The following is a 130,767-nucleotide window of genomic DNA, read 5'->3' as shown; positions in this document are numbered from 1 at the left end:
CCAGTTTTGGGGTTCCTGGTCCAGCATGGGCCAGGGCCCCCAGGGCCTTTCCTTCTCTGGCACTGCTCTGCTCTGCTGCTTTTTTGCTTTCAATCCAAAAAAAAAAAAAAAAAAAATAATTTTAAATTAAATAAAAAAGATTGAAAATAGCGGGCAGCAGCTCTGAAGCGCTGAAGCATTGAAGGGCCAGAAAGGACATTCCAAAATTGTTCAAATTGTTTTAAATTGTTTTAAATTGTTTTAAATTGTGTTATGCTGATTTCAGGACAAAAAGGACTCTCAGATGTCCAAAAGAAACAACTTCAGCTGATGGACTGTTCCTGAAACTCAGCTGCATGGACACAAATTCTCTTTACATTGTATTTTGCATTTTTCTTATATTGTAGGATTGTTTTAGTGATTTGTGAGTATTCTATATTTTATAGGTGAAGGAATTTCCTGTTCATTCCACATCAGCATTTTTCTTTTATTTTTATACAATTTAGAAAGGTGAGATGTCGCAGACATTTCTCCACAGAAATCCTTTCTTTCGGATTTCTGTGTCTTCGGGAGGCCAGAGGCCTCCGAAGACAAGGTAAACAATTATTATCAGCTGCTGGGGAATGCAACAGGGGCACCTATTTTGATTGGTGATTGGTTCATGTTTTATGTTTATAATTAAGGGCCAATCACCAGTGCAAGCCAGGGGACTGAGTCCTTGGCCACAGCTTTGTTGTGGATTCTTTTCTATATCTTCCTAGCTAGCCTAGCTGCTCTGCAAAACCTCTCTCCTTATTCTTTCTAGTATAACTATAATGTATAATATCTTATATTAATAAATTCAGCCTTCTGATTCAAGAAACAAGATTCACCGTCTCTCTCTCACCAGCCAGCGCCCACTCAGGCACGGCAATAAAATCTTACCTTTACTATTTCCCACATTTCTCTCTCTCGGTACAACTACAAAGTAACTTTCTTCACTTTCCAGTTTATTAACTATCTTGCATTACATAGCTCTATTATAATACGTATTTCTTTTTGCTTGTTTGAGGCATTTCTCTTGCTTGTTTTAAGCGTTGCTATTTTACACTACAGCAATTTTTATTCTGTAAAAAATCTGGTCTGTTCAAAGAATAGAAGTCATGTTACAGGGCTTGCAAGGGTTTTTCAGGGTGAAGAGAGAGGCGAGAATGTTGACCTTATGTTCAGAAGGCTTGATTTATTATTTTATGATATATATTACATTATTACTATAGTAAAAAGAAATAGAAAGTTCTCAGAATGCTAGCTACACTAAGAATAGAAAAGGAATGAATAACAAAGTTCTGTGTCCAGGCAGAAAGCAAGAACAGCTCTGCCGTGAGTGGTCAGTAAATCCAAACATTCACCCAAGACCAATCACGGACGCACCTGTTGCATTCCACAGCAGCAGATAACCATTGTTTACATTTTGTTGCTAAGGCCACAGCTTCTCAGAAAGGGAAAAAATCCTAAAGAAAGGATTTTTATGAAAAGATGTTTGTGACATGTCAGCTTTTTAGTTTAGTTTAATTAAAAAGAAAAGTGTTTGTAATTTTCTCTGCTGGGCACATGCAGAGGAAAGGACAAACACTTGACAGGTTATCTCTTGCCAATCAAAACCTCACTCAAGTGCTGGTGTGGAATGAACAGGGAATTTCTTCACCTGTAGAACATACCATTTTATCAAATCGCTAAAACAATCTTACAATCTAAGACAATGCAAAAAACAATGCAAAGAAAATTCAAGTCCAAACAGCTGAGTTTCAGGAAAAAGGTCCATGGACTTAAGATGTTCCTCTTGGACATATCTGAAAGTCCTTTTTGGTGCTGAAACAGGCTTGCTGCAGAAAAGTCCATCAATAGTTCAATAGTTATCCAAAGCCATTGACAGTCATCAAACAATTTCGAACAATTGCTGGAATGTCCTTTTCTGGCCCTTCAGTGCTTCAGAGCTGCTGCCATCTATTTCAATTATTTTTTTTTTGTTGTTTTTTTGGGTTTTTTTTTGGGGTTTTTTTTGTGATCGAAAACAGCAGAACCAGAGAAAAGGCCCTGGGGGGCCCTGGCCCATGGACGGACCAGGAACACCAGATCTGGCCCACAAAAGGCGGGCCAGGACCGGTAGGGGAAAGCAAAACCCCCCAAATCCATCAGGAGGCTGGGAGGTGGCCCCGGCCCAGGAACCTGAGCCCAACAGCCCAGGCCAAACCCACGAGGCAGGCTCTGCATTCCCACAGGCCTGCACTCTGCTGCCAGTACAATGGCAGCATGGTTGGTGAGACGCTTCCTTTCCCCACAGTCACTGAAGCATGCCAGCAGCAGGGGAATAGAAGTAGCCCCAAAAATCCTCATCTCGGGTCTAGGAATATTTGTTCCCCACAGCAAACAAGCCATGATCTCTTCCCGCTGTGCCTTCTGCCTCTGCAATGCAAATGCATCGGGTGTGTCTCCCATCTGCCTCACGGCACCACCCCCTCTGGGCTGGGGACCAAAGGCAGAACTTTCGGCAGAACCCACCTGCCCCTCGTCGCCAGCGCGCAAGAGACGCGGCAGAGATGGCAACCTCCAAGGGGCAGCAACTGACCAAACACCCCCCAACCCGCCGAGAATGCTGATTTTGAACGCAGGCAGATGGGCTGCACCCATAGCCAGCTGGCGAGCAATCCCTCCTCCATGGAAAGGGAGGGTGGCCGCTGCGGCCGCTGCTGCAAAGGCAACTGGCGCGGGACGGTCTGAGCTCGAACCTGCCGCCGATTCCAGGGCAGCCTCTTGATGCAGACATGAAGGACAAAGTCCCCGACGGCGGCAGAACTGCTGGGGCGGCCGGTGGAGGTGGCGGGGGGGCTGAGGGGGCTGGTGGAGGGGCCGAGGCCGGAGAGAATGCCTCCCCCGCTGAGCCGGATCCAGCAGCCGCGTCCTCGTTGCCTAGCAACAGTGGCTCAGCTAAGGAAAACGGCGAGAGAGAGGCAAGAATGTTAACCTCATGTTCAGAAGGCTTGATTTATTATTTTATGATATATATTACATTATTACTATAGTAAAAAGAAATAGAGAGAAAGTTCTCAGAATGCTAGCTACATTAAGAATAGAAAAGGAATGAGTAACAAAGTTCTGTGTCCAGGCAGAAAGCAAGAACAGCTCTGCCCTGAGTGGCCAGTAAATCCAAACGGACGCACCTGTTGCATTCTACAGCAGCAGATAACCATTGTTTACATTTTGTTGCTGAGGCCACAGCTTCTCAGAAAGGGGAAAAATCCTAAAGAAAGGATTTTTATGAAAAGATGTCTGTGACAAAGTCAAATCTGGTAGTAATTACTATTTATTATTCTAATAAGTCTCGTTTGTTCTTAATTTATAGCCTTTATTAATGTCTATACTTGTATCTACTATCTCTGTAAGATCTCGAGAACTTTCTGTGATTCTATGTCATATATCTTTCTCTTGTACGATAAAAACTTCTTTGATAGTTTTCTCTATCATTTGTTGCACATACTGAAGTATATAAGGTACTATTACTAGTATTGCCACTAAAACTAATAACACATATAAATCTATTTTACAAAGTTTCTTTAACTAAGGTGTAAAGCTCTATCTTATGAACAAATTTTCTATGATCTACCGTCTTTTTTGATTTGAGCTGTTAGATCTTTCAGCTTTTGTATGCTTTTGTGAATGGATTCAAAATGGTCAGACAGATTCATATAACACAATCCTTCAAATTCCTCACAACCATGTCTGTGTCAGTAAAAGAAAATTGCTGCTCTATTTTGAAGGGTAGTATGTCTAACACCGCTGACATCTATTAGCATATTGCTAATTGCAAAAGTGGCATTGATTTGTTTACTCAGCCAACATCTAACTCGATCTGTTTCACTGCCATGGCAGAAGTAAGTTGGGATAGAAGCAAACCTGCTGAAACTCTTTTCACAGCTTTCTAGGGCCTAAAATCACTGTTTCAATTTTCTTCATATTGATGGGTGAATGTTTTTCCTCTATGTTTTTTCTTAATGACTGTTTTAGTACTAGGTGGTAGCACAGTAAGTTGTCTAATACTGCATGGACTACATTCAAGGCATGATATAATGCTTTGCTAAGCCCTATCTCCACAAATGAACTAATATCCGTTTGGTAATTGTCTTGGATATTGTTCAACCCCAGAAATTCCACCCCAGCTATCTGAGTAATTACACCAAAAGCTCAAGTTTCTGTAAGCAGGGTAATTGTGAGTGACATTGTATTTTGGAGGATCATTGTCTCTCCAATTGCTATCTAAAAATGTAAGACAGAAACCCATTGTTAAGGAACTAAGAATCTTCAATTCTTGGTGTTCAGAAGGTGCTTTAGGAAGTTCTTTAGTCTAAATGTCCCAATTAACTACAGAATTGCTGCCATTGGCAACTTCACCTGGCTTACTATTGTTTTTTGGTCAAGAGATCATATATTATGATCCCTCTCTGATGGGTATCGGCTAATCTTTCACTGGCACACTGACTAGACAGGTTGAAAAAGGCTTTTCTGTGTTTGAGTTGGACAGGCATATGGTGTCTGAGCCTGCTGCCTTGGCTAAGGTCACCCAGAAGTCACTTGTTTTTGGTTGTTCTACAGGCAAATCTGCACTGCAAGAAGCAATTAAAGCTAGCCAGCACCAGTGTAATACTTGATTTTGCTCTATACCTTTCATAAGCTATTTTTTGGCAAAACATTTTCCCATATATTTCAACTCACAAATTCTGCTTTTGTTCCTTCCTAAAGTTGCCTGAAGACTAAACAACTGTGTTAAAAAAGTGGTTTTTTGTATGTTCTTTCTGTTTGTAAGGCCTGCTTTTACAGCTTTCTAGAAATCTTCTTACCTTTCTATTTCCCACACCTTCATCCTTTTCATAATCTTTCTGGTGTCAGAAGCTCTATTACAGAGGATTTTAGCCTATGAACTGTGTAAGCCTAATGAGGTATGTAAAACTACTGGCTGTAAGCCAAGTTTCCTTTTTCTGTTCTTGGAAAAGTTGAAAATCATCATCTAGCTGAGATAATGGCTTTTTTACAGATACTTTTTTTTTTTTTTTGCAGACATTATTTTTTACTTGATTGTCTCAATTTCTTTGAGTAGCCTTCTCAAGCCTTTCAGAATAGGACAGGGGATGCAGATTTAGCAGAAAGGTTGTTTCTAGTTCCTTCTATTTCTGGACTTGTGGAAAAGTTGTCTCAATGCCATCTCTGTGCCACAGGGTGTGAGATGGCCTATACATGATCTTTGTCATGTTTTTGCTCTGAAGCTGTGAAGCGGCTTAAAGTAAGATTGTAAAGATATGAGATGCTGTTTGCTGTGTGGGACAAGCACAAGCTTGCTATTTGAGGCAAGCCAGGAAATCCATTAAGAAATTCACTCTCTTTGGTGTCAGAAGAAGGTGAATAAACAGGGCTGATCTCAAAAGTCCACTTTGTTCAATCTGTGCTTTAGTTTAATTGGACTGTTTGGCTCACTTTCTACACTTGCACTGATAGCAGGTTGTACTGGGAAACATGTCTAGGTACTGTTGTGAGCTGGTGAAAATGATTCAGAATTAAATATGGGACTGTTTCTTAGCTTCTGTATCATGTTGTGGTTGTAAGGGACTCTGGGATGGTGTCATGGTTTGACACTGCCCCAATGCCAGGCACCCATGAGAGTCACTTGCTCACCCTCCCCTGCCACAATGAGCAGAGGAGAAGGAAAAAATGTTGATGAAGGCTTCAGAAGTTTAGATAAGGAGCAGGAAAAAGCACTTCAAGGGCAAAAGAGGCTCAACTTAAGGTTGCAAAGTGAAATTTAATCGTAACAGAATTTGAGGAAGACAATGAGAAGTAAAATAAGCCCTTAAAACACTGTTTCCCCCCAGCCCCTCCCTCCTTCCCACCAACAGCGCAGCGAGACAGGGCATGGAGATTTTGGTCAGTTCATAACCGAGATTTTCTCCTGCTGCTCTGGGAGAGGAGTCCTTCCCCTGTGAGAATGTGGGTCCCTCCAATGGGAGACAGTTCTCCATGAACTTCTCTGGTGTGGGTCCACTCTCACGAGCAGCTGCCTTCTGCACCTGCTGCAATGTGAGTCCCTCCAATGAGCACAGTCCTTCCAAAACTGCTGTGACATGGGTCTCTCTTTCCATGGGGTGCAGTCCTCCAAGGACAGGCTGCTCCAGCCTGGAAGCAGGGACCCTCTCTTTCCACTGGGTCCTCCACTGAATCGCAGCCTCCTCTAGGCATCCACATGCCTGGAGGACAGGCACGCGCGCTGACGTGGACACCTCCCCCATGGGCTGTGGGTGGATCTCTACATCCCCCATGAACTGCAGGGGGACAACCTGCTTCACCATGGTCTCCACAGCCTGCAGAGGAATCTTGGCTCCAGTGCCTGGAGCACATCCTCCCCCTCCTTCTCCATTGACCTTGGTGTTGCTCTGTTGTTTTCCTTCTCATGTTCTCACTTCCTCCTCTTCTCTGACTAGGAGCAAAACCTGTGACTTTTCCAGCAGCTTCCCACAGGAGCCATCTTTGTGGCTCCCCTGCTACCAACTACCAGGCTGTGCAAAACCAATACAGATGGTTTTGTCTGAGGACTTAATTTTTGAGAAAGTTGGCATCACAAGCTCTGTGATGAGTCCAGTACTAGGTGCAGGAGCCAATGATGGTGAAAGAAGGAATACAGAGTGTGTCAAAGCAGAGAGTTGTATGGCTTGAGTTTTTTCTGGAAAAGGGCAATGACACAGTACCTTGGATGCAATGAATCTGCTTATTAATTCAAATCTGTGACTGGAGAGAAGGTGGTTGTTTGTTGAGAAGCTATTGCCTGTACTTGCTTACTTCATACAAATGCAGGTAAATTTGACCAAATGTTTCCTTGCACTTGCTTACGAACTTCTATGTGGTATTATTTGGAATATCAAAATTGCTTAAAACTGAATAAATACGTGAATGGAAGATGTTTACTTCATTGAAAACTGTTTCTTATATGACTGGTTATACTGTCAGATGTACAGGTTATGGCAGCATTGCCAGGCATTCCCAGGGAAGCAGGGGAACAAGAATCATGGGGAGAAATTAACGGAACAATAATCTCAGGGTGGTCTGTCCTACTCACAACATATCAAGCACTAGTTTCACCAAATCTATTGTAGTTGCAACTCTGAAATTTTAGCCAGGTGTGATTAAAACACTCCATATGGAACCACTGTTTTTCATTACCCTGCATCATCTCTACTGCTGTTAGTTGTCAGGAAATGAAAATCATACCTAGTTTTGTGAGATATTCTGTGTAATTGTCCATTCTGGGATATGCCAGATGGCATTTGCTATCTTCGAAGGTTAGTCAAATTTTTTGCCATTATCCCTCCAGTGTATAGCAAGCAGAAAACAGTGTTTATTTGTTTTCACTTGGATGGAGATGATTTGACTTTAAGGATGGTCTGCCCTATGCTGCTGAATCCTGTTTGGGGAAACTTGTATTCTGATGGTTTAGTGACACAGCATGCATACAGTAAATATATATCTCACTAATGGTTTTTTTTGCTAGTGGTTTGCATTATGTTATTGTTCATATGCTTATACACTGAATGCTACTAGGATTTATTCTAGTTTATCTGGCACAACAGTGTGAAATAGAGAATGATTTTATCACTAACTTTCTTACCAGAGGAAGCTGTTTTAAGTGTCTGATTATTCAGGATACATGACAGTTTAGTCATCAAATTTTTAGTAAATTGAAGAAGTACTTCTAAGCAATGGATACATTTGTTGTCAACAGAAACCAAGGAAGTCCTGCTTCTAATTCCTTTCTATTTACAAAACCAAAACAAAATACACCAAAAGCTATGTCTTGAATTTCAGTTATAGTTATTTACTTGTTTTTGCACCCATGGTATATTATCTAAAGCCTTTAAAATTCTAAGAAGGGATTGGGTAAAAAAGAGGCTGAAAATACCATGAAGTTTCCTCCTCTTCTGTTGTCTACGTAAAGACAGAAACTAGTGAAACTGGGACCAAACACTTACATGAGGTGCACCTCATGCCATGAGTTGTGCTTTAAAATTTGCAAGAACAGTTGACTTTGAGAAATTCTGAAAGAAAATGTGTCACTTTCATGCTTATATGTGTCTTAGCTATTCCCAGATTTTGATACACAGCATCATTTTATGGAAAGTTCTAAGACATCTTCCATTCAAACACAGTTTATTTGGTTTGGGAATACTTGTGTATAGCCAAAATTGATAGAGTTTATCAGTTTTTGAGCCCTAACTCTTGATAAATAAGCTTTTATGTGCATGTGTCTGTATATTAAGCATGAATTCAGGGCAGGGGGTACTCTTTCTGTTATTGATTTACTGATACGTGATACTAAATTGAACTTTTGTTTTTCTGTATCAAAATATATCTGTATCTAAGTGCTAAATTAAAAAATATACAAAACACATGAATTAAAAATACATAAGATAAAATATACACAAGCTAAAAAAGTATATATAGAAATGGCTAAATGTAAATTGAATAATATTATTTATTTTTATTTAATGTTTGTATATCAGTAGCGGTCTTTTTGGAGAGTTTTTTTCTTTTTAAACCTGTCCTAGAAAGAAGAAATACTGCCCCTTCCAGATGTCTCTTTCTCTCTGTTACATACAGAGCTTGGATGACATAACGCTGGAGCTTAAATCTAAGACCACTACAATTAGGTGAGACAAATTCTATTACTATGGTTCATGTGGGAGTATATTTTTACACTTTTTCATTCCTACTATTACTGAAAAAATGGAACTACAAAAGTAAACTACTACACATTCTCAGGAATAAATTCTCAGGAGTCTGATACATAAGTATATATTTCAATATTGTCATAAGAAAATCAGTGGAGAGGAACTTCTTTTGCAGGTTTATACAAACATTCAATTTGCATTTTCTCAAAGCCCACTATGTTTTCTCTAATCTTAATGCCAAGAAGAGCACCAAAAATGTCACAAAAGACTTTTCTGGCAGTGGTGAGATGGAAGAAGTAATAGAAAGTCAGACAAAATTTGGGCATAACCACAGTGTTTGCATTCAAAACATAGGGCAATGATCCTCTTGTATCCTCTTGTTGTTACAGTCTTTCAAATCATAAATGAGGAAAAAAGGTAGAAACATTGACATCAGTGACAGCAAGTTAAGGTTCTGGATTGATTTTTCTGCTTTCTTTGTTCCAGAATTCCAGCAGTGTTTTGAAGAACTCATCTTTCAGTTGTGACAAAGTATCACGGCAAGTATTTCTTTCAAATTTATGTAGCAGCGTTATGTGGTGTGGTGATTGGCTTAGGCTTTGTTATTTGTGGTTGTGATTTCTGTGAGTTCAGTCTTCTGCAAGATATGATCTGGTATGCAAGTTCCATTTTTACAATGCCTTCGTGAGAAAACAACTAGACATATTTACTGAGCTGATCTTCTGATATTTTATTAAGAAGGACAGAGTTGTGTTAAAGTTCCATCACCTGGAAAAGAAAGAGAAGTATTTGTAGACTAACCAGTGAAATTATTTTAATCACATTCATGTCTGTTGTATTTTGGGGACTAGTTTTAGATTCACTTCAGTTTTACTCAGAGCAGCCTTCAAGATCTGCAGTGTCTTACAGATTGCTGGTCAAACTTCCAATTTGTAAAGCATTTGCAGAATTCTACAGAGAGATGTGTACAGACAGAAGTACCTATACATTTCTATTTAACTAACAAATTTGTTGTGCTAGTATTTGTCAAATTGATTGTATTAATTTTCCACATTATTGGTTGCAGAGAGTTTTTCACTACAGTTTTGATGTGAAGAATTCTGGTGAAGAACTCCATTTGTGTTCTGAACTGAATACTTTGAGCTCTGTAGGCATTTAGTGAGTTGTAATTGTAAAGAAATTATTGGAAACATCTGATGCTTGGCTGTGGGAGTCTAAGTTGCAATTTCCTCTCATTAATATGCCATGTTTCTTCTTGGCTACAGTGCTCTAAACTGCCACATCTAATTTCTTCCAGAAGTGCCGACTTTGATCACATTATGGAGGAAGGCTCTGAACTTGACCTCACTTACATCACAGAGCGGATTATTGCTGTATCGTTCCCTATGGGCTGTTCTGAGGAAACTTACCTCCACAATCTACAAGAAGTAACACAAATGCTCAAATCCAAACATGGTGATAATTACTTGGTATGTGAAAGATCAGCCATTTGTGACACATCTTTGTCATGCAGGAAGACTACTTTATGTCCACATAAACATTTATAAACTAAAACTCACTCTTTGGGCCATCTTTACAGCCTTGTAAGCCAAGTTCAAGATTTTCAGTAGTGTTTTAAGCGGCTAGATATTGAAAACACTTTTTTTGCTGGAGCATTGCAGTCTCTGTGTTGGTGTGGTGATAACACGTAGTCAAATGCTGAAGAATAATTTCACTGACTGTTTTCATTGTCCAAAGCATGCTCTAAAAAGATACCCTGCAATGAGGAGTGTGTTCTTTGTTTGTAGCAGTGAGCTACATCTGGGTTCTCAAGTGGGTATGGATAGTCTGTCACTGTCATGTCTTCACTTGTGAAGGCAACATTTAAAAGTAGGGTTGCTGTTGCTGTATTCTGTCCAGCTCTTCCTCATTAATTTGTTTAGGTGCATTTTTCATGCCATTTAATTTTCTATAGGAAATCTAACAAATATATAGTGAGCTTTCTCTGCAGATTTTTTTTTTTAATGTTGACAAAAAGCTCTTAATCTCCTGTGCTGTTTACTGGCTACTGCCATGGCATGTATTGTCTCAGCTTGTTCTATGAGGGTGAATTTGAAACATGGCCAATATTTTATTTACTTTTTTTTTTTTTCTTGTACTGTCTTTTTAATTGTTAGAATCAAATCCATGACTTCAGGAACATGAACTCCATTCACAGTAGAAATTTGTTGCTGGAGAGATTGTACTCATGATTTAAACACATTATCTTCTTCTCACAAACTGAGATGCTATAGGTGCATTATAAACCAGATTGAGCTTGTGATGTGGACTGAAGTCCTCAGCATGCTGCCTTGCTGCCCTTGGCTTCCCTTCCATCAGGCACTGGTAGCTTATAAGGCACATGATAGTAATAGTGTGAAGGTGACCAGTGTGTAAAGCTTTATAGGTTCAAATTCACCTGTTCTCTGGCCATTTCCATGCAATAACAGTGTAAGCTTGTAGTCTCTCCACTACTCTTAATCTCACTTAATGCTTGACTGTATTACAAAAATCTGATATATGGTAAGTCTGATTTAGTGTCTCAGAAGGATTGTAGTCTCTGCCTCTGAAAGGGATTGTAGTCAGTTTCTTCTGCAAAGTTGGGATTTTTTTAGTTTTTGTTTTAGTTCTGTTCTATTTATTAATTTATTTTCTAATGGGTACTTTGGAAATCAGCTGTCTTGATAAAAAGAAGGCTTTATGCCATCTACTCCAAATGTGTTTCTACAAATTTGTAAAATAACCTGACAAAGCACAGCCAGGTTGTAGATTCAGAGAGCTTGTTTTTAAACTACCTTTTGTTTCTCATGTTTTGAACACCTCTTCAGCCTGCTCAAGAGGCACATGTGAATCAGCAAAGAAAAAACCCCAAAACCTCCATGAAATCAGCAATCCTGCTGAAGTTGATAGGAACAATTCTACTCTTCTGTTGGGTCAGGGTCTCAGATAACAGAACATATACTACAGCATTTGTCATTTTTTTCTAGTTGTTTTCCTTTCACTACAGTGAAGGGAGTGAACACATTGTTTCCTGCTTGATTCCTGTTCAGTATGAAGAATATGAAAAAAAACCCCTAAGTATCTAATTTTCTTTAACAGTAGAGGATTATACTTTGACAGTCTGAAACCAGAGATTAAAGTCTGTTGATAGCTTACCGTGAATTTTTCTCTGCTTTGATGTCCTAAAAAACCATATTCCCTGTAGGCTTTGGTTCCCAGAAGAAACATGACTTTTCCAACAGATGAAAATTAGAAACTGAAGTTAATGCTCCTCTTTCTTGTACCAAAATATAAGTAAGTAGACCTAGGATATGCAAAGAGGGACCAAAAGGGATGCAGTTAATCTTCCACTGTGTTATGGTTTAATCCCAACCAGTAATTTAGCCCCACACAGCTGCTCCCTTGCTTTCTCACCAGTGGAATGGGGGAGAGAATCAGTAGAGTAAAAGTGAGAAAATACATAGGATGAGTTTAACAGGTTAAATAAAAGCTTTACACACGAGCAAAGCAAGACAAGGAATTATTAATTGCTTTCTATGGGCAGGCAGATGTTCAACCATTCTCAGGACAGCCAAGCTTCATAAGCCAAAATGATGACTTGGGAAGCCAAACACCACCACTCTGAATGTCACTGCTCCCTCCTTCCTTTGGCTTACATGCTGAGCATGTTATATGGTATAGAAAATCCCTTTGGTCTGTTGAGATCACTTGTCTTGGCTCTGTCCTTTCCCAGCTTCTTATGCATCCCCAGCCCACTCACTGGTGGGGTGGTATGAAGGCTCTTGGAAAGAAAAAAATTTCTTGAAAAAAAAAAAAGCTCTAGACACTGTGTAAGCACTGCTCAACAATAATGAAAACATCCCTGTTTTATCAACACCATTTTCAATAAAAATCCAAAACACAGTCCCATATGGGGTACTGTGAAGAAAATTAACTCTACCCCAGCCAAAAACAACACACAATGGCATCTATTTATACCATATATTTCTCTTCAAAGGCTTCTATGATGTCCTGCTTTGTTGTATGCGAAATGTTGGTTCCTGCACCTTCTTGTTTCTGTTCTGTGCTGTTAGAATTCCTGGAGTATCTTGATGTGATCACTGTAGCTTGATGGGGACTTGGGTACAACAGCGTCTTTGAGTTTGGTGTCTGACCCAGCGGTTACAATACCCATCATGAGCACGACTGTATCCTGACACAGGAATTCTTAATTGTTCTTAAATATAAATACAATAAGAAAGATGAATAAAAAAGTTTTTGTCAAATACCCCTTCTTTTTCTGTGGAACATTTTAGGTAATTGATTTCTTAATATAGCGTTAGCACTTATTTTAAGAATTCAGTATTGAGAACTACACCTCTCTGTTACTTTGTTTTCCAACTAGGAAAGCTAATAGAAAATTACAAAAAAATTTGTGTCATTTATAGAAGACAATGTTCATTTAATTCCTGTTTTACTATTGGCATTTCAGGAAGGATAAGTATAGTGATTTAGTTGCTTTAACCTGTTCAGTTTTTGGCTTCTTTGCTTAGACAGCTGATGAGAGTGCTGGTTAATGCAAAAGGGTAATACTTTCGAAGAGTGTTGCACTTTAGAAAAGGGTTCTTAAATTGTCCTTGGGTAGTACTAAACTATATAAGGGTCTTGCTTCATATTTACTCTTTCTCATGTTTATGACCTATTTATTCCTTTCTCTCAGTGTAATTAATGAGACTTTTTCAATGATTATGCAATCTGTACATAACTTGGCATGTAAAATAGCCATGCTGTGAAGGACAATCTGCCTCATTAGCATTGTTTCAGTTCTTGAGTAATGGTATTTCAACTTTTTGTTATTGATTGATACTAATTTAAGGCACTTTCTAATGAAAGAGTCAGTTATTCTTGTATACACTGCTTTCTTTTGTTCATTTTGCAGTCTGTCTTTTCATTTACTCCTTATTAAACAGTAAGTAGAGGGTAACTTGCTATTTAGTGGGTTAACAGAAGAGTTGGAATACCTCACAGTCTAAGTTATAATTAAATAGGTATGTCATATCTTCCCTGCAAAGTTTTGACAGACCAATACTTGTCAGGAATGCAAATTCAAATATTTAACAGTGTACCACCCTCTCAGCCTTCTTATTGTTAATTCTTATGGTCATCATTATATTTCATGGTAGCCAAGTCTCTTAGTATACCTCTGACTCAAAGCCATGTGAAATAAATAAGATGTAGTAGAATTTTAATTGTCCTTTTTCAAAATGTGCATTTAAGTTTAGCTTTAGTTACATTGTAAAATAACTGAATATCTAAAATACATTAGTGCTACCTAATGTCAAATGTTAAGCCATATCATTGTAGTTTCTGGTAATTTTTATGTTTCAAATACATCTATTTACCACTTAAATTATATACTCTTGATGGTTAATATTTTTTTCTTTCTTTCTGAACAGGTATTAAACCTCTCTGAAAAGAGGTATGACCTTGGCAAGCTTAACCCAAAGGTAATGACTGTCTTCAGTAACATAGCTTTCTAGTGTTAAATACAACTTAAACGGCCTGATAAACCCTGAAGCTATGCAAGTGTTGATATACAGAGTAAGAGTAGCTGTTTTGAAAGATACTAAAACATCCCACATGCATCCCTTTTTATTTTTTCTCAAGTTCTGTTTTGTGTCTGTTAGTTCTGTGTTTTACACAGCTATTCTTGTTATTTTCTTAGGACCATAAGCCTGTTGTGACTTCTGAAAAACTTCTATTGGGTGATACAAATTTTACTTCAAGTATACTTTTTTTGTGCAGTCACAGAATACTGGAGTTGTATACTGTAACGTAGAGTCAGCTGAAGCTAGTGAACTTGATTCAGATAAGGACTTCCCTTTTGTACTATCTTTGAGTAGTTGCTTCTCTGCACAATAGAGTAATAAAGAATTTCATAATGATTGACATCTGACTCTTGTTCCTTCTCACTAATTGATGTGTTTGTTTGTTGTAAGAAATGGTGTGCAGGTACACTTCAGCATCTGTTATAAGGCCAGATAGAGCGGCCCAGATGTGTATTTACAGCAGTAGATTTACAGAGATAAGCTACCTGAGGAAAGTACCTCTCTCAAATTTAACTTTTTGCATGCTTTATTGATCACGAAGGATGAATTTTTCAATATTAGGCATATGTTGAATGCATAATATGTATGTATTGCATATGTTTTGTTACTAACTATGCATATAATAAAAATAGACTTAGTAAACTGTATTATATAGTGAATAGAAAATCTGAACAAAATTTTTTCATGTTTAATCATGTTGCACATGAAGGAAATAAATTGAAAATAAAATTAAAGCCATCAAAAATCATTATTTGCTCTAATTCTGTTTGAATTTACTGGTATAAAATACTAGAAATTTTAAATGAAAAATAATGTAAAAAATCAAGACCTTCAGAAATGTTGTCACTTCTAAATGGTTGATGAGATTGGGATGGGGCGAGGAGGGGGAGGAGGAAGTTTTTTGTTTATTTGTTTTTATGAAAGTACTGGTATCTTAAAAAAACACGAATTCCCTCTTCCCCTTTAGAGACCTGTAAGCATCAAGACAATTGAATTGCATGATTATCTGTGATGGCAAAAGTTGTGAAGACTTTCAACCATGACATTTATTTGAATCCAGATTTTAGTATGTGATACTGGAGTCAAGGTGTCTCTCGTAAATGTTACTTGTTTAATTGCAGATTATGGATGTGGGGTGGCCTGATTTCCATGCTCCACTTCTTGATAAGCTGTGCACCATCTGTAAGGCTATGGAGTCCTGGCTGGACAATGATCCTCAACACGTGGTGGTGATCCATTGCAGAGTAAGTGCTGTGGATGACTTTCTATTCATTTTCAAAAAAATTGTCCTTTACTCTTCTTGTGTAAAAAAATAAAAAGTTAATCTGTTTTCAGTGTTGACAACAGTGTGCCAGATGTCCTGTTGATGTAAATAAGCTTAAATCCATTGATCTTCCATTCTTGTTAAAGATTTCTTTTTTATGACTTATGTCCTAGCCCTTGCTGCAGGTATAGCATGAACCAATGTTACTTCACCCTTCAAAGATCACTGTTACTTCTGTAAATGTATTTAGAAGCTTGAGGTTTTTCCTGCTTGATGGAAAACTCTCCATGTTCTGTGACACTCATGAATTTTGTTGCTGGGAAAAGATAGGTACTGTATCACACATCATCTCTTTAGACTGTATGTGGTTGTAGGAAATGAGGTCATTAAGGACCTTCTGGATATTTTTGAAAGGTTTTAATTGACAGCATCATTGCAGTGCCTTAGAGTAAAGCTACCAGCGTGCTGTGTTGTTTCCTCCTGCTTGCTCGCAATAAACAAAAATAAAGAAAAACCTTAGCTAAATTTGGATAAAATTAATTCAGAACTGGATTGATAGCTGCGTTCATGACACTTGATGCAAACCTATCTCTGTTTCACTGGCAGATGTTATTCTAAACAAAATGATGGTGATAATGGGATAGAAATTTCAAATCTGGTTTGTGTAGTCTCCAGTCCCAAATTCTTCCAGGCAGAATGTTATTGTATGAAGCACTTGAAATCTTACTAGTTGCAGGAATGCAGCCAGGAAAATGCCCATACTTGGCACAAAAGGGAGCAAAGTATTTCTAGGTATACACAGTCATATACAAATTGATAATGCATGTTTTTGATTATTGCCTTTTCCTAATATAGGTTTCCAGCCATAGAGATAGTTACAGCCACCTACTATCAGCTGAGAGACTGAAAATATTTTGAAATCTGTGAGAATTACTTCATGTTAGATTTTACTGTGTTTGTCATGTAAATTATTTAGAAATACTTTAGAACATTTTTGAAATTATCCAAAGAAAATCAGTTACTATAAATCTCAGGTGTTGAGGAGGTAAAAATGTGAAAACATGCCAGAAAGGTCTATTCTTTCTAAAGTAGGTATTTTATTGCATTTCATCCTGGGAATTGCAGCATTGTCTAGACTTGTTGTGAATGATCACTAAAAAAAAATACAAAATTAGAGTAGTTCATACTATTTTTTTTCTTTTTTCCCAGTTGATTCCTCTTAATTGGTAAGATTTGACAGGCATGCACATAGAAATCCTACTTAGTGTTTTTTATGTCATTTGTCAGCCAGCTTACATTGACAGATAAACTGCTACCCATTATTTCCACCTTTCCATCAACCCAGGGTACATGAGAAAGGACTCTGAATCTCTTGCCTTGAAATTGTATTTAGTATGGGTCTTAAATATAATAATGCCAAATATTGTAATACATAAGTTATGATTCCCTTTTTCCTAATACAGGGAGGAAAAGGAAGGATAGGTGTAGTCATATCATCATATATGCACTTTACCAATGTTTCTGCAAGGTAAGTATGAATAATGCATGTTGTGTGGTTTTTTTTCCAATAAACATTGGGAAAAATGCCTTTTAGTTGATTACTGTCTGTCAGCTTAATGTTTTGTCAGGTTTTCTTCTCAAAGAGTTTTGAAGCATGTCTTTCTTAACAGAGTGTTTTCATGATAGTTTTCATGTAATCCTGCTTCCAGTAGGAGACTGGATTAGGTGACAGCCTAAGATCCCTTTGAAACTGAGATTTTATTGGTTTTCAGAAAACTTTTCTGAAGGATGTTTTCAGATGAATGATAGACTGTGCAAGAAACCATTTTTATGTCATGGTACTATCTTTATTCTGTTAAACCTCTCTGTTTGCCACATCCATCAAGTAGCCTCTTGAATTGGTGAGAAATTATTCCTTAAGTACATGAGAAAAATTGTTATTAAAATCTGGAAAGAGTGTTTGAATAGGGAGCTCCTAGACATTGATCCGAGTGCAGAATGAAGTGTAAGGAATAATCTAGACTTGAGTTTGCAGTCATTTCAAACAGTAGGTGTCTGATTACTTAGTTTTAATTGTTTCTTTTGGAGTACTCAAATTATGAAATGACAATTGACAATTTTTATTAAAAAAATACACAGTTCAATAAATGGTCTCAAAAAGGATGAAATGCATTTTGGATATTTTTGTTGGGATTCTAATCACATTGTTTTCCTTTGGGGTTTTTTAAATGTATACACATACATAAATGTACGTATATACATTTTATATACATACATAAATATATTAAAATAAGAATACATTCTAAATGTCATGGTTAAATCAAAGTTGGTCCTGAATTCACACCAGCATGTCAGTAATAGATCTGATCCGCTACTGTAGTTGACAGAGTCTTAAATCACTGGAGGTTAATGGCAAATTACTCATGGATGTCAGGCAAACTAGAATCCTGGAAAATAATTTGTGTTCATTGGGGTAAACCAAATTTATAAGTAGTTATGGACTAAGCAACTAAGTGCATTGTGTACGCCAATATGTGCTTAAAAAACCATTTGCTTCAGTGATTGTCACAATTTCATATTTTGTTGAGAAGTATTGTGAATGGCAAAAACTTTCAAGTGAAGGTAGTACAGTTGTTATGGTATGATTTCAGTGTTGCAGTATTATGTCATCCTTAAAGGTGGTACCTGGCTATAAATATACCACTACAGTCACATTCAGGTGGTGTTTTGTTAAACCCAGCAATAAAAGGTATGACCTTTTACCCCAAACAAATTCAGGACTCCTCCAGTGAAGTTGCAGGAGAGGAGTGAGCTTGGAAGCCCTCTTTAACTTCCTGGATATCTGGCACCCGCTATGCAAAGCTTAACTTTTCTGTGTAAGGATGAGATTGGGGGTTTCCCTGCTAGGATTTGTATATCCCTAGCATTATCAAGACTCTTGAAAATGGTACACAGCAACCTTGCAGAAGCAGAAATTACTGCAGATGCTGCTGTTAAGGGTACCATCTACTGTGTCTGAAATGTTACTTGGAAGACCTTGAGGATGTTTGCCTTAAAGAAAGTTCATATTTGTCAGCATGCATAGGTGTCCTGGTTCTGGCCAGGACAGGGTTATTTTTTTCAGTATGCTTGAGGGAGCATGGCCAGTACCCAGAGGTTATTCTAGACCACCTCATGTCATTGGCAGGCATGAGGGGAAGGGGATCCTTCAAGGGAGAAGGGGTCCCTTTGGGTTGAGAAAGTGTGGCAGACAGAGCCATCCAGCATTGTCTATTGTTGGGAGTTTCCACAGTGAGAAATACTGTTTCCTTTCTTCTACCCTCTGCCATTAGTATTGTTGTTACTATTCATTTTCTTATCTCATTCCTGTGTCCAGTGAATTGTTCTTATTCATAGACCAAAACCTGTGATCTTTGCCATTGTGCCTCCAATTCTCCTCTCCATCTCACTGCAGGGAAGGGGAAAGGAGGGAGGGAACAAGCAGCAGTGTGGTTTGGAGAGCATCAGTAGGAGCACTTAATTAGGGAATTCCTTTCCTGAAGCACAACAACATGCCAAAGAAATCTAGGCTTAATGAAATTCTGTGAATTTATGCTTAGCACCTTTGCTGTAAAGACACACTAAGAATTAAGGTTGGAGTTGTTCAGTCTGAAAGAACAGTAGGCTCTAAGGAGACTCTCTGGTCGTCCTCCAGTACCTGAAGGAGGCCTGCAAGATGGGTGGAGTGGGACTTTTTCAAAGTAAGGCAGTGATAGGACAAGTGAGGGATGGCTATAGACTGAAGGAGAGTAGATTTAGAATAGATATTAAATTAAATTCTCTAATGTTAGCATGGTGAGACACTGGAACAGGCTGTCCAGAGAAGTTGTGGATGCCACATTTCTGGAAGTGCTCAAGGCCGGGTTGGATGGGGTTTTGAGTAACCTAGTCTGGTGAAAGGTGTTCTGCCCATGGCAAGAGAGTTGGAACAAGATGATCTTTAAGGTTGTTTCCAAGCTAAACCATTGTATGATTCTATGAAAAATCTTTATTGATGCAACCTCCCTTTAGGTATATGTTTTAATATCAAATTTTCTCATTTAGGAAGGAATAATGTGTAATCACATTTAATGAGGTCAAAGAGAGCTCTTTGTAATTTTTGGCAAATTCTATTTTAACAAGCAAAGTGCTAGCAGTTTTTGGCCACTTAGGAAGAGGCTGCCTAAATTCTGGATGGTAGTGTAGGTGAAGATGAATGAAGATATATGATGGATTGGGTGAGAAAGAGGATTTGGGTCACGAATATTGTAAGTACACACTATGTAATTTTTAGCACCCATGAAGAAAAGGCTTGACTTCGTAGCCTGACCCAGCATCCAGTCAAGACAATTGGCATCTTCTGATTAAATTTTGGAAAAGGCATAAATTTCATTTTTATCCTGATATGCGTATGTGTACTTTGCAGGGCTTTTTTCCTCTGAACTCATTTAGGTTGAACTAGTTGTGGAATTTAAAAGTTGAGATACTGGTGTTGTCTTGGTTTAGGGCAGATTTGAGAGAGAACCTCCAAAAGGGAGCTCCCTGCAAAAGCAAACCTACATGACCCTTCCTCCCAACCAGTTTGGGAAGAATTTTCTTGGTGAGAAGTAGAAAAAAACCTGTTTCTTTAACAGGCAAAACACTCCCCAGCACAAAAAAATGAACAATACCAGATGACAAAACTCATTCACTACTCTGAAGAGACAACAAATTCAGAAAGTCTCTCCTGTGGGTGCCCGCTCTGTTATCAATCCCTCCGGCACTGGGAAAGGCTGCTGCCCAGAGCAGGCCCCCATAGACCACAAAGCGCAAGCTGTCAATGCTCCCCAGGTCCCAGTTGGGAGCAGGTTGGAACAGTTCCAATAAAAGGGAAAGAAAACCAGTCCAGGGCAGACTCTGCCTCAGCTAGCTAAACCAACTAAAAAGCAAAGGAGTGTTCTGTTCTGCTCTGTCAGTGCACAGAGAACACAATGGAGAAGTAAGTGCAGGCTGATAACAAAACTCTGTGCTTCTTCTTCTCCCTGCCTTTGCTCTCAGAGCTAGTCTTGAAGGCACAGAATATAACATCCAGCATAAACAGAACACCTAACTGGGGATACAAGCATCATAACGTCACCCTAGGATATGTGCATTCTTATATTTTGGAACTTCCAAATCTTTTATATTCTGATGCAAATTAAAACTGTGAACTATATCTGTTATGAGACACATTGTTTTTATCTGGAATAGATATAAAAGAATCACTATAGCATGTTACTTGGCATATGTGATGAACAACATTCTTACTGATTTTTGGCACTTCTTTTTCTTTTTTTCTGTAACCTCTTGCCTTCCTTCACCCAAAAAAGACCCACATAAGAGCCATTCTGGATAAAGAATAGAAGAAAATGTATTTTTTGGAATATGTTGTTCCTTGATTGTGTGTTTGAAGAGTTTATGGTTTCTGATGTAAAATAGTTCTTTTTCAAAGACAGTCTCTTCTTGATGGCTCATGGTACAGGAAACAAAGGCTAAATGAATTACTGACTGCTTAAATTAACCTCTATCCTGGTACTACAGTTCTTTCTGAAAAAGAAAATGAATTTGTATTTTATAGAGAGAACTCCCAGTGGCACATTAAAAAAATTATGGCAAGTATCCTTCTTTGGGAGCCTGAGCTGTTTGGTTCTGCCAAAATTTTTTGCATTCTAATTTCAATGTATTCTTGTTGGAAGCATGCAATTCAGTTTATTGAATAAGCATGTAGATGCTTTGCTGAGGAAGGAAACTATCTTAAGGCGTTGAATGAGAAGGTGTCAATGGAATAAACACAATTGTCCACAATATCCAAATTATTAGAGTTGCTAGTTAGGTGCTTGTTTTTTTAATTTTTCTTAACTTCCCTCCTTTTTTTCTTCCAAATATTTTTGCATATTTCAAGCAGTAGCCTGCTGAATTTTTGAGATGACACTGAAGCAGAATAACATGTGTCTCTTTCTTGACAGTGCTGATCAGGCTCTAGACAGATTTGCTATGAAGAAATTCTTTGATGATAAAGTTTCAGCTTTAATGCAGCCGTCCCAAAGAAGGTATTAAATTTGTTTCTAATTTATATCAATAGGAAATGTCATAATTATCTTCTGCATCCATCCCTTAGTCCCTTTCCAGCTATGTGGAGGCTATTTCCACAAGATCTTTCAGTGCTTCCTGAATTTGCAGCACTTTATCTTGTATTAATATTCCTTGATTGATGAGATCTCTCCTTCAGTTCCTGCACATGGTCCCAGACAGACGAGACCTTTTGTACCAGACTGTTATCTAAATGGGTTCTCACTGCATTGTTTATTAACAAAGAGGTGTCACAATCTTGATTTTTCCAAGATAATAATAAACTAATTTTTCTGTGATACAATAATGAGTATGTGAAATATGCTGATTAGTGTGCAATTAAGATATTTTTACTACTTGTTTAGAGGATCTGCAGATTATGCACTTGCCCCATGTCCATGCTAGTAAATGTTTGTCAAAGCATGAGATATTCATTATGGCAAGTTCATGTATCTGGATGTGTTATCTTTTCAGTCTGTCTGTATGACAAAGGTTGAATTAAGATTCAAAGTATTTCACTTTGGAAAGTGAATAGTTCTGGGGTTCACTATCTACTATGACAGGTAATTGAAGAATTCAGTACCAAAAGAGACTGATACCCATCAGACAAATAATTGTGATATAGGTGAATCTCTTTTAGAAATATAAAATATCATCTGGGTTTGATTTGGTAATTACTGGTTTGGTTTTTTTTTTTTGTCTTGATCCATGTGCATGCAGTAGGTAGTTTAGAAGTTGTTTATAGTATAAGAATTTGCTAGTAATTAAAACAGAAAAACCAGTAGTAATAACTAATGTAAGGTGTTTGGTTCTGTTAATCTCTAAATAAAAACATACCAGTTACTTTTTTAACCCATTAGGTGACATGCACAGCTCCTTTTAACTTGAAAAATAGCAACACAACATTCCATTAGACTTGAAATAAACTTTTCATTAGTAGAAGTTCACTGGTCTTTTTTTTGTTTCCATTTTGTGCTTGTATATATGTGTATATGTGTATTGCATTTCAATAATAAGGATTTGAGAATGCTGCCTACCAGACAGAGAAGTGTGAACCATAGCAGCAAAAGGAAAGAGATGTTGTTAATCTTCCGATTTAGAAGCCCTAGACAGCAGGCATATTTCAGTGAGAGCTAGGAACCTCCACAACAGCCTCTGCATTGTGCATCAAGGTAGTTTTCCAACCATATTGATGGGAAGTTTCAGTAGCTACTAACTTAAGTGAACTGTAGGTGAGCCCTAAAGCTAGACATTAGGTATAAATGATTGCATCTGTCTTTCCTACATCCCCTTTAAGGACACTTACTTAATTCTTCTGGGGGTAACTGCCGGTGGGAGGGCCTCAGAGATACTCGGTTTCCTTCTTGACTGAAGGAGTTAACATCTTTCCTCACCAGTACTGAACTTGAGCTGCCCTTGCCATCTTCCATACATATACACATTACCACTTAAGAGGGTAATTTCTAATGAGAACAGAGGTAGTTTTCCAAACTTTATGTCAGAACTGTTATCCCAAATCTCATCTTTCCTACCTTTGCCTGGCCTGGCAGTGGCCACTAATCTTGTTGTAGAGAAAGGAAAACCAACTCTCTTAATATTTGTGGATAACTTTATACTCCTTTGTCCCCATTCTGATCAGTCAGTGGCCTTTTAATACGCTTTTTCTCTGAAACCATTGCTGGGTAATTAATTAGTGATATCCTTGTTAAAACCCAGTTGATGTATAAATGGGTATAATTTAAGTGGATCTCAAAATTGTAAAATATGAAAATGCACCAATTTTTCACATTTTGAAACCTTTTCTCTACCAAATCTTGTCTAGATAAAAATAAATTGTCGCAACTAAGTCACTTAGCTTTTTCCTACTACTAGTTGGGTACTGTAACAATGACAAGAAGAGTAGCTGTAGACCAGACCTATTTTGAATCCATTCTCAGATAAGCAGTTGAAGATTTCTCTGAATGAGAAATGCAGATAGAGACCCTTCATATGAAAAAAATTTCTCACAAACCTTCAGGATAAATGTTTGAATGCTCTTCTCAAAAATAAGCTGACTGTCTCTAGGCCCCTTAAGTGCACTACCTTGAGAAAGGTTTTCAAAAATTTCAGTCTAATTTTTGTAATAATTGAAAGCTGGTAAAGAGAAAATGGTCACATTGGTAATAGTAAATAATTTATTAAAGTCGTGAGAGGTCACTGACAAAACATTTTAACACAATATTTTTTGTCACGTTAGGTGTGTCAATTTGTAAAATTTGTGCTTTTGATGTACCAAATCCTTTCAGAAAGACTGAAGGAGAAAACAACAACAAAAAAAGCCTTTTCTTAACATTTAAAATAGAGCTTTGCAAGCTCTCTGTAAAATTAAATCTATTTTAAATTACCCACAACCCCTATTCTGGGATAGTAAAGCTGTTGTTACTCAGCAGGATATCCTTAGTTGTGGTTTTGCCAGGAGTTCAGCTAATGAGATCTGTGCATAAAGGTGAAAAAAAGGTGATTTTTCTCTATACATTCCTGAGAATAAAGTTAAATGAAGATTGTCTCATAGGCATGGAAAAAAAAGGGACTCAAAGCTGGTGGAAAAATTAAAGACACAGCAGTGATGTTTACTTGCATGTATTTGCTCAATAGCTTGTGACCATACCACATATTAAATCACAGAAATAGAATAATTTTCACAGTGCTGTGGAAGTTTTCCTCTAGTTTGGTGCTGAATGAGATCACTTCTCAATATGAAGATGTTATTTGACTGCATTGCTCTTGAGATTTCTGATGAGGGCACTTCTTGCTCTTGTTTTAATGAAGATGACTTCACTGTAAATTGGATGGGAACCATATCATGCTGCTGTGAAAATTTAAGACTACAGTTGTAATTAGGAATGTGTACCAAAACAATTGACTTTACTGTCTCTTCTACTTAATTTCTTACTTAGAGTAGTAATGTAAACAACTAAAATAAAGATATCAACAATAGCAATGTAACAGCCATGGATTTAATACAGTGGTAAATTAAAGTGTCTTTTCTGTTTTGTGAAGATTATTATTTTGGATTTATGTGTATTGTCACAATACTATTGATTACCCATAATCTGGAAATACCATTGTGTAAGTAATGTATTTCCCTAGTATTAGTGGTTTTATATAATTCAGATAAACTTTTTGTTTTCAGATACGTGCAGTTCTTAAGTGGCCTTCTATCTGGATCCGTGAAAATGAATGCAACCCCTCTTTTCCTGCACTATGTTATCCTTCATGGCATCCCCAACTTAGATGCTGGGGGAGGTAAATTACCTAATTTTTTGTTTTCAGGTGTAGGATCAAAGTCTTGTTTCATTTTGGAACTTTCTAGAAAGGCTGCATGAATCTCAGATTAGAATTAATATCTTTTTGATATCCATCAAAATATTCCCAATAAAGTAGCCAGAAGAGAAGCATTCTAAGAGTAAAAATTGGAGCAGGTGAAATCAATTTCTTGTTCTTTGTTAAATGAATAGTTGATGCTATTCGTCTCTGCCTATCTCTGAACAGTTGTGGTCTCTTACTGTAAAGGATCTGGGAACCTGGTCACGTTTCATAATTATTTCCTCTTTGTTTTGGGAAATGATTATAAATATAATCTCTTTTCTGTTTTGAGAATGGATTTCATGTTGATAAGCTGTTCGGATAGGGTGTACTTACAGAATCATTTCATTTGGAAAAGGACCTCCAAGATCATAGAGTCCAACCTTTGACCCATCATCACTGTCAGCGAGACCATGGCATTAAGTGCCATGTCCAGTTGTTTCTTGAACACCTGCAGGGATGGTGATTCCACCACCTCCCTGGGCATTCTGTTACAAAGTTTAACAACCCTTTCAGTGAGAAAATTCTTCCTGCTGTCCAAAAGGAGCTTTCTCTGTGCAGTTTGAGGCTCTGTCCTCTTATTGTATCATTCGTTGCCCAGGAGAAAAGTCTGACTCCCACCTTGCTACAATCTCCCTTCAGGCAGGAGATTGGAGTGATAAGGAGTTATATGGAGTGATAAGGTCCCCCTGAGCCTCCTTTTCTCCAGGTTAAATAACCCAGGTCCCTGAGCCACTCCTCATATGTGTGGACATGTGTGGAGACTCTTCACCAGCTCTCTTGACTTTTTCTGGATACACTACTGCATTTCAGTGTCTTTCTTGAAGTGAGTGGCCCAGAACTCAACACAATAGTTGAAGTGTGGCCTCACCACTGCTGCTAACGTGGCTTGCTATCCTAAGTGGATTTAAAATTAAAATGATAGAATGAGATAATGTGCTAGAGCGCAGTGAAGGAATAAACTTTAGTGGTTGCACTTGATGAACTTAGAGGTCTTAAAGATTTATGATTTGTTTCTGCATTTTTATTATCCGAAGGTAAAATAGCACTGGTCTTTTGTAATATAATCAGCATGAATTTGATATTAATATATTTTCATTGTTGTTTAATCTTTTTTTATTTCTAAAATAACTGCTTTAATAAAGTCAGGGTATTGTTTGTTCTAGTTAGAAATTTAAGGGCCTTATTAATTCTGAAAAAAATCTGAAGATCAAATAATCTGTTTATTTGGAAAATGTTTTTATTTTATATTGGGGGTTTGCTTTCTTTTGGCCATTATCATTCTTCCTTTATTAATTTAATTTTCTTGAAGCATTTATTTCCTTCCTTACTAGAATCCTTTAAAGTCCCTCCCTATTGAATTCAGAACCACTCTAAAATAAAATAAAATAAAATACCTTTTAGCCAATTTTGCTTTGAAGGGTATTTTGACAGTCCAGCATTACCACTTATGTGCCATTTTGCTCAGTCTGGTTGTGCATGAAACTTCCTAGTTGTAATGGTTTTTCTATATCTGAATGTTACAAAACACTCTTTTTTGTTGGATTCTTTTCAGCTTGTTGGCCTTTTCTGAAGTTATACCAGGCTATGCAGCCAGTTTATACATCTGGAATATAGTAAGTTGTAAGCATTTTCCACTATGATTTGGTTTAGGTTTTAATTTCCATGATTGCAGAATTACATAGCCTTTTTTAGTTTTGTTTGTGGGTTTCTTCTTTGTTTTATGGTTTTGTGTCTTTAAACCATGTATTTTTTTTCTTCTGTCAAGTAGCATACAGTCAGAAAATCAAAGTCAAATCTGCATTGCTATAGACCCTGCCCAGCTTTTGAAAGGAGATATTATGGTGAGTTAATTGTATGGAATGAAAATCTATTGACATGACATTTAGTTTACAGTTTCTGACCTGTTTTGTGCTATAAAAAAAATTATTTAATGAAATGCCTGGAAATACTACAGAATAATTTAGATTAATTTAGTCATCATTTTTGGCTTTCATGGGAATAAAAAATCTTGTAAAACTCAAACAAAAAGGTTTATAGGAGCAAATTGTTTTCAAAACAATTGCTCTCAGCATTCTCCTTTTATAGCATCACCAAGTTCAGTAAGACCTGTATTGCTCTTTTCTTTATAAAAATAACTGTGGGGAGTATTTGTAATTTGGCATTAAAATATCTTGCCCTCTAATTTGGCAGGCAGTGTGCACAACTGTAAAACTATCTGCTATAAAGAAAATGCCTAAGTAATTCTAAATTGTTCTGCACTCAAAAAAGTGGTATACCAAATAAGGGATAGGTAATGTCCGAGGTCTGGCCAGCATAAGGTTAAATTTTGCAGTAGCCAGACAGGCATGGTTTGGACCCAAAGGTTATTTTGTATGACCTCATGTTATTTTTCAGGGACAGGGGGAGGGCTTCCTTCCTCGTCAGGTAGCGTGATGGAGGGAGTGCTCAGGTTTTGCTGAGGTTTCTGGGAGGTAGGGGGAGGAAGAATGGGAGAGGTCTGTGAGCAATTGTGTGTGAATTGTCTAGGTTTTGTTTACTTGTACTCTCTGTCATTTGTATTGTTGCTGTTACTGTTTGTGCATCCAATTCTCCAGCCTGCTGCGGGGGAGAGGGGGAGGGGTAGTGCTTGAGCAGTGTGTGTGGTTTGGAGTGTTTCAGTGAGAATACTAATTGGACAACACCATTTCTGAACCATGATAGTCTTATTTGGCACCCAATGTGAGGCACAAAGGGTTAGGATAGCAACAGGTCTGCTCAGAGTGGGTTTGAAACAAATTTCATCTAAGCATTTTGTTGCATTAGGTCCAGAGCCACTGGTCACAATGTTGCTTAATTTGTCCATGTAGTGTGGTACCTAATTTTATGTATTTCCATACCTCATGATATTTTTCAGATCAGGGAGAGGGGTCAGGATTGTTTTGTTGGTGTACTATGTGATACAAGCTTATGATGTGGTAACATCAAGGACAGTGAGGGCCATTTGGATGTGTATTGAGTACTGCTCTCCTGCCCTTACCTCCAGCATTACCTTTGGGAGTCCATTAATAATCATATCCAGTTTGTGGGGGGCACAGGGGAGAATGATTTTCCCAAGCTTTTCATCTCCTTTTTCTCTTTCAGACCTCTTACAACAGTTTTTGAAAATTTTGAATTCCCCTTGGATATTAAGGAAAGCTTGTTCTTGTGGCTAGGTCTGCCAGCTCTCCTCAGTCTGGTCCACACCATGTTAGTTACAGGAGATATTTTTTGGAGGGTCTTTCAGAGATCTGCCCTGAGGGTGGGTCATTATGAGTGGCATGGAAGGCAGGAGAAAATGGGCCAGCTTCTGAAGGACTATTCTGCTCCAATGGTTTGTAAGTTCACCCCTGAAGAACTACAAGACTCTGTTGAAGTGATAAAATATGCAAAAGAAGAAATGCTGTGGCAGTTCCAGAAAGGAATGAAGTTATGCAATGTGCGGGGCTCTGGCATCTGTTTATTGGACATTTCTCATTACCAAACAGCACCATCAGTGGGAAGGGAGGAAAGCATATCAACAGGCACTGTGGCCACTCAAACTGCAGCTGAACCAGGGGAACAATATGTGCTGGTAGCAGTTGCTCCTATACAGAAGAAGAAATCCAAGACTGAATCAACTGGCATAAGGGATGAAGAGGCAGTAGGGCACTCGACAAGAGGAAGAAACAGAGCAATCACCTGACATCTGTTTCTGGGTGAGCTATGAGGTATGAGTAAAGATTTCAGCCACCAGCTGAGTAGCCCCTGATGATGTGGCTGGTCTAATACTGGGATATTGTGGCCCACGATATGAAACCAAATGGTAGTGAAGCCAAGCAACTGGGATTTGTGTCTTGGAATGCGTGCATTGGGATTGAGAAGAGGACAGTGTCTCAGCCTCAGGAGGTAACTACTGTCAAGTATAGGGAGTGTCTTGTATCTTAACAAGAGTGATCTATTAGTGCAGTGAGACAAGTGGAACACCATGGAGAAAAGTACTTGAGAGAAATAGCTGTGATGGAGGTACTTTGTAAGGATTCAAATAATGAGCAATTCCCTATAAATCCAGATGAAGTCTGGTGTACACAAACACCGCATGTGGTGGAAGTTCCTAGGAAGTGCACCATTGCTGTATATGAACTCATTGACAGTGACATCATGGAAAGAAAGTGAACAAAGACCTTGCTCCCTATGGGCCTTCATCTTGTCCATAGAAAGACTGCCCCAGGACCTCCTGGAATTTCAGACAGGACTATCAGCAATTTAAAGAAATCTCCCATGCCCTACCAGTACAGACCAGTCTCTGCTATTAACAACAAGTGTTGTCCTGCTCAAGAGAACGGGTACACCATACAAAGCAACCTGTGGTTTTACGTGCATAACCATGGAGAGGATATATGGAGGTGGGATGGAAAACCCAGCTCTGTCCTAGCAGCACTGCTGTGTGAATTGAGAGGAAGCACAACTACTGCAGGAAATTCTTCAAGGATAAATCCTGCTCCAATTTCCAGTGAGTAAGACATCAGAGAGAATAGGAGGGCTGATGCTACTTCCAATGCTCTTGAAGGGATCTCTATGCTTACAAGAAATAAGTAACAAGTACTGTTACAGGAGGGGCCGTACCTTCAGCCAGGTGTGGGAAAGGGACAGTCTGATTTATTTGACTTCATGGATCCCACGGCCTGGAACATCAGACCCACATGAGTGTGAGGTTTTAGTTGACACCAGCATACAATGTACCCTGATGTTGTTGAGATATGTAGGAGCAGAATCTTTTGCTGTTTCTGTGGTGACAGGTGGCTGTAATGGAAGCTGTAGTGAGCCTGACTGGGAATGAATGGAAAAACACCCAGCTGTGACTGGTCCAGAAACCCTGTGCATCATTGGCATAGATTACCTTAGGAGAGGGTATTTTGAGGACCCAAAAGGGCATCATTGGGCTTTTGGTGTTTCCACAGCTGCTGTGGAGACAGAGGAAATTGTACAGCTGAATACCTTCCCTGATCTCTCAGAGGACCCTTCTGCTAACAGTCACTGCCATGACAATATAGCCTTGACAGTAGCGCAACAAACAGTGACACCATGTTTTGTCATAGCATGATGGCCCTGGTTGGGTAATAATTAACATTGACTCCATGATTCCAGAAGGCTGATCAATTGCTTTATTAGACTATACTTATTAAGAAAAACATCCCTTACAGACAATCAGATACAAGTGGACCCTATTGGTCCTTGAATCCAAATGCCATCACCATTGGCCAATTAAGAAGTTACCCTTTGGTAAACAAATCTCCATAACACATTCCACATGTTCACAAAAACAGGTGCAGCAAGTGAAGATAAGAATTGTTTATCATTCTTTTCTCTGATCTTCTCACAGCCTTCCCCAGGAAAATGCCTGGGAAACTTGTGCCTGTCGCTCTCTGTGACCAGAGAGTGGCTGCCGCAGTGATTCCTCATGAATGAAGTGATTCATCCTCCAGAAAGCCAAGGAGTGGTCAGCGAGACTCGCTCATCCTTTATTAGTACTCTGTGGCCAGTGCATAAGTCCACTGGAGAGTGGACACCACTTCTGAGTGCTGCTGTGCTGGGCATGCTGGAACTTCACTATGAACTGGAGCCCAAAGCAGCAAAATGGTGTCTCTTCACATTGCTAATGCACTTTTCTCCATTCCTTTAGCAGAAAAGTGCAGGCAACAGTGTGATGTTAACTGGAGGGATGTCTAGTACACCTGAAATGGACTGCTCCGGGATTTGAAATAGCCCCACTATTTGCCATGTACTGATCCAGACTGAACTGAAAAAGGGCAAAGCTCCAGAATACTTGCAACACATTAATGACATCATTCTGTGGGGTTACACAGCAGAGGAAGTTTTAGAGAAAGGCAAGAAGACAATCCAGGTCCTCCTGAAGGCTGGCTGTGCCATAGAGCAGAGTAGGGTCAATGGACCTGCCCAGGATATTCAGATTTTAGGAGTAAAATGGCAAGATAAGTGTTGTCAGGTTCCAATGGATGTAGGCAAAAAAAAAAAAAATAGCAGATATGTCCCCGTCAACCAGCAAGAAGAAAACACAGTCTTTCCTAACTGATAGAAGTTTTTGGAGGATGTATTTTTCAGATTTTAGTTAGATTGTAAGACCTCTCTATCAAGTGAAGAAGAATGATTTTAAGAAGAATGATTTTAAGTGTGGTCCTGAACAACAACAAGCTTTTGAACAAATCAAACAAAAGACTGCTCATGAAGTAGCCCTTGGGCCAATCAAGACAGGATAAGATGTGAAAAGTGTGCCCTATATCGCAGCTGGGGGGAAAATGGTCTTTCCTGAAGTGTCTGGCAAAAGATATCCAGGGAGACCTGACGACAAGCCCTAGGGTTCCAGAGTCAGGAATCCAAGGGCTGCTACACCCCTACTGAAAAAGATATCCTGGCAGCTTATGAAGGGGTTTGAGCTGCTTCAGAATGATTGACATCAAAGCACAGCTCCTCCTGGAGCCTCAACTGCCAGTGCTGGGTTGGATGTTCAAAGGATATTTCACACATGCCACTGATGCTTCATGGAGTGAGTCATGCTGATCACATGGCTAGCTTGAATAGGAAACCCCAATTGCCCAGGGATCTTGGAAGTCATCACAAACTGGTCTGTAGGCAAAAATTTTGTACTAACATCAGAGAAGCAGGAGAAGAAGGTGACATGCTGAGGAGGTCTCACTATATAATCAGCCCCAGAAAATGAAAGCAATATGCTCTCTTTACCAACAGTTGTGCTGTATTGTAGAGATACATTGAAAACAGAAAGCTCCTGCATGGAGTCCTATGTGACAAGTTGCAGAAGCTATTGAGGGACAAGGTGGATCAAGTCAGGTCACAGAACTGAAGGGCATCCAGTTGCCTTTAGATATTACTGAATGAGAGAAATGGCCAGCACTCTACCATGGATGGTGTACACTGACTCATGGATGGTGGCAAGTGTTCTGTGGGGGTATCTGTATTGGTGGAAAAAGATTAATTGGTAGCACAGAAGTAAACCTATCTGGGCGATTGAATGGCATCTAGACATTGCTGCCTGGATAGAGAAGTTGGCTGCAAAAGTACCTCATGGAGATGCACACATACTGAAGAGTTAGGCTACTGAAGAACGTTGCAACAACAGGTGGCTCAAGCTGCCAAGATTAAAGTGTCTCAGGTGGATCTGGACTGGGAACATAAGGGTGAATTATTTCTGGCTGGGTGGGCCTGTGATACCTCAGATTATGAGGGAAGAGATGCAACATACAGATGGGCTTGTGATTGAGGGGTGGATTTAACCATGGGCTCTATCTCTCAGGTTATCCATAAGAGTGAAATGTGCTGCAATCAAGCAGGACAAGCAGGTAAAGCCCCTGTGGTATGGGGGACAATGGTCATAATATAAATATGAGGAGGTCTGGCAGATTGATTGCATCACACTCAGGCAAACTCACCAAGGCAAGCATTACCTTCTTACAATGCTGGAAGCAACCACTGGACATGTACCTTGTACCTCAAACCAGTGCCAGCAGCACCATCTTGGGCTTTGAAAAGCAAGTCCTGTGGAGACATGCCACCCCAGAAAGAAGTGAGTTGGACAACTGATTGGACAACTGATTTCAAAAATTGCGTCATAGACACTTGGACCAGACAGCATGGTATGGAGTGGGTGTTTCATACTCTTTAACATGCACCAGCCTCTGGGAAAACTGAACATTACAATGGACTGTTAAAACCATATTGAAAACAATGGATGGTGGGACCTTCAAACATTGGGATGTAGCAGAGGCCACCTGCTAAGTTAACACAAGAACTCTACCAATTGAGCTAGCCCTGCCCAATCGAAAACTCCACATACTGCAGAAGGGAATAAAGACCCTGTGGTGCATGAGGAATATGTTAGGCAAGACAGTTTGAGTAAGTTCTGCTTCAAGCAAAGGCAAACCCATCCATGGGATTGTTTTTACTCAGGGACCTGGATGCACTTGATGTGTAATGGAGAGGTACAGGAGAAATATGGTGTGTACTTCAAGGGGACTTGATTTTTGGGTGAAAACAGTAATATTAAATTGTATAATGTTGGTTGCTGAATGACACTGCCAGTGTAAACAGTGAGAACAAACAGTGAGAATGGACCACTCCAGATACACCAGTCATGAGCTCCTGTTGCAGCTTGCAACCACCCAACAGCACACCAGCCCTTCTACCTTAGAAGACACCTAGGACAATGGAAATGATAGTCATGAACTGAATGAATGCAGCAGACAACTTGAAAGGATTAGGCCAGTGACTATGGAAATGATACCTGTGCTTGTGTGTGTGTGTATGTACATATATATATGTGTGTGTGTGTGTGTGTGTGTGTGTGTGTGTGTGTAGATGGAAGGTGTGGGTTTTGGGCATGATGTAGATGGCATAGAATAAGGCATGGATAATGTCCTGGTCCTGTTCAGGACAGTTTTAATTTTTGCAATAGCCAGAACGGGCATGGCTAGGACACAGAGGTTATTCTATACCACCTTGTTTCATTTTTTTGGGATGGGGCTTCCTTCTGGTTTGGATTGCATGGTGGAAGGAGCAGTTGGGCACTGTTGGGGATTCTGTGGGGGGAAGGTTTGAGTAATTGTATATGACTCATTCATTTGTTGTGGTTGTGGTTTTTATTTTCTTGTACACTCTGTTATTAGTATTGTTGCTGTTACTTTTCATTGTCTTATTTCACTGCTGTTTTCAATAAATTGTTTTTATCTCAGTCTGTCATCTTATCTTTTGTGCCTCCAATTCTCTTCAGCTTGCTGCTGGGAAAAGGGGAGAGGGTGTGGTTGAGTGGTGTGTGGTTTGAAATGTTTCAGTGGGAACACTGAATTGGGGAATACCATTCCTAAACCACAAGTGTCCAGATTTGGTATCAGATTATTTTTTTCCCTCTCCCTATTCAGTTCTGTATATTGTTCTTTTGTTCTTTCACTGAAAAAGGGACAAACGATTTTTAAATATACTATTATAAATTGGCATACTTTGAAAGTTTGAGACAGTTTCAAATTAAGGACATTTTGTTAGTTTTTGAAGGACTGTTGGTGCCTAAGGAAATGGAATAGATCACAATAGAAATCAGTCTGAGATAAACTCAGTATCTCTCAAATGAGATTTTAGAATAGAAAAAGAGCATGTAGCTTTTAAATAATGCATCTTTTAAAAGAGATAATCTTCCATAATCTCATGCTATTATCTGAGATAATTATGAGCAAACTAGTGTCTTTTTAAACATTTCAGTGTTTTCTAAACAAAAACTTTAGTTTTGAATATTTTTTATTCTGTCTAAGCAAAATCTTCAGTGGTATCAGACAAAAATAATGATCTGTAAGATGCTCCACCTCCAATTCATAAAAGGTTTAACTGTTTGAAATGCATGTTCGTTTGTTTGTTTTAAAAAGGTAAATATCCTTTCTTGCCTTAGATTTAAGGAATTTTTTAACATCATGTGAATAGCATGTGGTGATACAGAACAGATGCAGCTGTTGAGAAGCTGCACTGACATCTGCAAATGCATATAGGAATTTTTCAGCACATTACAGTGGCTTGCTGTCCTGGTTTAGGGCAAATTTGGTGGAGAATCTGCAAAGGAGGGCCCCTCCAGAAAGCAAACCCACACGGCCCCTCCCCCCAACCGGTTCGGAAAGAATTCCTCAGAGAGAAGTGGAAAGAACCTGTTTATTTAACAGGCACAGCCCCCCCCAGCACACAAAATGAACAATACCGGATGACACCGCTCTGAGAAAGATGACAAAATCAGAAAGTCTCTTTCGGGGGTGGTTGCTCTGTTCTCAGTCCCTCCGGTGCTGGGGCAGCTGCTGCAGCCAAACGGTGCAAACCTTCGGTGTTCCCAGTCCCAGTCCGGAGCAGGTTCGAGATGGTCGAAGAAACAGGAGAGGAGAAACAGTCCAGGAAGGAATTTGGACTGTTTAGCTAAACTAGCTAATAAGCAGAAGCAAAAGCAAGCAAAGTGAGAGCAGAGAGAGAGAGAGAGAGAGAGCGCAAAGCAGAAAGCCACAAGCAAACGAAAGCAGTCCTATATACTGCCCGTCTCTGTGTCCCTGCTAAGAGAACCCCAAACAAAACTTTCACTCTTCAAAGCCAGTCTTAAAGGCACAGAACATATGAATGGGGATACAAGCATCATAACGTCACCCCAGGACACTTGAGTTAATTATTGATTATGGCATCAAAAGGTAGTGAAGTCAGAATTCAAAGTTATGCTTAGGCTTCATTGAAAGTTTATTATGCATACTGAGCACTAAAAGATGGTTTTAGTCTATGGATATAGAGGTAAAATATTACTGATTGTAAGAGAGAACAAATTTTCATTAAAAATTACAATTCTCTGTAGCTAAGTTTGTTAGGATAAAAATTAAGTTAATTTTAACTTAAATTAATTAAAACTTTAAATTATTTAATTTTAAACTAGTCTGGGTTAAATCCAAGGCTGGTACTTTGGATTAGCAAGTAGAAAGAAGGAGGAACTCCCTCTGTCATTCAGTATTTTTATAAATGAGATTATGTAAAAGGCAGTACATTTTGAATAAATCCAACAACTGTTCAAAGGCAAAATTTAAATTATGTATGAATGTATGTAAACTTAAAGATGCTCTTTTCAAGTATTTTTGCTCACATAATACAATTACATGGAGTTATCACAGTTACTTTCATATAATTTTACATTTTGGAGCAGGTTAATGTGGAAAATACATTTGTAAAGACCCTCGAGGGGTAGTTTTAGATAATTAGCTTTAAAGCATCTACATCATAGTGTGGCAAAAAGCTGGCAAAAAGCTGATAGGCCAAGAAACACTTACAGTGTATTGTAATTAAGAAATAGTAGGCTTCTGATTGTGATGGCATGAATTATAACATCTGTATTGTCTCAACCTTCTCAGCAGACTGAAAATAAAATGAAGTTTTTAAAATGCCTCTCAGTTGCCTCATCTCTAGATGATTAAAAAAAAAACAACCCAACAGGTTAGTTCTAATATCTCTCATCAGGGCTCTCTTAATTCTGTTTCTGTCCATTTTTCACTTCTAGGCAAACTTGCCTTTTTCATCCTTTATGATGGTGTTTTGTCCTTACAGAGCTGCTTGGCATGCTGGAGATTGAGCACTTGTTTATTGACTCAAGCAGTCAAACTTTATTCATACCTTACCTTTTGGTAATTAAAGTAGTCCAGTCATGCTGGTAGTTGTGTTGGACTAAAAGGAAGTAGATCCCTTTAACAGGGGTATGTACACAATTAGTGCATGTAGAGCACTGTCTAAAGAAAGAAGCAAATATTATTTTACCTGGTATTGCCAATATACTGTAGGGGATTCTCTTAAAACAAACAACCAACCTCCTTGCTTTCCGATTAAATAGAGACTACATGCACAGAGAATCACCCAGCCCTTGTAATGGTTTAGGAATATGTGATTTGCATACAGAATACTTGACAGAAAACATTTCTGGTATATGGGCTGAACTATTTCAGTAGTTGTCCTGTGTGCCAGGTATATGGTGAGTGCTGATTAACTTCTGGAATTTAGGATATCATGAGGTTACTATAATGAAGACTAGATAGTAACATCTTGTTAGATTTTTCATTCTGTAGTGAGAAGAATTTCAGCACTATATTTTAACCCCAACTTTCAGAAGCATCCTTTGTAAACTCTTACATTTTTCTTGCATTATTTAATTTGAGTAACTCTATTCTCTTCAGTTGTTTGGCATTTTCTATCTAGGATGCTTTTCTTATTCTGACTTTAATAAAAGTGATTTTTTTTTTCTTTTCAATGCATTTCAGTAATATCTGCTTTATCATAAAATCCTGATATAATCAGGATAGTATTACAAAATTTTCAGTCCTGTGACTAAGGTTGCCAAAATTTTTACATATTCCTGTAAGAATGCTGAGTGCCTTTGTATGACAGTAGAGTCAGAGAATTAGTAGGTAAAATATCCATAGGTTTTGTCTAAGGGAAGCTGGTGTTAGACAATGGGTGTGGTGTTCACTTTTAGCTACTGAAATTCATACTAGATGTTTTTCTAGAGTTCTTGTTCTAGCCAAGGTGTGAATACTGCTATCAACTTCCTGCAGTAACTTAAAATAAGATCCTAACATTAGAGCAGGTTTTTTTACAAGTCCTAAAATGGATATAATCAGCTTGCAGGCTTGCTTTGAAAAAGTCCTCATATTCTTGAGTTCTTTTGAAAACAGTGTGCTGAAATTCATTAATTTGGTAGGGAAGAGGTTTGTATACTAGTCAGCATTTCAATATTGTACACATATTGTGTACGGTATCACAGATATTGTGATTCTGGCTCATAACCTACTGACGGGGGACTGATAACGATGAAAATAGTGATTATTATTTTTTACATATCTAGAAGTATCCTGCCTTGGACCTGTGTAATCTTAAAGGATTTAAAAACACATACCCTGCTTGTTTCAATATCAGAGGTGTCTACAATAAATTGTGTTGTGGCTGCCTTAATTAGCAACTAATATATACACATTTGTTCAGAATTGTAAGAAAATACTATCTGAGATAAAATGTTGCTCTGTTTTTCTAGATAAAGTGTTATCACAAAAAATACAAGTCAGCTACTCGTGATGTGATTTTTAGCCTTCAGTTTCACACTGGAGCTATTCAAGGACATGGCTTGGTGTTTGGCAAAGAAGATTTGGATAATGCCAACAAAGGTACTTGTCTTCTGTGGTTGGTTGGATGTGTATATATGCGGGTGTGCAAGCATATGCATGTGATGATCTTCTTCAGCACCCATTCTCAAAAGGATTCTTTTTTTTCCCCCCTTACTTATTTTTGGGGAAAGGGAGACTGCTTTGAGTTAGTTAAATTATAATGTGTAATACCAGTAAAACTCTAATGACAGGAAAAGCTCTTCAAGCAAGTTAATTGTCAGAATAATTCAGATACTCCTACACAGTCCTTATCACCTTCTCCCTCATTTAAATGGTGACTCTCTTTGTCACCATTGAAGGAAATAAGATGAGCTAAATTATTCTCTTTTCTTGCTAGTGAAAACTGTCATAAAGTCTGATAATGTGTTTGTGACATAGTCTGAGTCTTTTAATATGCTTCAGAATATCAAAGAATGGACACAGTTTTCAGACACACTTGAAAATGTGTCACACTAGTCCTCATATTTTCCAAATCATGCTGTCAGTTTTATTGTGTTCATATGCAGGATCAGAACTTCTTAAGCCTATGTTACTAGCAAACTAAAATCAATCATATTTTCCTGCAGCATGCACCCTAAGGATACCAAAACTTTTGTAGTCAAGTATTGTGGTTTAGGCAATATGGGGAGCAATTTTAATTTTCCTAGGTGTGTTTTCTTTATAAGTCACGTCGGTCTACTGTCTAGAGAGAGGATTAGGATGTACATCTCTTCTGCTTTTGACTGTTTTAGAAAGCAAGCAAAACTCCAGCTGGGATTTATGTGGTCTTTTCTGGAGAATGTGTGGCACAAAAAATATGGCTTTTAAAACCAGATCACTAAGCTGCAAGTGGGAAGGGAAGAGTGATGAGGGTACATGAGAAAGCTGTAGAGAATCCTGATTTCTGAGTGCACTGAAACTGCTCTCCTGGGAAACATCTTGCTGAATTCCTGTCCTTTGTTCTCAGATGACCGTTTCCCTGACTACAGCAAGGTGGAATTAGTGTTTTCAGGAACTCCAGAGAAAATTCGAGGTGAGCATAGAGAACCAAAAATATGCTTAATTTGAAAATAAATCATATTGAAATACACATTTTTTAAAAAAAGTATTTTTTCCTCTTTTCTTCCATTTCTCTTGTAAAATATCTGAAATTTTACACTTTCATTAAAATATATTAGTTATTGGTTTAAATTTGGAAAAGTTAATAAAGACTCTGCATTTATATCAGCATAGAAGTCACCAGATTTCGTTTTAAAGCTATACCAGAACACTTTCTACAACTAGTAGAAAACTTTAATGTATCTGTGTAAAACATAGATAGTAGGTGGTTTGGCTCAACATAAGTGACAGCAGTGTCCCATAATCTCTTTTGGATGTTGTCATAATTGATTATGTTTGCAGTATTGAAGTTTGGACTGTCTTCAGTTTAGTATAAAGAGATACAGGTGTAGTTTTCTTGGAAATGTTTCTGCTTTGATGTTGGCTTGTATGATGTTCTGCATGCTTCCAAAATTCTATTTTAATATGTTTAAGATTATGTGATAATTCTTACTTGCAGTAAGAATTTAAGATTATGTAGATCATTGCAGCTTAATTCTGTTAATGAATGTGTTCTTAATAATTTTATGGTGTCCCAAAAAGAATGGATTCTGCTTAAGACTGATTGAAAACCAAATACTCTTAACTGTCTCTCTTACACATATTCCCATTCAGTATCCTCACTGTCCTGTGAATTGTGTATTTTCCTCCTTTTTTTTCCACATGAGTTTGATAATCTAGAAAATTATGGCCATAGCCACTAAGAATTTGAATTTCGTCCAACTGAGCACAAAAATCTCACTTAACCTGTTTGAAAGCCATAAAAGAAAACCAGTTTTATAAATGAATTTGTCTAGCTTGTTCTAAATGTTTCTGGATAGTAAATGTTTGAAGATAGGCCAGTTAACATGACTAAAAAAGGACCAAAATTTTTTTCAAGTTTGCCTTCCTTAGATGACAAATGAGAGGTGTGGATTTTTTAGTAGGCTTCAAGCTGTTGAAAAGTAAGGTTGTAAGTAATTGGATATTTGTATTCAGTTGCTGTCTGAGGCATTAACTAGGTAGGAAGAGCAGCTCACCTTTGTTACTCAACAAGTTATATTTTTTTAAGAAGAAGTCTATGCAGCAGTCTGGGAAGACGTTGAAAAATTCTTTAACTGTAGCACCATAGTATATGATCCCTATATAATGGTTAATGCTTAGTTTTGCACCATACAGTGCTTAATACAAATACCAGAGATAAATGTGACCTTGTGTTAATTCTCTACATCTGTGCCAGCTTGTGCCAGCTAATGCTTCCTTATTTACTTGTATTAGTGATTAATATGTACTAGTAGAAATCTTAGTTTTGAGAACAAGGATCATCTATCTCAGAACAAAGAATGATAAGAGAAGGACATTATGACATCACCACATTTGAAATATTCTCAAAGAGAAGAGATTAATCAGAAAATCTGGAACCATATCCAAATAAGTCCACAGAAATAATTAGCATAAATGCATGTATTCAGGAAATGTGATGAGTATATATTTGTTTCAGGAATATAAGGTGGTCTGTTAGGTTACTGGGAGTACCTGCTTTGAGGAGAAATCCCCAAGCAGCCAACACTGCTAGTTATGTTGGCTTTCTAACCTATGAATTGGTTGGAGAGTTTATTTCCTGGTTTTTGGTGACATCTTGAAATACTTACTTACAATTTCTGCAAAATGGGTTTTCCACATCTGAAAATATTATAGAATCATAGAAAAACTACAGGGTATCTCTGGTTCATCCTCCTGCTGAAGTAAGGCTCATTTGTAAGATCAGACCAGTTTCCCTAGAGCTTTGTCCAGTCAAATAATGAAAAACTTCAAGGACTGAGACATCACAGCCTCAGTGGGTGGGCTTTTTAAATGTCTGACTGTCCTCACAGTGGAATTATTTTTTCTCATGTTGACTCTAAATTTATCTAGATTCAAATTATTCAAATTATTTTCAAATATTTCAAATATTTTCCTTCTGCCTTGCTCCAAACTGGCTGTTTCCTCTACAGCCTTCAGGAGGCTGCTGTCAGCTCTTTGTCAAGACCATCTCATCTCCAGACTGAAGAAGCCCTGACCCCTCAGCTTTTCCTCACAGGGAGAGTCATCCAGTCCTGATCACCCTTGTCATGCTCCCCTGAACTTGGTCAATTTGTTAATATAATTTTTGTATTCTGTAGCTTTAAGCTGGACACAGTGTTCTAGAACATAACTGACTGTGTTATTTTTAAGAAACAATGCAGTTGCCAAGAATATAATATCCTTGAATATTTAATAATAGAGTTTATAAATCTGCCTTGTTACAAATGTCATCACAGAAACACTCTATATATGGCTTTTTCCAGGCTGCATATAAAGGTACAGGACCATAGCATTCTAGTCTTATTTGTAACTATTTTTGTTTTAAATGTCACAGTATATGCATAATACTGTTGCTTTAGAAAAATTTACAGTAGGACTTGCTTTGTAGACACAACCAAAGGTTTCAAAACTGAGAATTTCTTTGTTCCCTAATCTAGACAGAAAAGACAATCTGTGATTTGTATCAGTATCAAAACCACGTTCACAGTAATGAATTCTTGATGCCTGTGCTTTGCTTTTGAATCACTGCATTATGCCTAAATTCCTCACTGTATCCATTTAAAACCTGAACATTATTTAATGCCTTGTTAAGGGCACAAAAACATGGGTTACTGCTGAAAATTCCAAGTCTTTTCAGCAGAGCATACTTAAATGCAGCAAAAGACATTGAAAGCCAGCTGTCTAGTCTCAGATTCTGCAGAGCTGCCACCTTGGAGGAACTGGAAGGGACATGAAGTCACAGTTTTCAGCTCTTCCTGTTTATCCTTAGTGATAAATTGCTCTGGTATTAGAATGATAATCTATATGAATCAGAATGAAATCTGTAACAAAGTCTAATTTTGTCATTCCTTTAAAACTATCTCCTTATAGATACTCATAGTTTCATTCTCAGAAGCTCTTTATCATGTCTGACCCTCTAGGGCTGGGTGGATCATCTTTGTTACTTGTGTTTAGGGACTGATCCAAGTTATCAGCCTACATCATAATCAAAAAGCTCAAGATAAAATTATCTGAATGATAAATGATAAATTAAGCTTTTCTTCTTCTTTTTAAACTGTTTTGTTTAACCTTTCTTCCCCTTTTGCTGCTTCTTACATTTCAGAATAGGTAGTTGCCATTCAGGGACCAAAGGTCTGTCAGAAGGCTACAGACATACGTACATATGTGTGTGTATATAATTACATATGTGACTGATAATTTTTGGTTTCAAACACGTCTCATTTTAGGATGTGAACACCTTCAGAATGATCATGGAGTAATAGTTGATTACAATACATCAGACCCACTGATACGCTGGGATTCGTATGAAAATATGAGCCCTGATGGGGAAGGTGAGTAATTTTGTCACATTAGACCAGGGCAAAACATTTTGCAACAGTTCCAGGGTGTTCGAAAGAAGAAAGGAGACCTCATTTGCTTGAAGGTAAGGCCACTTTACTGATATGTGAAGTAGCTTTCTACCCTTCCCTATTTGGCATTAGTGGTTCTAATTTAGGAAAGAAAGCTGTAGTAGTTGAGATTCCTGTCAATACACAGAATGAACTGAGACACAACTGATTGATAGAAGTTACTTGTAAATTTGCCTAGAGACTTCTCTTTGTTCAAAAACTTCTATTTGGAATTCTAATACAGAATTTTAAGAACAACAAAATTATATGGTGAGTTTTTAGCTGTTGGTTACTATGTTATCTGGAGTATTTCAGAACATGCACCAGGCTGTTAATAAACAAACACTAAAGGGTGTGCCTATTTTAATATCTTCCTTTGTAAATGTACTTCTTTACAGATTTTTTAGATTTTTTTTCTGTAATCAGATGGCAAAAGATGAGAACCTTCAGTACTGCCTTCAGCTTCTGACTCCAGTGTGAATGTTCTCCTGATGTTTTGCTTGAGTGAATGCTGTGCTTTTAATGGATGTAGTTTTCATGTAAGGACTCAGAATGTTACACCTGTGGCTGCACACGTCAGTGCACATGCGTGCCTGACATCTTACAAGTAAAAACATTAGATAAGGTATTGAATAGATGCCAAAGTTCTTGTTTTTACAACTTGCTTGTTATCAAATGAGAGACACATGAAGCTAGGATACTTAGGTAGCTGCTCTCTAGGTTCGGTTTCAATTGATTTTTATAGTCTGGATTTGGCAATGACCACATCAGTGAAGGCAGAATCTTACTGGGAGCTTGACCTTCTACCACTGCCTCACTGTTGTAATAAGAGTATTTCCTAACGCACAGGAGACTCCAACCTGCAGAAAACTGGAGGAATAGAGAGGGTGGAAAGAGAACAATCATTTTATGCAGCAGGTAGACCACTCCATAGGGAGTCATCAGAGTTGATTGAGACTGTGCAGTGTATTTTAGGAGTAACATCAGAGAGACTGAATCTTGACTGGAAGTGATATCTTTATTCCTACCCATGATGTTTCAATTTAATTTATGATTCCTTTCCCTTCCTTCCTCTGCCATCCTTTCCCCCTTCCTTTGCATATACCTAGCCCTCAACAAGCAATGCATTGATGTCAAATATTTTTTAATTGCTGAGATTGATTGGCTAGATGGGTTTGTCCTTCCCATCCTCATGCACTGCATTGTAGGTAACTACAACAATGCAGGAAGTTGAAAGCAGAGATAAACATGCAGGCAGCACTCTGTTGGAAGATACAGAACTGTATGCTGTTCATGTCTTTGATAAGAGTTAGTCAGGGCTCATTTTCAAGTACAGATAGCTTGTTTGCCTGCTGTTCAGAAGTCATATGTGCTACTGAATAGATTTTTATATCTAATTTGTGTGGAGTACTTTTTAAATTACCTGAGATAGACCAGAAATATGATATGATAGCATAGATATTAAGAATTTCATTGTACATCTGCAAAAAAACCCACTTGATTTTAAGCTAGAAAATATACCACAAGATTAGATGTATATAGTTATTCTTTTCTCAAGTAAATATTTATGAGGCAGACTGTTGCCTTATGATATTCAATAACAGAATTGTAGGCAGAGCAATGTCTCTGCATAGGTTGGGCAAAAGATCACGAGGAGCACATACACAGGCAACAGATATATTTTTCTCTTAAGGATGGGGTCTTTACTTAACACAAGTTTGAGCTTACTCTGCTGCTTAGGGTAAATATACTGCAGTTAGGTAATCTTCTGTGTAAGATTTATAAACACCGGGACAAGCTTCTCTTTAGGGTTTGTGCAGATGTTTAGTATCATGCTTGTGTGTTAAAAATGTGTATTGCATCCTAGTTTTCACTAAGGTGAGGGACCACTACGAGGAGATGATGATTTCACATCCAGAATGTGATCAAAGTCAAAAACCTTAGAATATGAGGCCTCTAGCTGTAATCCTGAAGTCTGAGAGAGAATCTCTTCTGTACTTTAGAAAATGTAAAGGTGCAATACATGGCACATTGAAAGTGCATAACAGTGGTGATATATTTAAGGTGCAGGGAAGTGTCATATAGAGCACCTTTTTCAGTTCTACTTTACATTAAGTTAAACCCATAGACTTATGTAGGATCTAGTCTTTATGGTTTTACTTGTACCTGTTTTCCCACAGGAATTTCAGTGGTAACAGTATGAGATGTTAGTGTGACAGATGATTCTTGTATTACAGTTATACACCTTTTTGTTAATTTCAAAAAAACGTGAGCCCATGAAATTCCTTACCAAGGTGGTCAGGAAGGCTACAGCAGAGCCTTTGTGAACCTGAATTGTTTTGTAGGTATATGTGCATGGAATGTGTATTTCCAAGTTGCTATGTTAAAATAGAAATTAGAAGTGAATAAGAGAATAGTATCTATTTTGAAATGGTACAACTATTTGGCTTTATTACCAAAAGAACAAAAGATGGGAAGACATGATAAAAGAAAAATATTCCCAAAGGCTTTTGATTTACTGGCATGATACAGTATTATGGACATAAGCAACTGCCTTTTAAAAGATCTTGAATCCTTTGCTAATAAGATTGTGTACATGGGTGTTGAATGTAGCCAGGCTGTATTCAGTTTGTTATCTGAATTTAGTTCTTTATCCTTCATTCTTAATACTCTTACAGAATTTTGACAATTGGAAAGCAATAAATTATTTGCATTTCTTCTTATAAATACTGTTTCTTTTCCAATCCCTTGGGAAGAGGTCCTCCATAATAGATAAAAAGTTTTATGAAGTTCTTAATTTTCAATTTATGTCAGATTTCCTCCTCCTTGAGCAAGACATTAGCACAGAGACTTCTGTTACACTGATGTAAAAGTATGCATTTAAGTGTAGTATTTGGAACCAGAAGAATTGGATCTTCCCACTGCCGTGTAGAAGTTTTGCTTTTCCTATGTTTTTGAAGTCAGGAAAGACTTTTGTGATAGAAAAGAACAGAAATTACTTTTGATCTTTCTGAGCTCTCTTATTTTTTTCTTTAAAGTGTCACTTACCATACAATAAATGTGTATGGATTTACGAAAGGTTGTTCTTTTGCTGCAAAATACCAAGATACCTGTGGCCGCACAGGTATCCAAAATCTCTCTCAAATATGAAATGACAAATAATATTGAAAAAAGCTCCCCAAACCAGAGGAATTGAGGTAAATGGTAAAGGTTTGATTTGTCTTTTGTTGAGGAATTTTTCTTTTTAGTTCTCAGTGATAATTTCCAGGATTTTTACTTGGCATAGTGCATAAGAGATACTGTTCTTAAACACTTCCCTCCTGCTGAAAATGCAAGTCTTTTTTGAATAGGAACCATTAGTTTATATGAAACCTGCCAGTGGATCCTGGTAAAAACCTGGGCTCTCAAGTGTTCTGAAAATGAAATCAGATTTCAAAAAGATATTGAAATAAAAAGATACTAAAATAATATATATTGCTAAAGAACATAAACTTATTTAAATAGAAAAGGTGAATTATTGGAAGAAGAGATGAATGCTACTCTTCCTTTTGCACTGTCTGACTGCTTTTTCTTAAGTCTATTCTAAGTATCCTGATAGACCATTACAATTATTCTAGAGAGAAAATGCCATTTGTGTATGTGGCATTCAGTTGCTTGAGATACAGGATTTTCATTTTTTTTTAATAAAGAAAGCTGGTAAACCCAAAGTTCATTGTTGGCCAAAATAGTATTTGTTTTGGTTCAACTGAATTAAGTGGATTGGCAACAGAAATGCACACGGTTCTTGTTCAGTGTTCCATTTTAAGACATCTCACTTCATTTAACAACTGCTAAAACCCCCTGCACTCTTTTGTCTTCCAACTCTACAGTCTGTGGAAAGAGAAGCACATGTGCATGTTAAAATTGCTTAAAATGACAGATGAAGGACTTTGATTTAGTCTTAACAAAGCAGACACTTAAATTTCCTTCTCAACAAAGCCTTGCTGTTTGTTTCCCAGCAAACTACCTTTGCTTGCTCAGTGGTGCTTGACAATTAGAACAGAAACAGTTCTGGCATAAAAATGAGGGTTTTAATCCAAACAGGGTAGGGCTGAGCGAATCCAAATTCCTATGTCTCAGGAGCGTTGCTTTCCAAATTTTCTAGTCTTTTGTAACTGAAATCAACAACAGTCAGTCAAAATTTGCCAAATATTTACAAACTGGTTTGCTTCTGCTTTTTTCTTCTCATAAAGGAAAGTATCTGAGAAGTGTCTCCATGGACGCAATAAATGTTTCCATGGAGGCAATAAATAACCAACATTCTGGTATGCACCAGAATGTCATGTCATGAGACAGGATGTTTGACTTTTACTGAGATTTTTTTGTCCTCTTCAACCCAAAGTAAATAGCTATTCAGTAGGGAGGTGCCCTCTTATGTTGTTAAACACTTGCAAAGGCCCCTTCAATAATGTAAAACTCAAAAGTTGAGGCAAAACTGCTCGGTTTTGTCACTTTACAGGAATGCAGATGACTACCAAAGAAAATGGCAGCTTTGATGCCATTTCTGATGAGTGATGCTGAAGAACAAATTCCTAGTGAATAAATGTTAATTTCAGTTTTTAGTCACTAGTTGGATGCACTATCTTTTGAGACTAAGAGAAATTTGGTTGAATGTAGGGATAAAAATGTGTCCTCTAACAATTCCCCTCTATTTGACAGTAAAAATAGGGAAGCCTATAGCAGATAGACAAATTTACACTATAAAATGCTGCCGGCTTAAAACAGTATCTGAAACATTGTGGAGTGTCTGTTTTTAATTGATTTTTCTTTGAGAAAACTTAATTCTTCTATTTCTTGCAGTTTTGTATGTTCTTTTCTTGAACAGATATAATTTAAATTAGTTTAGCTACTTAATAATGAAGCTGACAAGGAGAGAAAAATTAATATAAGATGGTTTCTTTAGTATGTTAGAAACATTGAATAGAAACACAGGATTACAAGGTTTCATTTTGAAATGTGCAGCAATAGGCAATTCTCTTTTGCCTTCCTCATTAATACAGCATTAATTTTAACAGTACTGTGGCTTAAATTTTTTGTTACCTCAATATGTTAGGGAGTAAATTTAATTTCACACAGATGTTTTCAAATTTGTGCTTGATAACTAAGATTGGTCTGGAATGTATTTTCTCTGGGCTTATGCTTTGGAGATTTGGGATTTTTGGTTGTGTTTGATTTTGTTGGGGTTTTTTTGGTTACCAAAAATAAAATTATTATAGTATTTTGCATAGGTCAGATAGGAGCCAACAGTTAAGTGCAGCCAGGGGCCAGACTTTCAAAGGATTTGCTCATTCAAAGTTACTTTCTTGTCTCTTTTAGGACTATATAATAAGATATACTGAACACTTCATTGAAAGCCTAGAGGGTTTACTTAAGTTCTGAGCTGAACTCCAGAACTTCACCTGTCCAGTTCTGTTGAAAAATAGTTTTTTCCTTTTACCCAAACATATAACTATGTTGATAAGACAATGTCTGAAGTGAGAAATTATGTGTATTTTACTTAGTGCCCCGAGACAGTGATTTTCTTAGGTACCATTTACCAGTTCTGCTTAGTTTATACTTAGCTCAGATAAAAGGAGAATCTCCCCCAAAATGCAAAGGGCCAAAGAGGAATAGTTCTACCTTACCTAAACATTGAAAATCTTATGTTTGAAGACAAGAGAGATGAGAACCAGGGTTCCCTGGGCCCGTGAATTTTTTCTGTGAGCCTCCTGCGTCTCACTATCTATATTTCCATTTCTGGGAACACTTGCTTCCACACCCCTTGGCATCAATGTTTTTAACAGTGCACAAGTTTATGTGAAGCACAGGTTGCACTTGTCTAATACTTCCAAGCTACTGCAGAACCAATTTTTTGCTTTCAAAAGAAAAAAATGCATTTTAATGTCCTCCAATTTATTTTTGTCTTGTCTCAGTAATAGGCAGTGTTGTTATCCCAAGGATTTATTCACTAGCGCTTTGTCAAAAGCTTTCATTATGCTTCTAAACTCAAAGACCATAAGGTGAAATTTGAGTGGTTTAATAGATGTTAATGTAGTTTATGCGACATTTAAATGTTCTCTGCAGTTCTACTTTTGTAAGACTGTGCAAAAGACCTCTCTCTTCAGCACAGCAGATTCAGATAGTATAAACTAGGAGGAAGGTAACACATGTGACTGTGACTATGTGGTGGTTTGGATTCAAAAACTGGGCAGAAACAACAGTTAGGTGTAGTGGTTTTGGTCTGCCAATCTGAGTTTCCCAGCCAATGCACCAATTAATGTAGAGGGTCTAGTGCTGGCCAAATCACCAGTGCACTCACTAGAATTATTTACTCATCTTCTGCTGTGAGATAAGGATTAGGAGGAGGGCAAAACAGGCTCAAAACTTTATTAAAAGACTTTATTAACAGAAGTAAAAGAAAAAAAATCATAAGAAATAAGAATAGTAAGAAAAAAAAATAATAAGAAAATCAGAATAAACCTTCTGTTCAGAACACTTCTCTTCCTCCCACACCTTCTTTTCTTTCTTTTACATTTACTGACAATGTAAAGAGATAAAACCTGAGACTTGCAGTCAGTTTACCACCTCTAAAACAGTCTTTTTTCAGTTCTCTTCAGAAGAGGAGTCTGTCTTACCATGCTATGGAGACTTCTCCACATGAAACAGTTCTCTTGTGGCATTAAAGTCACAGCAAATCAGCAGGCGCCCAGAATTCTGCAATCGTGAAGTCCGTCCCACATTTTGGAAGTTTTATCTCATAACTACCACTATGGGTCATTTCAGCTTATTGGGGTACTATTTTAAGGATGAGCTGTTTTAGTATGGAAACACAAGTTCTCTTCCTTTATATCTGGGAACAGAGGTTTTCTTCTTTCATCCCTGGGGCAAAGTTTCTGATCTCTCTCATCTCTCTCTGTTCAAGCTTCTCTTTGGATTACAGCTATTGCAACATCTGCTTATTTCAACACTGGTGCTTCTGCTCACGGCTGTAGTTGGAACGCTACAACCCCCCAATGCATTCTGTGAATTACAGGATAAAAATAAAGTCTGATATATAAATTATATATTCACCATAGCCTTTCCAGAGAATTTCAGTCCAAGACAAGGCATTTCCTCAGTCTCCTCCCAGCTAGAATTTGACTCCGTCTTCACTGAACTCAGTGTCCCATGTTGTTTCCTTTTCCTGATTTGGGAGAAAAATGGTATTTGTAGGTTTGTTTGTTCTCAAGCTTTATAAATTGAAACAGTTTATAGAGTTCTGCAGTGTTGAAAGGTTAATCTTGTCCCGGCTCCGCAATCAAGGAAGCGCGTGTCTCTCGCTGCTGATCACATGGTCCCTGCCGGCACTACGCAAGCCATGCTGGCTGATGGTGCCACCTTGTGACTTTCCTTCAAGTGGGGCATTGGAAAAAGAAAAACTGCTGCCACTGCTTTTGTCCTTCTGTCCACACCATAGCTAGGCTAAAAGCAGCTAAGCAAACAAAGTTAATTGCGAGCCATGTTGAGACAGCTGCAGCCTCATGACATTGCCCCAGTCGTGCCGATTTCAGTCGTGCAGTCCCAGCCACATGGCCGCTCCTGGCTTCGAGGCCGCCCCCTGCGCCGGCCACAGGGCCACTCCGAGTGCTGATCCCAGCTATCTGGTTGCTCGTGGTGTTGGGATGGCCCCTGGTGCCACGGACTGACGGCTCTGATGGGAAGGGGCGTGGTCCTGCTGGGAAGAGGCCCCAGCCACCCCCCAGGATGGGGCCTGGCAGACTGTCCAGGGAGGGGCCAGCCTGGACAGTTACCTGTTCAAAGGCTGGAAGCAAGAGAGCTTTTCCCAGGCTTTGTTTGTTTCTGAATGTGTTTTTCCACAGAGGAGTGTTCAGCTATTTTAAGTGGTTTAACCAGCTATTTTAAGTTGTTTAACCACCTGCCTTCAAAACTAGCCTGCTGATTGATTCCGCCTGGTCCCCACAGAGAACCAACCCTGCAGCCCGTGGACTCCCACCCCAACTAAAAACCAAACAATGTGTTAAACCACAACAGACTAGCATTAACTAGCTTTAGGGGCCATGTAACACTGCTTTTTCAACCAAGTCTGTATTTGCGTATATGGGTTTTTTAGTAGGTTTGTCTTTATCTTTTAGCATGTGCCTTTTTCTTAGTCATGTCAGCTTCAATCTATGGTTGTTATTGTTGTTAATTTAAACACTAGTGTCCAAATCAATATCTCTTCTCATGTACAGATATGACAGGAAAAGCCTCTTCACCCAATCTTACAACCTGTTTAATGGACCAGGTTGAATAAAAAGTTGCAAGATGTAATGCCTTAAGATTTTAGCCTTCTTATTTTTCAAATCCTGTACTGCATTAGTGCATAACTCTAAACTCCATATAAAGTGTTAGCTACTGTCTACACATTTTGGTCAGACAAAACAATTCCTCTAGGCCTGAAACTCAAGGACACCCTACAGCCTCAGGCCTCGAAAAGTATAAAGAAAAGTGAATTGGGGGGGGAGCAAACTGGGGGAATATGACTTCATTGCCTGAAGCTTGGAAGATTAACCTCTGATATGTAAATAGACCAAACTTATAGGTGTCTGAAAAACTCATGACCATAGTTCATTTTGGGTGTAGCCCTTTGGGAAGGCTTCATCTGCCCTTAATGTACCTGAAGGCTCTTCATTAAATATTATAAGTTTATTCTTTGAACTTTGTCTGGCCTCTGTTCCTAGGTAAGCTCAAAAAAGGCATCAGAGGCAAGCCTCATCCACAGGTGTTTTCCTTCCCTGCAACTGCTTCCTGAACAACTCTTCCTCCTTCTTCTGAAGGCAATAAGGCATCCAACCTCTTTAGCTTCATTAGACAAGGAAAAATAACCTTCTTGACATTATAACTATTGGATTTATTTTAACACTGTACTTGATTGAGAGTAAAATTAGCATGGTAGCATCAGAGATTAAAAGTGTAAGGAAGAAACAATCCAAAATGCCTTAGTACAAATCAGGATTTCATTCTTTCCTAAGACCAGGAGGAGCAATTAAATCCCCACTCTGTGTCCTCACTAAACTATGCATATACTCAACTACCTTATGCGTCATATATATGTGAGTGTTTCCTCTAGTAAACAAAGGAAATGTGAATAGATGGCATTATCAGTCATGATACCATTTGTACATGATGTAAGAAGTTATAGAACCATTGCATGTTCATGAATGAACTTGAATTAAGATGCCAAATTAATAATTAATAACCAAGTTATGAATGTCAAATGACAAATCTCTGGGAAGACTTACAGAACAAGAGACAGGTTTTTTTAGGCCACCACGAAGCAATAGCAATCCTTTTTCTGGTGAATCCTGAAGTAATCATATTGTTCTGATTGAGAGAAATTTCTGCCCTTTTGCTGGTCTTTTAACATTATGTACCTTTCCTTTTTTGGCTAGACTTCTTTCCAGTGACTCTCTTGGTCCTGCTTGGTGGTTTCAGCTGGCCACTGCAACGCTTCTTTTACAGGATAATGATTTTGTGATGTTCACACTTTTCTCCCCATTGGCAAGCATGTTCTGTTGATAATAAAGCTTGTTCAAAATGTGTTCTTTTGTTATGAAGGTGATTTGGTCAGGGAGGCTTGATTCTATGACAGGTGTTTTTTTTTTAAGGAAGGCACTTTCAGCAAATTTATCGTGCTGAGATTTATTTGGACTATACTGTAACTGTCTGTGACAGTGTCTGGGACGCTGGTTAATTAAACAATATGTGTAAAGTTTCCACCATTGAATACTTACAGAAGAACTGAGGACTTTTCCTGGAAAGGTTTCTGCAGGAAACCATCTTCTACAAATAGTGATATGTAGAAAAGTTTTTTATTTCCTTGCATGTGTTTCCAAGATGGTGTTAGTACATGAACAACCGCCTCAAATATGTGCTGGTGGATTTCTTCCTTGACTTTGGAAAAGACCATGATAAAAGACTCACCCTCCTGAGTCCCATAGTTTTAGATTTTAATGTCTGGATTTTGAAGAGGTGCCTGTTATATTCAATAGTCTGTACAGAATAAAGCTTAATACTCTGTAAGTGTTTTCTTAGCACTATAGACCACAGATACTTCTGATAGTAAATTGTGGTTAAATAAATTCCTCCAAACCAGGAGATTATATTTTTTTAAGTGACAGAAGAATTTAAGCTGTACACATAATATTAATAGCCTTTAGTGTAGTTTGCTCTAGTGCTTTGCTTGTTTTTTAATAGTAAGGGAAGCATTACTAGAGATAGTACAATTTGTTATCATGTATTGATCCCAGAAAGTGATCAGATGTTATCCAAATTGATCCCTGGACACCTCTATCCCTGTTCCAGCAGTTTCACTTAAGTGTTAAATATTTTTCTGTGATTCCTTTTGTTTAAGGCTTAAGTTCTTTTCAAAGATTTTCCTGGACATCAGAAAGCTTTGGATCAGACTGCTAAGCAAGAGGAAAGTGAGAGATGGGGTAGACTGCAGGTCTACCTTCATATTTATCATACCTACTCTAGATTCTGCATTCAAACATGTGCAGAATCCAAATGCTGAAGAAGAGCACTAGTTTAAACTCCTTCCAGACTGAATAGATGGAGGTAACTTTTAGTAATCAGAGGAAAATTTTTTTGTCAGAACCCAATCCTATTTCTTACTGTTGACATGCTCTCTCCAACGGTGGAAGTAAAAGTTGCATTACTACATCTCTTTTTCATTGTTTATGTTTTCTGTGTTCTTGGAGTTCCAAGTAGAAGGGTCTGTACAGCTTCTGAGATGGCCCAGAGCAGTGAACTCTCTCTCAAGTGGTATGGCTAGATACTGTTTTTCGCTATCTTATTTAAACCTTGAAGCATGTTGCCTAAACTGTTATCCTTTTAAGGAACTTGCTAAACTTCTAAAGTTCATCTAAAGTTTTCTGTGTCAGGATATTCCCTGTGCTCCTTTCAGTAAATACACATAAACTATTTTTTGTATGAAGAACTTTTGTTCTTAAATCATTTATGTACAGTATAAGTTTTCCACCAAATATATAATTAGTTATGTTAGTATATGCTTATGTTGAATGTGTGTAGACCATCTTCAGATTTTTTTATAAGAAATAAATACTATAGTTATTATCATATAATGTCACTGTTGAGTCAGAGATGACACGTAATCGGATCAGAAGGCAAAAAAGCTTCATTTATTTCATCCTCTCTTCTTTTATAGCTTAGTTTGCTACAGATGGACCTGATTGGTCATTTAATCAATACATTTCACATGATTGTCTAATTAACAAGCCACGCATTTGTAAACAATCTTATAAGAAAAACAGCAAAACAGATTATTAGAAAAACACCCTCTGCAGGTTGTTTTTAATATTTGGCAGTCATTGTTTATCACCAGCTCCTTAAAGCTTCCCAGGCCGATTCTGGGAAAACTTATCTAGCTTTCTCTCTCTGACCAGGCTGTCAGATCCACAATATAAGGTTACCCCATATTGCTTGTACTTTTGCTCTAATCCTTGAAAATAAATGACAAGTCCCAGTGCAAAATCCTTTAAGTTCAATTAGTGAGTTAGAAAATTAAAGAGCTCTGCTAAACATATGTGTACCTGAACTTCCTTTTTTGATATATGTACTTGTTTAGAAACACCTGAAGATTAATTTATTGTGCCATGGAGTGGTGGAGCAATTTTATTACAAATGGAAATACTGTGGAACTACATGTTCCATACATAAAGAAAGGAATAAATCCATAAAGTTGACCTTTTGGACAGCCACTTTAAGCCTTTCAGTGTGGTTCTGTACAGTTTTCTGCAACCATGTAGAGCCATCAGTGTTTTTCTGCTCCTTTATATTTGATGACCATAACTAATTTTTGCTGAAAGCCTAGTAGTAAGAAAAATGCCATGACTCATGGTGTGTGTGCTGTTTCAGCTGTTTGAAAGAAAAAGGATGGATTCTGAACATCAGCATTTGGAGTATGCACTTGCAAATTATTGAAGTGTTCCTGAAGATGGGCTTTGTTTTTGATAGGAACAAAGGGAGATAGTTTCATGTAGTTTAGTGACTTTGAAATAACCTTAAACTTTACTTACTGTTTTGTTCTTGTGACAGCGTTTCTGTACTGTGATGTTACATTGTTCTATCTAAGCACAAGGTACTTCAAGTTGAGTCTTTGCTTAAAATAGCTGAAAAAATTTTGCAGAAGTAGAATGAAAATGACACAATAGCTTCTGTATATTGGGTGACAGTTGTAAATATATCAGTCTATTCTTTGTACTTTGGATCGTGGAACAAGTATTATTTTCTGTTGATCCCTGGTGGGCAAAAGTGGGATGATAAATTACAGTAGTATTCTAAGGATGAGCCTGTGCTGGCTGACTCTGCCCATGTTCCATACTGGCTGAACAGCAGCTAGCTTCTGGTCTAGAAACTTGTACTTCGTGAAGCAGTTTTTTCTTGCTTCAGTGTAATTGTAAAAACATTAAAGTACAAATGTGATACTTTTGACTGGCAAAATTCATCTTAACCTTTGCACAGATAAATATTCTGTTGGGTCTTGGATGTCCTCTTTTCTGCTTCTCAAAAGATTCAAGGTTTAAGGACTTCATGTGATCTTGTGTGTTCTGTTTGTTAGCATTTTGCTAATAACAATCCCATCAGTTGTTTTATTTTCAGTGTTTGTTCACATTTTGGTTTTGTGATAACAAAACAGCCTCCTTTATTTTTCTATTATACTCAGGGACTTGAGAAACTTAGCAAACCAAATAATTTCCTGATGACCTAAGTACTGCTCTTTCATGATGAAATTTTGGGTCTCTACTGGGCGTTTGCTTAATTACCCAAATCATCACAGGCGATTGCTATGAGGGTTAGGAGGAGGATGACTCCAATGTTTCAGGTTTCTTTGTTTAGATATGAGCTGTAGTAAAGTCCTTGGCCCATGTGTAGGTAGATGCAGATGAAGAAGAAAGAATCTCCATTTGCATGGAGGTTACAGATGAGTCAGCTGAATTGTACATCTTGGCATATGTGAGCGACAGAGGAGAAGGCCAGATTGGTGTCTGCTGTGTAGTGCATAGCTAGCAGGAGGCCTGTGATGATTTGGGTAATTAAGCAGAGCAGAGCTGGGTAATTAAGCCCAGCAGAGACCCGAAGTTTCATCATGAGAAAGAAGTTGGAAAACTTCTTTTATTTAAAATGAGTTGGAAAACTCATTTTATTTAAAATGAAATGCATGTATGAATATCAGATTTGCTTGGGTTAGGTTAAGGAAAAAAGTGACAGATGACTTCATACCTTCTTCCTTCCTGTCTAGTTAAATTCTGTTATCATCAAATAATACTTTTCTAAAAGCTCTTTAAAAACATAATAAAGGATTGCCAGATTAATGTTTATGAATCAGAAATTGATCTTGCAGTCTTGAACCAATTTATGTAATCAGGACCTATTTACCTACTTTTTATGTCACAGTTTGAGAGTTGCAGTAAATGCAATTCTGGGTCTCCAAATTGCAGAAAGCACTACAACTGGACAATGCCAGGTTCTAAGATGACACGGATTCACAATCCATATATTTTTCCCCAAATTTTTTATCAGTTCATTGTGATTGGTTCATTTGCATGACCCTTCTGTGCCACTCTGCACCAGTCCAGGTATCATCTATACTTGCAACAGTTCGCATAAAAATTTTGAAGAGGTGTATCTTGTAGCCCTGCTTACAAAACTTAAATCTATATCTGAAGTGGATCAGACTGGTGAACCCAGTAATCCAGTTGACCTCAGATGTGGGAATGTCCACACAGCCAGAAATACCTATTACTGCAAAAGGTGATGCATCCCAGGAGGCCTGGTACTGATAACAGAGGAAAAAAAATCGGTTAGAGAACATCTTTCTAAACACATCCGTGGATAGGTTTAAGTAGTGGTTGTACCAAAGTATGCTTGTGATGGAGCAGCAGCAGGAGCAGCAGCAAGAGCACCATATTGTTCTATATCTTGAACAATAAAATTTGAGCAGCATGGTGACCTGTCTGAATAAATCTGTTTCAGATAAACTTATCCATAGAGTAAGTTAATTTATAGAGTGATGCTATTATGTTGTCTGTGTTTATTCTGGTAATCTAGCTAGGTGCAGGTGTCAGTGTTGAGCCTCAGCCTGCATTCAAGCATGCTTAGTGTTAATGGTCCAAAATCACTGGCATGTACATGCAGTTCAGGCTTATGAAGGAACAAAAATATTGTAGCAGCGAGCCCCTGAACGGGGAATAATTAGCATTGACTCCATCATTGCAGAAGGCTGACCAATTGTGTTATTAAACCATACCATACCATACCATTCCACCCATTGCCCTTGCAGACAGTCTGATACAGACAGATCCAATTGGTCAGTCAATCCAAACACCATGACCAGTGTCCAATTAAGAAAGCACCCTTTGGTAAACAAATCTCTGTAACACATTCACATGTGCACAACAACAGGTGCAGTGAGTGAAGATAAGAATTGTTTCTCATTCTTTTCTCTGAGCTTTCTTACAGCTTCTCAGGAAAATCTCTTCTTCAGAGTAGAAGCTGTACAATTTACACCTGGAAGACCCCCAAATATTTGGGGTTGCCTAGCATTCCTAGCAAGATGCAGAATAAACTTGATAATTTTGTACTAGTGGGAGAAGTACTGGACAGGTTTATCTCTGAATCTTACAGAGTGCACTTGTGCAAGACTCTTGGGTCAATAGTCCGCTGTCAGTGTCTTTGTCTTTTTGTCTGTACTTCTGCCACTGTGCTTGTATGGTAATGTATGATGGTACTGGAAAGGCTAAGAGAGGGAGATACACAAAAGTTTTCCGTTGCTTCCATGACTGCACTTGAGAATTTGACAGTTTTTTTGTACTTACCATTTCTGCAAGGAGAACCAAATCTGCATGCTGGAATGTTTGATCTTGTGTGAGGTATTGTATTTGGTCTGGCTGAGCTGGAGTTAACTGTCCTCTCGAAGCCCTCACAGAGGGCTTTGCATTGGTAGCTGGAAAACTGTTGATAATATACCAGTGTTTTGTCTGCTGCTGAACAGCACTGGCACACCATCTCTTTAACAATTCTCTCATACCATCCTCCCATCAAGTGGGCTGGGAGTGGGCAATACCCTGGAAGGGGACCCAACTAGGTAAAAACAGCTGATCCAAGTTAACCAAAGGGAAATTCCATTACCATATGATGTCAGCTCAGATATAAAAGCTATGGCAAGGAAGAGGAATGGGGGTATTTGTTATTTTACAATGTCTGCCTTTTGGAGCAACCGCTCTGTGTGGAAGTCCTACTTTCTGGGAAGTGGCTGAACATTACTTTCTGCTGGAAGGTAGAGATCACTTTTCCCCCCTTTGCTTATGCACGCAAACTTTTGGTTTTTTCTTGCTTTAATAAACTGCCTTATCTCAACGTTTTCCACCTTATTTTTCTTTTTGGTTGCCTTGGAAGTTGATAAAGTGGCTTGGTGGGCACCTGGCATGAGAGCCAAGGTCAACCCACTACAGCATTTAGTCTGACTAGCATTTTTAAGGCATAGAGCCTAGTTTTGAATAACAGAACAGTCAGACAAGAAGACTTTATAATTTGAACTATTACATTACTATGTACTGGTTCTGTATTTACTTCACTGCATTCCAGTTCAGACCTGTTTTCAAGTCTGTGTTTTGTCAGGATATACAACTATTCCAAACAAAGCAGGGTTTTTTATTGTTTTCTAGTTTTTTAATTTAAAACCAAGCATACAGTAAAAAAACCCCACCAAATAGTTACTCCTAGTTCTGTTTCTGTTTGTTTGTTTGTTTGTTTGTTTTTAATTCTGCAATTTATTGTGGTAACTGTATCAAAATACTTCACATGAAACACCAAGTGTGCTTCATAGTTTTAGAAGGTTGTGGAAGCTTATGAGAAATCACAGCATGAAAAAGCCTGAGCAACTGTCCGTTGGCTGTATTTTTGATACATCTTTCAAAAATACTGGTTTTAAGTATTGTATACAGACATTCAACCTCATGCATAGCAGCCCTTTTCAACAAGGAATTTACACATCAAACTTGATCCACAGATAAATTTTACAGCAAGGGGAGTTGTTTTCCTTTTTGCTCAGTTTGATAACTTTTTCTGAAAAGGAGTATTTTGGTGTTTTGCATGTGCTGTTTTTAAGATCAGCATCAGACAAATAATAGTTCCTAGTCCCTCGAAAGTAAAAGATTGTCCTTTACTTTAGCTGAAATCTATTAAAACTATTGTATAACCTTTAGTATGTAAGTATTTTAACTGATGGAACCTTGTCAGTGGTTTGTCCCCAAAACTTTTTCCAACCAGACCACTTTTCTTGTCATTATAAATTCAAATGAATTAATTATCATTGTGAGTACAATTTCTGCATAATGCTTTTTCTAAATGGGTATTGCCTAGAAAAGTTTCCTAGTTTGGCAGTTCATGATCATGATGCCATTTTACACATACTTTGAAAATGTATGGTAGAGTTGATGTTGTAATGCATTGGACTCTCCATGGGGCTTTTGATTCTGGAACTACAGCAGATGTAGTTGAGGTAACCTTTGAGAAAAGTCTGCCTGTTCCTAAATTGTAATGGTTAATTTTCTTAATCTCAAACCATTCTCAGACTATGAGTACGAAAAGTTTTTCAGAAATATCTACTTAATATAAATATTCTAGTAAATGAATGTTAAGTAATTTTTAAGTGGAACTACTCACTTTACTTTCTCGGCTTTGCAGACATTAGACATATTTATTTCTAAAACTTTCCTTGAGAAATAGAACTGTACTTGTTTTCACTACTGGATAAAAATTCAGTAGCCATATTTTAATGTCATGTTGGTCTAACCTGTATGATGTGTTAAGTGCGATGAGTAAGATGGGAGTAAGGCAAATATAGTTACTTCTGTGGAGGCTGCCACTTAAGTTCATTAGTCCTTCTTTGAAACAAAAACATGACATGCGTACCAGATCCTCCATATATGTAGAAATGTCAAACTTTTTAACATTTACTTGTGCCTTCTTTTGTGAAGAGGCTTTATGTATATTCCAAGGACTGCAGCTCTGATTAAAAGCTTGTGTTTTCCTTGCATCACCAAGAAAATGAGAAAATTATTCTTTGTAGTATAGTCAGACCATCAAGTAAAAATGGACTAAGTAATAATTAAATTTTATATATATATATATATGTATATATTAAAAGCAAGTATTGCTGGTAGGTTTCTACCATTCTTGCTCTGAATGGAATGCATAGTAGATACTCTCAAATTTCTAGTACTGTAACTGGGGATTCTTTAAATTAGTATGAAGAGTTTGTGGTGCCATAAACATGCACTCAAAACAGAATAAAAAGAGAGGATTTTATTTGATCTTGAGCTACAAATGCCATATTGTATTTCCATCAAGAAAAGTCTTATGAAGTTAAAGAAGATAATGTCATTGGTCATTCGTATTTGCTGTAGTTACAGAGTTGATTTAGTTTTGCAGAAACAATACCGTTAGTGTTAACAATACTTGTGGCATGACACTAGTCAAAGCCCTTGTATGATGCCTTGTCCTTATCTCTCCTTTTCCTTTTTACTTGTACTTCCACAGTATTGCATACCCAAGGACCCATTGATGGCAGTCTGTATGCAAAAGTGAGAAAGAAGAGCTCTTCAGATGGCAACATCCCTGGTGTTGCTCAGGGTGTTCATGTTACAGGCAGTCCTGATCACAGTGATCATACCCTGTCTGTCAGTAGTGATTCTGGACGCTCCACAGCTTCCATCAGAACAGACAAGACTGAGGAACGCCTTGTCCCAGGAGTTAAATGGGGTTTGAGCCCACAAGAGAAGGCAGAACTGGACCTGCTACTTAGTGGTTTTGGTCTAGAGGATTCTGTCAGCACTGCCAAGGATATGACTGATGCTCAAAACAAGTACAGTGCTACTCACCACATAGTGCCAGCTCACATTCACATGAATGAAGTCACCAAAATGAAGGACAGGGAGACTGATATTCTGGATGATGAAATGCCTAATCATGACCTTCACAGTGTGGACAGCATTGGGACGTTGTCTTCCTCAGAAGGGCAGCATTCTACCCACCCAGGGAACTTCAGTTGCCACAAGAGCAGTCAAAACTCACTTTTTTCAGATGGCTTTGGAAGTAATGCTGGGGAAGAGCATCGCAATTTTGCTGCAGACCTGGGCATTGGTGTGGATTCTGTCTTTGAGAGGTCATTTGGAAGCACTGACCCAAAGTCAACTGAGCAATTGCAACAGAATCCTTCTATCTCACCCCATCCACAAGCCTATCACCCAAGTAACTACTCTACTCAGACCTGGGTACGCCAGCAGCAGATGGTCACTGCTCACCAATATGGTTTTGCCCCAGAGAATGAAATTAGGGTTGGCATTCATAACACTGTGGAGAAGTTGGGCAGTGTCCAGAGCCAGTCCCAAGTCCCAGATGCTCCAACACGTAGCTCTAGCAGCAGAGATGCTGTGCAGAGTGCTGCAGAAGCTGAAGAACATGAAAGTGCTGACAATTTTAAGTCAAGGTCAGTGCCTCAGAGGAACACAAATGGCCTGGATGTAGGACAAAATGCTGGGGACTTGCCAGCTTCTCCAACTTTGGATATTGATCAGTCCATTGAACAATTGAACAGGCTGATCTTGGAGTTAGACCCTACATTTGAACCTATCCCAACCCACATTGACTCTCTCATCAGTGACAGAAATCAAGTAAATGACTTCAGCAGCCTTGATGCACACATGGAAGAGGTTAACAGTAGTTCTGGCTTCCATGACAAATTTGAGGTCAGAAGCAGGAATGCCTCCGGATATGGTAAGCTGTAATACTTTCTGAAAATCATTCTTTTTCTAGCACCTGTGTGTTCATTAGATGGTACAGCGGGACCCTCAGGTCATTGCTTACAACTTTGATGATGATTATCAAGGGATTATTTCTGATGTCCTCTTTACATAATCATCCAAGATATGGAATCAAATGATTCCATATGAGTTTTGCAGCTACTTGTCTTTTTGCTTGATAAAGGTACTGTTCAGCAAGTTCTTACCTGTTATAGATAATCTCTTGGGATTATTTTGCTGTTGTGAATTTAAGCTAAAAGGGAGCAGAATTTGTACATTGAGCCATTTGTAGAAGACATTTGTGGTGTAGGTTTTTCATTATTACAATTTCCATTTAAGTTAGGAGAAAAAGTTCCCACCACTTTATCTTCAAATACAATGTAATGATGCTGGCATTAAATTCCTTTGCAATGTTTTCACAAATAATATAATATTTGCCAGTAAAGTATTTTAAGACATGCTCTTTTGGAAAGTTTTCTCTTTAAAAATGTAAAAGTCACAGTACTTGTTTGTTATCTCTGACTCTGAAATTATTACAGCTTGTGGAATCAAATACACAACACTTGCTGACTGTGTTGTCTAAGTAATGCTACTAGAACTAGCAGCTTGTAAGTTTTCTGTGCTGTCTAGGTGGCCTGGAAAGGCCCAGGGATGGCCTTGAAGAGCCCGGCGCTTCAAAGGACGAGGAGAGACTTCTGATCTTGTCTCGGTCTCGGTGTTTATTAATTGTTTATCTAAAAGATTTTCTTTCAGCCCGACAGAGGTCTGCACAGCAAGCCAGCCATGGGCACACTGCGAGCCCCCGGGGCGGTCACTTATCTTTATACTCGAAGTTACGTGTACAATATTTATAATTTTTCCCCAATACCTTCTACCCTTATTAACCGGTGCACTTTTAGTAACAATCAATCCCAAAGTGCCATCATCACCACAGAAGATGGAGGCCAAGAAGAAGAAGAAGAAGGACAGGACACGCCCCAATTCCTCCATCTTACTTCTTTAGACCCCCCTGTACCGAAATCCTAAACCCTGTGTTTTACACTTTAACTAACTTATCCCTTCACAATTCACCCAGTGAAACCTTCCCAGTCCTCATACAGGTGTCGTCTCCTGTGTCGGATCAAAGTCCAGCCACCAGACACTTCTGGCAACATTCCAGGACTCCCGAGCCCCCCAAGGGTGTTCTCGGCCACACTGCACCTCCATCCTGAGGTGCTGAGATCCCACAGCAGCTTTGTAAAAGGATGAGTAGTCTGCCTCTGGCTAAGTCCTCTAAACCTTTTATTAATGGTCAATCTAAAATTTGTGACAAATAAGCTCTTGCCTGTCCTACTGTCATGTTTGAAAATTTTACGTGGTCTAATTTCTCTGGCAAAACACATTCCCTTGCCTCCCTTTCTCCCCTTCCATATTCCTCTTCCTCTTCTTGTCTCCAGTCATGGTGCAATGAAAGGCTTGCTCAAATCCAGTCCTTAGGATTTGATTGAGTGTTAGGCAGCATGACAGAAGATCTGCCCATAGCCTCACCAGACACAAATGAGTTGCTCTAGCTCAAGCCCTGTGGGATATGCTAAACCATGAATGGGCTTAACTAGCGTGTGGTGTCTGTTCAGAGACAGACCTATGTGATCAAGGATGGTGATTCTTGTAGGGAAGGTGAAATCACAGTTCTGTGCTTAGGAAGGTAACCAGGGACTGAAGAAGTCCAAAAATCCATGACTAATAAATGTGAGATGCTTCGCTGCTTATTTTTGACACACAATATGCATTTTGTGGCATTAGTTTGTAATTCTCTTGAATCTTCCCAAATTATTAGCTGATGGACAAATTGAGATTTTTCCACCAGGACAGAACTCTTCTCCTTATATACAGTAAGTCTAGTAAGGGGGATAAAGAGATGATTTAGAATAAGTCACCTTTCACAGTTCAGAGTTTGCATATATGAAGCTTAAAAGAGATACTTGAAATTTTCTCAGAGATTCTGGTCATCTCGAAGTAGAAGTCACTGTAATTTTCCTTCCATTTTTAATGTCAGGTAAATAAAGACTAGTGAAAATAATTGTACTTGGGGAATGATCTAGAAGAGGATTTGTTTTAAAGAATTAAATTGTGGAATTTCTGTATTTAAGGGAATCAAATATAAATGTATAGACCATATATAAAATTCTGGATATTTGAGGGAAGGTATCACGGCACAGTAGAAGATGGAAGACTAGTAGTCAGGAACATAAGAATAGCCTTTAATCAAACAAAATTAGAAAAATAATTTGTATAGCTTTAGAACAATAATAATTTTTTAAGTTTGTCTTTATATCAAGTGCTAAAATGTTCCATTTCTGACTTCTGCAAGTAACAATCAATTTATACTAGCAAGAGCTTGATTTTAAAAGTACTCAGGGTTCTAGAGGTAAAACAACACAAATATGTGGCATGCTGCCACCTCTGCTTGAGACTAGGAGGTCACCAGCACATACTGATTTTCTAAGTGCTTGTAGAATTTATATATTTACATATCTGGACTTGCCCCACTGAAATATACAGAATCATACATTTATTCATGCATGGTGTACACAAACCAGCATGGGGAAAAAGCTATTTACCTGAATGAATACTAAGAAGAAGGAACACTGGAATATTTTTCTCTATATACACCACTGTTCTGAATCACTGGATTGAGAATTGGCTGCATATCAGGTCTCAGAGGGTTGTTGTCAGTGGCACAGTCTACAGATGCCTGTAGTTCAGGGGTCTAAATCCAGTCTTCTTTAACTTATTAATCAGTTGGATGAAAGGGTAGAGTGCCTCCTCAGCAAGATTGCTGATGCATAAAGCTGGGAGGAGAAGCCATACTCCAGAATGTGTTGAATGTGGTTTATCTTACTTTGGAGTAGACTCGTAGAATTTTATAGAATTAGGATAAGTAGGGGAACATCCAAGGCACTTAAATTGCTCTTTAAACTAGTGCAGCACAGGAGCCGTAATTGATGGCACAAAGAAATGCTGGCTGCCATGGGGATGAAGAAGTAGCAATTAATAATGGATAATGAAAACAACAGTTGCTCACAATGTCTGATTTTACAGAGTCAGGTTTTAGAGGGAGCTTTATACTTTGTGACTTAAACAGTTCTTGACCTAACAAGTATATTAATAGAACGAATTGGTCTGTGATAAAGAGTGTTGGCATATCCGGACTGAATGGTCTGAGTGAGGTTGATTGGACGAATGAGACATTCTGCGTGAATCTCTTCAATGGGAGGAGCGCCCAGTGCTGGAGGTGAATGAGATCAATGTGATGCATGGTGTGTGTCTAACTTGAGGGTTGCGTTACAGGAGGATGGTGGAAATATCTGGTTTCCTGCATGAGTGGTTTCCTGCAGAAAATACATAGCTTAAAAGCGCGTGCATGTTTCCAGTGCCCTGCAAAGCTGGAAGAATGTTCCTAAGAATGAAATGTGTGTCAGCTGGGATGTACATTGTGGTGCATTCTTGCTTCTGTTTGCTTATATGATTCTGCACTGACTGACAGATAGGCAACTACCTCTCCTTTCATGCTTCTTCCTAGATGTTTTTATACACATGTATCCTTAGCATAGGTCAACCTGGCACAAACTACTGACTGCCCATGCGGCAGAGTTCTGGGCTCTGTCTGAAATTATTTCTTGCATTAAGTGCTTAGCATTTTTGGATCATTGAATTTCTTTTTGCTAGGACATATCTTTATGAACCATGCAGAACAATGGTTGATGACCTCTTCTCTCCTTCAGTGTCATGTGTGTTGCTTATCAGAGATGAATCAGTGCACACTGTTTATTAAGATTTTTCCAATTTTTATCATTTATATGAGCTGAGTTATGCACAGATGTATTTCTGATAGTGAATGAAGCTGCTGTTTACTAATAACACAGTGCTGTAGTAGTGCTTAATTTTAAATGACAGGAAGTTTGTTGTATGAAAAAATTTTGATGTGTATATAAGCTTTTCTTTCAGCCTTATAGTCCCCATTTACTTCACTCTCTGTACATTCTTTTATGCCTAATAATTAACACATGACCTCAGTCTACTAATAAAGATATTAGTAAGACTTATTTTCTCAAATCAGCCATCTTTTACCACAAGGCTTATGCTTGTTTGGTAAAAAAGGAAAGTGAAATCAATGTTTTGCTTCAATCTACAAAACTGTAAAAGCAGGAATTTGTTAATAAATGTAGAGGACAGAAATGTTTTTACCCATTTTCATTATAACCTACCATCATTGTCACCCATGTCTCATCTGTGTACTCCACCTTTTCACTGTTAAAATGTTACAATTTGCATCTTTAGAAAAGTATTACATGCAGGTGAGGAATTGTGTGATCGAGTGAAGGCAGAACACAGAAACACATGCATTCAATATTTAGGGCAGCCTGTTTCAATGACTGTGACCAAGATATGCATTTCTATCTAAATTTGCCAGCATGAGAAAGAGAGGTTCTATATTTGCCATAAGGTTGAAATTATATTGTTGCTCTCAGGTAATTCTAATTCTTCTTCATGCATGAGTTATGGTGTTTGAAATTACCATCTCAAAACTTCCCTGGGTTACCTACTGTATGAATTACACAGATACACAATTCTTACAGTCTTATATTTCACTTGGAGTTTATCAGCTCAACACAGAATTGAGCATTAAACAAAGCCTCCCTCTCTCAAAAAAATAATGCAAAATGAATAAAACTGAGGTGGCTTAGGGTCTGATTACATGTCTGGAATACCTTCACAGATCTTTCCTCTATCAAAAATAAACCTTTGGAGATGGCCCAAGATACAATATTGTAAATCATACTAGTGTCTCTGCAGACAAAGGAGAGAAAAAGAAATCCTTTTTGCATACCTTAGTAAATAACATTTTTAAAAAGCGTTGAACTGTGGCAGATGTTCCCATTTACTGTGCTATTCTGTGGGTAAGCACAGTCCCTCTGAAATAAATTGTGAAGTGAGAGAAAAACAAAGCTTGTCAATCTTCTCACCTGCCTTATTTGTATGTAAAATACACTACAAAACTTGTCATTTCTGTTGGTCAGGAAAATTTTGGTGCCTGACTTGGGAGTTAATTTTACAGTGGTTAAGAGTAAATTTGAGTTTTTAGGTAAATTAAAGGTAAAAATTGAAGTTTTAAGTTATAACTGAACTAGATTCAATTTTTAAACTAAATTAAATAACTTTTAAAGCTACAGTTAAAAATTGAATTTTAGTTACATTTAGCAGCACAATGATTTTTAATTTATGTCATGTACTTATACCACAAATTTTTAAGAGTCTTGTAATTTTCAGCATGTGGGCCTGAGTGTATCATCATTATGGTATGGGTTTGGAGATACCAGTCTGGATTTTCCACTGGGCTTGCTTCCCATTCTTAGCATAATGTAAATGGACTATGAAACTAAAGTGACAGATCTGCAAAGCTGCTGTGTCCTATGCTTGATGGTCTACTTGAATTTGGGGTAGAGTTTAGACCTTTTCATTTGCTTGTTAGACTAATTGGTTATAAGGAGTTTACACTCCTAGTCTACTAGCTGTTAAAAGTTGGGGTTAAAAAGAATAGTTTGCTTGTTAGCAATTGCTAATTATTTGGTATTTTTTCAAGAATAAAGGAATTTTCTGACTTCAGCATTTTGTGTTACATTCAATGCCTTAACCTTTCTAAAATGTATCACTGGCACAGCATAGTTGGCTTTTGTTCTAATTAATAGTTTTGAAACAGTGTTGCTAAAGATCTGGGAATCTGAAAGTTTGAGCATATCAAGATCCTTGTTTAGTACTTGCATCACTAATCCACCAAGGTCATGGGTTAAATCCTCATACTTCATTTAAGATTTGGACTCAGTGATCCTGCTGGGTCTCTTTCAACTCAGAATATTCTGAGATTTTGTTTTTCAACTAGCTATATATTTGATTATTCTTTTTCCACCACAGTAATATTTAGTTCAAGTTTTGTCGTGCTGTCTTTGAAGATACTTATTCTTTCAGTATGTCATAATGATGCTAAAGCTGATTCTAATTTCTTAAAGTAGATTTGCTATGGTTTAAGCATAAAGCTGTTTTGAAAGCTTGATCATTACATGCCTTCTTTTGAAATCTTAAACTTTGTAGAAGATAAATGGTGGCAAAGGAGGAGATCACTTTCATTTTGGATAGTGTTGTTGGTAACATTTTTAGTATGTGGGATAATCCCTGAAAGCTCTTCTGTTACAAGTTAATTTACAGACTTCTTTTTCCTTGTTGCGTTCTTAAGCCTCATGTTGCATTGTATCCCCTTGTTTCACAGTAATGGATAGGTCTTTTTAAACTGCTGTGTAGGCATGGCTTCTGGAATTTCTGGAATGCTAACACAATTCTCCTCAGAGTGTTTTTCAGCCTTAATGACTTCTGCTGAGGTCTGTGAAAGGCACACTGGAAGACCAGTTTTGTAGAAATTTTCACTGTTTCTTTCACAACAGAGCCCTGCATCTTATTGCTCTGTGGGTAGAGCTTCTTATGTCATGCTAGCTTTCCACACCAGTTGGAGCTGTGTAAGAAGCTCACTTGAAGTGCAAGCACTTGATCTTTTCCTCTCTGTGTGTAACGTTTGTACAAAAGCAATGAATTCCAGCTTGTCTATCTGCAAAGTGTGTTAAGTTGTATTGATTGGTTGATTAAGCATATATCCTAGTAAGTTTTCCTTTTGTTTCTCCAAAAAAATATATAATTTTCTTAAACCACTTAAAAGTTTGTCAGATTTTCTTGAATGTATAGATGTTACCTGTTTCCTCTTGTGAAAGGATTAGAATTGAAATGAATTGCAGATTCCAAAAATCCTGCTAGACAATAAATGAAGTTAAGTAAGTGAAAATCTGCCTGTGAAATAATATAGTTAACACTGCTTAAGCTATATCCAGAGAAAAAGATTTTAACTGTTGCTGTATTGATGATTGGAATTCAAGTGGTTAAAGTCAGTTTCACAAGTTCAGACATTTATATTTCAATGCTATCACAAGGAATTATATTTGCAACCAGTTGGATAATTTGCTAATAAATGAGATACAGCAGTCTTATTGACAAGCCACTGGAGACAAGATTTTAAACTTAGCATTTTAAACTTAGTTTTCTTTCCAATAATTAAAAATACGTCTCAATAGTAGTTGAGGAAAGCTAAGCAGTTAAAGAAACCAAACAATGATTAACCTTTAACCACTGGTTAGCTGTAGCTTTTGCATGGTGATAACCATCTGATGAGGTAAGTGCCTGATGTTGTTCTGATGCCAATATGTTGGAATGTTATTATTTGTTCATTGGGCAAAACAAAACTACTTTTGTAGGGAAAAATTACTTTTCACCTGGGAAAAGAGAGAAAGGACAGTATATGAAATGCTTTCAAAGAAATAAATATGTGCTTCTGGGATATTTATGAAGCTCTGCCAAAACTTTAAGCTAAATCATAAGAACAAAAATGACTTTTGTAACTTCTAGGAAGTCTTGGGAACTGACACCTTACACTGTAAAAGGCTCCTTTCAAATTAGTAAGCCTAAAATATTAAAATATAAGTCTAAGTATTATGAAGTAAAGTTTTGAAACAAATGAACTAAGTAGAAGTAATTTTGTGCTTACTCCTTCATTTAATTTTAATCTCTTAGATTTATTTGCTTTAAGCTTTACTGAAATACATCAGCTCAACTTCTCCTCTGTGTTGTGCAGCATCTAGTGGTAATTTGGTATGTAAAGCTCTTTCAGTCTATTTAAGAAGAATATCCATTTTCCCAGAGAGACCTCTTTATAGCTTTCTGAGGACTACATTAACTTTGTAGAAATTGCTAGCTTCATGAGTGTACCAATATTATTGATTATGAAATCCTCTCATTAGTATGACAAGCAGAACTTGTGTTAAATTTCAAAGGTCTTTTTTGACCCATCCAAAAGATAGATATTTTTTATCATAAAGTAGTCTACAAGGCCATGTTAACTAAGAGAAATATTCTGAAATAAATTGTCTATGCCTTTGTAACTTGGTTACAGATGGAGTGAAACTCTTATGTGCTGTTCCTGGTCCTACTGCTGCCTGTGGAGAAGTGGCGGGACTGGGAGTATCTGGTCGCAGATCGTCTGAGATTCTGCAATGATTCCCACTCATTTTTCTTTACAGAAATTACTAATAAAAAAGGAAATACAATGCAAATGTTGGTAAATGCTGGAATAGTATCAACTCAGTCTACATTCTTAAATGTCTGCAATTTCAGTAGAATTCACTCTGTTTAGTATCATGTAAGAGGTTTAGAAGATATTTGTGATTTCATGTCCTTTTCTGGCTTTGAAAATCTTGAGTAATGCATCTAGTTTGCTCACAGGGTCTTCAGCACATACTCTTTCCATTAATGAGGGACCACACATAAAAATTGGGGAAAGTTGGGGGAAAAAAGTTAAATATGGATGCTTAAAAAGTTTTTGAGTTTTCCAGGTTGTGGCAACCATAAAAACAGAATCTCAGTTGTGTTTTTTTCAAAATCTCAGGTTTTTTTTCAGAATATCGGTTGTGATTTTTTCACTAGGTTTGTAAATATTAACTTGATAAAATTAATAACTGGCTGTAGTTCGACCCTGAAATTTAACTTATTGGTGGAATTTTCAAAAATTACTAATATGGTTTTATGCATTTATGTATTTGCTTCAGTAGTAGCTATTATAACATTTGCTTGGATGCTATCAGAGATGGATTTTTTGGAAGTGTCTAATTCTGTAGTTTAACAAGAGATTTATTAATATTTTTAGGATAAGCCCCTACTTGCCAGCAAGTTACTCAGGTTGATACATACATATGTCAATGCAGAATCAGTTAAGTATCATGGATTTTAGTCTAAAATCCCCGTCTCTGTTTCAAGCTTGAATAAAAACTGTTCCACTATACAGAAATGTATTTGTGCATTAATGCTTTATAATTGTGTAGTGTAATCAAGGTCGAATGTCTTTAACACAGAGGCCTATGCTGCATGCCAGATTTTATACCTTAGCTTTTATCAGCTACTTCAGATTAGGAAATTGATGTGTAAGGTGTATGCTATCATTTTTCTCTACCCAAGTTGCTGATTAAGCCCTCCTGCTGGTTTAGATCAAGGACACACTTTGAACTCCTAGTTTTATGGCTCCATGATCAGGGTCTGTAGGCGATGTGCTTCAACAACACATATTTACTGTTGGAAATTACTGTAAAAGTTTAAATTACACCAAGCATTAAAGTAACTTCTTGGGGAAATACTCAACTCTTTTAAGAGAAACAGCTAATCCTCAAAGATCTTTTTGCATATATATATAGACCATAGAAGCTCTCAGAGGGGTATTTGAAAAGTTGCTATGCATGTGGTTGTTTTTGTGACTACTCAGTAAGTTCTACGGATCCTTGTTGTTGATTTTTAAGAAGGGTAGAGAAAGCAATTGTTGCAGAGTAATCTGGAAGTGCCTGCTGTTTGAAGTAGATGACCATGTATAAAATCCTGCTAATCATAGTTCTGCATCGTGACGTGCTCTTAATAACATCTTTAGAAAAAAATAGTGCTTTATATACTTGAATATTCTGGATCGTTCTGCTGGTTAAGGTTACTCTTCTGTGCTGTTCCTCAAAAGGATTTACAGCTTCTGTGTGTAGCTAATATCTAATTTTTGTGATTAAGTGTGATTGCTATGTGTGTCACAAAAGGTGTACAGTGAACTGAGTTTATAAGGGCCAGGATCTGTTTTAGGGGGAAACGCAGCTTTGGGCAGCAGCAATGGTTTTTCTGCCCAGAGCCACTGTGTGTCAGAAATGGCAAGAGGTGCTTCCCATTGGAGTGCCCGTAGCGGCCCCTGCTGTCTTGCTCTTCTGATTGCACTTGGAGTGATCACTTCAAAAATGAGCATCATACATGCTGCTTAACTTACTCCTCTACAACAAAGGGGACTGTGAATATTTTGCAACTGGTGTCAGCAAAGAAACTACAACTGGTGTCTTTTCCCCACCTATGTGGTTTTGTAAAACAGTTTGAACATTCTTGATTATAGTCACTACAGACAGAATAGTGAAGTTTGTTTTAACAGTTCTGACTGAAAAAAACTAGTTTCTTAACCAGCTTGCCTGTTTTCAGCAACAGGTATGCAAGATGATGATGCAACAGGGAAAAGGCTCAGAAAGTTAAGTGTTGGGCAGTATGACGATGATATTCCTGGGGAATCATCATATAACAGGTGTGGATGGATGAAGTCTGCTAGTCACCAGGCTGTAATTCCAAGACCACCGGTTGCTGGAGGGAAAACCAAGGAGGTAAACAATCAAGAATTTTTCACTTAATACTGAAGTGAGTGGCCAGTAGGAAGTCTTATGTTCTGTGTCCAAAATTAATGTGAAGCAATTGGGCAGTTGCATCATGGCAATAAGAACAAATAACTGCATTTACCTAAGTAATGCAATGCAGTGTATAAGGATGGATTTTTCTTTGCATGTTTTGGATGTCTCTTATGTTTGCATGTTTTCAGTGTTCAACAATCTCTCTGCTGGAACAGTAGATTGCATTTTATCTGATTACAGAAATCTTCTGTAATTTGGTGAAGAATGCCCCACTGTGTCATAGGGTTAAGTGAGAATTATCACACTGTAATTTTGCTTTTTTGTGTCTTCTATTAGATGATGGTTGTACATTACCAAGATGAAATAGATGGGGGCATCTTCTCTGCAATAAAAGATGGAAATGAAGCTGTCACATTCACATCAACTTTTCCTCTGTCACCAGAGGTGACATATGGTAAGAAAATGTCTTTATTTATTTATTTATTTATTTAAATAGCACTATTGACATTTTCACTGTTACTGAAGAGGAACTGTCCTTTCCCCTCTCCCCTAATGACAACACCTCCACCATGCCATCAGCAGATTCCCTCCAGCCAAAAGGTCAGCAGCCCATCAGAGCTGTACAGAACCATTTCTGGTAAGGTATCCCTCTTTCCCAAGTAATGTGAAAATGAACTGTGTATGAAGGCAACTAACACAACAGTGGTTTATAAGTAGGACATAAATGGTGAATTTAGACATGCGAGTAAGAGAAACAGATTTTAGCAGTCCTATTTTAATCACACCAAAAACAAATGAATAATGAAGAATTATCCAAGAAATATTTAATACCTTCCACATTTTAACTGCCAACGGGAGTCCTATGTTCACATTCATTGTGCAAATTTAGTGTGAAGCACTTAGGCAGCTGTGTCACAGAAATAAGAGGAAATGCAGCTCAGTGTTTGAGGCTATCCTGCTCTTGTTCTCTCTCTGCCTGGTTTCAATGTTCCTCAATCTTTCTGCTAATATTTGATGACATCAAAATACTACTATCAGGAAACTTGAGTTCTTTGTGATTTTAAGCAGGTTTTATTTCCATCTCAGGAAAGACAGGTGATATCCATGTTGCCATCTTTCCAGGCCAATGAAGCTGACAATAGAGCTTGACAGTAGCTGTGCTCAAGTGTAGGAGCTGCTGGGGGGGGTCGCACAGTTGGGACGGACGGAGACGAGATCTCTTTGAAGCTAAGTCATATAACCTGCAGTTTATTGCAAAGGGCGTGGGTGAAGGGCCCTGCTGGGAGCTGCCAGCCGCAGCTCGGAGCAGGCCCAAAAGAAGAGAGGCTTAAAGTGTAAGAGAGTTGAAGACAAAGGTTTAAGAGTGGAGAGCATGTAGAAAGGAGGGGTGAGGAAGTGCAGAGGAGAAGACAATGCAACAAAGAGAGAAAAGGGCGCGAAGAAGAGCGCGGGACAAAAGGAGAGAGAGTGAGAAGAGATAAGAGAACAAAGAGATTAAGAGCGCGCGCGAGAGAGAGAGAGAGAGAGAGAGAGAGAGAAGTTCCCGTTACAATACGATAAATCTTCTGTGTTGAATATTCAGATTCTCATTAACCAATCTACTACAGCATGCATATCCTATAACATTTCCATACAACCTATAAGAATCACTACATTACTATACTACGTTTACGTTTTAAACCCTAAATCTTATTCTTTGGGCCCCATCTGCCAAGCTGCAGGGCCTGCTCTGACTCTTAGGCTTGCCTGCTTTCAGAGGGAATTGTTTCCTCTAGGGGGGATTACATTCAGCTGGTCACATCATTGTTTTTCAGCAACTAAGGTATCTCAAAGGTTGCTTTCATTTCAGTGTTGCTTATAGTTTCTATATTCTAAAAATCTTTTGCCAGGCAGTCATATTTATAAGGCTTTTTTGTTTCATCCTCCCCAACACTCAAGTCAAGGAGATCCTTTACCAGAGGAATGGATGTTCTGGAGAGTTTTTTTTGCCATGATACAGTTTGTAAATGTGCAACCACGGGAAAGTAGTTGGCAATGGATGATTACCTATTTAAAGATTTAATATGATCTAACAATAATTTTTTTATTATAAAGGATGATTTTCAAGGCCTTAACTCTTTGCTACAAAAAATAGCAGCTAAGCTACTGTTACCTGTCACTTATTTTGTGCAAAATTATTTGAAAAAAACTAGGATTTAAAGGAAAAAAGTATTTCTGAACAGCATCGGAAAGTGCTGGACATAGCAGGAAGCCAGCTAATATATTTAAAACCTGAATAAAAATCACTATGCATTCATTTTATGCATAACATATGTTCTCATGAAAATTCATATATGTTATGTATAGTTTTACTGCTTAGGCCATGACTGTCTTCTCCAGGAGAATCTTGATAGTAGACTTTTCAATAAATTTGATGACGGGTTTTCATGCAATAATAGTATTTCAGTTTTAACTTAAAAAACCCTTTATGTTCAATTTGCCTCGCTTAATAGTTGTCAAAGGCAAATAACATCAACACAGAATAAAACTAGCTTTAGAAAAATCTTCTACGCAGTTCAAGACATCTGTTTATGGTTCTCCCTACTTCTAAGTAATTAGTGGCAGATATCCTCCTGGTGGCAACTTCATCAAATCAATTACAGGTTGATCTACTGAAGACTTTGCTGTTAAATGGTTTCTTTAATGTTGCTAAGAGCTAAGACTTGCCCTGGAAAAATATTTAGCTTTCAATGTATTTCTCTATTTTTTTTTATTCTCCTGCTTAATTTTAAATAATGTCATCTCTCAAATGCTGCTTTTAGATACTCAGTTAATGAAACACTGAAAATAATTAATCTTAACTATTAGAAAAGGAGGCAATTCTTCCTTTGAGTACCTGTTTTGAAATAAAGCTCAAGGTGTACTGAATGCTGCAGGTTACATGCTCATCTCCATGCAGCTTTGGTTTTAACTGTAAACATAATGTAGTTTGACATTAAAAATGTTAGTTGTTAATTAGTTAAAGGTTAAAAGTGTATGAGGTGGATCAACTAGAAAATGTAGTAAAGACACCTGTTGGCAAGCATCTCTTAGAAATGTTAATTGGGTGATTTTCCCATCAGAGCACAGAAACTTCTATTGTCAGAGGCAAGAAAGAATCATACTTTAAATGTTTTAAAAATTTCTCTTTTCCCTTCACTTCTACTATAGTTATTGCCTGTATCTACACTAAGTATCCACTGTATCTACTTGCTTCTATGTCTTCTGATTTCTTTCACAAGAAGTGCTTCTTATTTCTGCTACCAAACCCTAATTCATGCCCCGAGTAAAAGTGTTATGTTTTGTGTGTTGAAGAAGTCAAGATTCTGAAGGGAACAGATGCAGCTGTTCTGTGGTTGAGACTGCTTTAATGCACATGCCATAAAGGTGACTCTAACAGTGTGCACTTTGCAAGAGTTCTTAACAGCCTCAATTTTTAGTACTTTCCCTTGCAGCCCACCTCTTCTTTTAAATGCTTACATGGTCTTTATTTTGGTAAAAGTCAGGAAGCATACTGACTTCTTGAGAAATTTTCAACAGCGTGAGGCCTTTTGTGTCTGGAGTATTAATTTCTGCCATTAAGATATTACTACTTTTGTCTCGGTTCAGATCACCCTTGAATTCAAAATTGCTTTGTTCTGCATATCAGCTTTGCTGTTTATCTGCTTTTTAAGTTACCAGTGAGGATGATGTAACCTGGTTACCAATTATCTAGATGAGTTACTGTCTCACGGCGCAGGGAGGCTCGGGACCCTCAATATGAGAATCAGCAAACTCCCTTTATTGAAAAGAGCATCAAACTTTTATGCACAACAAGTAATAAGCTCATACATATTCTGCAAGCTGAGTAATCCATTGGTTATATTCTAGATATCAGCTTCCTCATTCCAAAGGAGTTAAATCTGCTTTTTCTCATGTCTCTAGTCTCTCAACTACAACACCTTGTTATGGTAACACAGCTATGCTCAAGGACAGTGTCCTTGCAGGTGCAGGACTTAGATTAGCTGGGTTCTTGTCACGTAGCTATTTCTCCACATCACTGTTTTATTTCCTCCCTGTTTCCTTGTGGAGAATAGCAATTAGTGTAAGTAGCACTTACCATATCAAGGGATTCTGTTGTGCTTTTAGAAGAGTACAAAAGTATATATTTTAAAAGAAAAAAATAGTCAAGAATTGCAATAATATCCAGTCCTTAAGTATAAAAAATTATAAAATTCTCTCTTCTTTGTTATTAATGTAAACTGTGTATCTAGTATCTTGAATGCATATGATTTTCAACCTGTGTACCTAAGGACACTGTTTTTAATAAAGTCTTATAAAATGCAGCTCTGTTATCCCTAGAAATCTTAATTTTCTTTCCAGGTAAAACCACTTTGCTAGGGAAAGTAAGTCTAGTAGTGTTATGTATCTGCCTCCCTTAAATTAGCTATGCCCTAACTTCATTCTCCCTGTAGATTTATTGGAGATGTCCTGCCTGCAATATGTCAGAGCCTTGTTCTTTATCAAACAAGTATATATTTAACCTCCCTCAGTCTGTATGCATTCAGTCAATTTTGTGTCAGCACTACTGCCCCAGTGATCACTTGCTGCTATGGTTTCATGGCCCTTTTCTTCACTTTACGTAGATTGAAAGTAATACAGAACCCACAGAGTTCATTCTGAATTGTCTTTGAAAGACACTTTGTTTCTTGAGATGAACCTAAGTAGTCTATAAATTGGCTAGTGGCCTGTAAATTGGCTGGTTTTATAAATACCCCTCAAAAAATAGGGCTGCTCCACACAGAACCCAGATACAGCTCCCTGGAATTTTCCAATAGCTGATGTATATTACATGGGAGGGAGAGTCCCACACATCAGTGAAGGAACTGAAGCACTATTTGTCAGCTATTTTGAAACTTATAGAGACTCTTTTTTCTTGAACAGCAGACAGCTAAACTAAGTCTCTTTGTATATAGAAGTAACGCATAAAAGCATAGCAAGCTCTTTGCCAGGGGACTGAATGCTGGCTCGCTGCCCTGCCACTCCACCCCTGAGGCTAGATGTGAAGAATGTCCCTTCTTCAGCCCGGGTCAAACTTTGCAGAAGGTCTGCATTCACAAACAGGCACTGTCTTGCAACAGAGGGGAAGGATCTGTGGAACAAGGGAAAATTGTCTATAATCCTTTATCAAGGGTGCACTGACAAAGAGAAGATATGATGTCACTTTTTTCCATCTTTTCTGAACAAGCCTAACTAGACTTGTGTAGTTCAAGCAGTGCAAATGATGGAATGAAAGCATTGCTGCTGGTATAAGGAATCTCTGAGCCTTCAATCTACAACCTAAAACCTTGCCTTCTCATCTTTTCCATGGAGCTTAGACTATGTACTGTACTCAAAGCTTGTGTAGGAGCTGCATCTGTTCTAAAAATTTTAGAAAGGGCAACTTTTCTCCTCATGCCATCGTGGAACTCTTCAAGACCTCATACTGGAATATTTCCACAATTTTTCTCACACAGACTCTTTTTATCTGACAGAGACATTGTAGCTCTAATTCTCCTCATTTAATAACACAGACTTTTCCTATTACATAATCCAGCAGAGTGATGATTGTTTAATAAATGCATTGGAAGGCAAACCCACAACCTAACAGCCTCATTATTGTATAATTCTATTACTGATTAGAATTGTATACTGTTATGGTATCATACTGTTATTCCAGGATTGTCATTTCTTCCAGTCACTGAGTTGCAAGGGAAATAGTACATACTGCTTAAGTTTTTGATTAAAAAAATATCAGGGTTCTAAACTGAGAGTCAGTTTGGGAATAAAAGTGAAACTAATTTATGGAAGGGAAAAATTCCCTGTTTATGATGTGCATAATGTGAAAAGTTTTCATATAATATTCATTTATACCAGTCTTTCTCTCCTCCTCTTACCTGTTTTTGTAAGTTATACATGTCCAAAGCAAGTAATAGATTCAGAACTTTTCCAGGCATCTGGGTTCATTTGCTTAGAACGTCAAATCATCTACTTATGTGGATGGTTAACATAAGCTCTCATAAGTCCTCCTGGAAACAGGTGCATTTTCATATTTGCTATTGCAATTTTTGTGTTTAGGGTTTTTTGGATGTTTTGTTTATTTTAGTGGGCTTTTATTTGTTTCTTTGTTGAGGCTATCAATGAAAAATAAAAATACAAGTAGAGAAAGGAAATTTATGACTTAATGAAAAGCAGATACATCAGATTTCTGTTACATTTTCCATTGTCCTGCAATTGCCCTTGATATGTTTATGTCATGGCTGAATACAGTGTTCATCTACACAATATTTTTAAAATTAAACACCTAATGTCTCTTAATTGGTGTGTTTACTCTTTGAGCTGGGTCTTACAAGCTCTCAGAGAACCCATCACACCTGAGATAGCTCAACCATCCCGAATGGCACAAAAATTAGCAGGATAGCTTCTGAGGTAGTATTAGAAAAAGAAAAAGGTTTAATAAAAGGCAAAATAACAAAGCTCTTAGAGAGAAAAACCTGAGCCAGGGCAAGAGGTCCTTGCTCCTGCTAAAACACCCCACGATTATTTCCTTTGTTCTCTTCTTTTTCTAGTGAATCACCTAGGTGGGACCTCTTGGCCTCTGTCCAATTGGGCAACCCCAGGTCTGAGGTGAAGTCCCAAAGGTCCTATGAGGTGTCTTTTTACCAAATTGAGGAAAGAAACTTTTGGGATTTTTGCCTTTTTAAGCAGACAAAGAATAATTTGGTAACTCCATCAACAGGGGCCACATTCCTACACTTAATTAACATAAAATACACCATTTTCTAGTGCATAAGAAGCCTCCATAGGCTTCCGGAGCAAGCAGGAAATTACTTGGATCTCCTGTTGGGATTCTACTAACATGGACTTAATGAGGGCTTCCAGAAAGAGCATTTGGAATGTGTAAAGCAAAATCATAAATGTTCAGAGACCACTTCTTGGTTGTTGTAAACACTGAAGTCAATATAATGTACTATGATCTATCACACTTTTCTGTCTCTGGGTCATTTTCATTGAGACATTTAGTTCAGTAAAACTAATCTTTATACAAAGTTTTTATTACAGGAAGATTGCAGATGACTTGGTGTGTTATCAAGTCTTCATTGTCAGAGATCTCCTTCCCTTTGTGCTACCGATTATAATACAGTTCTCAACATATCTTTCAAATACAACCATGGAAATGTATTTATTTGGTCTGTGGAGAAATAAGCAATGCTTATTATCAGTGATTTCACTCTGGTAGTCCAAATCCACAGAAAAAGTAATAATATTACATCTCATGTGCTAAAAAGCTCAACAATTTAATTTGGTTTATATCAATTTGAATGGTGGAAAAATATCTTGTAGAATGAAATCAAAACTGAAAATAACTTTAAATACTTGTAATCTATGCCTCCACTGAGTGGTATTAACTACAATCCTTACAGTGTAAGTGTCCACAACTGAGCTATTTGATAATCAGCTATAATTGAGATTTCCCGCCCCGCCCAGTTTGGCTAAGATTTTCATGGGAGGAACTCTCCTAGTTGACACTACTTAACTTCCCAAAGCTTTAGAGATTAAATGATTTAGAGTTTAATCCATTTAACTAGCTAGGTTTTTTTACAGCTATGTTATATGTTTCTACATAGAACTTAAAAAAATCTGTACATGTTTTAGCCACTCAGCAAACATTCCAATATGTCATTGATTCAGAGGAGAATGGAATATTATTATACATAACTGAATATAAAAAGCTAGGGTGTGCCAAGTCCATGGCAGATAGTATGTGATGATAAACCAGTGGGACAACATAAATGTATGTTTTCTTTGGCTGATACATTAAAGCTGACAAAATAGGCCACTCTCATTACTGGATTTTCATAATAAAACTCATTCTCTAAAATATACTTTCTCTTCCACTGGTTTTGGATACTCTAGGTTGATAAAATATTCTGGAACATGAATGCATTTTGTTTTGGAGCCAATGTTGTATCTGATCACAGACTGAATAATTCTTCAAATCTGATGCTTGTGTTAAGACAAAGATATTTCATGATTAATTGTTCTTACAGCTCCCTGAGCTAAACTTCTGCAAAGTGACACAGTCTACTGTGACCTACATGTTGAACATCACATTGAAATAAGAAAAATTCAAGTACTATATATGGTCATGGAAAACACTGTGCTAGTAGAATGCATAATCTAGTGCACATGTACATAATTCCATGTGCAGCTTCTCTATAATACTGAAGAATTTGAAGGGGAAAAAAAAAGAAGATAGGTGTATAGGTGTGTTTGGAGGTTTTTTCATGAACAGGAGGGGACTGCTGGGATATGTTCCTTGAACTTTTGTTGCAGCATCAGCCTCATTAGATGGTTAAGACAATAGAAAGATGCTAACAGCTCATGTGCAACCAGCAGCAACCAAAGATTTCTTTGTTACAGAGCGTTTCAAAAACTTTCTAGCCAATAGCATATTGCCCAAGCTTACAGACAATTGTTCTAGCCAATCACTAAAAGTACATGTATGCCTGCTTCATACAATGCTTGTATGTATACCTTCTATTAACAATATACAATTCACCATTATTAAGCTTAAAACCTTCTACTATCTTGGTAAGCATATTTTTCTGCAGGCTTAAGGTCCATCTTAGCCAAGCCCTAAAACTCAAAAAAAAAAAACCTTCTTACCTTTACTATTTCCCACATATAGGTTCTTCAAACATTACATTGAAGAGATGTTGTGAAACTATTCACTGTCCCCTCTTCCTCCCTCCCTTGCTTTTGTAGCAGGATTTGCATCTGGACAGAAACACTGTGATCATAGATCAGAATGGGCATTAAACCATTAAAACTGCTCTGTTAAAACTGCTTTGGAGATGGAATCAGATACTGATTTGGAAAGACTTTGTTTTATACTGTGTGTTTAATTTTCTGTGCAAGTATTTACATTGGTTTGTTTGTTTGTTTTAATGGATGACTTTTCATTCCCTGTGGGCAAAGTGCCGATAGATATGTAAATCAGAGACCTGAGACTGTTCCCTTAGAAATGGCCCTCTCGGAGGTCTCTTGGCACTGCCTGCATTATCCATTTGAACCAAGACACTTCTGAAAAGTTATATGGAGTCTTCTGCCTCAAGCAAATGTGAATTAAGTTTTCTCACAGGAAATGAGTATCCAAGTAGTGGAGACCCTAAATACAGAAACAGACTCTCTACTTTCTCATCCACTCGTTTTGTCCTGAATTCAAATGTTGAACTGCATTAAAGGAATGGCAGGTCTTGTGACAAAAGTTTTCCTACAGGAGTTCATATGAAATAAGATTTCTAGCTTGGGACATCTTTAAAGTCTCTTGTATGTTACATGTCTTTCATCAATGGTACCTCAACAAGTCTTACTGGTCCTTGATCCCTCACTACTACGATTAAATCAAACAACTGCTGATAGGTTCTTCATCAAGAATCTACCCACCCTCTACATGCTTCCCTTACTTGGGGCACCACACTTTAATCCAGTTTGTCTGTTACTTGTTTTGTCTTGACTAACTTTTCATACCACTGTGAAGTGTAAATGAAACAACTGCCTTATTTCAAAAGGATTTATTAACTGAGAAAAAACTTGAAGTTTTGCATAAGACACATTATTGCCTGTCACAGTTTCATTCAGGAACGAATACATCTGAAAGTTAAATTGTGCAGCTTGCAGCTTTCATCTTTCCTGTATCTCTAATACAAAGGCATTTTCTCTTGAGAGAAAGCAGTAGCATTATCTGGTGTTAATTTATTTTTGTGGTTGTTTTTGTTTGTTTGTTTTGTTTTGGTTTTTATTTTTTAATATTTGCCATACAAGATAACTGACTGTACTTGGAATTTGCATTTATTAGTTGAAAAGATGATGGCACTTCCAACGATGCTGAACACAGTTTCTTGTTATGTTCACTAGTATCAGTGAGAGCTCAAAAATTCTAAAATTCAGGCAATAAAATAAGCTGTATAATTCTGAAGTTCCAAATGCCAAAAAAAAAGTTGTTTATATAATCAAATATTACATGGGAAAAATGTGTTTATACAATGCTTCAGTGTTACTTGATCATGGTCTCAAAGCAAATGTGCCTCTTCAGTTAAATTTGAAATGCACCCTGATAATACACTGGTGGGTGGTGGTAATTTGGTTTTGATTTTTCCTCTTTTTTCTTGCTAAGAACCACTGAAAAAGGGATTACTTGAGTGGTTTTTAAAGCATTCTGTTTTAGAGAGTTTGGTTTCTCTTTCTTTTGATTTCCATGGGAAAAAGTAATGCATTTCCCCACATAAATCACTAATTTGATAAATAACTATCTTTGTATATATTCATTGAAATATAGATGAATAATATCTTACACATATATAAAAAACCAAAATAATCTGAAGCTGAGAAATCCATCACTAATATTTGCTTCTTTTAAAGATGCAAACAATAAGCTATTGACAGAAACTTAAAAAACATTTTAATAGAAATAAAGGATTGGATGAGCAGACAGCCTGGCAGATGTGTTTGTTTTTACACATACCTGAGATTGCTTGTTTGCAGTGCTTGAGCATAGCATACATTTTTGAGACGTCATTAGTTACTTTGTCTGGAAAAGGTTAAATTAACAAAAACCATGGGAACAGCTACTGCTCTTGCTATGATTCTATGAAATTTTTTCAACTTTTCCAGGATGAGGCCTCCTATTATATGACATGGCACTTCATGACTGATGTGCCAAATTATTCCATGTAGTTTGAGGGACGCCCAAAGAAGAGAGCTCCAAAAATCTAAGTACATGTCGTGGGTTGACAGCCTTTATCCCAGTATCGTGTGTTGTGTCTGGCAGCTGTGCCTTTTCTCTCTTCCCCCCCCCCCCGGCCGTCTTGCTGCGGCGGGGCGGGGAAGAGAGGGGGGAGTGTTTGACCAGGCCTTTTTGCTTTTGGCTTTTGCTGCTTGGCTTGGCTAGCCGCTTTGCTTGCTTGCTTTCTGCTTTTTTGTGCTGTTTTTTTCCTTTTCTCTTGCTCCCTCTTTCTTACCCTCCCCTGAAGATACTGGACCGGCTCCGGACGTGACCTGAAGACGTCCAGGACACCCGAAGCTTGCAGAGAAGCGCCGCGCCCTCTCAACACACAGTCTGTTTTTTCTGTTTTCTTTTCTTTTCTTGTGTTGGGGAGTGTTCTTTTGTTACTTGTAAATAAATAGGTTTTGTTTTCCACTTTGCTCCTCCGAGAAATTCCTTCCCGAACCCGGTGTTGGGGGAGGGGTGGTTGGAGGTTTGTTTTGTTTTTGGGGGGCTCCCTTTTGGAGATTTCCCCTAATTTGTCCTAAACCAGGACAATACAACTGTGAGCACACATTTTCAAAAAAATTGCAGTTTTAAAATGATCCTGTGTTTGAGTGAATGGGAGGGTTTGTCTACTGCATTTACAAGTTAAAGATATTCTGCAGTTTCAGAATGACAGACCTTCCAGTGTTGAGTGGGAGCAGAGAGGAAATACACATTCAGTTCCACTTAATTGTTTATAGTCTAAATTGTTTACAGTCATATTGCTGTTTGTTTTTTAGGATGCTGTTCTCCCCTGTGTTAATTCTCTTCATGTTTATTCCCTCTTGCAGAGGACGAGAAAACCAAATTAATCTGTGTTTTTCTATGCCTGAGTTAGGCAAGATATTTCACAAAGCCATTTATATTCAGGCACCTTGTAGACAAAATCTGAAATGAGCAATCTACTTGACATTGACTCCTATGTTTCTGTCAATCATCAGAGTAGCAGCGAAACACATGACATTCCTTCACAAATTGTGGAGTTTGCTGAATTTGTATGAAGGGCACGGCATAGCCACTCGTCTTCAGGGATTCTTGCTGGAGAAAGGTGCATGTTACAATTCAAGCCCTACATTTTAATCTATTTTCATCAGAATTTGCAGTGTAATGGTTCTGATCAAACCAGGAATCTTCTGTACTATATCTAGGAGAACTGTACACTGGTACCACCTGGCAGAGATTGAAAGACCTGATCCTGATTTGCTTTGCTGTGCCTGAAACAGCCATTAAATCAATTCTTCTTGCCAAATAACAGACTTTCTCCTTTTGAGATGGCAGTATCTTACACACTGACCTAAACCAAATCAGTTCCTCACTAGAGCCATCCACCACTGCCTTTTCTTCTCTTCCTAACTCTCCTTTTGTGTGCGATCAGCCTTGCCCTTTCTATCTTCTGGCTTCAGAGTTTCAGACTTTTTTCTTCCTTGGAGAAGAAAGTCTCATCTGGTTGAAACTTTGAATTTATGACAGAAGGACAAGCAAAAGGTGAGATTTTTGTTATGTGCCCTTTTGTTTGCTACTAATTGTCCATGTCAGAGGGATTTTATTGATGAGTAGCCCCTTAAGTATAACTGAGTCTATTAGAAGGATTCATGCAAAAAAATCTTTTAAAAGGGTGAATTTGATAAATACTGACAAAACTCAATTATATTAATACTTTTAATTACATTATTTCTGCTTAATTACATTCTTATAATACTTTGGAAAGTTTCTTACTTAACCAGTCTTCTTCATATGTCATCTCAGACTACTGTTATCTTCTTTGTTAAATGCTACTATTCTTGTTCCCATCTAATTCAGCAAGTGTAAATAGCCAAAAAAGCAAAGCTTTCTAGATTTGAAAATCAGAAAAACAATGAGATATCCAAAGGTCCTGTGATTACAGTGCTTTTTATGCAAAGACAGGCATGCTTTCTATGGAGAGAAATTTTCTCTAACCATTATTCTTTATAGAAGTGTGGAGTTTGTGTTTACCTGTATCTGGCTCTGCCAGGAAGCATCCAAGAGAAAGTGTAGTTGTATAATAAATTATTCAAAGTAACGGATGTCACTTCTGAACTGCTGCATAACAACCTGTTCTGACCCCATGGCAAGGATTTTCTTTTCTTTTTACCTGATGATATGGTGTATATCACAACTAACCTTTGCTATTTGGTTCTTCTGAATGCAATCTTTATGCAACATGTTTAATAGGAGCAGCTGCTATGAAGGAAAACAGTGGTAGGAATGAATATTCTTATAAAGGAATAGTTTGATTTACATTATGGTCTGTGGAAGAAAGCAAAATGTTAATTACTTTACCAGTACTCATCTCTATAGCCAAGCCAGCTTGGGTATTTTAATATTATCAGAACGGTTTAGTACATGCATTCAAAACATGGTGGCGGTAGAAATTTGAAAGCAATAGAATAATTCATCATGGGAAAGTTTTAAATGGTTGTATTTGTTTCTGTCTAGACCTAGTAATTTCCTGCAGTGATCCTTTCAGAAAATACTGTGTGCTGGGCACTGATGAACAATCTGAAAAGGAAATGTGCTGCTCATTGTGGAATTGCAGTGTTTCCACTCGTCTTCCTGACCTGTGAATAAAACGTGCTTAGAACAATGCTAGGGGGATGTTGAATGCAACACAATAAGGCTATACGTGTTTTGTAATCTTGGGAAGCGAGTAAAACTTTATTCAGAGTTCTGGATGCTAAATTTATCCAAGAGTATTGGGCCACTTTAGTGTAATGGACTAGCGGGGCTTTGGTCAACATTAAAAAGCACTAATCTGACAATTCTCGGTTTCGTGTCTCGCATTTCTCTGAAAGAAACAAAATGAAGTGGTGGGGGAAGAACAACACCGCCCCCCAACACTCAAAAAAACCCCCAAAATCAACCAAATACCACCACACACAACCCTCCCCCCAACCCGAGTTCCCAGTCTCCCCGGGTCGTGTGCCGACCGCTCGCTCTCCGCCCCCGCGGCGCTGCGCGGAGCACAGGACCCGCTGGGAGCGGCGCTCTGCGTGGAAGAGGCGGTGAGAGCCGGGCGGGGAAAGTGGGGGGAAAAAGTCAAACGCAAATGAGGTGGAGTCAGCACAGAAGGCATACACTGAATGGACAGTCGAGCTAAAGAGCGAGCGGGAAGCCTAATCTAACAACTATCGGGGAATTACTTTCTGCCTGGATGAAGTGAACTCTGGCCCTTCTTCGTCTGGGTGGCTGTATTGAGACAAGGGAGCCTGTACTTCTCTCGCCGCAGACACTGGAGCCCACTTTGCGGTGAAGTTCTAACACGCGAGGGTGTGGCGGGTGCTGGCAAATGCGGGCAATAGCTTTTCCCAAGTCTCTGCGTGGCGGGCTGGCGCGCCGCGCCGCCTCGATTCCGTGAGCCTCAGGCAGCCTGCGGCACCGAGGGAGGGAAGGATTTCGCACAGCCCCGTGGGGGAGCAGCTGTGGCCATGGCTTCCGTAGGTAGGTTTGTGGTTCCCTGCGCCCTGTTTTGTGCGTTTTCCTAACTCTGAAAACTCGTTTTGTGGGTTGGTCTTGTGTTTGGCTGGTCGCGCTCGCCGCAGCGGCAGCGAAACGTGACCCCGGTAAAAGGGGAGGGCGGCGGGAGTTCACTAAAGCGAACCAGCCTCAGAGAGGGGCCGCTCCGCTTGCGTGGTGGGGAGCTGGGAGCACGCACGCAGCCTGCGGCCTGCTGCTGCTGCGAGCTCTGGAAATTAAGTGGGAGGAAGAGTTACGTCTTTTGTAGTCATGTAACAACGTTGGGAGTCTGCCCAGAAACGGAGAAGATTTGCAGACAAGGAGTTCTGTCAGTATGACTGAGGGCATGAGGCAGGGCTCGAGAGTTTTGTCTAGTCATTTTCCTGCCGAAGAAGCCTTGTAACTTTGTGTGTGCCGTGGTAGGTCTTTTTCAATAGTAGAAATGAGGGCTGCCTGGAGTATACATAATTTCTATCTACGTTGAAGAAAATTGGTCCAGGCTGAGTCTTTTTCCTCCCCTGAGGAATTTTTAGTAATGTTATAGCAGTACTGAATTTCTTTTCAAAAACATGAAAGGTGTAAGATTTTGTAAACATGAATCTTTCTTAAATGAGGAATGTGGCATCGTTTTTCTGCTTTCTTGCTTAGTGAGAATAACACCTTATTGTGACATTAGCACTGGAAAGGTAATTGGTCTAATTTGTGCATCCAGGATGAACTGTATTTGTGTAATACATGTAGACACTCTCTTACTTCAGATCTGAATTTTCCATTAAAATCTAATAGAGTCCTAGAGTAGCCAGCTATTACATGGTACAGTGTACAGGATGCAGCCGAATAAAGAGCCTGATTCCTACTGCCTTAATGCAAACAATTTTTCTATTCAGGCAGTGGCAGCACCTGGTTGGGTAAAGACTGCAACCCTAAAAGGAGAGTTACTGAATCACAGTTGAGCGACAGACCAAGAAAAAAATGCACGACTTCTCAGTTGTGTGTTTGTGATACTGAACAACACTGAAGATAAACCGAACTGAGTTTATTTTTACCAGTATCAATTTCAGATTATTAAAAACAGCCTTTGAAGTCATGTTTTTTCTGGTTTTAAAATAAAATGGTTTAGGTATACTGCTTGAAAATCAAAAAAACAGTCCTCACTTCTGTTATTCAGGCCACAGTGAAGTGGGTTCAGCATTTTGTTGCAGGCAAGTGACTAGAAAAATGAACAGGTTGAAAATTGTCACATTTAGGCAGAGTTTTTTTCACAACAGAAGAACAGGACCGAAGTGAGAGTTTTGATAGAGGGTCCAGTCATCAGTTTGATTGCTTCCATTTGTTCTATGAGGCAAGTATGCCTCAGACATCAAAAGCTGCATACTGGGACCTTTGGTTCCTCATGGAACCAGGGAACACGACTGAGACAGAAAAAGGGGAGTTCAAACTCCTTTGTCACTCTTTCACCTTAGGAAAAGTATATAGGGTCATAACACAAAATAGAAAATGTCACAGTCTTTGTGCTTGCTTCTCAGAAGTGTCAGAAAGTCAGGCCCGAGCTCTGTCCCTTCTTCTTTCAGTCAGTTTGCCCTCTCTGCCTTCATCCTTGCCTCCTTTCCTTTGGCTTTGCAGTGTAACTTGTCAGTAGACATCAGTGGCACTTTTCAATTCAGCACAGACAGCTTAGACCTGCACCTCCAACATTTCAAGCGATTTTAATGGATAATGAACTTCGGAGCACAATGCTGATATTTTACTCTTTTCTTGAAAGGTGCTTGGTTTTTAGTGCATTCTGCCTGAAAAAGGTACCATATGCATGTTTCATAGGTTCTTTTTTTCTTCTCTAAAACTATTGCAGTTTAATTTTATGGTTTGATGAAAATTGTCATATTCAGCAGTGTGAATGTCTGAAATTCCATTACGAGATGAACCATGATAAGAATGGAATTATCTGTCTCTTAAACCATTTTACTTATTTGCTGTGTAAACTTAATGTGGACATGTTAATAGTTGTGTTCTAATTGTTTCATTTTTTTTCCCACTACTGAGTGAGCTGCTGTACATAGCGATAGAATAGGGGTTCTCTTGTTTATGTGTTATGTAGTGATAGTGATTCTCTCCTAAAGAGTGTTTTAATCCCATTTTATGTTACATGTGATCTGGAAGTCTTGAGGACATGCCTCTGCAGCTGATTTGCATTCCTAAGACAGCAAAGCTTGCTTAAAGTCAGTAGCACAGCATCTGCAAGATCTTTTAAAATATATGAAAAGATATATGCAACCGATTGCTTTAGTCCTTGGTGAGGTTTCTTTTTTTGCTGGGCACTACCTGGGAGAATGAAATGAATTAGTATAAGAAAGCCTTTCAGAAAGTCATGATAAGGATTTCACTGCTTTCAAGATGCTGTATTGTTACTCTGTTCAGCAAATAGGAGTTATTTGTATTTTGGTGTTTGAGTGAATGTATGATATGAAGTTACCTGTAAAACGGTCTACCTATTTTCTCAGAAAAGAAGCCCTATAGTACAGGTCTAAGGGCTTTAGGATGGGGTAAAGTATGGTCTGGTAAATCATACTTTTGATTCTGATCGATGTGCAGAGAGTAAATGCTGTTAATTGTGTCAGCCTGTGGTTGTCTGGAGATAAGCTGATGCCTGGCATAGCTTCAGAGGCTGCATATGGCTGTTACTGGCAGGCTGTCATGGGAGCTAGAACTTGCAGAACACGGGAATGTAGCAATACACTTCCACTCCTGTCATGCATCTTGCTGGTAGGCCAGAGTCTCCCCTGACGGTGGTGAAATGCCAGCCTTCCTCACCCAGTGCTGGCTGAGGAAGAGTGCTGTGCCAAAGACGCTTCCTCAAGGGACAACAGCTCTCTTTACAGCTCTCTTCAGGGCATAAGGCAATAATGATTTTTTTTTTTAAATTCTAAATTCATTTGACAGGCTCCCAAAACACAGTGAACGCTTTCTAAATGCACACAATGCAGTTTAAAACCTTTAGTACTGTAGTGTACATTACATTTAATTATTAGCAATTTGGGTTCTAACTGTTGAACATGTTTTTTCTTCCACCAAATAAACATCCCTGAGAAATACTTTACTGCCTCTCCCGATGTGCTGTTTTATTTCTGAGGTTGTCAGTCACTCCATTGTTGTATTTTCTGTAATATCCAAGTATGTAATACATATTCCACTGAGATTCTTCTCAGATGAAGCAACTAAAGCTGACCTTTTTTTGTGCAGAGAGTTTAATGCCTGGATGCTAGAGCCACTGTCTTAATGGCTTGCCCCAGGTTCAGCCTGACTGATTATTTGCAAAGAGAGTTGGTCCACTCAAAACAGGCATTAGCAGAATCTCCTAGCAATAGTAATTTTGTCTTTTCTTTCACAAACATGAAAAATTCTGTTACATTTTCTCTGCTTGGTATTAGTGGGTTTTCGGGAAGTGTGGGAACTGAAGGTGTCTTTGTGTTGGTACATGATATATGCTTCTTCCAAAGGAGGAGTGGAGCTACTTAACGTTGAATAGGAAAGTATGTGCTGTGCAAAAGACACAAAAAAAGTTATACCATTCCCTGGTATCTGAAGTTATAAAAGACAAGACTTTAGGCATCCTTTATTGATTTTCACATATTCTGTGAAAGAGAAGGAACCGTGTGACCAAAGTTGATGGGTTTCATATAATGGTATAATTTGGTTCACTGTATTTTAGTGAAATTGAAAGCAGAATGTAACAAGTTTAAAAGGTCAGAATTTCAGTAAAGTTAATACTTTGGCCGAAAGCAAGAGAGACTGCTGGACTCTTACCATTTTTGGCACCTTTGTACTTGGAAAAGCAAGGGAGTGAAAGAGAAGATAGATAACCTGTAAGAATCTTACAGATCTGGCTCAAGTGGGCCATTACTTTGGCTTATTTCAGAGCAGTATTATTTACTGTGTCTATTCAGCTTTTATATTAGCCTCAGATAGTTGTGAAGTAATAAGCTCAGTATTTTGGAAGCAGAATACTGACTTTAAGCTCCCTTTCCCCAGAAGATGTAACTGAGGATGTTTACTTGAGTTTTCAAGCTCATACAACCCACATTAACTAATACCTTCTCACAAAAAGGATTACAAAGTTTGAAATGTATGAGAACCTACTAAAGTACGAGATTTGGTAGTAAAATGACTGAATGCTGTTACCTATCTTTTATCTGGACCATAGTGTCGGTTAGCTACTCTGTTGTTTTTTTGTTTTTTTTTTTTTTTTTTGTGTGTGTGTGGTTTGTTTGTTTGTTTGTTTGTGAGTTTTGTTTTGTGGGAGTTTTTTGTTTGTTTGTTTCTGGTTTTTTTTGGGGGGGGGTGTGGGTGCGGCTTCCCTTTTCTTCTTTGTTTCAATAGATTTAGTAGATTAAAGTTTAGTAGATTAATCTGTAAGATTTTACTTTATATGGCTGTGTGGTTGGCATACCCAGCAGTTTCTGCTTACAACTGAAAAAAAACTGTAATTTCTACAAGTTTTACCTCTTACTGCCAAGTAGAAGAGTGAACTGGATATTTTTGTGCCTTGCATGTACACAATTAGTGTTCTTAATGTCATTTTTCAGTAGGGTATGGTGCAAAGAGTCCAGCTCCTTTCTAAGGTGCTGCCTTTAAAGTTGATGATCAGTGATAGTAAACAAACATCTGACCTGGGTGCATGAAAAGATACAAACATGACTGATCCTGGCTTTGTCATGTCACTTCTTGTAGTAGGGAGCTGCACTTTTACGTTGACAGTATTTTCAACAGCTCTAAATGATGTGGTAGGGGCCTGAACCAAGAAGCACTGATGCTTTGTGAAATAAACAGGGCCTGAACCAAGAAGCACTGATGCTTTGTGAAATAAACAGGGCCAGGAGACTTCTCCTTTCTGATGCCTTTATTATAAGTGATCAGCTCAGGATTGGGCAGCTTGGCCAGGCTGCAGTCCCCGTCGTCTCTCCCAGGGCGACTCAGAGGAGGATAAGCACAGCTCTGTCCACGAGGAGTAGAGCTGGGGATCAGGTCCTGGTGGGAGCTTCTAGGGTGTGGTGATCCCATCCGATGTTGGGTTGCTATCAGTCTCGCCTCCTCCCAGACCTGGCCTGGGGGCTCTGAAAGACAGCGTGAGGAACAAGGATGGTTTTCAGCATCTCTGCAGGCCCAGCACTCTGCTCCTCTCATCCAGACATCACTCCAATCTCTCAACTCTTAGGTGGCTCGTTGTTTTTGGGGTTTTCTCAGTACATTTGGAGCAGGGGTCCCGCACAGCATGCTGGTCCTTGGAGTATTTTGCATATCCCTCCCATCCAAAGTCTCTTGTCCTCACTGTTCGGGGGGTACCCCACACTTCAGTGTCTCAGAGAAGGGCCATTAACTCGCCCCAGCCAGGGCTTTTACTGATACAAAAACAACTATTAACAACAACGACCCGTAATTACCATAACACAAGCAGCAGCCCAGCGGCAACAGTGGTAACCTTTTTCTCACAGAAGAAATCAACAGAATTTTTGTTCACAACACTTTGCTTTCTGTCAGATTTGCCAGGCTAGTTAATTATGTAGAAGCTATGAAATCGCAGAATTATTGATTCCTTGAGATAAAGGGTTAACAGCTGACCAGTGAACTCTGCATCAGACAATGAGAGGACATAGCTAAAGTATCCAGCCGGTTTGTTTTTAATTGAAGTAAAAACAAGGCTGCTTTCATGGGAAGTTCCTTTAACCAAGTTCCTTTAAGATATACTTGTTTCTAGCCTGGGAAGAGTTGTACTGAGTTTGTGGTTTTTTTCTGCAATTTACATGCCTGGCTGCCAGTGGCTTTTCACTCTATGTTTAGTATTTTACACCTGTGAAAATGGGGTGTGAAATGCATCTGTGAGCCTGACAGTTGTCTTTTCCTCAAGCTCTTAAGATAATAGCAGCAATCCAAGGCCTGAAACAGGGAAGAATCAAGCCTTGGTCCCTTTATTCAAGCAAGTGGTGTAGAAGGAGTGGAATTTGCTGTGTAAATCTGTTGGACTAACTCTTATGCATGTAGCTGAGCTCATATTAGAGTGGGAGATTCAGTGACTTCCTTGGTTTTGGTTTTTTTTTCCCCCTCCCTGATTCTTTGGAAGTATATCAACTAAAGAGACAGTAATTAGAGATTGTTTCATCTGTGATTGTCTTACTGGGTTTCAGTCCTGCCAGTGTTGAGGTCAGTAGGACTATTAAGGTGAATGAAGATATTCAGCTGCATGGACATTTGTAGTATTATAGTTTTCTGTCATGGAAGACAGTGTGGTTGAGCCTGGAGCTATGTGAATAGGTGTTGACTTTTTATTACTAATACAGAATAATTAAATGTTATCTCCATTAGAGCTTGACTGGATCTTTAAGTGTACCTCTGAAAAATGGGGTGAAACTGTTCCTGTAGAAAGCTCTGCAGTAATAGAATCCACATTATTCCTCATCTAAATGTATCTGTTTTAACTATATCTTTTAATATTTATGTGCAGTATAATTAAGTTGAACATATTTCATATTTCAGTCTGGTGCTGTTTGCAGGCTGTTAGGAAATAAAGGTTGCATTCTTCTTTGTCTGTATGGTGTGGACAAGGTCACACCTGAAAACTGTAGCTGCACAGGTGTCATGGTTTAAGCCTAGCCAGCTGCCAAGCCCAGTGCAGTTGCTGGGCACTCTCCAGCCGCTAGGATTGGGGAGAGAATTGGAAGGGTAAAAGATAAAAAACTCATGGGTTGAGATGAAGACAGTTTAAGAGGGAAAGCAAAAGCCCCATACACAAAGGCAACACAAAACAAGGAATTACTCTACTTCTTCCCATGGGCAGCATGGGAAGCTATCCCCAGATGATGTTCAGCTATCCCCAGGAGAGCAGAGCCTGTCATCACATGTAATGGTCACTTAGGAAGACAAACACCATCACTCCAAATGTCCTCCCCTTCGTCCTTTGTCCCCCTATTCTGTATACTGACCATGATGTCATATGATCTGGAATATCCCTCTGGTCAGTAGGGGTCACCTGTTCTGGCTGTCCTCCCAACCTCCCATGCACCTCCAGCTGCCTTGCCAGTGTGGCGGTATGAAAAGCAGGAAAGGCCTTGGCTCTGTGTAAGCTTTGCTCAGTGTTATAAATGATCAATCGAAAGCCAAATTACCAAAAATGCGAAAAGATTTATTTTTCTTTTTCTGCAACCAAAATACAATCCTCAAAACCATCACATCCAAAGAGACAGCGTCAAGCCCGGGATTGGCACTGGGTGAACCTGGATCCGACCTCTATCACATCGGACCCTCACCCTTTCACGAGAGTCGCTTCTAGCGGGGATGTTTTATACAGTTTATTGTGCCCGAGGCAAAGGAGTCCCTCTTTCTTTTGTAACTCTTCACATTCATAGTTGGTTCTTTCACTGGGCAGAGCTGGACAATCGCCGTTTCCTGGTTGATAGCCAGCATTGATCGAATCCCAGGAAGTCGCTTACTCACACGTATTTTTCTGGCTTCGGCTATCTTGAATGATGATGATTGCTCTTAGGTGTCTTCCTGTCTTCCGATGGCTCGGGATAGTGGTGATCATCGCGCTGGGTGTGTCTCTCCGTAAGCTAAATGCTGATCGTTATCCTGCCGCCTTCAGGAATTTCAGAGTTTGAACAGAGGTCCACCTCTTGGGCTGCTTGTGGTCAGAGACTCGTTTGGATTTCACAGTCTTTATAAAATACATTCTTTTATTGCATGAATTATTTCCCAACATATATTACACTCAGTAATAACAAAACTATCTCTGTATTATCATTACTGTGTTAAGCACAAATCCAAAACAGTCACATACTAGCCTCTGTGACGAAAGTTAACTCTACCCTGGACAAAACCAGCACAACAGGTAAACCATGTGCTGCTCTCTGCTGCTAAACTTTAAACCCCTTTTGTTGTATCCTTTTCTCATCCTGTGAGCAAAAGGCACCCTCATGCCTTCACATCAGGTTTATGCACACAGTGTTAATATACCCCTGTCGCAGACATTTCTCCACAGAAATCCTTCCTTTTGGATTTCTGTGTCTTCGGGAGGCCAGAGGCCTCTGAAGACAAGGTAAACAATTATTATCAGCTGCTGTGGAATGCAATAGGATTCACCTTGATTGGCTCATTTTCTATGTTTATAATTAAGAGCCAATCATCAGTTCAAGCCAGGGGACTGAGTCCTTGGCCACAACTTTGTTGTGGGTTCCTTTCTATCTCAGCTTAGCTAGCAGCTCTGCAAAACCGCTCTCTATATTCTTTTTAGTATAACTATAATGTATTATATCATATATTAATAAATCAAGCCTTCTGATTCAAGAAACAAGATTCACCGTCTCTCTCTCACCAGCAGCGACCGACACAGGTCGCTGTAATATCTGGTGACCCCTCGTGTCAGAGCAAAAATTAATCTGATAAGACCAGAGGAGCAAAATTGCTGCACTGGGTAAAAATCCTGTATGTGTAGCATTTGATGGTTGCTTTGAAGTGACCACAGAAGTGGATTCAGGCCAGGAGCTGAAGAACCGAAGATCCTGATTTGGACAGAGTTCACAGCCAAGGCTGACCACAAGAGAATCTTTCTTCTGGAAAACCATCAGGAAAGATGATGGAAAAGAGCAGCAGACCTGTGGAGCTGGCCAGAGCAAGCTGGACTCTATCAAAAGGTACTGTTCACTTTTCTATCCCTGATGAACCAGCCCTTCGTAGCTTGTGGCTTTTCGTATGGCAGACACATGCCTTGCCAGAAGAGATTCAATTCTCCCCTTCAGAGGAGAAAATCATGGCCCTCTGGAAATATTGGTATAGGGAAGACGGCTTCCTTTTGTCAAAAACAGATATCTATGAATTCTTTCGATGGGCAAAGCTTTTTGGGTTCTTTGCTGATGTCTTATATGCTTTAGATGCTTTTGTCTGGGAGTGCATGGACTCGATTATCCAGCGCGTCTTCAGTAAGGGACGCGTGTTGCCTTCCATCTACCCAGCATTTATAAAGCTTTTCCCAGTCCTGAAGCGCAGAGCAGCTTGTTTTCAGTGGATCTCTAATTGTTATGGCCAAGCTCCGTTTCCACCACCTTTGGCAGAAGACGCGGTGGGGGAGGACATTTTTCTTCCCAGCCCCCCCCTGCTTCACAGCGGGGGGGGGCGAAACTTCGCAGCGCGAAGAAGTTTTTTTTTTACTCTTGCTCCGGAGCATGCTCAGATGGAGTGTTCTCCTTCCCCCCCCTTCTCTCTCTCCGGGGGGATGGGAGTGGCCGCTCAAGCCAGCGCTGGCCTCTCAGACTCCGCCTCCTTCAGACATAGGGGCGGTACCGGTCTCTGAGGTTTCCTCCATGGCCCTGCTAGAGCTGTCACTCCAGGAGATCCCGCCCCCGCCAGAGCCTGTGTCGGAGAAGACAGAAGAAACAGCACTGTCGGCGATTGACCTGTTGCTCAGCAACAGCGACGCTCCGCCGCTCCTCCCAGCTCCGCTGGTGCCCGTGCCGTGTCTGCCGCCGCTTTCAGAGCCAAGGGACGCAGCAACAGCGTGTTCTCGCGCATCCCCGCCGCCTCCGCAGCGGACCCCAGAGTCAGCAGCAGAAAACGGAGTTGAGCCCGCGGGACGCTCGGAGCAGCCCGCGGCGGATCCCACGCTCAGCGCGGTTCCCCCCCCGGTTCCGGCTCCCTCCCCGATGCTTCCACCGGACGTCCCAGCAGTCGCTCCGGCGGGGGGTCTCTCCTTCCGTGGAGCGGGGGCTGCCCGCCAGCTCACTGTTGTGGCAGTCCAGCTGCCTGTTTTTAAGATCAGCATTCTCGGCGGTTTGGGGGGTTGGTTTTTCGGGGATTGTCCCATGGAGGCCGCCGCCTCTCTTGTGCCCTAGTGGCATGGGGGGGCAGGTGCATCCAGAGAGTTCTGCCTCTGATCCCCAGCCCGGAGGGGATGGGGATGAAGCCAGGGGGCGGATGAGAGACAAACCCGATGCATTGCCGAGGGAGAGGGCACAATTGGAGGAGACCATAGCTGGTTTGCTGTGGGAAACAAACATCTCCAGACCCCAGATGGGATTGCTGGGGAAGGCTTCTATTTCCCTGCTGCTGGCATGCCTCAGTGGTTTAGGGGAAAGGAAGCGTCTCACTACCCGTGCTGCCATTGTGCTGGCAGCAGGGTTCAGGCCTGCGGGAATGCAGAGCCTTCCTCATGGGTTTGGCCTGGGCCGTTTGGCTCAGGAAATTTCTGGGCCGGGCCCACTGCGAGGCCTCCTGACATTTTTAGGGATTCTGGTTTGTCCTACCGGTCCGGGTCCCCCTGTGTGAGCAAGTTTTGGGGTTCCTGGTCCAGTATGGGCCAGGGCCCCCAGGGCCTTTCCTTCTCTGGCACTGCTCTGCTCAGCTGGCTGCTGCTCTTTTGCTTTTCGATTAAAAAAAAAAAAAAAAAAAAAAAAAAAAAAAAAAAAAATTAAAAATTAAATAAAAAAGATTGAAAATACTGGGCAGCAGCTCTGAAGTGCTGAAGCACTGAAAGGCCAGCAGAAAGGACATTTCAAAATTGTACAAATTGTTTAAAATTGTATTAAGACTGTCAATGGTTTTTGATAACTATTGATGGAACTCCTTTTGCAGCAAGTTGTTTTCAGGACCAAAAAGGACTCTCAGATGTCCAAAAGAAACAACTTCAGCTGATGGACTGTTCCTGAAACTCAGCTGCATGGACTTGAATTCTATTTGCATTGTTTCTTGCAATTTTCTTATATTGTAGAATTGTTTTAGTGAATTGTTGGTATTCTATATTTTATAGGTGAAGGAATTTCCTGTTCATTCCATATCAGCATTTTTCTTTTATTTTTATACAATTTAGAAAGGTGAGATGTCGCAGACATTTCTCCACAGAAATCCTTCCTTTTGGATTTCTGTGTCTTCGGGAGGCCAGAGGCCTCTGAAGACAAGGTAAACAATTATTATCAGCTGCTGTGGAATGCAATAGGATTCACCTTGATTGGCTCATTTTCTATGTTTATAATTAAGAGCCAATCATCAGTTCAAGCCAGGGGACTGAGTCCTTGGCCACAACTTTGTTGTGGGTTCCTTTCTATCTCAGCTTAGCTTAGCTAGCAGCTCTGCAAAACCTCTCTCTATATTCTTTTTAGTATAACTATAATGTATTATATCATATATTAATAAATCAAGCCTTCTGATTCAAGAAACAAGATTCACCGTCTCTCTCTCACCAGCAGCGCCCACACAGGTCGCTGTAATATACCCCTGAGCTTTCTTATCTCCAGGCTGTACAATCCCAGCTGCCTGGGACTCAGCCCCTGCTTCTATAAAGATACTTCGCTCCCAGTGATGGTGTCTTTATGACCTTGTGCTGGACTTGTTCAAGCAAATCCCTGTTCCTCGGGTACTGAGGAGCCCATAAATAGGCACAGAGCTTTACATGTGGCCTTTAATGCTAAGCAGGGAGGAAGGATCACCTCCCATGACCTGCTGGCAGGACTTTGTGATGCTAGCCGAGATGCTATTGCCCACCTTTGCCATGGAGTTGTATTGCTGACTTGTGGTCAGCTCATTGTCCATGAGAACCACCAAGTCCTTCTCCACAAAACTGTCTCCAGCCAGTCAGCCCCCAACATGTGCTATGGCCACAGATTATCCCTTCTCAGTTGCAGGAGTTTGTATTTCTGAAGCGGTCCAGCTGGAGAAGAGTGGTCCTTCTTGGACGTCCCAGCTAGCTTTCCAGCACCGCTAGCAGTACGGCAGCACTATCCCGATCTCCATGGCTCGGGACAGCACCTAAGGCAAACACTCTGTGCTACAACAGCAGCGCTACATTGTGGTAGGACATGGCTTGGCTTATAGCTACAGTCAGCAGAAATAAGAAGAGAGCACTCTCCAGCTGTGGTGAATGCAGGTTTATTGAGTCCCAGGGGAAACCGACAGCCAAAGAGCAGAAGGGGGAAGTTACAACTGCTTATAAGGAGGGAGGGACACAGGGGAGGAGTCAGTCCTTGGACAAATAGGGTTTCAGAGGGGAGTGGGATACAAATGATTCACTTAGGGAGAATACCAATGGGGATAACTTGAGGGTGGAGCCCTGGGCCCCTGCGTCAATCACTTGACACTTTAGTTAGAAGTTTCTAGAGAGTTCCAGAGAGAAGGGTGGGAGCGCCAAGTGAGGGACAGGGCACTGGGGAGGGATTTGAGAAAGGGTACATTAATCTTCAAGGCATCTGGGGAGGAGTTGGGATAACTGGCAGCATAAAGGAGGGAGGGGAGAGCCAGGGCAGAACCATTACATGATAGGGGGAACAGAACAGTCCAACTTATACAGACACAACACAACATATTTCTTCTTGTTGAACTTAAGATTCCTTTTTTCTAATTTCTCCCACGTCTGAATAGCAGCACAACCATCTGGTTTGTCAATGACAGTTTTCTGTTGTCTGCAAAACTTGATGAAAAGACTTTATCTTATTGTCACTGTTGTTAATGAAGGATGTTGAAGACTCTTGGTCCTAGTATCAGCCCCCAGGTGTAGTGCTATGACTTGCCTTCTAGTGGACTTGCTGCAGCTGATCACAAGCCTCTGGGCCCAGGTATTCAGGCAGTTTTTATTAGATCTCACATCCACTTATCCAACCCTTGTTTTATCAGTGTGTTTATGAGGATATTATGGGAGACCAAGATAAAAACCTTACTAAAGTAAAAATAAGGAACATCCACTGCTTTTCCCTTGGCCACTAAGCTAGTCAGTTTACTGAAGAAAGTTATCTCAGTGCATGTGCATTATTTCCCCTTTCTAAATTCATACTGACAACCCTCAGTCTTTTACTGCCATGTGTTTGGAAGTGGTTTCCAGGGTTAGTTGCTCCATCACCTTTCCAGAGACTTGGGTTACGTCAACCAACCCTGCAATTCCCTGGATCATCCTTCATACCTTTCTTGGAGGAATGAGTGATAATTGCTCCCTTCTTGTTCTTAAGAATCTCTCCCAGTCATTGAGACCTTTTAAAGATTATTGAGAATGGTCTTGCAGGGTATCACCAGCTCCCTCAGCTCTCATGTGTTCATCCTCTTAGTCCCCAATGGACTCAAATATGTCCAGTTTGTTTTAGTTCTCCTTGGCTTAGTCCTCCTCTACAGAGGTGTGGTGGTTCGACCAGGAAGAAGTGGGAATTCTGGGATGCTGTGGTCAAACCAATGGGTGCTCGGATTTTGATATTGGCACCCGATGTGGCCAGTGGGGTTTGGACACACCTCTGAGAACACACAGGGGTTAAAAACCAGAGCTTCGGCCCTGGGAAGCTCTCTTGGCAAAGAGGTTGGATTTCAAGGCAAAGAGGTTGGATTGCCCTCCCTTGTCCAGCTGCTGCTGCTGGATGGGGGAGGGGCAGCCATGTGGTAGGCCTGGGGCTGGACAGAGATGGGGGGTGAGGAGGCCCTTGAGGATGGAAGGGTGGAGGAGCCCCAGGAGGCATCGGGCAGCCACTCCCCCCCCCCCCAGCCCTCCCAGGAGAGAGAGAGAGGGAGAGCCGGCGACGACGGAATGTGATAGCCATGTGATAGCCGGCCGAGGAGGAGAAGGGGGGGAGTGCAGCGAGAAGGTGCCCGGCCGGAGCAGCAGCGAGTGTGGGAGTGCCAGAGCTCTGGGACAGGCAGAGACTGAAATTTTTAACCCCTTTCTTTCATGATTGGGACCTCGCAAAAATGCTGATCCTCCTCGGAGCTGAATAAGAAGAGAGATAAGAGATGAGATAACAAGAACCTGGCCTGAGGGAAGTGGAGAAGACTGGCTGAGTGGGGAGAGAGATGATTGGAGTGGCCTTTTGGCTGGACTTTTCTTGGTGGCCATAGACTGAACCAGTTTTATTCCTGTGACACAGAGACTACATTTAGGGGGAGGCAGTGCCTCAGAACCAGGAGGGTTCATTGTGGGGACCCCTCGGCCCCAGGGGGTGGGAAAAAAATGGGGGGGATAGATGTCCCAAAGCAGAGACTGTGCCTTTTTTGGAGTGAGACAAGGCATCCTTAAAAGACAACCGTGAAAGCAGCTCTGGTCCATGCACAGTGGTGAGAGCACTGGGCATGGAAGAAAGATGTCATGAATGGCAAAAGGACTTTCTGGGCGGTGCTGAGTGACATGGAAGCACACGAGGTTTCTACGTGTTTCCAGGGGAAGCCTATAGTGCAAGAAGGACTCCTCTCCTCTTCATGGACTGAAGTTTGAGTATTCTAAAGGGTGGTGCCAGACTGGGCAGGGGAATGTATCGGATTGGGAAATTTTGGTGGTGGGGAGGAGGAAAGTGCTTTTTGTAAGGTTTTCAGTTTTTTCCCTTATAGTTTTTTTTCCTTCTTTTCTTGTAGTTTAGGTAATAAAGTTTTCTTTATTTCTAAGCTGGAGCCTGCTTTGCTTATTCCTGGTCACATCTCACAGCAGACACCAGGGAGAGGGTATTCTCATGGGGGCACTGGCTCTGTGCCAGGCCCAAACCATGACATTTTTTTGGTGGAGATGCCGGGGAAGTGGTTTGGGCCTGGCACAGAGCCAGTGCCCCCATGAGAATACCCTCTCCCTGGTGGTCTAGTGGTTAGGATTTGGCGCTCTCACCGCCGCGGCCCAGGTTCGTTTCCCGGTCAGGGAACCAAAAAATGTCATGGTTCGGGCCTGGCACAGAGCCAGTGCCCCCATGAGAATATAAAGATATAAAGAAGGCTGTTCCTCAGTGTTATCTGTGTCCTTATCCATCAAGTCCCCTGTTCATTCAGCAAGTGGGCCCCACCCTGAGACCTTCCAGCTTGATTCCACCACCACCTGTTCCCTCCACCATGCTTTCTTAACCAGAAGGGACCTTTTCTCCCTGAAAGAGACTCCCTTCCCCACCACCCGCAGCAATGATAGGAGGTGGTATACAATAACTCCAGGTGCTGGCCTACTGCAAAAATTAACTCTAGTGATTGGGACCAGGACACCCATTTTCCTTCTGGTATTTTAAGTGCAAATGGTGCACTTGACTAGATCTACCTGATTAGCACTGTGGACTGTGAAATGCAAAGCATCTTGGGACAGACAGTCTGTTCTCATCTATAGGGCTAGAGAATGTACTCTGGAGAAGGGATCAAACAGTTGGAGTGTAGCAATTCTGTAATTTCTATTCCCTCTGCTATTTGACGTGCTGGATGTTTTCAGCAATCAACATAATTTTGTGAAATAATATCTACTGCACAAAGAAACAAAAAATCTTCCTTATAATCTTATTAAGAGAAAATCAAACTATTTTATGAACACATTTTTCAGTACAAGGTTCATAAAAATGCATGTTGTTTTTAAATTTGCATTTACTTTGTTTGCTTTTCTGCAGAATCTCAAAGTTACACGGAAGCCATTAACCTTTCTGTGGTGATGTCTGATGGCACCGTGGGCACTAACTCTTCTTTGCTGAGGGCCAACATGCAGACTGATCCTTCTTTTCAGTGCTGTTTTGCATCTTCATCTACTATTACAAATAGCAGTCCTATCCCAGGGGCAGAAAGGTATGAAAATATTCTCTTCCATTATTGTTTATTTCTCGTAATGATAGTTCTCAGACAAAACATTATGCTTGCATCTTCACTGTGTTGCCCTATTGATAAATGACACAAAACTCAGATAAGTTTTGTGGGTGCTTTATTAAGGGCCCGGGGAGCTGGGGGACTCACGTCCCTAAAACCCGAGCCCCCAAATTCACGTATGGGTGCTTCCCTCTTATACATGCGATTCACAACAAAGTTTCCAAGAAACAGTTCCCCGTTCCCCTTGCCTAGTCTCCAAGAAACAGTTCCTCGTTCCCCTTGCCTAGTCACAGACCCCTTGTGATACATTCCTTGGTTCACAAACAAGATCATTAATCTTCTGCTTATCTTATTCTAAGAGCATTGTATGCTGCCTCCAGACAGGTTAGCATTCTTACTTTCCTGCACTAGTTTAAATATTTATTAAATCCCTAAGACTACCTGCTAGGTTACACACAAAACCCAACACACTTTCAACGGCTACAAAACTACTTTTTAACAAACCAGTTCACACACAACTCACTATAATTAAACATTTTGCTAAATTTCATTTCTTTTCCAACAACTGCAGACCATTTTCTAAGAACTTTGAGGTGGGTTGTCACATTTATTGTTGGAGTCCATTGAATGGATTTTAACACATACAGAGGTGTTACTTTTATGTGAGGGACACAATTAGCTTTGAACATAAGTGAGAAGACATAGAATTTTATCGCTCAGTTATGTTATTTGTGCTAGCACATATATGTAGCTCATATATAAGCTCATATATATTTTTCTGTGTGCTTAACTGGCGTCTCTGATGTTTAACTTAAAGCCATGTCAGGAAAATTCACATTGGAATAAGCTGTATATGAGAGAAAGGGAGAACTCTTCTCACTGCAGACATATGTTTTTAGTCGGTAAAATGTCAGTAGATCTGCTTTGGTAGTGTATAGCTGATTGCCTTTCAACTGATCAGCAGGCTTAGAAATTTTATTGTATTACAGTTAGATTGTGGTAAACATATAGGGCTCTTGACGATAGTGTGAACTGTATAAATTTACAAAGTAGTTCTTGTCCAAAGGAGTTTACAGCATAAGCTAAGAAATGGCAAGAAACAGCAAACTAACAAGGAGTCCCTAGTTACTGTTAGAATGATCAGAAGACTATAACAATGCGTGATCAGTCATTAGTTGTGCGCTATATTTACTCAATAGACAAGGTGGTACATTAGACCTGAAGAAGTTGCCTTCTCTATCACTCTGCAAAAACATTCCTTTCTGGCTAATTATCCTATTCTTGTTTTTAGCTATTTGGCTCCTTTTTCACAGTGAGTATTTTGAATACTTCTGGTTGGAGTGTCAGAGTGTCAGTACTTCAAGTATGTCATTACCTATTTATATTTTATTTATCTTCCAATCTAATTGGTTTCATTTTCAGTCAGTACTGAGACTATGAAATAATGTTTTGGTTTTGTGATTACAGATGTGAACCTTAAGATGGAACAAAATATGTTGGTATTTGCTGCAGAAGAGGCAGTGTAACAATTACAAGTGGATATGTATTAAAAGCTTATCAGTCAATTCAGTCATTATCAAGTTTACATTCCTACTTCAGACTTTATCTAGAAAATTTTGTTTGCTTCTTTCTAAATACTTTTTCTATAATTTTTTTATTTCACCTAGAAGATAACTACAGCTCTAGAGGAGAGGTTTTTTTCTTGCAGCAATGTCTTCTTCAATTTGCTTACCTTCCATTTCTTTAATGGCCTTTCTAATTTGAGCTGTTTAAATCGACTGGCATTCATTTCCACAACTCCCTTTTAATTAAAAATCCTTTCTTTTTTTATATATATCTTATGTCAGCTTTTTCTCTTTGCATTTCACATTGAGTTTGTTCTCTCTGGATTTGGTAATATTAGTAACCTTTCCAGCTACAGCCTAAGGGCATTTCATTTTCAGAAGCAAAGAGACAGCTTAAACTTTTATCAAATGATTTTATCAGGTGCTTAGTTTCCTTTGTTTGGAAGGACATTTTTTAATTTTTTACTTGGACAAGTAGAATTGCTACCCAGTAGAAAAACAGAATGTTTACTGTTGAAATATTTAATTCTGTAAATCAGTTTTTCCACCAAATAAATTAACCACTGGACCTGCCTCTTTTTTTAAGTATAAATTGTATTGAAATAGATCTGGTCTGCAACTTATTCCTTGTGAAGTGTGTTCTTACCATTATCATAGTTACTGATTTGTTGTGTGATGGTGCATAACCACCTTCTCAGCCCATTTATTTTCATTTTTATTTTGATGAGCATAAGACACTCTGTATGCAAGAGCTGGTATGGCCATGTCATGTTTCTTCCATAATGTCTACCCCTGTGCAGCTTTGGCATAAGAAATTGTTGCCTCCTATTGTTATTTTTCAGGTAGCACTTCAGCTCATCAGTACAGCTGTATGTGAAGCAATGCTGCAAACAGCCTCACTAAACCTCATATTAAAGCTAAATCCCTCAAACAGGGAGAAGTATTTTTAGCTGTCATTATTTTCATGGACTGGTTTACCGAGCAAACTCAGAAACTATCCCATCAACATGGCTAGGTGGAGGGTGAGATAAGACAGAGCATAATGGATGTACATTGAAGAAGTTACTGGTCAGGATGAGGCTGGAATCCCTTGATCTAGCTGCATTACATGGTCCAGCATGTTTTCAATGAGCACCCTGGGATTTTTTTTGTCCTGTCATGTTTCATTTCTTTCAATGGCCACTGAAGTATGGGTTGTACAGTAACATTTTAAGGGAATGATGTGGCTGCTGTTTTGTTTTTGTGTTCAATTTTTGGCTTTTTTATTTTTTTTTGACAGCTCTTCTGTCACAGAATATCCTTGGCTTGAAAACAGCTCTAAAGCTTCCCTGTCAACCCAGTTTTCAGTGGGAAACACCAGGCAGCCAGGAGGTTACCTTGTGCCCTCTGAATTTTCAAGTGCTATGCAGGATATCTCTCTCCTGTCTCATTTCCAAACTCCAGGAATGCAAGTTGTCACCCTGAGCAACCTGGAGAGTTCACCAGCAAAGCCACACCAAGAACATGGTATCAGCAGCAGTGCCCATGCCTACCTGAGCTACAGCACTGGTACCAGGGACAGTAGCTCCTCCCAAGAGGAGACACAAGCTACTTGCATAGCCAATGCTAGCACATCTAAAACGCTGAGCTCATCAGTGGCAAGTGCTGATGACAATGACTTTTTGATGCAGAACTTTCTCACAGTGACCTCTGGACACAACAGCCGGAACAGTGCAGTTCCACATCACCATGGAGGGAACCTACATGCTCGACCTCCTCTTCCAGAGAAGACGAGGTCCTCTGAAGGAGAATGTTCCATTTACTCTGTGTCACCGTCTTCAAGTGGCTTCTCTAGCCCTCACAGTGGAAGCACAATCAGTATTCCCTTCCCAAATGTCCTCCCAGATTTCTCAAAAATGTTAAGCCCTTCCCCAGTGCCAGGTAGGTTCTGTATCAGAGAAATGCAAAATACATTAGATTTTATATGAGTTTATAAAAAGATTTGTGGGGGTTTTAAAAGTGGAGAGAGAAAAAAATAATGGAATGAAAATGGCACCGAGGACTTGAATGTTTGCAGTAAATGGTTGCCAGTTTCTTGTCTTTGGATGCAGTATTCAGGAAACAAGGCTTCAGATTTGTTCCTCTGCTTCCTAGAAGCCAGCCATTGGTCAGCTTACTATTTCAGCTGTCAGATTACAGTGGACCAGTGCTGAGTTCAATTTCTTTTAAAAATGGCTGGCTTCTCTCTGTACCTTTTGGAGTTGTGCCAAGAAAAGTAAAAGATGTGCATGTGCGTTCGTTGGGCCCTGTTGAGAAGTTTGTATTTAATGCAGCTTTATAATGAAAAGGTTTTAATATTTTAGGATTTTGCAAAATGAAACATCAAACATGCTTTCAAAATCTTGGTGTATGTTATTATATTTGTTGGTTCTAAAACAGCTCAGTTTCTCTAAAGTAATGATGAGTTTTTTGAGTAATCATGGTGATTGGGAGTCGGAAAGAAAAGTAAAAGCACTTTTGTATTTTAAAACATTCTTGACTTTTTTTCCTTTTTATTTCACAGAAGACACGGCTGATAAACATGTGACCGTAAAATTTGTTCAGGACACATCCAAGTTCTGGTATAAGCCAGATATTTCAAGAGAACAAGGTATATCAATTGATAAATATTCTGACATATCAGTTCATAGAAAAACTATTTAGTGAAGTCTTGATTTCTAAAAGAAATATAAAACTAGAAAGGCCATAGACAACCCCTCTTGTTTCTTTTGTTGAACAGCTGAATTTGAGTGTGGAGGGCAGTCAAATAGTCCTGAAAAATTTTCAGTTAATCAAACAAATTGTTAACCTAACTGAATTAACTATGAAGTAATATAGATCTACCTGTGGTAGCTGCTGCAAATGCTCTTTGGTGTGAAGCTGAAGATTTTCAAATGGCAGATATGCATGAAACAACACCAAATGGCTGTCTGCTCTCTGAAACCTTTTGAGGGTAAGTGTGCTGTTCTGACATGATATCAGCATAATTCATTAGCTAGGTCACCACAAAGGCATCCTCACCCACCAGTCATTTTGTAGCCTGAATTTCAATGTCAAGTGACATACATTATTCCTTAAAGGTCAGTACCATGGAACAACATCTTTCTGATGTATGATGCAGATACAGCACTTTCATTTGTAGATGTATTATTCAGCGAACTGAAGAAATCTTTTATTACCTATGTGAAAGTTAATACTTATGAGCACCTGGGGTACTGCATCTGGCATACAGGAAAGACATAGACCTGTTGGAGTGAGTACAGAAGAGGGCCACAAAGTTGATTAGAGGGATGGAGTGCGTTTCCTATGAGAAAAGGCTGAGAGAATTGAGATTTTTCAGTCTAGAGAAGGAAAAGCTTCGAAGTGACCTAATTGCAGCTTTCCAGTACCTGAGTGGAGCCTACAAGAAGGATGGGGAGGGACTTTTAGAAGAACATGTAGTGGTGACAGGGCAAGGTGAAATGGTTTCAAACTGAAAGTAGGTTTAGATTAAATATTAGAAAAAAAATATTTACTGTGAGGGTGATGAGGTGCTGGAAAAGACTGCCCAGAGCAGCTATGGGATGCCCTCCACCCATGGAAATGTTCAAGACCAGGCTGGATATGGCTCTGGTGTAATGAAAGTTGTCTCTGTTCATGGCAGGATCGTTGGAAGTAGATGATCTCGAAGGTTCATTCCAATCAGGCCGTTCTTCCATGATTCTATGAACTTAGACACTGTCCCTACAACAGTACATATATAAGCATGCTGGGTGCTCGTTACAATCCACTAATCATAGAGGAGCAAAGTGAGCTCTCTGTGGGTTCCGGATAGAAACTTCAGGTTTGATTATTCTGTGAAATGAGACTAAAACCAAACAAGGTTAAAATTGATACCAACAAATTGATGTATTTTATTTAACAGTAAATGAGAAAGAGAAAGAAATAGAAAAAGAGGTTGTGGGGGGACAGGAAGAGTGACAGGAACAGATTAAGTAGAAATATATCTCCCCTCTGTGGGTCCAAATATTAATACAAGTTGGGCCCAGGTACCTCCCTCCCCCTGAAGGGGGATACTCTCTCTTGCAAGACTGAATCAGTTGCATCACTTTGCATCATGCATAGTGCTGTGGTGCAGGGCCTCAGGAATGAGTCTTTGGAGTGCTTTAGGGGTCTTTGTTGGATTATGACACTTCCTCAGCTGCCCCTCACATGAGTGTCCTCCAGATGTGGCTTTCCCACAGTGGGAGTTTTACAGCTGAGCCAGTTTGTGTAATGGAGGGTGGATGTTCACTGTGTCTGTCCAGAGGTCATGACATACACCCAAAACTGTCCCCCCTCCCCTCATCAGCAGTTGGGGAGGAGTCTGTGCAGGCCTGGCTGCAGATAAGCCTGTGGACTATGGCCTCCACCCTGAAGCCAGCTGGGGATGATTTTCAGGACAGCTGCTGAGCTTGGACCTCCTGTGAATGCATCCTTCTCTCCCAGCCTTACCCATTTCTTATCAAACCTGAGATGATTGAAAAACAGTGCCACTTCTATCTTATCTCAAGCTCTTTTATGTGGCTTAGCTCGCAGTTCAGGGTTTCAGTCAGGAGGTCCATTCAGGGTGGGGTGGCATTGGTGGTGCAGCTTCATTGCTGCAGCTTCATTACGCACTTTTGCCATAATGGGCAAAAGTCCTTTATAACAGTGTTTCAGCCATGAAACTATAACATTTCAGTCTCTGGCAGTGCTTTCCAAATGCAGTTGGTCTGACTGTGCTTGTGTTTATACTGTAATAGTCAGCTACAGTGAATTGTGATTAATGAGATAAGGCAGGATTTTAAGCTGGGATTTTTTAAAATGTGGCTGTCAAAAATGAACAATTACTAACTAGTTCTATAATGAGAAAGATATTCATACTAAACCAAAATAGTGTGAACTTCACCTATTGGCAAATGATGAATTGCTGTGTCTGTCTAGTTATTACGTTCTTAGATGGTGAGGATGTTCTTTTGTGGTAAATAGAATGTCTGGGGAATAAAGATCATAGAAAACAGAACATTAATTCATTTCTGGATGATACTTTGCTGGTCCTTTTGTTATCTACTGACCACCCATAATGAAAAGTGAGTCTTGAAATATGCAGAAAAATACCTCATAGGACATAGATATAAAGCAATTTAAAACCTAACTGCTTGAACAAATGAAACAACAGTCTTCCCAACCTTTTAATATGCCTCTTTTCATCCTTGAAGCAAAACTTCATTTAAAAAATGTTTTAAGGTACTTTTGCTGATCTTTTTTTGATCTTTTTTCCCCTGAGTTTAATAGACTGCTCATGTGACAAATGATTACTGCATCCCTTTGTATTTAGAAGTGTTATGTATTGCTTAATTGCAGGGGTTTGTGTATTCATCCTTATCCTCTCAAAACAAGACATATTGTTGTGAAAAAAGGTTCTTTATTTTGCCATCTGACAGATGAAGATAATAGAATGCATATGTTTGCTTTACTTGCTTTGATAGAAGAGATAATTGTCTGCATTTTCTGATTTTGTTTTTACTTCCCCTTTTTTCATGAAATGAACCTTTGCTTTGTGAACATTGCTCAGGCCTTGCAAAATACGCCTTTGTGCCCCATACACATAATATCCATGTTCTGTATGAACAGTCAGTTAAGGAGTCCAGCATCAAATTTGGCCTCTTTGTAGGGTTTCTCTGAAGGCATGCTGATGGCTGGAAATTCTAGGAACAAAGTATACTGGTATACACATGTATTTGTAAAACTTGTATGGGGGAGAAAAGAAAGCAAAGTACAAAGATTTTATTAAGATCAATCATTAGATTAATTTTTGTCTGTTTTCAAAGTAAGTTTAAAATTTTGGGCTGCTAGATTTCAAAAGTCTGCAACTGACTTGTGCAAAGTAGCAGCAATTTCCCTGCAAGTGTTCCCTCTTGGAGGGGATTTCATACTGCACTTGCAGAAGAGATCCCAAAATACAGATGAAAAGTACTTCAAAGAGCAGAATATACACTTACATTCCTTCCTTTGCTTCAAAACTCCTAAGGCAGTAAGGTAGCTTTGTAGGGACAAAAACTTGGTGGTGGATGAAAATGAATCTGTCCTGCCTGTTGAGGCTGAATAGGAAGTGAAAAACAGTGCTATCTAGTCAATGTGGGAATTACAGAGAGGTATGCAGTCTTTTAAGAAATTGACAAAAGTTAAGCAGAAGTAGACTGGCTCTTGCACTGGTTGTAGGAATTCTGGTGGGACCTGAACAATCCTCTTAGTTTAAAAACCAGTAAAAATCAGGGTTCTGTACTGCCGGCTTCTTTTAAAATAAGTGTCTGTGAGATTTGGACAAGGGGTTTCCACTCAGGTCCCCCAAATACATGTGATTGTGTTCCGTTGCATAGCAATGAGGATAGAGAAAAAGATCTTACTTCTTCTGGTGTCCTATTCATTATACATTTGTGCTTCTGTACTTTCTGAGTGTGTGCATTGTGCTTGAACTGTTTTTCTGTCTCTTTCCTGGAATCTCTTGCAGCCATTGCTGTTCTCAAGGAAAAGGAACCTGGGTCTTTCATTGTTCGAGACAGTCATTCTTTCCGGGGAGCCTATGGGCTAGCAATGAAAGTTGCCACACCACCTCCTTCTGTGCTACAGTTAAAGAAAGGTACTTCTGTGTGTTTGTGAAAATGCTATATATAGTAGGTAGTCCTTATTGGTGGGTAGCAATCTATTGGAATCTTCCCCTCTTCTCATAAGTGCAACTTGAATTGCAGGTTACATTTGATGTGTTGTTAAATGAAACTGGATACGATACCTGTTATACTATATGGTTTCACCACGACTTCTGTTGTGGCTGTGTATGTGTTGTACCTCATCAGCCTAATGAAAATCAGTGTCATCTCAGCAATTGGTCTTCCCTAGCAATCAGAAGTTTGCATTTGATTCACAGGCTACAATGTAAAGTTTTCACTCTGCTGGAGGGCTGAATATTTTTAATCCCAAAGTTTTGTTTTGAGACAGTTCTATTTCAGATAAAAATCTAAAGAGATTCCTAAGGATAATTGTTTAAAAGAAGTGGTGATCTGTATATCTACTCTGTCAGCTCTAGTGCCTCCATATAAAACTCGTGCCTGATGGTTGTGAAACATAAAGTGAGAAGAACATGCAGAAATCAATAATTGGTATATGGAAACTCAGCAGTCAATATCTGTAATGTTCTTGGTTCCATTTGTACTACTGCAAGGTTAGTGGAGTGGTTTTTGTTGCTGCTGTTTTTCTTTTTCAAAGCTTATTATGTTTCATTAGTACATAATGACTGGTGAGGTAGGCAATTAAGTTTACATTTATTCTTAGTGTTGTTTTTATGGAAGTATGGTTTTGGCTGTTTTGGTTTGTTTTTTTGTTTGGCTGTTGGTTTGGATTTGCTTACTCTTTGGCAACTGTTAGCAGTTCACCTCTATTACAGTAACACTTTGAATCTGTTTTATTCTGGTGTCTTGAAACAATTTTTAATCACAACTTGCCATGTAGTCCTTTTTGTTGCCAATAAACATCAGCAGAACCACTCCAATGACTTATGTAATGAACTCAGCATAGGTGTACCTGGGCTGGTGATAGCAACAACTACGAGGCAAATTGAAAGTGGCTTGTAGGGTGTTTCTAGTAGTCTTTTCTTATTAGTGAAGTCCAGGAAGACATGAAAGCTCACACTCTGCTAGACTTTAAGAGACAGTTTATGTTAGTAGTAGTAAGACTAGTATTCTTCCACTTCTCACTTCATGATACTTAGCTTTTCTGGTTTCCCTTGTTTAATCCCAGAAAGCACAGATTGGTTCTGTTTCCTGTAGTGTTTCTTGTTCCAGGCTTCCCCTCCCCAAATTACCCCTTGTAGTAATTTATTTTTAATTTGGTGGGACCGTAACAGCAAACAGTAAGCTGTTTGAATAAGCGATCAGTGCAATATTTGCTTGCATAGAAGTTTCTGCTGTCCATATTAATGCATTCATCTGTATTATTCATCTGTATTGGCCTGAAGGTCAACCCTTGAGGTGTTTCCTGACAGATCAATGGGATCATCCGTTTGTAGCTCTTTTGTTAAGGTTTGAATTGTTTGATAGCTTTGTCCTGTTGGTATGAAATAACCTTTTAGCTATTTGGAGAAGGATTAGTTTTGTATGGTATGAAATACTGTCAATCCATCTTCCAAGAAATATTTGTCTTAATTATATGTCTGCATATATATGTACACATTAAAAGAATGTTAAATCTTGAATGATTTTGTATGCGTCTCTTGGACTTTGAGTCTCCTCTTTTCATCCAACTCTACAGTTTTGGTTTGTCTTCGATTCCTGATATTAAAATTGTCTTAAAAATCTAGTGAAACTCTAGTGCTTCATGTAAATGTTTGTTTTCAGATGCAGAGACATAGCATAAAACTGCAGACATTTAGAAATGCAAAAACGCACTGAGAGAATTGCGATCATTACCTTTGTGTAGCTTAATCTACTCTTCTTTTAATCTGGGGAATTTCTGTGAACAGAAATATCACTGGAAATGGGAATATTTTTTCATACTTCTCTTCCTTGTCACTTTGGATACAAGTTCTTTTAATGGGCAAGTGCATCAGAATTTCTAACCACTCATTTTCCAAATTTCTGTTCCTGTCTGTAGCTGGGACCATATTTGGACATTTTTGAAACCAGTGTATATTTGGATGTCAGTCACTTAAGAATATAAAACCATTTCCTTTGGCTGTCTGAAGTGAGCTCTTTGCTTATTTGTTTTTTGAAAAACAACCTTTTAAATACATCTTGTAACTTGCAGAATAGGTCTAATTGTAGTCTTTTCATTTTGTATGTAAAACATTTGGTAGTAATGCGGAAAAACTGCTTCACAAATACCTAGTTTCTGAGAGTTGTCTGTTAATTGCTTCTTTTTATGAGCTTTATTTTTCAACACAGTTGGAGATTCATCAAATGAACTTGTAAGGCATTTTCTGATTGAATGTACTCAGAAGGGGGTACGCTTGAAAGGATGCCCGAATGAACCATATTTTGGTGAGTACTGTGCATCACAGGGACTGAGAAGATGGAAACAGTTGGCATTTGCCAGTGCTGGCTTGGATGGAATACAAATGAGAGACTACTTTGTCTGAGTCCTGATGACTGCTGTAGGAACCCGTTCCAAGGTTCCAGGAGCCTTTAACACATTTACTTTAAGCAGATATGCAGGGCACTCTAGCATAGATGCATGTGACCAAGCTTCAAACAAGTCAGGCTTGTCTACCACTACCAGTGTAGCTACAGAAAGCTGAGCTAAATCACTCTTATCATCCTAATTGATTCAGGACCTTTTATCCTGTGTTATATTTATGCTGCATATTAGGTGGCTAAAAATGACACCAGAATGAGATATTCACAAAGTACAGTTATGCTATATTAGTACATTATTTAATGTAATATGATGAAACTACAATACCCATAATGGCAAACAGCCTACCTAGCTATTGACTCATTTTCTTTCCACTCATTTAGGGTAGGAGGAGAAAATAGGATCGGAGAGCTTATGGGTTGTGATGAAAACAAGGAGATGCTAACCAGTTACAGTGCAAAAGAAACTCAACTTGGGGAAAATAATTTTAATTTTTTTCCAATGAAAAAATTGGCAGTCAGGTGTTGAGGGATACATTTAGTGAAGGTAGCTGGGTTTGCAAGCTGGAAGTGCAGACTGCAGATTGATCTATGGGTGTCCCAGTCAAGAGGCCACGATCTGCTGACTCTTTGCATAACAGAGGGCCCGGGGACCTGTATGGCCCTTTGTTATGCAAAGAGTCCTGCACCTCCTGACCACTCAAGAGGTGAAGCAGCAGCAGCCAACCCCCAGACTTTCCTGCCTTTTGATTGTAAGGGTATCTCTCCTCAGAGGCACCCAGTTTGAGCTGTTATTTTGTTATTAAGTTGTTGCACCAAAATTAAATTCTTTTAATGATCTGGAAGTCTGAGACTCTGTTAAGGGAAACCTGGGGTTGAGCTTCTGAGGAAACATCTTACTGTTAGTGTGGGGTGTGTAGCTGTGAAGGGGCTTTGAGTACCAGCTCAGGTGGTGCAAGAGTGACTGCCAGAATGGCTCCTGGATGGTCAGACAGAGAAGTTTCCTTAACATGAGAAACAAAGACAAGTATTAAATAACACTTTTCCCTCCCCTTTTCCAAGCTCAATTTCACTGCTTCCTTCCAGACTCCTCATGCCCACTGCAGTGGGTGTGAGGGCATATGGTCATTACAGAGCAGTTCCTCTGCTGCTTCATCTCTCTCGCAGTTTTTCCTTCCTGGGATGTGGGCTTTCCTTGTAGGCTTCCCTCCTGCAGGAAAAAAATATATCTGTTTGAGCATGTGTTCTTCGTTTACCACAGAAAATGTCCCATCTTTTCCAATGTGAGGTCCTCCAGAGGCTACAGGGTGGGGGGATGGCAACATGGATACCCAGACCATCTCTTTTTCCTCCTCCTCTGCCCATGGCATTCTCTCTGCTGTGTCTCACCCAGCCTTTTTTCCATAGGTGCTCTGCAGTGGGTCTGCTGGAATGGGCTGTGTTTGCCATGAAAAGCTCCCCTGAACTTTACCTAGAGGTCATCCTGGAGCCCTCCCACCCCCTGTTACAGTCCTTGTCACATACACCAAATACACCTGTGAAAGAGTCATCTATCATAAAATTAAGAGATGTGAAATAAAATCACATTTAAAATAAAGGTGGACTGAAGTTTATCAGTATTTGGCATGAGACTTACCTTAAATGAGAACTTTTAGTCCATTACTCAGTCTTGAAGTACCTGTTTAGGCACCTGTGTAGTCCTACTAGTCATTTAGTTTGAACTGGTCTTTCAGTTTGTACAGCCTATGCTGGTTTGAAAATAAACCACAGTGAGAGATGAACCCCACAGAAATACCTTGAGAGCAGGTCAGTTACAATTTAATAAAAATTACTACTGTAAATGCAGTGATACAGAAAAATTGGCTTAAACTCACTAAGAGTACAATCTTGCACCCTGTTGGTTTGGGTGGTGGTCGCAGTCTGATTAAGCAGTGGTTGTAGTCCTGTTGAAGTGATGATTGCAGTCTTGTTGAAAGCCGTGAAAGGTTTGGTCTTCCTCTGGGTCTGTTGAGCAATGGTGGTGGTGCCCCAAGTCCCCAAAACCCCAGATGATAAACAGGTTCAGGTGGTACCTCCCTTGGGGTGGGGAGTTTCACAGTGGAATGGTGTAATACTCTTGAGTCATTGCAGTCATCCATTCTTGCTAGAGCCATTGAGTCCACGATGGCCCCTGAGCAGAGATGAACCCCTCAGGATGGGTGTAGTTACCATGCCTGAGTTAATTGTGAAGACCATTGTGCCTTGCAGGGTTTGCCTCTTCTACCTTATCTAACATCCAGTCTGAAGGGTTGGGTGCACACTGGGCAGCTGTTAAAAACGACCCACTGTTAACACTTCATCAAGTGTTATGTAGATGGGAGTAGAATACATAGCTTGGTTACACCCCACATTGTAACCCAGGACACAGGCTCAAAACTGGTTCACAAAGTAGGTGAACAGGCACAGCTACACATGTTTACGGGTAAGATCATGAAGGACTATTAGTATTGATCAGTCTTTGCATTTCTGTAAGACTTGGAGATTTAGGTTATCTTTCTGTTTCAAAAAATTTTTTGATGGACTGTAAAGATGCAGTTGGTTTTGGTTGAACTGGGATTTTTCTCCAGCACATGGTTATAATGTTTGCTGCTTGTTAGTAAATAGGATTGAAGGATGGCTTTTTGTACAGACAGGCTGATGAATACTATGCCTTCCTCTCACTCCTTATAGTCTGACATGCTCATATCAAAGGTAACTAATATTGAATTACTTCAGTTAAGCCAAGACCAAATTGCAAGAGTGACTTTGAATAGAAAGGAGGAATCATTTAATAGAGAATTCTATGTACATCACTGCTGCCTTAAATGGAAGAGGTTTTACCTGGACTATCTTTTATACTTTCAGAATTACAAAATAGAGGTATGTGTAGGCAGAACACTAGATGATGAAGACTGGCTAAGAAGTAGAACTTGCTTTTTATTTACCTCATCATGTAGCACAGATGACTTCATGTGCTCTTGCCACCTTCATAAGAATTTACTACATTTAATGTAGCAGAAGCTAAGAGCGTTGAAAAGAATTTACCGACTTGTATATGTTACTGATTTTGTAAGTTTGTGCTTTCTTCATTTGAAGCACAGACATGTAGGTTAGGGTCTAAGCAGTGTATGTAAGAGGGAAAGGGAACATACGATTGTGATTACTGAGTTCAAGAAGATCTTGGCTTAGGTCCCAAGAGATTTTTAAAGTGAAGCAGAGGGGGCTCTTAGTCTATAAAATACTTGAGAGCAAACATAACTTAAGCATTCTAGTTGCCTACCAAGTTAACTGTGCATATCTTGTTACTTTTCTGTCCACAGGGAGTTTGACAGCTCTAGTGTATCAGCATTCCATCACTCCACTGGCACTGCCCTGCAAGCTCCTCATCCCAGACAGAGGTATGCGTGTTGAAGTACAGAAGAGATATTCCCAGCCAAGTTTTGCTTCAAAATGTCAGTGTCTGAAGGCAGGTGAATGTGTCACAAGTTAAGATCAAAGCAAAAACTCAACAAGGAGAAAGCTGTGGGTTTGTCTTCAGTATTGGTGATGACCCTTATCCAAAGTGTGGGTGTGAGCATGCTGGTACTGTGATATTCCAGTCATAAGCATATATTCATTGTGGAAATCCACGCAGTAATGTACCATGTGGGAAGACAAATGTCCTTCTTAGACAAGACATTATGCCAGTGTGTGGTTAGATTTAACCACTCATTCAGGTCTGGTTAGCAAAAGGACAAGTAGATAAAGAGTAGATGGTACCCTGAGTGTGACACTGGCAGGAAGTGTAGCAACTTGCACAGGTTCAGATATTGTTCAAGTAAATGATCAAAAAGCCCATGTTGATTATGATTCTAATTTTGCTTATGCTGATTTCATAAACCTCTCTTAAGACAAAAACAAAATGCTCATGCTTGTCGAGTAATTCAGTTGTCTTATGTTCTCCCACATAAAGTTAACCCTTTAAACTTTTGTCACCGATCATGTGTTAATATACAAAAATAGCATTTGATTTATGCAAATACACCAATGAAACCATTTTAGCACAAAAATATGCTCTGGTAGATGTGATGAGATCTCATGCATTTATATGGCGAAACAGTGTGGAGGTTGGCTTGTTCCCTTTATCCCCCTCACCTAAGATGGAAAAAATTGCTCTGTTCTTCCAAAGGTACAGGTCTGGAACATTTACCTTGTCTTGAATAAACATACCACAGTGAAATTTTATTTTGGTTTTATTTTTTAAGCCAATTTGATTATGCCTTTTAAGATGATTTTCTGTAGTTAATGACAGGATACATTGCCTGGAGTATTTAAAATATTTGGATAACTGTAACTAACCATATGAATAGTGTCACAAACTGTGTTATTGTATTATGGCTCTCCTCCTCATTTGATTGTATTCAAAGACAGCACGCCTCATGCTAAATGCAGCGGCGATATCTTTTTACATGCATTTATATACCTGAAATAACATGTTGGTGGACAGTTTTCTTACTACTTTTAGCAATCAATTGGGAGGAAATGTTCCACTGCTCTCTTAATGGTTCAGATGGTTTTTTTTCAACTTAAGAAGAAGGTTTTGTTGTCATCCTCTGGATCAAAACATAAGTAATTGATTTCATCATGGTAACACAGAGTCTTTTTGTATAAATTATGCAAATCAAATAATATCATTAAAATCACACTAGTCAAGATACTTTTGGCTGTAGTGAGGGAATACAGGTATAAGTACTGTCTTATTATGTAATCATGTGAGTCCCTACAGCATATGCCTGTGTTATGTTTTCTATTGTCAGGAAATAAAAGTTAAGCATCCTGCTTGCAGTGCTCAAGGCAAAAAAACCCTGATGGAACATAAATGATTATAATTGCAGATAAAAGGTTGTTTCATGTTTCTGGCCAAGAGTTGTTCAGTAGATGAGATCACAATTATAAGTGTAACAGCTCATATGTGACTATGGACTTTGATTTGTTGATTTAAATCCATACAAGACATGCACAGTGTTTTCTGTTTGCAGATCCCTTGGAGGAGATAGCAGAAACTTCTCCACAAACTGCTGCAAACTCAGCTGCGGAGCTTCTCAAACAGGGTGCAGGTCTGTTAAACTTTTATCCTTGTATTTGACTTGTTTACCAAAGTTTGTATCTTACAGGCTGGGAGAAGCTGAAGCTTAGACTGGATTAAAGGATATATAAAGGTAGCAGTTAAATTTATTGTGCTGGGTAGAAGTGTAAAGGGCATTGTTAGGATACATACCAAGTTTTTTCGTTTTCTGCCACCAGCTCCTACATTCTGTGTTTCGTTTTCCGTCATGTGTCTTGTGAGAATATGAGGTGTATGTAGGTTACTTCAAGCACAGTGATTTTTAAGCAGGACATTGTTTTCATAACTGATAGACTTTGAGAGGATGTTTTCAACCTGTGGTTGCAGAGGTTCAAGAACTGTGTGTGAAGTCTGCAAAAGCCAACTAAGAAAAGTGTTCAGTTAGGGTTAAGTTCTCATCATACGGGTTAACAATACCATTGTAAAATGCTTACTGTTGCATCAATCTGAAAAAAATATTAGTAAAGATATTATTAGTAAAAAATAAAGTAAAGAACGATTCTCTTTACTTCACTTGGTGCTGCATTTTCTTAGGAAATGTCATGTGTCTTTTCCACTGGGTGCTTTTATGGATTCTTATGCATAGTGCAGCAGCCATTCTGGCAAGTTGAGTTGTGTTACCACAAGCTTATTTGGTGTGACAGAAGAACCATGACCAGAGTATGTTCAAATTGTGTGATGCTATGCACTGTTACCATCTGTATGGCTCTCAAACTAGGGTGTTTGCAAGAGCTGTGTAGAGGTGTGCTCTGTTTCTTATCTGCTTTGTTAGTGTGCATCTGATCCAGAGAACTAGTTAAACAGCTTGTCTGAAAAAGTGTGGTGACATTCTAACTCACCGTATTGGATAATGCGCTGAGTACTTCTGCACAATCCAAGTTGTCTTTAGAAATGCGACCAACTGTGTTACTCTGCTGTACAGTGGGCATGTACAGGGGATCCTGCCTAGGTCCTGCAGTGCTCGTTGGTTTTCAGGTTGCTCTGCATTCACCCAATTAGTGCCGTTAGAGCACAGGAATACACTACATTTGCCCCTTTCTTTTGAGGTTAGCCTACCACTGGATCCACAAGTGAGTGTTGTGGCAAAGCATGTGTTTCTAAGAATGCTGCCTCACGCAGCATTTAGAGCACTTCTGAAGGGGCAGTTTTCAAACTGGCCAGCTCTGGAAAAAGTGTTGCTGTTTGCTTGTGCAGCAATCTGCTTTGACTTCAAAATTTGAAGCACCACTTTGAGTGCTGTAATTGAGCAGGCATGCGTGGCAGAGGCAATGGCAAACCTTTGTGAGGCTGTGCTGTGAGTGAGCACGTATTAGCTCGCTAGTTGGTGTTTGTTGCGGCCGACAGGGAAAAAAACCAGAGAATCAATTTTTGTAGAGCTTTACTTCCTATCAAAAGGAGCATATATTATCTTCCAAGAAATATTGGTTTCTCCTTGCTCAGACAGTGCTTTTCAAAGAAAAAGAATTATTCTTCAGCTGGGGCAGTAGTCAGATAAGTCTTTATGGGAGTTTTTGTATCATGAATCTTTTAGGGTACTTAGTATATTTGGTTTTAGCCTGTTTTGATGTTTTTGTTGTTTTTAAACAAGGATTTGGAACCCAAATAGATAAATTAGCTCTGAGAGGTTTTCAGAGTTGGGGTTTTTTTTGCCTTGGTACATCAGGGGTCCCTTTCCAGTCATAGAAACATTCAAGTTGTGGAGTTCAACTCTAAAATGCAGATTCAAAACATGTAAATTGAGTCCTTTCAAAGAAACTTTAAAGCAGATAAACTTACTCCCTGCCCTTCTATACCCACACTTCTCTCACTCCACAAGCAAAAAAGCAGTGTGTTTTCCTAGAGTGATTATTTTTTATAGCTCCCTGAAAAACCTAATGAGCATTTCCAGGTTCCGAGTGCTGAAGCTGACTAGAAATCCTTTACTTCTTAGACACTGACAATTGAAGACTGGAAACCATACAGATAACAGGCTTTTCCCTAGAATACACCTTGCTTTATTAATCTGCTTGTTCAGCAACAAAATTTTCTACTCAAATAAATTGCAGTTCTTAATTCTCTTTACACTGATACAGTCAAGAAACTAAGCATTCTGAGCAAAGGACATTCCCAGTCTAAAAGCAGCATTGTTAAGCTGTTGCTGGTGGCACAGATGTGCTTCAAAATGTCACCTGTGAAAGATAAAAGCAGCAACATTGCAGGGTAGCTGCATTGAACAAAAGGTCTTCCTTTTGTTGCAATTGGAGCATGGTTCCTCCAGGATTACTGTTGTCGCTACCTTGTCAAGCCATGCATGATGTTCTATAATGACAAATCTTTCTGTGTTTCTCATTACCTTTCCTTTCCTTTTTAAGCTGACATGTTTTCACTTTGCAACACTTTCATAAGTTTCCATTTATTATTTTCTGTGCTACAGAAGCAAAGGACAGTGTATTGGGTAAATTCTGTTAGAACTATCACTTTGAGGGCAATCTAGATAAAATGCTTGGAAATTTAATTTAGAAACAAAACCTGAAAACAGTCTGTTGACAGCAATGCACTGTGTGGCAGAAGAGGAAGGGACTCTGATGTGTGTGGCTGTCAAAGAAGGGAAATTTCCTGTTCTGGGGAAGGACCCACTGGATAGTGAAGAGCTTTAGATCCTTTAGATCTGTAGTGACCATACACAGTAATGTGGGGAGAAGAAGAGAGCTTATGGTTTGGAATGTTTATTACAGTTTTGGGTTGGCTACTCATCATCTTAAGTCCTCTCTGCATGAATTTAACTGATTGAAGAAAAAGTTTTTGAAATTTTCACTGCAATGCAAAAATATATTTTTGAAATTCTACACTTGCAAATCAGATAAATGAAATCTCAGGATCCATTCCTTCACTGATGGACTCCAGAGCTTGAAGTTACTGGGCTGATCATTATGCTGGAGTTAAACTTAGGCTTATGCACTTTTTAACTGTATGATTACTTGGTTGTTTTGAAAGTGCCAGTGTCTAGCTCTATAATTTTATGCAGATGGTCATAGGAGAAATCTTAAGACAGATTACAGAATAGCTAAATAAAAAGATAAACTGTTAGATTTAATTTAATCTTTGCTTTCATAGTAATGTTGGCAAGCCAAATGAAACAGCTAAACAAATGAAATGTAACCATGGTAATTTGTATGTGTCAGCTGACAGAGTTGTAAGTTTTGTCCTGGATAACTACACAAGTGTTTTTACCAAACATAAAATCTCTTGGTGCTAGTGTTTAGCTATGGATGTGCATAATCATTCTTGCTTTTTCTTAATTTGTTTGTAAATTTGACTTTATACCATAGTTCCATAGTAAGCGTGTGAATAATTCTGTTAATACTGTGTAATAGTCCATGTTTTAGATGCCACTGTACTATGTAGTAGTATAGAATATACAGTACTACTGTATAATGTTATATAATATTAATACATACTTTCTAGTGCTCACTGCAGATTTGATATGAAACCATGTAAAAAAGTAACTGTTTGATAACCTTAGAAACCAGTGAGTATCTGTTTTATAGAGATATTTCAGAAGTTGCTAATATCTCTAGAAGAGGAATAGTACTTTTAGAACTAAGTGCATGCTGAAATAAAGAAAAGGCTTAAAAGTATATGTCAATAATTTTTATCAGTATGGAAATTGTTTTACTTGCTCTGAAATCAGTAAACATGCATAATACTATTAATGAGAATTAAAGAGAAATGAGCTTTGAAATAACCCTCAGTTCTTTCTGATGTGAAAACATTCTTGTCTTGCCAATCAAGTGAATGGTTTCCTTTGAATATAGTTTAAATATTTGAAACTGTAGAATGTGTGAATGTATGCTGCAAATGTGTATTTTCTTACTGCCTGATGTATTTTAACTTTAAAGCAAAATATCCCCATTCTTTCAGGAATGCCTTTACTCCAGTACTACCTACAAGTGTACTCTCTGGTGTTGCTTTGTATTTATTTAAATTTCAGGATATCTACGGGTAATAATAAATATATTCATTGGCTTTGATATAAAGGTATCAAAACCAAAGAGAGAGTAAAAGGCCTACGAATCTCAAAATCTTTCCCCCCTTTCATTACAGCTTGTAACGTTTGGTACCTGAATTCAGTAGAGATGGAGTCCCTCACAGGATACCAGGCAGTACAGAAAGCTTTGAGCCTGACGCTGATGCAAGATCCATCTCCTATCTCAACCATTGTCCATTTCAAGGTGTCTGCTCAGGGAATCACACTGACAGATAATCAAAGAAAGTAAGCAAATAAGGATGGGAAGGGATTATCTGTCCCTGTCCCGTTGGCCACTGTTGATTTGGTGTTCCTAGTTACATTTTGCAATCTCTGTCTCAGAGGATACCAGGATTATAGGAATGATGGTGACTGTGTAAGATAGCTGTAGTACAGGAAAATATATTTTAACATTGAGCGCTTTATTTCCACATGGGATATTTTACCTTTGGAAGGTCACTTTGATAGGACATTTTTTATTGTTATTTCTTAGGAAAGTAACGGCTTTGCTAGCATTTGATATTGAACTTGTTCTGTGAAGTAACTTATCTTCATGATGTCTTTCACTAGTATCACTGAACAGAGCTGACTTAAGCAGGTGATGTATATCTCCAGGATCTGAAACAGTGTTTTGGATAGCCTGTAAAAAACTGTGATAAAAAGTTAATTTATATTTACTTTGTGGTAGCCTAACTAGCACTTGGAACAAACTCTTTCAATTAGAAAAATTACAGTAACAAAAGAAGGACAGCAGGAATTCATTATAGGTTAAAAAAAAAGTGCCAGACTTCTTCATTCCATGGGGTTTGCAATCATTTGTAGCAGATCACAGAACCTTTACCTTAATGGTAATGCCTAGGAGTGTGCATATTTTGAAATGTAATATGATCAAATTATTCACAAGTTCCACAAAGTTGTCTGTCTCACTAAAATAGTATCTAAATGGCTAGTTTTTAGAAAAAATACATTTCATACTCCTAGCTCTTAGCTTGAGAGTCAGTTTTCCTTTAGTTCAAAAAACTTTATGTTAGTGCTTTAAACATGTATTTATTGGGTTAGAGCAGTTCAGGTGGATTTCAAATTCACTCAAAGATAGCAAAAAAAAATGTCTGTATTAAATTAAGACTAAACACAATTTATTTTTCAGATTAGTTTATTGTTTGGAATTCCAAGCATCTTTACTGTTTCTGAAATTAATTTTCTGTCTTCCTATACAGACTCTTTTTTCGGCGACATTATTCAGTCAACACTGTTATTTTCTGTGCTTTGGATCCACAGGACAGAAAGTAAGTATGACAAGCAGTATTTTTAATTTAAAGTTATTTGTATTGTTCTACCAAAAAAACCCAACAAAAAACTAAAACTAATATTTTTATTTCTCCATTGTTTTTTTTTTTTACTGTTTTCTTAATGGACAAGGTGGATGAAAGATGGTCTTTCTGCAAAGTAAGTAGAGTCTCTTTTAACTGAATATTTGGTGTCCTAAATTACTTTTGTCTGAGAAGTGGAAGGGAAAGCATCTGTTCAGAGACAAAAGTCTCTCATACCTCTGTAATTAGACATTGGTTACTTCATCTACACCTCTGCAAATTGGGGTCTAATTATGTGATGGGTGGGGGTGGGAAGTCTGGAGCCAGAGGTTGTATGGTTTATTTAGATTGAGGGTCTGTGATTTGACTGTGGTTTCAGGCATTCCAATGATACTTGCTCTCTCAGTTATGTGTTCCACCTGTCCAGCAAGGCTTAACGCAAGGTTCTCTCACTTAGACTCATAGCTTTAAAAAAAACCCTTCTTCTAGTACATAGATGAAAACACTCCTAGTAATATTAGCGTATGGCATAAATACATGATTACCTGTGGATTGCAAAGTGTTTTCTGTTGAAGGCAAACATTGTTGTCACCCCTTAATCAAAAGAAATAACTTACACAGAGAGGCTCAGCACTTGTTTCTGGAAAGGAACAGAAATAGATGGCTTAAATCCTTTTTCCAGTACTCAGTCCACTAGGATGTGTGGCCCTCTAATTCCTCTCTTTGGGCAACCCCTGACACACCACAGCACAGCACAGCACAGCACAGCACACCACACCTGCACCACACCACACGGCCCCCAAACTAGGTTAGAGAACAGCAGTACCGAATCCGATTAAATATATCTCCAGGGTTATCAGCATGTCTCTGACAGTAAACAGTACAGGATGCCATATGGACAGAGTAGCAGGAAGGAGACAGTCTGCTTCCCTGGTTCTCTCCTGAGCTGGCTGGTCAATCTGGACCACTGTGTTTAGCACCAACATGGAACCTTGTCCATCAGAACAGAGAAGTCTGATATGTGTGCTTGGTTTTTGCAGTATCTTTTCTGTTTTATGAAGTGAGGCAATGCCTATCTGTCAGTTTTCTGACATACTTTGATTGCTGCCCTTGCAGAGTGTTTGGGTTCATTGCCAGGAAGCAAGGCAGTGCCACAGACAACGTATGCCACCTCTTTGCAGAGCATGATCCAGAACAACCTGCCAGTGCTATTGTAAACTTTGTATCAAAGGTCATGATTGGATCCCAGAAGAAGATCTGATGCCTTTCCATCCTTGATTCAGAACTCTTTGCTGGCTTCACTGAAGGAAATCACTGTGAGAGGGAGGAAAGCTATTCAGCAACAATGTCTGAATATTGTCATTCCCAATAATGAAAGCAGAGGATGATCTGTGTGTTGTGTTTGCAAGACCTCAGGCTTTTATTTCAAGATGCATTATTTCTTTGTTTTTATATCAGAGGACAAAACAAAAGAAGCTGGGTGCCACCCTAAACCACGTAGCCCTTACCTGAATGAAGCATAAATGAAGCACTTTCCTCCTGATGAGTTCTAATGTATCTTCATATGCTGTTTCTCATAGTTTATTGGAGCAGAAATACTTAGTAGATTGCACTACTTTTTTGTTCAGGAAGTGTTTTGTAAAGCCTCCTCAAAGACACTTGCCATGATTGCATCAATGGTAGTTATAGGCCTTGCAAACATACTTTTAGGAGAGTGATGATCTGAGGAAAACTATTTGCTCTTCCCTGTGTCTTTGTGATCAGTGATGAGAACTGAATGGAGAAACGGGAAGATGCATGTGAAGAGAATGTTTGTGCAAGTTGTTCTGTGGTAAGAAGGGAGTGGCAGTATGGAATATTCAGGAAGATTGCTCTGTATTTAGTGTTAAGAAGGCTGAGCTATTTTAGTTTGAAAATTTTTCAGTAGAGCAGAAGTGGCAAAACAAAAAGAGGTATGAAAATCTGTTCTATAAGTGAGGGGGGGTTGTAATTTTTTTAATATGGAGAACTAGGCAGGGGAGATTAAGCATTTTATAATTACAGGATAAAAATGAGAGGAAAGCAAAGAGAAAGATTGTATAATTTATGCATTTTCACCAGTGACAGATTATTTATAGTGAATCTCAGATCTTGGTATGCCAGAGAGATAATTCTTAAACTAGACCACTGTTGAGCTTTACCTTTAGCACTAATTTGTGTAAGCAAATGTGTGTGTAGGCTGGGCCTTGCTAGAGAAAATAGTCTGATATTTTGTCTTTTGTCTTACAGTGACAACACTCTTCCCATTTTCTGCCTCTGCAACACTGTTTTATTCCCCTACATATGTAATTATATTTCCGGACTTTTCTACCCCATTATTTTGCTGGAGTTCTGAGGATTATTTTACCTTTTTTTTTTCATCTATAGGAACTATATTGATTTGTTATTCCTTGAGCTAGAGAATCTGAAAGTGAATTGAATTTATTTTGTTACTTCGTCCCATTTCTTGAGAGCATTTATGTCATGATTTCTGCATCCAGCACACTTGTACATATCTCTTTATCTTTCTTAACACATTGATATATGAAATGCATAAGAAAGTGCTATTTAGCTTTATGGAAAATTGATGCAGTAGGTTACAGTGGAAGCCTGAAGTGGAAGGGAGAGTAAGCCACTGAGATCTCCTGTGCAGTTCCCATTCATTCAAAAAGAGCAGTACTAGACCCCTGTATCAGAACTGATGGTTATAATGCAACTTTAGTGGGGCAAGTGCTGAAAAATTTCATTACTTCTATTTCTTTCATGTGCAGCTGTCAACATTATGTTAAAAACCTGAGGAATAAAATAACATTTTGTATTTTGTATGTTCATAGATGAGCCACTTTATCCACTTGTAGATTTTAATCCTTTTATCTGCCAATTTGAACTATATTTGCCCTCTATAAAATATGTTTTTTTTAACAGCTCTCTCTGTATTTCCTGAAGTGTTGGGGCCATGTTAAACCTTTCTCAGTGACCATAGCTGAAGTGTTACCAAATTATTTGTGTAACTACCAATTTTGTGTAAATGACTTTATGTTTTTTAAGAGGAAAGTGAGGAGGAAGAGAGAGAGAGAAGAAATACTTGAAGTTTGATGTATTTGGACCAGAAAGTGGTCTATTAGTAGCAGCAGGCATTGGATATCTGTAGAGGGGTGAAGCAATTCAAAGTGCGGAATTCAATAGTTATCCATTGAAGCAAAAAAGGCAAGTACCTCAGATTAGTAACATATAATTGTTCTTTTGGCACAGAGGTATACTACTTAACAGTGTTTATGTACCATCCAAAAAAAGAATGCAGTTCTTACAACTAGGAGCTTTGCTCCTTTTACAAAATATGCGAACAAGTTTTCTTTTAATATTCTTTTGGTGTAGTAAGGTTCCAGTTGCGTAATCTCATCACCCTGTTGGAGCCCACAGAAATTCTTCAGCTGACATTAAAAGTAGATTTAAGTCCCACTTAGATTTTAAGCTGATGTGTCGTAAGAATTGAAATGAGGAGGATTTTTAAACTATATTTTTTCACTTATGTAGATAATAAATTTTAGTGTATCTTCTTAGACACTAAGTGTTGGCCTTTGGGCTGAAAACAAAATGTCTTTTTTTCCTGTATATTGTCATTTCCATTCAGGACCTTATTTTATATTCCTTGTGCTTTCTCAAGGTGTGCTGAATTCAAAAGCATGAGGGATTGCATGCTGACACTCCTCGTGGTATTTTCTGAGAGTCTAGCTCTACTTGCTAAGTGGGAAAAAAGAAGTTACCCTGTTTCTCACGGAGATTTTCTATTTTGCATTCCCTTGGTATATTGCCATGTGCATTTGCTTTTTAATGAATTTTAAAATGGACAAAGCAAGATAGTTCAGTATGTAACATTATGTAGTCTGTGTAGAAAAATAGTAATGGAACTTACATGTTCATGGCAAATATAAGATTACTTTCAAGATTTTTGGTAGATATGTATATACAATTTCATAACTAATAGCAGCAAGTTGACACATATATTTAGCCAGACTCCTGTTAATGTGGTTCATAAATATACTATTATAATCATACAGTGTTAAACTACAAAAATGCTAAAAGCCATGCTTTATATTAACGGTTTCATGTATCCAACACTGTCATTATATATTTAGTATTTCTTTCTTGTTTTTTCCTACTAGTGAAAATTTTAAGTTTTTTTCTTCAAACTGTAAAGAAGCATCTAAAAGTCTTCAGTATATAAATGAATGTTCTATAAATTCTTTGTATAGTCATTTTCTCTGCTCTTCAGATACCACCTCTTTCAGATTATAATAAAATTACAAAAGTGAAATTCCACCACTCGGTGTCACAGGGCAGTCTATTCTGAATGAAAGTTACCTTCTGGCATTTGAAATCAGCTAATAAGCAAAACCTTCTTCATGAATGAAGAATAATTTGGGTGCTGGGGTTTAGTTGTAAGAAATGTTTGAGATTTCTTTCAAGGACTTCAGATGAGCCTGTTAGTGGTTCAAGTCAGTTGAAGTGTATGATTTTCCTAGTTAATTTGTGGTTATAATGGTATAAAAGTATCTATTGCTTGCATTGCATATTTCAGTGTAAGAAGGAAGAATATGATACCATCCTCTGAGATACTGTAACCATTTAACTTTGCCTCCACTCTGCTTACGCTGGAAAACCTTCCAGAGGGGGCTGAGAAATTTAACCCCTGGCTGAAACAGTGCATCAGCCAGACAGTGAAGATTGAGTTATATACATGCTTTATCAGGGTTATTTCTGAGACTGATAAACTCTGGTATGTCATGCTTATGCCCTTTCTGTGAGTGTCTTGGTTTGAAAACACAGGTGTCTGCTGAGGAAGGCAGGAGCCTCTCCTGAAATGGAAAATGTAAACCCCCTCCCTCTGAATTGTTATAATTTTGAAATTAAGGGGCTCTCAGGCAAAGATATGGGAAAAGGAATAACAGTTCTTTATTAGGGGAGAAAATGAAAATAAAAAATGCAGTAATACAAAACAACACTGACAGAGAATATGACCTAACACCCTGTTGTTCAGGGTGTTGGTAGCAGTCCAATTAAATGCTGACTGCACTCCTCCTGGAGTTACAGATATGGTTCTGTTGAAGCAATGATCCTGTAGAAGGGTGTCTTTTTTCCTCTGAAGACCCAGTCGTGGTGTAGATGGGCCTGGTCTTCCTCTGGGAATCCAGTGGAAAAATAAAGCTGCTGCTCTGGTCTAACAGGAGATAATAGAATACAGACCCCCACCCACATTTTGCAACCCAAGACAGTGAGGCATACAGTGGCAGGAATTTTTCATTTTGTGTGCTTGATTGTCATTCATCAGCACCAGTGATTGTGAGGTTTATGCATGGTTGTAAAGTGACATTTGTCTATTAAAAGTGTTGGTCTTTTATTAGAATGAATTATAATGTGAAACAGATGACAAGGATGGAATAGTAAAATGATCTTTTGTGTCAGGAGTCCAGTCTCTCCTGTTAAACTTTTGTCCTTGAACCTGGATGCCATTGTGTATGTGTGCTGCTGTTAGGTGTATTTTAAGGCTGCTCTGGAGTGTCTTTGCTCCAGTGGAAGAAAATCTGCTTTCAGGATTCATCCTAGATAGTTTCACACTAGTTCATATGCAGTTGTTCTTATACCAGTGTTCCCTTAGTATGAATAACTGTCCTCTCCTTGAGATATTTATAGCAGGAGTTCTGCTCCCCCGCAGTCTTCTTTTGGCAAGGCTAAACAAAAGCATTTGGCTTTAATGTGCTTTTGTGTTTGAAAGGCTGTTTTTTGTCCAATATGTAATTTATTTGGAGAGACTGTTAAGTATACAGCCAGACACTGTATAAAAAGGGGCAGTAGCTGCTGCCTTCTAATTTTTAAAATGTTTGTATTAGAAAACTCTTGCAACCAGAAAACTTGGCCCACGAGATAGGCAGAGTAAATCTTTCATCTGCTTCTGCTGTTGATACCTAGAATAAAGGTTACAGTAATGTAAACTGTATCAGGGGGTATGGACGAAGGAAATTACAAGGGCAAATAGCTGAAGAAGTTTTTAAAAGCCAAAGTCAGAAACAGGAAGCTTGCAGGAGACCTAGCACATCTGGCAAGATACCAAGAGGGCAATGGGGAGCTTTTTAGAGAATTAAAGGATCTTACTGAATAACTGAGAAGGGATTTGCATCACATGTCACAAGGGATATCAAATCGGAACTGTTCCCTTTCTTTGAAGACATTTACTGTCTCACAACGTACAAATATTTGGACTAGTTTTAATGTTTTATTATTTGCAGAATCACAGGGTGGTTGAGGGTGAAAGGGACCTAAAGAGATCATCTAGTCCAACTGTGTAGCTTAAATAAGGACATCTAGAGCCATTTGCCCAAACAGCTTAAATTTACCAGGGGTAGAATCTCCAGTCTCCCTGATCAATCGGTGGTAATTCTTAGTCACCCTCACAGTGTTTCTTAATATTCAGAGCTAACCTCCTGAGTTTCAGTTTGTGCAAATCACCTCTTGTTCTGTTAAGGAGCATCACTGGAAAGAGTCTGGCACCCTCCCTGTATTTATACACATTGATGAGCTGAGCCCTCTTTGCCAGGGCACAGCTTCCACAGCCTCAGTTTTGTGTCATCAACAAACTTCCTGAGGATACACTCTGCCTGATCATTCATCCAGATTATCGATTAACAAGGTATGAAGGACCTGACCCAGTATGGACCCCTGGGATAGACCACTAATTACTGGCCTCCAACTAGACCTTGCACTGCTCATCAGCAGTGTCGGTGCCCAGCTATGCAGGCAGTTTTCAATCCACTTTACTGTCTGCCTATCTGTGTACATCAACAGCTTGTTTATGAGAGTGTTATCTGAGACAGTGTCAAAGGCCATACTGAAGTCCAGGAAGACAGTATCTACTGGTTTTCCTTGAGCTAAGCCAGTAATTTCATCAATTACTTCCCTTTAATGAAGGTAGATCAGCGATTACTTCCCTTTAATGAAGCCATGCTGACTCCATGGAGGTAGACAGGGGGCTGGAGTACCTCCCCTGTGAAGACAGACTGATGTGGATGGTGTAGCCTAATAAAGTGAAGGCTCCTGGGAGACTATAACCTTCCAGTATTTAAAGAAGGCTTACAGCAAAGATGAGGAAGGACTCTTTATCAGGCAGTTTAGTGATCAGATGATGGGTAGCAGAGTAATAGTTTTAAAGAGAAAGAGGGTAAGTTTAGAAGAGGAAATTCTTTGAGTCAAAGGGTGGTGAGGCACTGGAACAGGTTGTCTAGAGAAGCTGTGGATGCCCCATCCCTGCAAGTGTTCAAGGCCAGGTTGAATTGGGCTTTAAGCAACCTGATCTAGTGGAAGATGTTCCTGCCCTTGTAGAGATCTTTAAGGATCTTCTCCAACTCAAAAGCATTCTATGATCTATGATTCTGTGGCCCACAAACAGGTGGTGCTTTGCCTTGCAAAGATTTCTTCTCTAGGTACACAATTTCAGCAGTGTTTTATGGAAGGTGTTCTGGGTTGCAGCTAATCACTGGTGCCTTTACATTAAGGTAAGCAGTGTTTACGAATGGATTCACCTCAGATTTCTGCATGACCTTTTAAAAAACCTAATTCTTCAAAATCATTAAAGTACATTTTCATAATTGTAAAAATCTTTTAATGTCTTTAGTAGTGTTATTTGAAGAGTTTTTTAAAAAGCAGAACTTGCTTTTTATGTAACAATGAATTATTTTCTGTTACATACTGTCCTCAAATTTTGTTTTAAATATCTACAACTATTTGTATCCAGTCTAATTAAATCTGACTTTTGGATTTTTTTCTGTTGCCACCTGTATTATGTACAACTTCTAACCACTTCAGTCTCTTTCCATAACAAGTATCTGGTACCAGGTATTTGAAATAGCACTTAGAAGTCTGTTTAGGATTTTTATGAGGAAATGTGGCTTAACATGTGTCAGTATGTTCTGTCACAAGGCAATTAAGAAAAAATCCCTACAGGTTGTATTGAGCATGTAGTGGCATAACTACAGTATATGGTATATACATGCACTGAAACCTGTATGTAAATTTGTTCCTGTCAAATATATATTTAGTCTCATGCCAGTTGAAGAGCATCCAGATTTGGTATTTTTTCTGTATTACTTCTTACATGGGACCCATCCACACCTGTTTCTCAGCAGAAATGGAATAAACATGGTTTGAATCTCTTCAGTGGCAACAGTAAGTCACCTTTCACTGTAACTTAA

General features: G+C 38.9%; 1 protein-coding gene and 1 non-coding gene across 2 annotated transcripts; both read left to right on the top strand.

The window, feature by feature from the left end:
- The first annotated feature begins 10,026 nt into the window (after positions 1-10,026).
- Positions 10,027-126,901, top strand: TNS3 (tensin 3). The gene is made up of 25 exons (XM_058817778.1): positions 10,027-10,192; positions 14,177-14,227; positions 15,451-15,573; positions 17,057-17,121; positions 21,596-21,679; positions 24,871-24,983; positions 26,599-26,659; positions 26,815-26,887; positions 37,654-37,783; positions 38,730-38,795; positions 42,130-42,234; positions 59,914-61,149; positions 71,301-71,476; positions 71,837-71,954; positions 101,171-101,342; positions 104,205-104,845; positions 105,468-105,554; positions 109,455-109,583; positions 111,880-111,975; positions 115,407-115,484; positions 117,105-117,182; positions 121,274-121,442; positions 122,414-122,482; positions 122,616-122,642; positions 123,623-126,901. Exons 1-25 carry the CDS (start codon positions 10,043-10,045, stop codon positions 123,765-123,767), a joined length of 4,242 nt encoding a protein of 1,413 aa, XP_058673761.1. The 5' UTR covers positions 10,027-10,042; the 3' UTR covers positions 123,768-126,901.
- TRNAE-CUC (transfer RNA glutamic acid (anticodon CUC)) lies at positions 100,382-100,453 on the top strand. The gene has a single exon. It is a non-coding gene; the product is annotated as a tRNA-Glu (tRNA).
- Positions 126,902-130,767: the final 3,866 nt, after the last annotated feature.

Source organism: Ammospiza caudacuta, chromosome 1 (genome assembly GCF_027887145.1).
Source record: "Ammospiza caudacuta isolate bAmmCau1 chromosome 1, bAmmCau1.pri, whole genome shotgun sequence".
Taxonomy (NCBI): Eukaryota; Metazoa; Chordata; class Aves; order Passeriformes; family Passerellidae; genus Ammospiza; species Ammospiza caudacuta.
Note: the sequence above shows the minus strand (reverse complement) of the source record. Positions and strands in the feature narration are given on the sequence as shown.

What these genes read in the sequence shown, in the direction of transcription:
- TNS3 (XM_058817778.1), top strand. Translation starts at nt 10,043, where the DNA reads ATGGAGGAAGGCTCTGAACTTGACCTCACTTACATCACAGAGCGGATT. An exon ending in TTTTGAAAGGAGATATTATG is followed by an intron (nt 26,888 to 37,653) that starts GTGAGTTAATTG and finishes CTGTTTTTCTAG; the next exon opens with ATAAAGTGTTATCACAAAAA. An exon ending in TTTGGATAATGCCAACAAAG is followed by an intron (nt 37,784 to 38,729) that starts GTACTTGTCTTC and finishes CTTTGTTCTCAG; the next exon opens with ATGACCGTTTCCCTGACTAC.